Source organism: Echiichthys vipera (assembly GCF_963691815.1).
Source record: "Echiichthys vipera genome assembly, chromosome: 14".
In the NCBI taxonomy this organism is placed as follows: domain Eukaryota; kingdom Metazoa; phylum Chordata; class Actinopteri; order Perciformes; family Trachinidae; genus Echiichthys; species Echiichthys vipera.
Window position 1 is genome coordinate 2940550 of NC_139839.1, and position 144179 is coordinate 3084728.

General features: G+C 43.2%; 6 protein-coding genes across 6 annotated transcripts in view; 3 read left to right on the top strand and 3 right to left on the bottom strand.

The window, feature by feature from the left end:
• Positions 1–8995: 8995 nt before the first annotated feature.
• On the top strand, positions 8996–46381 carry myo7ab (myosin VIIAb; the record flags this gene model as incomplete). Its single annotated transcript, XM_083927597.1, has 46 exons — positions 8996–9106; positions 9809–9961; positions 15053–15237; positions 15312–15433; positions 16393–16535; positions 17171–17284; positions 17946–18099; positions 18263–18339; positions 18474–18593; positions 19784–19926; positions 20045–20255; positions 21134–21269; positions 22038–22144; positions 22406–22447; positions 24046–24183; positions 24275–24433; positions 24735–24827; positions 25209–25303; positions 25550–25634; positions 25735–25953; positions 28122–28439; positions 29336–29548; positions 31191–31367; positions 31458–31547; positions 31741–31868; positions 32803–32929; positions 33274–33393; positions 34140–34313; positions 34483–34710; positions 35295–35583; positions 35669–35795; positions 36421–36590; positions 36721–36911; positions 37813–37937; positions 38020–38188; positions 39432–39574; positions 39758–39913; positions 39994–40099; positions 41319–41432; positions 42043–42130; positions 42367–42473; positions 43103–43288; positions 44571–44687; positions 44931–45014; positions 45711–45830; positions 46289–46381. Exons 2-46 carry the CDS (start codon positions 9851–9853, stop codon positions 46379–46381), a joined length of 6414 nt encoding a protein of 2137 aa, XP_083783723.1. The 5' UTR covers positions 8996–9106; positions 9809–9850.
• A 2133-nt stretch (positions 46382–48514) lies between these two features.
• gdpd4b (glycerophosphodiester phosphodiesterase domain containing 4b) lies at positions 48515–58514 on the bottom strand (the record flags this gene model as incomplete). The annotated part of the gene is made up of 15 exons (XM_083927518.1): positions 48515–48597; positions 48827–48906; positions 49037–49119; positions 49382–49529; positions 49672–49829; positions 50992–51216; positions 51827–51977; positions 52828–52910; positions 53965–54110; positions 54391–54484; positions 54578–54676; positions 54852–54911; positions 56036–56129; positions 57338–57441; positions 58341–58514. 15 exons carry the CDS (start codon positions 58512–58514, stop codon positions 48515–48517), a joined length of 1782 nt encoding a protein of 593 aa, XP_083783644.1.
• Positions 58515–68434: 9920 nt separating this feature from the next.
• Positions 68435–70831, top strand: LOC310957140 (aquaporin-11-like; the record flags this gene model as incomplete). The annotated part of the gene is made up of 3 exons (XM_083927581.1): positions 68435–69026; positions 69875–69991; positions 70294–70831. 3 exons carry the CDS (start codon positions 68435–68437, stop codon positions 70419–70421), a joined length of 837 nt encoding a protein of 278 aa, XP_083783707.1. The 3' UTR covers positions 70422–70831.
• A 6966-nt stretch (positions 70832–77797) lies between these two features.
• On the bottom strand, positions 77798–94850 carry rsf1b.1 (remodeling and spacing factor 1b, tandem duplicate 1; the record flags this gene model as incomplete). The annotated part of the gene is made up of 16 exons (XM_083927496.1): positions 77798–79229; positions 79534–79713; positions 81425–81627; positions 81727–81943; positions 82873–82940; positions 83173–83285; positions 83367–83421; positions 83732–83811; positions 83898–84002; positions 84114–84395; positions 85065–88516; positions 88991–89112; positions 89236–89441; positions 89986–90078; positions 92030–92121; positions 94697–94850. 16 exons carry the CDS (start codon positions 94848–94850, stop codon positions 78625–78627), a joined length of 6027 nt encoding a protein of 2008 aa, XP_083783622.1. The 3' UTR covers positions 77798–78624.
• Positions 94851–98748: 3898 nt separating this feature from the next.
• LOC310956241 (F-BAR and double SH3 domains protein 2-like) lies at positions 98749–134822 on the bottom strand. Its single transcript, XM_083926409.1, has 20 exons — positions 134651–134822; positions 131662–131759; positions 128647–128692; positions 122528–122604; positions 120952–121096; positions 119277–119410; positions 117811–117865; positions 117601–117729; positions 117395–117517; positions 113856–113951; positions 108416–108532; positions 107238–107336; positions 105930–106082; positions 105710–105844; positions 104040–104123; positions 102779–102962; positions 102453–102673; positions 101956–102166; positions 101814–101878; positions 98749–100107 (listed from the first exon to the last, which is right to left on the bottom strand). Exons 1-20 carry the CDS (start codon positions 134669–134671, stop codon positions 100024–100026), a joined length of 2277 nt encoding a protein of 758 aa, XP_083782535.1. The 5' UTR covers positions 134672–134822; the 3' UTR covers positions 98749–100023.
• Positions 134823–139941: 5119 nt separating this feature from the next.
• Positions 139942–144179, top strand: part of foxred1 (FAD-dependent oxidoreductase domain containing 1) — a 7471-nt gene continuing 3233 nt past the window's right edge. The window contains exons 1-7 of the mRNA XM_083927562.1: positions 139942–140120; positions 141357–141577; positions 142058–142168; positions 142675–142793; positions 142903–142997; positions 143735–143836; positions 143964–144040. Of these exons, the coding sequence (XP_083783688.1) occupies positions 139988–140120; positions 141357–141577; positions 142058–142168; positions 142675–142793; positions 142903–142997; positions 143735–143836; positions 143964–144040 (858 nt within the window). The 5' untranslated portion in view covers positions 139942–139987. The remainder of the gene's footprint in view (positions 140121–141356; positions 141578–142057; positions 142169–142674; positions 142794–142902; positions 142998–143734; positions 143837–143963; positions 144041–144179) is intronic.

Here is a 144179-nt window from a genome sequence, read left to right on the forward strand (position 1 = left end):
GACGCCATCTTGTGACTCCAGCTAGCTGTCACTCAAGAGGCCACGCCCCTAATTATTCAGAAACTTTAACCTCCAAAAATTAACTTTAACCCCCCCAAAGTGTTGTCATGGAGAGTACAATATTTGTTTTAGTTTCATCCATTACAGGCTGATACAGCAGATGGACTAACACGTGACATGCAGGGACGCAGGTGATTGGTGCAGACAAACCTTTCTTAATACATTTTAGTTGAAAATAAGACAACAACAATACCAACCGTAGGAAAGTGTTGTTAAAGCATTAAGTGAATTTAAATAAACCGTACTAATGTGTTCTGTTTCCAGGAGCACAAACATGATAAACACATGACCCAGCGTGGGGCTCAGACCCTTAAGAAATTACTTTATATCCTCAACGAGGGATTAAAAATCAATCTTTCAGTTACGCAATCTCCCGATTACAACGCAGTTACAGAGAAATGTGGTGTAAGCAGGAGCAGTGACTTGAGTTTTACCTCGTGGTGCGTCACTCTCACGGCTCGCTAGCAACTTTTACAGCAACAGTTTGCATCCTTTACATGAAATGTGGTCCCTGAAATGGGGTTTTTGAGGCTGAGACTGATTTTAGAGAGTTTAACTTCACAGATGCAGTGACTTGTAATGAAAATAGACCTTGTCTATGTGGATTTTGCACCTTTATGACTCTGCAAAGCTACTCAGACGGCTGCTGTCTTAAACAAAAAGCCTTTAATGAAGAATATTTAACATTTTTGTACATACAATGTGGGGTTAAAGCAAGAAACGATCTGCGAGCCTGCAAAGTCATCAGGAGGAAATGTTCACATTTGTATTAAATTAAGTGTTATTTGAATTAAAAACTGCTCTATTAGTCCAGAAATCTCTAGACCTGTGCATTGAGAAAATAGAAAATATCTAAATAAACATGTTCAATATCAGAAAATTCATAAAAGGCCATTTCTAAATCACCCCAAGCATTGTTTTCTGCCTTAAATGCTATGTATGAAAAGTTTTAGTAGCCACTAATACGGATATCTCTGTGGTAATAATAATATTGACCCACAATACATTTGGGTTTGTCGGGGTTGTGGATAAAGGGAAGGCTGCTCTGCACAGCACACGTCTATAGGTCTGTGTTTGGGACGGTTGCCAGGTTGGCGCCCTGCGGTCCTGGATCAGAGGAACCACAGCTCACGTCTTTGCATTAGCTGAGCACAATGTGACTCGCTGCATACATCTGCTCCCCACTGCTGCTCTCCCACACATCCCCCTGTTCCAGATGAACCCGTGCACTTTTTAATAAACTTTATTTCCTTTAAATTGTCGCGTGGTACATCCAAACTAACTGTTAATCTACTTATTGGGCCACTAATGGATCATTAATGCACTTATAGCCCCTCCCCCCTGTAGCACGGGTTATCTCCATCTCCACTTATACAATCTGGGCTTGTTTTTCCTTTTGCCACACAAGCTATTTACGTTGTTTGCATTTCTTAAAAGGTCTTAGCAGGGAAAAGGTCGCCTCAGTTCCCCTTCACGTCTCATCAGAATCACTCAGTCAGGCTTCAATAATTCATCCAAACGGATCCATTCGATGCCTCATCACGGCTCCAAACTGGACTATAACATGTGTCTTTTGAATACACTGTGTTCACAACTGCAAAATGTGACCGTGTAAAGATTGAAAATGCTGTTTCTTCTTTGCTTAACACACACAGTTATACACCGTATACGCCCTCGTCACTGTGCACGAGGGTCACAAAGGAAAGACGGCTCAGCGGGGGTGAAAATGATTCAGCAGTCATAACTGTAACAGCTATGGCTCGTGCGGTACTTAAGCAAAGGGATTAGCCCCAGGAATCCAAGTAAGCCTTTAACAGCCCCCTCCAGACCCTTTAAATCCCCCACCCACCACCACCACCACCGTTCCTTCACTGGTCTCCCATGTCATGGCTGATTATCTCTCCTCTAACGCGGCTACGTCTGATAATATTACTGCCTGTCATGGACTTAACAGGGTCTTTTTTGTCCTTACAGTTGTGTAGTGAGTGTTCACCAACTCCGCAGTTCCCTTCCCTACTTTTTTTAATTTAATTTTTATATATTTTGCTTTTCTATGTTACATGAACAACAGCCATTGCACAACAATGCAAATCACCAACAATGGGAGGTGAATAAATAAACTAAAAGTAGGTAAAGTAGAATTATAAAAACAATAATAGAAGTGGGGGATACATGGTGTGGGTTCGCATCCCGGCTGGGGCCCTTCTGTGTGGAGTTTGCATGTTGTCCCCGTGTCTGCGTGGGTTTTCTCCGGGTTCTCCGGTTTCCTCCCACAGTCCAAAGACGTGCAGGTGTTCGGTTCATTGATGACTCTAAATCACCCGTAGGTGTGAATGGTTGTCTGTCTCTGTTCGTCTCTATGTGTCCTGTGATAGACTGGCGTTCTGTCCAGGGTGGACCCCGCCTCACGCCCGATGTCAGCTGGGATCAGAACTTACATATTGTCTCATCTCATCCCTCATCTACAGTCTCTTATCCGGGGTCGGGTCGTGGGGGCAGCAGCTTTAGCAGGGGACCCCAAACTTCCCTTTCCCGGGACACATTAACCAGCTCTAACTGGGGGATCCTGAGGCGTTCCCAGGCCAGTGTGGAGATCTAATCTCTCCACCTGGTCCTGGGTCTTCCCCTACTAGGTGGAGATTACGATTACATATTGTGTGTTTACGTAAAAGGACCTGAAAACTTCAGGTAAAGCCAAAATAAACAATCAACTATTATTTTAACTGACATTTAGTCTTTATTGTGGTCTCGAAAAGTACAGCACGGTCAAATGAAGCACACAGTTACAATATCGATAAGTACTTTCGTAGGCTTTACTGAAGACCCCGCCTCACGCCCGATGTCAGCTGGGATCGGCTCCAGCCCCCCGCGACCCCGACAGGGACAAGCGGTTGAAGATGAATGAATAATAGAAGTGGGACACATCACTCTGGTTGCATTGTTTGTCGTCCATTAGGTCGGCTGAGTGTTGGACTTGGTCATTTTTCATGAGCACAATCCATTTACGCCCCCGTTGGTCAAAGGTTCATCTCACGACCCCACGTTTACACTTGTTTTGGGGGAACATGTTCACATGTAGAGTACACAGGTTCCTTAAAAGACGTCACCCGTAGCTTTCTGAGGAGACTTTTGTGAAACTGCAGTTTTTGGCACTTCATTTTTCACCCCCCGGAGATCCTGTCTTGGCTGCACCCCTCCACTAAATTTAGACCGTAAAGTGCTGCTCACTGTAACTTTATAAGGTAATAATTAAGAACCTTGTGCCGCTGAACACATATATGAGGAGCTCTTTTCCAAAACGCTATGAATCCATTTTAATAGTTTTCAGGAAAATTAAATTTTTTACCTTTTTACCCACACATTTGGTTAATATTCAGTTTATCTTGTCAAAATGGTTTTTATGGCTCAGTCTGAACGTGTTGAACGGACGGATGACACAAAAAACTCTCCCGCTTCAGAGCGCCGCCATGTTGGGTCGCATAGAACGCTCACTGGATTCTGATTGGTTGAGAGGACGTATCGCATTAAGGCTAAAAACAGGTTTGGCGCTGGTCGCGGTTTGGAAAGGAACTGCATCTTGAGACCATTTTAAACAGGGACTCTCTCAACTTTTAACTTTTTAACTTTTTGAGTCACTCTGTGTTTTATTTGTGGTCGTTTTGAGTCATTTTGAGTCAGTATTTGTTTGGTTTTGGTTGTTTAGTGTCATTTTGGAAAGGAACTGCATCTTGAGACCATTTTAAACAAGGAAATAAAGCGATTTGGCAGAAACACTGATGAAGCTTCACTGCTTCATCAGGTTCTGTTTACAGCAAAGTGGCGTGACACACTCATTTTTTTTAAATTTAGCTTTTATCTCGTTTTGGAAAAAAACTCTTCATATATTCCTTTTATCAATGCACACATGTTTTTCTGTCAAAGACGTGCGTCTACGCTGCTGGAAACCTGCTACAAGAAAAAATCATGGCGTTATATACCGTAATTAGCTCCACACAGGCAGGCTGAGCAGATTTTTTTTTCTTAAATCAAAGAAAAAGCTGCACATATATTCACATATTTCATGCGTTGTACTTTATACTGTATCAGTAAAACAGTGATGTGTGTGTGTGTGTGTATTTATTCCAAGGAAATTACACACACAATTCATAACCAAATATTGCTTTCAGCGTCTTCTCATTCAGTTGTTATTTTGTGTTTCTGCTTCTGTTTGATTCCTTCTGTAGAAGCAGATTGTTCTTTCAGTGCGATGACGCCTGTGTCTTGTTTCCGCTACAGAGTCCACACATGGTGACGTCTGATGTCCTGGCATCAACCCGAGGCTGAACCATGGTCATTCTGCAGCAGGTTGGTCATCTCTGCTTTCATCTCCATACCTGTTAAGTTTCTTAACGTCTCATCGCCTCTTACAATACAGTTGACGGTGATGAGCGGGCAGATTTTTAAATAATAGTTTTAAATAATTGTTCTATGATATTAAACAACAGCAGGGTTCTCATTTCTAGCTGACTACGGGGAAAGTTTATGGGCTGAAATGACTCTTCGGCTTCACTCTGACTCCAGTTTCTGCATGTGTAGAGATCCAACAGAACCTGCCAGGACTAGTTACTGTTCTCAAACTGTGATTGGACGATTGCTGCTCATGGCAAACAGTCTTATTATCGTGTTATTGAATCTTTATTCACTATCACACACAGTTTTACAGTCAACAGTCATTATTGCAGAATAGCTGCCTTGGAACATTTATGCTTAAAGTGTAACAAGCCATGGAGACAAGTTTTTTGAGTGATCAACTATTAACGGAGAAATCCCGGAAAGTCGCTAACAGTCGGACGTGGCTAACAGTGATTAGCTTGGGGCAGCACGGTGAAGGCATTCAAAGGTCTTTTTTAACCACTAATACTGATGAAAATAACAGCAAACCTCTGCAGCAGCATGAGAAGAGTCCCTACACACACAACAAAGCACCCACAACGTAGTTAGTGAAGCCACAGTTTATTAAAAAAGACTGTTTTAAGCCTTAGCAGCCGGCTACATCCGTATTATTATAAACAAGTCGATTATCGAATGCACTGAGGTTCAGTAGCACTGAAATCGGTAATCGACTTGTTTGGGCTGCCTCTCAATACGGATGTAGGCGGCAGCTAGAGCTTGTAGCATTGTAAAACAGACTTTTTTATTTAAAAAAGTTGTTATTTTGAGCAATATTAGAGGTTAAAAAAGCCGTTTTAGATGGTTTAGCTCTGCCCGAGCTAATCAGTGTTAGCAACATCTGAATGCTAGCTACTGTTAATACGTGATCATCCAAAAAAGTGTCTCGATGGCTTATTTGATGTATGTAAGTGCCGAAAAAGACAATGAAGTTACACTTTAACACCTAACTTCTGCTGTAAAATTAATCCAATCTATTCTTCCAGTATTGGCTGTATCTGATTTTGCTGTTGCAACAGTTTCTAATCTAATCTTTTACCGATATTATAATTAACTTGTGCTTATCTGGGTTTTAAGAAGGCTTTTCATTAACAGTGTCATCTACAAGGGTGATGTAGTGAGTCATGAAAGAAGTAACCTTCCTCTCTCCTTCAACACTCTGTCTTCCTTAAGAACAGGCCATGAGCCACCAGATAGAGCCGTGTGGGCTGAAGCATCACACACAATAGGCCTCATTTGTATTTTTATCTTAAAGCAATTCTTACCTATCTTGCAGTGATTCCCTCCAAAGTCCCACCCTCTTCCCCCTGCCTGACCTCTGACGCTCCCTCGACACGTGCACTGAGAGAAATGCGGCGTTCGAGTGCAATGGGAAGTCCGAAGTTTCGGACCTCCAACTGTCCTGTCCTTATAGAGGCACTGGAAAACCTGTATATGGGGGACTTCCTGCTAGCAAATACGGGGGGATCTTCCTACCCCTAATTCACCAGTAGGAGGTTCACTTTGACGGGCATTACAGTAGTGATAGACCGATGCATCAGCCGGCCGATATTTGCCGCTTTAACATGTATCAGTATCGGCCGATGCAGGCGGCTGTATTCGCAGATAGTTTTTTCCCGGCATTATTTACAGACATGCGTCCACAGGCAACTCTGTGTTACTGGAGACGCCTTTTTTAAGTTCAATGAATGTTCCTTTTATTAATACTGCGACTCCTAACATTTGATATCATCATTGTGTAGTTTTTATGATGTTAATTGAGGGAGCAAAAGTCGTATCTGCTCCAAATATCGGCTCAAGAAAATCGTCAGTTCCTATCGGTCATCTGCTAAAGCCGAAGAATAAAAAAGTTGGCATCGGCCCTAAAGAATCCATATTAGTCGATCCCTGAAATCCAGTGCTCTTTAGCTAGTTGGAAGGCCGAAACTTCCGACTTCCCACGGCACTTGAACGCAGCGTAAGCAGCACAAGTGAACCAGAGCAATGGATGACAGGCAGGACACTCAACAAAGCTCATTGATCAGTCTTTTATCAGAAATATATGAGGATTGAATATTGATAAGTTTAACCTGGTGGGTTTCTTTTACATTTAAGTGTGACATACGCTTATGGGAAGCATTTTAAGATGAATGAAATCTCGTATTCATTCATTCATTCATCTTCAACCCCTTGTCCCTGTCGGGGTCGCGGGGGGCTGGAGCCGATCCCAGCTAACATCGGGCGTGAGGCGGGGTCCACCCTGGACAGGACGCCAGTCTATCACAGGACACATAGAGACAAACAGAGACAGACAACCATTCACACCTACGGGTGATTTAGAGTCATCAATGAACCGAACACCTGCACGTCTTTGGACTGTGGGAGGAAACCGGAGAACCCGGAGAAAACCCACGCAGACACGGGGACAACACGCAAACTACACACAGAAGGGCCCCAGCCGGGGTGTGAACCTGGAACCTTCTCGCTGTGAGGCGACAATAAATCTCTTATTTCTCAGCTAAGTCAAGTCCCGTCTCCTCAGTCCGTCAATACTTTTCCCTTCAATAACTGGATCCCGGTGCTCCTGCGGGGCTCCACTCAGACTCACTGCTCTGTTTCAATCTCAGCTATGAATCTCATTCGATCTGAGACATCTGGATATCGTTAGACGGAGGTAAAAATAGCATCTCTGAGGTCACGGGGAGCTTTGTGCGGCAGTGTTTGCCAGCAGCGACCTTTACGCTTAATTCACCTGAACAAAAAAGACTGAGATTATTTGTCTTCATCTTATCAAGTGAGACATTTCATCTGGACAAAAGCCAGAGTAGAGTCCGACCGAAGGAGGGTTGGAAATGTCACATTTAATCGACATTTCAGACGGAGAGACACACACCGCGCACGCTTTTCAGCCACAGTATATTGTCTTTATGGTGATGTGAAATATGGTTTAATACGGTTACAACATAGTTACGTATGTGAAGATTTAAAGGTCACTGACGATCCTTTGACTAATTCAGTGTTTTAAGTTACAACTGCAAAGATAAATAAGTTGACAACTGTTGTGAAAACAGATTAATCTGTTTGTTTGTCCGGTTCCAGCTTCTTAAAAGTGAATTTAATATCTGGTTTCTTTCCGCTGCTGTGACAGTAGACTGAGTATCTTTGAGCCGTGGTCAAAACAAGACATTTGAGGACACTGAGTCAACACTGCTGGACATTTTTCACCATTTCTCTCATTTTATAGACCAAACAACTAATTTAATTGTTAGTTGGAGCCCTGTTCTTAGTTCAGATTGACACACACACATACACACACACACACACACACACACACACACACACACACACACGGTCAACTTGAAGGCTATGTGTCAGGATACTTTAAGGTAAGGCAAAGTATCACTTTAGTGGAGAGATGCCCGATTATTATCGTTATGCACCAAGATACCATTCCTTGTACACATACACACAAACACACACACACACACACACACACACACACACACACACACACACACTCACACACGAGGATAATTTAAGGTAAATTTAAACACAATATTCATCACATTAGGTTTCGAGCTGATTTGAGAAACAAAAGGTTTAAACTCATGCATCAAGCAGCATCAATCTTTTCTAAATAAAAAGGTGACACGGTGGAGTGGTGGTAAGCACTGTCACCTCACAGCGAGAGGTTCCTGGTCCGAATCCCGGCTGGGGCCCTTCTGTGTGGAGTTTGAATGTTCTCCCCATGTCTGCGTGGTTTTTCTCCGGGTTTGCTCTCAAAGTTATCTTGTTTTGAAAGAGTTTCGTAAAACTAGCAGCGAGATTTCCCCTTTTCTCGACCTCACGGACCGACGTTCACTTGTTTTGGGGAATATGTTCACATGTTTGGTATATGGGTTCCTCTAAGCTTTCTGAGGAGCCTTTTGTGAAGCTGCAGTTTTTGGCAAAGCCCCCTTCCACTAAATTTAGAGCGTCCCAGAGGTCAGGGGTTACATCACGTCCATACGAGGCTGAGGGTGGTCCCATTGAAGCCTATTTTCAGACTTAATCCTCCCGTTTCGAGCTGGCAGCTGGAAAAGTAGGTAACTCTCGGTGTGTGATGCAACTCTAATATTTACAAAATGAAATAATCTCAGTTGCAAAACAGCAAGATTAAAGCCGAATGAATGATATAATGGAAAGACATGAACACTCACACTCACACACTGCTGTTTGATGGATCTGGCATCCGACATATTCTTTACACTTTGGACTTTTGCACACGCCTTTGTCTTCCTTTCAAACCCTGGACTTTTGGAGTTTTTGGACCTCTGCTTCTCCTCCACAGAGGGAAGCCAAACGCTGTTCATCTGCACACACTGCCCATAATGCAACGACAGAGAGCGGGTTTAAACTGGGCAAAGTTTCCCTTTACTGGAGAGATGCCAGATCATTATCGTTAGGCACCAAGATACCATTCCTTGTTAGCTTTTGGGTGAAATGGTCCATTTTTAACCGGAGCTGTGTTTTTATAATAATGCAGGGCGACTATGTGTGGTTGGACCTTAAAACGGGCCGAGAGTTTGACGTCCCTGTGGGAGCCGTGGTCAAACTGTGCGACTCTGGACAGATCCAGGTTCTGGACGATGAAGGGAAGGTAAGTCAACAGCAGAACACACTGACTTCACGTTTGTCGCATTGTACTTTTTGAATGATGAAAGAGTCACAGATGTGGTTTATGAGACACTTTTTAACTGAACTGTACACACACACATCATCTGTCTTTAATAACTGTTACTGCTTTTTGAGTGTGACTGTATAGAAGTCTCACTTTTCACTTGATTTATTCCCTCAGTAAACATTTTTATGTTTATCTTATGTTGTGTTTTAATGAGTTTATGTCTCAATCTCGAGTTTCAAGTCTTCTTCAATGCAGCATGATGTTCATTTAGTCAATTATGGTCCCATTTAGAGTCAAATAGACCATAAAGCAGGGTATGTTTTAGTGCGGGGCTACCTTGTGATTGACAGGTTGGAGGATTAGAGATACATATATGTGGAACTGTTTACGTTAAAATAGCCGTGGACTTGTCTGTGTTCAATTCTCAGGAGTTCTCACAGTGTGTTTTTACATCATCTAAGTAAAGTTTCGGTGGCATAAAAATGTCTTGTTCAGTGTGCTATTGCACCTTGCTAACAAAGCTAATTTTAGCTACTTAGCCTTGTATGGAAAGGTTCCCACATCTCTGCAAATTCATTTAGATAAGGTTAACATAAACAAAAGAATAAATCATTATAAGAGGATCTTCTAGACCACTGTGCCTCTAATCTTCTGCCACTTCTCTGCCCACTCACGCAGGAACATTGGATTTCCCCTCAGAATGCCACCAACATCAAGCCCATGCACCCGACCTCCATCCACGGGGTGGAGGACATGATCCGTCTAGGTGACCTCAACGAAGCTGGCATCCTCCGTAACCTGCTCATCCGCTACAATGAACACGTCATCTATGTTAGTACCATTTTTGTAACAGCCACTGCAGCTCTTATCCACAAAGCACGGCAAGCATTACGTGGGACAACAAGCGTTACTTAAACTAGTTCAGCGCCGTTCAAATTATTTCTCGCTTGGCCACCTGAAGTACTACATGCAGCGTTTTCTAGAACCACTCATCCGATCAGCTTCACACTCAAGGTCATTTATACGTACTTACACAGAGAGACAGAGATTCCTTCCTTAATAGTTGGATGATGCTGCTACAGCGCCACCTATTGGCCAAATGGCATCAAATGTGTCATATCCACTGAGACATCATATCTACACATGTCCACCAAATGTGGTTCCAATAACACAAAGCGTTCGGGAGATATGACATGTTTTGTAATATAAGCCCCGCCCAAAGTATTTGAGCGGACTTTGAGGGCCAGCTGTAGGAAAACTCTACAAAACATCAAAAAACTGGAAAAAGTCACTTTTTCCGGCTTGGTCCAGAGATGGTCTGTGCCAAATCTGGTGCTGATTGCTCAAAAGTTGTAGGAGGGGAAGCGAAAAAAACAGATATGGACACAATTCAAATTGGCGGAAAATCTTTTTAGACAAAAATGGGCGTGGATATTATTATTTTTATTATGGCTTTGATTTATATAGCGTCTTTCTCAGTGCTCAAGGTGCTTTACAGAGTCCAGGTTCATTCATTTACACAGACGTACATGGTGGTGGTAAACTACGCAGTAGTCACAGCTGCCCTGGGGCGGACTGACGGAAGCGTGGCAGCCAGTCAGCGCCTACGGCCCCTCCGACCACCTCCTCAAACATACAGCAGTCAGACACATTCACACAAGGCAAGGTGGGTAAAGTGTCTCGCCCAAGGACACAACGACCATGACACAAGTAGGGCAGGGCGGGGTTTGAACCGCCGATTATTCGGACATCGGCCGACTCGCTCTACCAACTTCATATGGAGCCACAGGAAAAAGAAAAAACATACTTTCTGGGACTTTAAGTCGCAGGGCAAAATGTAAAGTTTGTCGTTACAGCGTCTCTATCTAGCAGAATTTGACAGGAAGCAGGAACCTTTATAGTCAGATGTTGTCCGGTCCAGCAGGCAGCAGCATCAGGCGGTACGACGACAGAGCGTTGGAGGGAGTCAGGTGGAAATTGGCCGCAGCCCCAGTGAAGTTCTTATTTAGGTTAAGCTGTTTATACGTACCGTCCATTTCCTTAAGTTGAGTTTACGTGTTGCTATAAATAAAGCAATAAACAGCACGACTTGTGATTAACTTATAAAGGGAGTAGAAACGGGGATTTCTGCAGCAGCGTAAAAAGCTTTTGGCAGGGAAAAACAAATTGGAGACCTTATCTTGTCATGTTTTTTATAAATGCAATAACTCAAAATCAAGTTACTATGGTAACAGTTCTCAGCTACATTAAGCTGATGTGTGGCACGCTGCTGCTGGTCAAAGATCAAGCAGCTTATTAAGGTTCACGGTGGATATATTGTGTAGAAGTTGGTGCCAAACACTTTAATTGACCAAAGGGGCTAAAAACCTTACACCATGGTGCTGAAAGTTGACATCTGCCTTGAATGCTGATGAATAATGAAGCCAAGGCGGCCCACTTGCGGCGTTGCAGTGAGTTCACAGACTAACGTTGCATTGTGGGTAATGTACTTTTGGCGCGTGAAAGACACCAGCAGGCGGCTGTGGCGTGCGGGCCGGTTCTAATACTAATGAAATATCATCCCGGGGGCCAAGATAATTCATTTGCGGGCCGGATCTGGCCCACGGGCCTTGACTTTGACACCCATGCCTTACACCATGGTGTGTATTCTCTTTGAGCGTGCATCAGAGTTAATAGCTTTTGGTTGTTTTGTTCTCTCTCTCCATGTAGACAGTTTGTGGTGGAAGGGTGAGTATGAAATGAAAATAGAGATACACTAACCATACCTTCCTAACTATGTTTCCTACCTCTATACTTGTGTTCATTTAACACGTCACGGCTGTAACTGTGGGAAGTGAGAGCAGCCATGGATGTCATTGTTTTTATTTGTGGTGCACACTTCGTCAGGGTTTCATCTTACCCTGGAAAACCTGGAAAATTAGAGAAAAAAGTCCTGGAAAATCTTGTGTTGTCCTGGAAAAATGATCACAACGTTCTCTGATTTCTATCTGTCAGAGCTCAGAACAGAAATCATTGTCATCTGAAGGTTAGGAGTTATTTTCAGGATCATATTAACGTTCAAATGGTAACGTTTTAGAGCATAAAAGGGCATTTTTTCAGAGTGAAACTAGGTGATATTGGATTGATACGTAGACTCACCTAGTCTCCGATACCTCATGCAGCATTATAAGAAAGTACTGGAGGCGTTTTTAAAGACTGGTAGGAAAACAACTGTAGCCAAAATATGCCACTACCAAAACCATGCGCATCAACATTTGCTGGCCCTTTTTTTTTTACTTAGAGCCACATTTATATGATAGAAGATAGGAAGATAGCTGAGGTGAGGTCATTAAAACCTTAATACTAACTAGTTAACTCGAAGAACATTGCGGAGCATTCTGCGTTACCTCTCTGTCTTGAACGTCCTGGAAAATGATGTCTGAGAAAACGAGTGGAAACCCTGTTCATACATGAAGGTGCTTCAAAAGTAAATGAAGAAATCCCCAAAGCAATTTCAGTCCAAAGCAACTGGACATGGTTATTTGTCTAGGAAGACGTTTCACCTCTCATCCTGTGACTCTAACGACTGTCGCTAAGACTCAATAGTGCACTAACCAAGTCCAGACCTACTTCCACCAACGACTGGACCAGCACCAGGACCAGGACCAGGACCAGGCTGCTGGACCAGCACTAACCAAGTCCAGACCTACTTCCACCAACGACTGGACCAGCACCAGGACCAGGACCAGGCTGCTGGACCAGCACTAACCAAGTCGAAAACCAACTTCCCACCAATGACTGTCACTCTAACGACGCTCGTTGGCACTTGGAGCGCAAAGGGTTCCAGTGACATCATCGGCCTTGTGAAAGGTTAAATACCTGGATCTCACACCAGTTAGTTGGTCAAGTCCCAGCCTGGTCCTGGTCCTGGTCCTGGTCCTGGTCCTGGTCCTGGTCAGATGTGTACATGAACTGATGAAGCCTCTTGGATGAGAGGTGAAACGTCTTCCTAGACAAATAACCAAGTCCAGCTGCTTTGGACTGAAATTGCTTTGAGGAGAACGACGACCTGGACACATGAGAACATTCACAGGCTTAAATGAAGAAATAAAACATTGAAATAGAACTTTAAAAGACAGAAACTTAATTGAATAAGTGAATGTTAATTTGCAGTCTGTAGCCTAACACATTTTAAAGGTTTTTAATCTGCATTTAAAGGTAGTGACAGTCAGGATATACCGTATGTTGTATTTTATGGAGGTTTGTTGCAGCTCTGCAGCAGAGGAACTAAACGCTGCTTTACCATGTTGAGTTTTGACTCTGAGAACCATTGGAGAGAGTTGAGTTCATGGTAAAAGTCAGTCAGAAAGTTAGATGAGAAGATCGTAAGACTCTCATAAATAAAGAGAACATTTTCCGCCTTCATCTTCATTTTAACCTGTTTTAAATTGCGGTTTCATGCATGGCTTCTCTTGGTTTCCATATGTGACAGTGCAGCATTTTCTTGCTTTATTAATGACTGAATTTGATTATTGCATATCTTCTCAGTAACTCACTAACTACACATTTGGATGAGTAGATCCATGATGACAAATGTCCCTGCGTGTGTTTAATGTGATGATCTCTGACTTCCTTTGGGTTCAATCTGTATTTAAATCTTACAATCCAGAGCAACAATCATGTTATTGTAAATTAAGCTGCAATTGTTTAGCACTAGAAATGATGATAAAACTGTATCAACAACTACAAAAGACAAAATATAAAACAAATATAAATATGTAAACACTTTTGTTTTTGCTCACAGTTTTCAAAAGTTGAACTAAAAGACGTTTTCTAAACTCACAAAAGGTCGATTTCCCTTCAATTCTGGTCAGAAAAGGGTTAAAATCTTTATGCGTGAGCTCTTCTCCTTCACCAAAGTAATGAATCCACCTGACAATGAAAGACCACACCTAAAATGTGCAGTTTTATCACAACTCAGTACCACAGATGTTGACTTGAGTGGGCAAATGCATTGGGACAGACACACAGACAGTATGAAGTAAGTCCTGGTGGTTCCTGCCCCAAATGTTGAGTGTGAAACACTTATTTTCTGCATTTGGGTGGATCTTTATGCACCAGTGTATGGTGAAAATGTTCTTTATGTAGGGGAAAACACAGGTGACAATTTAAGATATATAAATATTAATTTGACCCAAAGTAACCTCTTCTTAATTACCTATTATGACTTACTGTAATTCTCAAAATCTCATATTAGAGTTGTTTTTTCTCCTCTGTTGCAGCCGACAGAGAATCTGGCGTTTTAAGAAGAAGAAGAAGAAGAAGAATTACTTTATTAATCCTGCAAGGGGAAATTTTTTTCACTCTGTTATTATTCATGTTACACACACACACAGGCCTGAAATACACACACATGCACAAACAGGACCTATATACATGCAATTAATGGAGGGATGTCAGAGCGAGGGGGCTGCCAGTGACCAGCGCCCCGAGCAGTTGGGGGATCGGTGCCCAGGAGATGAACTGGCACCTCTCCAGCCACCAGTCCACACTCCATTTATGGTCCACACAGGGAACCCTATGGTTTCCAGCCGAGTCCCCTATGGACTGAGCCACTGCCGCTCTAATTTGCAGCTGTGTCAACGTTGCGTCTTCATGAAGGGTTTTCTTCATGGGTGTAGCCTCAGTCATGTGAAACCTACTGTCTGTGGCTGAATGTATTTACACCTGTGTGATAATGACGCTGTTTAATCTGGAAAATCTTTTATTCAACTTGTAAAAAACGTGAGTGAAAAACAAAAGTGTTTATATTTGGTTCAGTGTATCTTGACTGATTCGTAAAAGTACAAAAACAGTAGTTTGTAAAAGAAGAAGCTATCCTGTCTCTAAAGTGCATGATGGTGAATAACTTTGAAGCCTCCACTCCTCCACTCTCTTTGGCAGACGTATACCGGCTCAATCCTGATAGCGGTCAATCCCTACCAGCTGCTCCCCATCTACACTGCGGACCAGATCCGCCTCTACACCAACAAGAAGATAGGCGAGATGCCTCCGCACATCTTCGCCATAGCAGACAACTGTTACTTTAACATGCAGCGCAACAACAAGGACCAGTGCTGCATCATCAGGTGAGGATGGACACTCAGACAACGTGTGTGTCCGTGTGTTGTACGAGTGTGTGACGGTCCTCTCTGTGTGACAGCGGTGAGTCTGGGGCTGGGAAGACGGAGAGCACAAAGCTGATTCTGCAGTTCCTCGCAGCCATCAGCGGTCAGCACTCCTGGATAGAGCAGCAGGTCCTGGAGGCCACGCCCATCCTCGAAGGTCAGACGGTGCTTTTTAGTGTTTACGGCCTAAAACGTACATGCGAATCTGGGAAAGTGCACGTCAAATGTAGCCGGGAAAACCAAAGAATCTGCAGAGCTCATGTTTCTTTTGCTCTGGCATGTACGTCCGTGCCCTCTCCTCTTCAGACAGATCCGTTTGTCTCATGTGGGACGGGTTTAAGATGATGACACCAAGGAGCGTTATAGGTACCTAACGTAACCGATGTTCTCCGTCCAGCGCAGCTTATCAGGCTCACGAAATTTAGATCAAACTGTCAAATTAAGCAGCACACAGTCTGCTACAGTTAGTTCAAGTTCACAACTATTTCTATAGCACAGTTAAAAAGACCTGTAACAGTCATCCAAAGTGCTTCACAGAGCACAGACAAAAACAGAAAGAACGCATGTACAAGAAACAAGAGAACATGCATATCATCACACATACTCAGACAAATGCATGCAGCACCTGCACATATAAACGAACATACTGTATGCGCACACATACACACATGCATACGTGCACGGCTACAGTCTCAAACAACAATGCAAGATTACGTTTAAAATACACCCCAAAATAGATGTTGGGGTGAGGTTTGTGCTGTTCTACCTGATGTACTGGGTGTAACTCTGCCATGCTCTCCTGCTCTGCTGCTTGGGAACGATACAACCTCATTTAATTTAACAGGTAAACATACATGTATTCTTTTAACAGACATCACTGCAGCCAAAAAGATGCTTGCCTTACGCTGGAAACCCCCTCACGCAGTATCGAAATCCAGTGGAAACATAACTAAAGCTTGACTTTTGATAAAATGCGAATTTGGTGAAAAGACCCCTGAAGTTAAGCTGCAGCCGCACAGCTGTTCACCGTCAGACTCCACTGTTTCCCAGCTCTGTCCATGTTCCTGTGCTCTTCCCCGTCACCTCACTCACTGTACGGTTTGTCCATCCATTCAGCCTTCGGCAACGCCAAGACCATTCGTAACGACAACTCCAGTCGCTTTGGGAAGTACATAGATATCCACTTCAACAAGCGAGGGGCCATCGAAGGAGCCAAGATAGAGCAGTACCTGCTGGAGAAGTCTCGCGTGTGTCGACAGGTGAGATTCTTCTTTAAGCTTGAACCACAGAGTGAATAACAAACGGACGTAGCCTCTCAGTCGAGGTCCGTTCTCTCAACTTGATCTAATCGTCCTCGCCTACGTGAGTCTCCATCTTGTCAGACTTTGACTCCATCTCATTTCCTCTGACCAAAAAAGGGCATGTATGTGACGTTGGGGGGGAAGGGGGTAACTTTCATTTGGCTGACGTTTACCTCTATGGAGAAGTGACAGCCAGAGGCTAGCTGTCACTCAAGAGGCCACACCCCTAATTATTCATAAACTTTAACCTCCAATAAAATAAAAACTAGCCTGGTACAAAAGAATTCACCCCCCTCAGTGTTGTCATGGAGATATGACCTAAACATAAAGACTAGAATGACTTAAACAGGTTTAATGATGCTGTGTAAACGGCCTGTTTAACATGGGGCTCAATGAGAAACTGCTCTGTTATGAAACCTGCTCCTAGTGGACAATCAGAGAACTGCAGTTTTTGTCACTTCCTGATTGGAAACAGGAAGTTGCTGTGGTGGGGGCTTGGCTTGAACACCGTCTTAACTTCTTATCAGTTCAGTTTTCTTTGGTTACACGTCCTCTCCTCCGCTTCTCTGACTCTCGTCCCTGTTCTCCTCCAGGCTCCCGATGAGAGGAACTACCACGTGTTTTACTGCATGCTGAAGGGGATGGCTCCGGAGATGAAGGCCAAGCTGGGCCTGGGCCTCGCCACGGACTACTCCTACCTCACCATGGTGAGTCTGTGGCTGTGTGAGAGAACATCCACACTGCACGTCTGATGTTCATGAATGCAACACAGTATTAGGTGAAAGGGAGCATTTTTGCAGATCGATTTTCTCTTAATTAAACAACTAATCGTTTCAACTCTACTAAGGTGATATTTGTGCTTTATTCAGGGTTTTTCACGTGTGCGTGAAATCTTTTGAAATGCTTGAATTTTATTGTTGTGTTTTCAAGGTTTGAAAAGTGCTTGAATTCTGGGTAAAGTACTTGAAAATGCTTGAAATTGTGTCCATTTTTTTAAGCTTTAGAATAGAAATATAATTTAATTCCTTATCCTTCTGGTATAACGAAACATTTTTGGTGATTATGACATCATTTTCTTTAATTTTATATCATCATTTTCAATAACTATATGAATTCGTAGAAATATGTAATTTTACCACAACTGCAAGATGCTGGAAAAGCTTGAAAATGGACCTTGAAAGTGATGGAAAAGTGCTTCAAACGTGTACAAACCCTGTTTATTATAAACGCATAGTTCAGTGTTGCACAACAAGAGAACATGCTGCACACGGCGACCTCCCTGAGCTCTGCGACAGGACACACGTTCCTCGATTCGCTCCGCTAGTTTGGCTAATGAAGATAAAGTTCTCTGTGTCTTTCACCTTCCAGGGTAACTGCACAGCGTGTGAAGGTCGAGACGACCTGAGGGATTACTCCAGCATCCTGTCGGCCATGAAGGTCCTCATGTTCACTGAGACGGAGAACTGGGAGATTTCCAAGCTGCTGGCTGCCATCCTGCACATGGGCAACCTGCGCTTCGAGGGTACGATGACTCACTCACACTTTACTCACAAGGTTCTGCTTTAATTGACACCGATGTGCTGGGCTGCATTATATTTAGAGGTGTTTGTCAAATTGTATCTGTGGGAAAAAAGTAAATACATAATACTCTGATTAAGAGCTGTGATCTTTTTGGTGTCTCTCAGCTCGTACCTATGACAACCTGGACGCCTGTGTGGTTGTGAGATCTCCTGACCTGGTTACTGCTGCTTCACTCATGGAGGTGTGTGCGCTCACCACGGGACAGTGGTGGAGGAAGTGTTCAGATCATTTACACCTGATATTCAGTCTTTGTGAAGCCACTTTGAGTCCATTTTCGCTCGCTTATCTAACGCCGCCTGTTGTGCGCTGCTGCAGGTGGATCCTAAGGACGTGATGGTGTGTTTGACCACGCGCACCTTGATCACACGTGGGGAAAGTGTGGCCACGCCTCTCAGTGTGGAACAAGGCCTGGATGTCAGGGACGCCTTCGTCAAGGTACCGGTCTTTCACCACAAACACAGAAATCTTTTGTCTGAAGCTGTTAAAAACTTCTTTAACAGCCAAAGACTCACTCATGGTAAGAAGCTTTTTGTGGGGCGCCTGGTGGCTCAGTGGCTACAGCGGGCACCCCATGTACCGAGGCTAGAAGCTGGGTTTGATTCCCACCTGTGGCCCTTTGCTGCCTGTTGCCCCCCTCTTACTCACTCCTATGTTCTGTCATTCTTCCAGCTGTCCTCAAGTAAAGGCATGAAAAAGGCCGAAAAAATTATCGTTTCGGCCCCTTAAATAACTTTCACCAAGTGTAAATGTTATATAGAGAGATATAAAGACATCATAATGAATATATATGTACATATTATATTCCTATAGCCACTCTGCCACCTAGTGATGTTGGGTTTAACTGCAACATAACAGTTTCTTAACCACAAGAATTGTAGACGCTACGGTTTCTATGCTGTCCTGATTCCTGCGTTGTTGCCCCGTGAAAACCAATCCTGCAAGTGACGTTGTTTGTGTGTGAGAGAGTCGTCGTGCCGCTCACCAACAGCGCTGAGAAGAAGAACTGTAAAAATGTCAGAGGGAACTGACATTCAGCCTTAAATCTGCTGAAAAAAGCTCCTTAAGTGTTCAGCATGGAGCGTTTAGTGAGTCTCAGGAGCAGGGAGTCGTTGTAGGAGACGGATATCCAGTTTGCAAAGTGTGGAGTCTAAAAAAAAACAGTGTGTGCAAAGTGTCGAACATCGTGACTATGTTCACATTACTATAGATATTATTATAGTTACTGGAAGTGTGTCTGTCTCTCTGTCCATCTGTCCGTCTTTTCTCTCTCTCTCTCTCTCCTTCTCTTCCTCTCTCCGGTGCAGACAGATGTGCGTCCTCCACAGAGCTGGGTCTGTCTGACGTTCCTGTCTGTTATAGTGAAGGTTTTCAACGCCACCGTACTCTACGGGGGAATTGTTGAGTCTCTGTAAATCATAAATAAGTCACAGAGTGTGGTCTGTACCTACTCTGTAAAGTGTCCTGAGATAACTTTTGTTATGGTTTGGCACTGTAAATAAAATTCCCTGATCAATAATCGTGATAAGCGTGAAAGCGTGACGTTATAATCGTGAAATCAAAATCTCATATCTTGACATCCCTACTGCCAGCAAGGCTAAAACTTAAAGATGACTTCTGTCCCCCAGGGGATCTACGGCCGGCTGTTTGTCTGGATTGTGGATAAGATCAATGCTGCCATATACAGACCGCCGTCCTGCGAGAGCACCATCCTGCGCCGGTCCATCGGGCTGCTGGACATCTTCGGTTTCGAGAACTTCATCGTCAACAGGTGATTTACGCTTCGTTAGGAAGCCATCTTTATTCTTCCATTCATCTGACACAGAAACACGGAGTCTGTCACATTTTTAAACCGTGCCGTCACCACTCCCGCTCCCCCCGCTCTCCAGTTTCGAGCAGCTTTGCATCAACTTCGCCAACGAGAACCTGCAGCAGTTCTTCGTTCGCCACGTCTTCAAACTGGAGCAGGAGGAGTACAACCTGGAGGACATCAGCTGGCAGCACATCGAGTTCACCGACAACCAGGACGCGCTGGACATGATCGCCAACAAACCCATGAACATCATCTCGCTCATCGACGAGGAGAGCAAGTTCCCGAAGGTGCAGATCAAACACTACAAACACTCTCAGAGTTTGTCTCAGACTTTCTCCTTTTAACGTCTTTTTCGTAGAATCTCATTCATAATCATTTTAGTATTTAATGAGAAATATATTTAATTTTCATGTATTCATTTTCATGTTTTAATAATTCATGTAGACTACAGATTATGCATTTTTAAAGTGTCGTGACAAAAGACAGTGAGACGGGGATAAGCGCAACCATTAAGAATATTTATTTAAATAAAGTACATAAAACATAATGATGCTATGAGGTGTGAACGTATGGTTATCAGTGTGTCTGCCGATGAGTGCGAAGTGCTCTAAAGTGTAAAAACCAGGCGACAGCCAACAAAACAAGACAATGGCGCCGGAGGAAAAACCAGGTCCTTCTGGTGAGAGAGAGAGACTGCGATGGCCTGCTCTTAAAACTTCCAGGAGACGGTCCAGGTGCTCCTAGTTTCAAGCCCCGCCCACTGAGACACCTGCAGACAGGAAGGAAGGGACACACAAAGCAGGCCAGAGAACAGCCGGGGGCCGTCACTAAAGGCGTTATAATTAAGAGAAACCAGGAAATTCACGTCATCACCAAACGAAACAGAGGAAGGATTTTGTTTCCCACAGTGACGACAGAGACTAAAAACACCACAATAAAAGACTTTTTGTAATGTTATGTAATGTCTCAGGAGCAGGATGTTGAAATAACTGTTAATTGACAGTAAGAATCAGTTAAACCATTAAAAAATAATAAATCAGCTGGGATCGGCTCCATCCCCCCTTGCGTTTCCATCACCAGCTTCAGCGCGCAGTCACATAAAGAAATCAACGTATTCATTTTGCTTCTCTTCATAGTTGATGTGTCATTCTTTGCCTTCTGTCAGGGAACTGATGCCACGATGCTCTACAAGCTGAACTCACAGCACAAGCTCAACTCCAACTACATCCCTCCGAAAAACAGCTACGCAACCCAGTTTGGCATCCAACACTTTGCTGGAGTGGTGAACTACGAGACCAGAGGTGTGTGGCTTTATGATTTCTCCTCCTTCTTCTCTCGCTCCGCTCTCATTTGTGACAGGTTGTGATGCAGAGACGAAGCCTTACCTGACATGGTTACACTGAGTAGAATTTGTACTTAGACTTTGTAAATTTCTACTTCTACTCCGCTACATTTATCGCGGGGGCAGCAGCTTTATCAGGGGACCCCAAACTTCCCTTTCCCGGGCCACATTAACCAGCTCTAACTGGGGGATCCTGAGGCGTTCCCAGGCCAGTGTGGAGATCTAATCTCTCCACCTGGTCCTGGGTCTTCCCGAGGCCTCCTCCCAGCTGGACGTGCCTGGAACACCTCCCTAGGGAGACGCCCAGGGTTCATCCTTACCAGATGATCCTGAACCACCTCAACTGGCTCCTTTCAACGCAAAGGAGCAGCGGCTCTACTCCGAGTTCCTCACGGATGCTGAACTTCTCCCCCTCTCTCTAAGGGAGACTCCAGACCCCCTCCTGAGGAAACACATTTCTGCCGTTTGTACCTTGTTCTTTAGGTCCTGACCCAGCTTTCATGGCCACAGGTGAGGGTAGGAACCAAGATTGGCCGGTAGATCCAGAGCTTTGCCTTCCTCAGCTCTCTTTTCATCACAACGGTGCGGTAGAGCGACTGCAACAGCGCCCCCGCTGCTCCGATTCTCCGGCCAAAGCAAATCTACCTTCTTTTTCTCTTTTTACTTTTGGAAACTGACCTTTACGGTTTTTCTCTCTCTCTCTCTCTCTCTCCGTCCTCCCTTCCAGGCTTCCTGGAGAAAAACCGTGACAGCCTCCACACCGACATCATCCAGCTCGTCCACTCGTCCAAGAACAAGTTCATCAAGCAGATCTTCCAGGCTGACGTGGCCATGGTGAGGCCAACACATCCTGCAGCACCGCTCCATTTTGCTCTCATGAATACCTGTAATAATGGACTAATATTCTTCACCTCCTTTTTGACATCTGTTGTGACCCTTTTAAGGCGTTGCTGTCGTTAAGCGATATTGTCACCGGTGACTTTTGCCTCCCTTTTAGCTTTTCTCCTCGCGGTGTTAAACTAACGACACGCCTCCTCCTCTCCTCTCACTCTGCTGTCTCTTCTCTGTTCCCTCCGTCTTCTCCCCTCACATCAGTTTCTGTGTGGCTATCAGCAGCCCAGCACCCCTGCTCCCAAGGTAATCAACGGCCTTTTGCAACATGTGCTCACCCCTCCTTAAGCTCTCCTTTTTATCCTACAGGTGTGCAGTTTGTCGTAGCAGAAACCAGAGTGTGTTTATATGATGAGATTTAGCTTTAAGTTAATGAGAAGTGAACCAGAACAACTCTCTGACACACACCTCTCATGTGTCTCCTCCGTCTCTCAGAAACAGACTGTTGCTTTTTTGAACAACTTCCGGAGAGCTGAGGGGCTTTTGAAAACAGGAAGTCATGTTTTGGCTTTGTTTGATGATAACAGCGAAGACAGCTGTCAGAGAGTTTGTCTCGTTCCCTGTTTTTTTATTCGTGTTGTGTTCAGTGCTCATAATGTGTGTGTGTTTAAAATGTGTCTAGCCAAGCAAGTAGCTCTCGTCTGTTTTTGATCTCTATGCACAGTGAAAAATGTTTGCATCACTCCTCTGACTGTCACTTCACTGTAAAGCATGTTGCGTCAACGGTTGATGTGTATTCCTCCATTTTAATAGTAGTATGTAGTATGTAAGCTTGTTCAGTTAATGGTCTGTTACTGGTCTGTTAAGTTACTATCTATCAAAGAGTGAGGTAAGAGAGTGAGCACGTAACACTACGACAGCTTGTTAGGGCCAAGTGTCAAAAAAAAAAACGGACCTGAGGAAGGGGGGGGTCATATTTCGAGAATAAAGTCGCATATTTATGAGATTAAAGTGGAAAATATATGAGAAAAGAGTCAAAAAATAGTGTTTTGTTTTAGCAGTGGATGAGAGACTGCACTGTGGTACTTAAGGTCATACAATAAGTACAATAAACCTTTAACGGCACCGTTATTAATGATGCTGACAGTGAAGTGAGCCACAGCACACACCAGGTGGGTTGGTTATAACGGTTATAACGTCCGCTGCCATATTTTACATGATGTCATCGGACCTTGTAGCGTTCTTTATTCTTTCTAAACTTTAAAACACACTGTTTCTCAGTTTACTGCAGACGTAGAAGCCTGCACGGCATGCAGCAGCGTCTGCGTTGATCCTGAAGTGACGGAGTTCCACAGGGAGTGTAAAGCAAAACACTATTTTTCCAAATCTCATAAATCTGAGACTTCTTCTTGTAGATTTGCTACTTTAAATCTAATAACCCTGCATTCTTTCCTAGAAATATTACCCCCTCCTCCCTCAACATTGGCCCTAATACGCCACCGTAAAAGACACTCCACTCATATGAATTTCTATTATCTGGTGAGAGAGACGACTACATGTAACTCCCAACAAACGATAATAATAATAATAAAAAAAGACCAGATCAAATAATTGGTAGGTAAAAACCTTTGTTTTGTCATATATCTCCTAAAGACACATTTTTCAGTAACGTGGTGAAAAAGAAAAATATATAGCATCCTAATTATGGCTATAATCCAAAATAACTTCCTTTTTATTTCAGTTTCAGAGTAAAAGCCCAAAACATTCTGCTCTGTGTGGTCATGTGGGTCGGCAGTGACACGTTTATTCACTGTATCTGGCTGTAGACACTTGTTCATCTGTGTGGCTGAACCATCATTTCATGAATTTGTACTGTGTGTGTGTGTACGTGTGTGTGTGTGCAGGGTGTGGAGACGAGGAAGCGCTCTCCCACTCTGAGCAGTCAGTTCAAACGTTCCCTGGAGATGCTGATGAGGACGCTGAGCGTGTGTCAGCCGTTCTTCGTTCGCTGTATAAAACCCAACGAGTTCAAAAAACCTATGGTGAGAGCAACTCCTGCAGACTGTGTTTTACTTGTTTTACCACGTCCTCTTGAGTTTAAAGGCTCTGCTACTGTCTGTTTGTTTTTTCCAGTTATTTGACAGAGAGCTGTGTATTCGTCAGCTTCGATACTCCGGCATGATGGAGACCATCAGGATACGGCGAGCCGGCTATCCCATCCGATACACCTTCGCTGAGTTTGTGGAGCGTTACCGTGTCCTCATGCCCGGCATCAAACCTGCTCACGTACAGGTCAACAACACACAAGCTGCCCTCTGTCACCGTTCTATTTCTGTTGTCTTCTTCAGTCCTGATTAAACCTGTTTAACTTCATTAAAGAGTCTGTTCACACAAACTACACAAAGACATTTTTCTACTTTAGTTTGTGTTGAGCTGAAAGCATTCAACGGTTGCTGGGGTCAGGACGTGGTTAGCCTAGCTTAGCATAAAGACTGGAAGCAAAGGGAAACACCTAGCCTAGCATACAGCGTATGACAAACCTCGTGACTGGACCAGGAGTGGTCACATTTTACGTTGTCCTCTCTCCCTCCAGGAGGACCTGCGAGGCACGTGCCAGCGGATCGTCCTGGCCCGGCTGGGGAAACACGATGACTGGCAGATCGGAAAGACCAAGATTTTCCTAAAGGTTGTTGTGTGTGTGTGTGTGTGTGTGTGTGTGTGTGTGTGTGTGTGTGTGTGTGTGTGTGTGTGTGTGTGTGTGTGTGTGTGTGTGTGTGTGTGTGTGTGTGTGTGTGTGTGTGTGTGTGTGTGTGTGTGTGTGTGTGTGTGTGTGTGTGTGTGTGTGTGTGTGTGTGTGTGTGTGTGTGTGTGTGTGTGTGTGAGTTGCTGCAGCATCTTGACTCTGAATTCACATCAGTGCTTAAAGCAGTTCTTACCTTTCTTGCACGTCTCACAGTGATTCCGTGCTGGGCCCCTTGAGGGACGGTCTGGGGCCCCTGAGGGACGGTCTGGCGCCCTGAGGCTGTTGTCTTCTCTTCTTAATTTGTCTCTTCTTGTTTGTTGTCAGGACCACCACGACATGCAGCTGGAAATCGAGAGGGACAAGGGCATCACGGACAAGGTCATCCTTATCCAGAAGGCTGTGCGTGGACTTAAGGAGAGGTGAGCAAGGACTTTGCGGGCTCCATACTTACCTTTGTTTCTGGTGTTTTTTTTCCTTTTCATATAAGTTCATCTCTGAAGGAGGGATTCAGGATTAAGTTCTTTTATGTGTCAGTGGTGGAAGAAGTATTCAGATGTTAGGGCTGCTCGATTGTGACAAAGACTAAAGCTGTCAGACAACTTTAGTGCAGTAAAAAATACAATATTTCCGTCTAAAGCTCCACTCTGTCCTCTCTTGTGTCGTAGGACTCACTATCTCCGGCTGAGGAGTGCTGTCACTTTAATCCAGAAGGTGTGGAGGGGTTACCAGAGCAGGAAGAAGTACAGAATCGTGAGTCTTTTACACCTTTAATGTGTAGTTTTGTAGCTTTTCTTTGGTTCAAATATTATTCTGTAATGCATTATGATTATTTTGTCCTGTCCTCCTTCAGATGCAGTCCGGCTTCTTGCGCCTCCAGGCCGTCTACAGGTCCAGGAAGTACTACAAGAGCTACCGGACGACTCGCCGTCGTATCGCTCTCATCCAAGCCCGTTGCCGCGGTTTCCTTGTCCGGCAGACATTTTGGCGCCGTCTTCGTGCTGTGTTGACCCTTCAGGCCTACACCAGGGGCATGATAGCCAGGCGCCTCTGCCAGAGGCTCAGGGCAGAGGTAAAGAGTCCATATATTTACTACTGCTACTTGAATCATGTTGACGTGCCAGAGAGAAATGGCCGCTTGTGTTGAGGGCAGATGTAAGAACTGACATGGGGGGGGGGGGGTGATGTGTCATACTTTAACTGTGAAGCCTTACTTATATTTGTAATATGCCATTTTCCAACTGCATGGTGCGGCTCGACACCACTCGCAATGAGCATAAGTTGTGGACAGTACCTGGTACTTTCTTTGGTACCAGGTAGCAAGTGAGCTGAGCCAATGCTAGAAGGTGGAGCTAAAACGCTGCAGACCACTGATTGGTCAGAATCATCTCTGGTGCGAGATGAGACATCCTGCACAAGCCCGCCATTTTTAAATAGCCAAGCAACTGTCAAAAGCCACACACTTGTTTTGGCAGACTGCAAACACACCTTATACAGTAGACTATGACTAAGTACACTACACCGTGCACTAAGTACACTACGCTGTACAACTACACCGTACACTAAGTTTACTACGCTGTACACTACACCGAACACTAAAGTACACAACACTGCACAATAAGTACACTACACCGTACACTAAGTACACTACGCTGTACACTTCACCATACACTGCACCGTACACTTCACCATACACTGCACCGTACACTGAGGTACACTTCACTGTACACAACACTGTACACTAAGTACACCTTGCACTCTACATTACAATACACGTACACTACACCGCACACAAAGGACACTACACCGTACACTACACCGTACACTAAGTACACTACACCGTACACTAAGTACACCTTGCACTATACATTACAATACACGTACACTACACCGTACACTAAGTACACTACACCGTACACTAAGTACACTACACCGTACACTTCACCATACACTGCACCGTACACTGAAGTACACTTCACTGTACACAACACTGTACACTTAGTACACCTTGCGCTATACATTAAAATACACGTACACTACAACGTACACTACATCGCAAACTAAAGTACTCTACACCGTACTCTAAACCGTAGACGACACCGAACACCACACCGTACACTAAGTACAAACACCGTACACTACACCATACAGTAAAGTACACTACACCGTACACGACACCGATAAAGACACCGTACACTAAGTACAAACACCGTACACTACACCTGCTTGATTCAATCATCTGAGAGAAAGTTTCGTACACTGTCAGAAGATCCTAATAGCTCTTTGTCTGACACATACTGAGGCCTTTAAACACACCGCATCAAAAAGTCTCTCATGTGATCCTGACCTAAAATATGTCACCGTAAAACCTTATTTTGTTACATTAGTTTTAAAGGTCCATACTGTCTTTTTTATTATAAAGCAGGTCAAGGTGCTGTATGAGTACGGAGAAGAGTGTCATAACTCTCAATGCAGAGAGAAATACAGAAACTGTGCCTTTAAACGAGCTGTCAGGACTTCTGAACACACACACACACACATATATATATATATATATAGATATATAGGCAGAAATACCTGCGGCAGTGCCATTACAGTCTGCCGCCAATGAGCAGAAGATCAGGAAAACGCTGACCAATCACAGAGACAGGTGGTAAAACAGCGTGCGAGTACAGGTCTATTCAGGCAGTATGAGAAAAATAATGTGTTTTCTGAGCATAAAAGGATGTAAACATGTTCCAGAGTGTGTTTAAACCTGGTTGTCTGTTTGTGAAATGCTTTTTAAGAATTTTTTCTTTAAAGACGTTTCTCTTCTCTCTGCCATTGTTGCACATTTCTCCCTCTTTTCCTGTTCTGAAAGACAATGTTGAATAAATTATTTGTTTTGTAAGTGTTTGTTTAATCCCAGTTTGTTATCAGCTCGATAACATATAAATAGCTTTGGAAGAACTATCAAATAATAATCCTGAGCGAGTCTGCAGCTCCAGTGACCCGACAAGGAAGAAGTTAAGTGGCTGGAAGCCCCTTTAAATAACCTACGTTAGAGATTAAAGTACTGTCTATTGCGTTCATCTTTTAAAAATAGTTTATATTATTTCTAGTCCGTCATCTGTCGACACCTGTAAAGCCCCCCTTCAGTTCCTCTGCTCTAGTTTCTAGGTAGTTTCTAACAGCAGATGATCCGTGTAACCCCCTACCTGCCTCTGTCAACCCTTCTCCCCGGTGTTTCCTCCCCCGCAGCTGCAGCACCGCCTGGAAGCCGAGCGCCAGCGCCTGGCCGAGGAGGAGCAGCTGCGGAACCAGATGACGGCTCGGCGTGCCAAGGTGGAGGCGGAGAGGAAGCACCAGGAGAGGCTGGTTCAGCTGGCCCAGCACCTGGAGGAGAAGGACAGGGAGGAGAAGGAGGAGTCGAGGAGGAAGAAGGAGCTGCTGGAGCAGATGGAGAGGGAGAAGGAGCAGCCCGTGGATCACTCGGACATGGTCGACCGCATGTTCGGCTTCCTGGGGAACAACGGGCCGCTGCCCAACCAGGACGGACAGGCACCGGCTGGTTTTGAAGTACGTGGTTCTGGTTTTGGAGTCCAATTGATTTGAATTTGACTGTTTCTGCAGAACGACTCGAGAGATGCAGCGTTCAGTAGACTTTTCCTCCTCCCGTGAGGTTTAAATTTAAATATCTCAACAACTCTGAGTGTTTTTTATACGTGGGCTTGTTTATCATCATCATACGGTGCCGCTCTGGTCCGGTCTGTTCACAAAAGCAAAATTAACTACACTTTAGATGAGTGATCCACAACAACACATTGTTTTTAGAGCATGAAAGTTTAATTTTTTTGTTAAAAAAAAAGGAAAGGAGGAACAAAAAAATGAATAAATAATAAAAAAATAAGAATAACATTTTTGCCATTAAATAAACCAACTAAAAATACTTACACTTACAAAATAAACCAACTAAATATTTAAATAGTTTAACATGTCTGGTTAATGTGGCCCTGGAAAGGGAAGTTTGGGGTCCCCTGCTGGAGCTGCTGCCCCCGAGACCCGACCCCGGATAAGAGACTGAGGGGAGATGAGATGATGAGAGTAACTGTACCCTCATGTTCAAAGTGCAGTTTTATTTCATTGTAAACAGGATTGAACAAGTAGTTGAAGCCCCCTCTATGGTACACACACACACTGAAAATGTATAAACATATTAACCATTCAAATTCAAATTACAGTAGAATATCTGAAAAGTAGATTAAAGGTGGAACTAAAAGAAGAAATAAAAAGGTAAATGAATAACTATTTTAAAGTAACTTTATTGTAAATTACATTATTAATGTAACACGCAGGTTAAAGTGCAGGAAAGACTTGGTAGAGTTAAAGTAACGTGTGAAAAAGAAAGAAAGCAGCCCGGTGTGGCGACATATTGACGTCTTCTCTCCGTGTGTGTGTGTGTTTTTTTTTCTGAGGACTTGGAGAAAACTCCCCGCGGCGAGGAAGCTGAAGAAGAGGAGGTGCTGGATGAAGCCCGGCCGTTACCTGACGAGGAAGACGAGGATTTGTCCGAGTACAAGTTCTCCAAGTTTGCGGCCACGTACTTCCAGGGTGTTTCCACCCACACCTACATCAGACGACCGCTCAAACAGCCTCTGCTCTTCCACGAGGACGAAGGAGACCAGCTGGTGAGAACATGAACTTATGACTTTATTGTTTAATAGTTAAAGTTGAGAGTTAATCCACAGAGGCTGCCGGTCTTCTCAGTGGAGATGTTAAAACAACTTTAACAGTCATGGAAAGTCTGTAAAGGTCATGGGATGTTGTTACAGTAATCTTCCGCGGATAAGTCTCCGCGTGATCGAACATAATCGCAAATGTATTTTCTGTAACTTCTCACGTGACGTAGCTCCAATGATGTGTGTCTCTGTCTCTGTCGTGTTTTATAATGAAACATGAGACCGGAGACTTTGGAGTAAATTACACTGTACAGCTGTGTTAGTGTTAAACATAGTGATCGAAGTGTTATCATCATTTAATTATTAGAATTTGTTCATGATCATTTATTGCATTCTTAAAGCTCCCCCAGCCAAAGTCTTAGGGTATCTACTGTCCGATTTACATATGCCATAAGCACATCGCTTCACCATTTTGCTTGTCGGACCTTGTTTACATCGTAACGGTTGCTATGATGTATGATTGGACGATGACCGATTGGGGGCGGGGTTTTGCGAAATCTCAGTTCTTACCTTTCTTGCATGTCTCACAGCGATTCCCTCCAAAGTCCCACCCTCTTCCCTCCCCCTGACCTCTGACGCTCCGTCCTCCCCCAGCACGTGCAGTGAGAGAAAAATGTCCGACGTTTCGGACCTTCAACGATGCAAAGTGCACTGGGATACCTGTCAAAGTGGAACCTTCTACTATCGAATCCGAGGGAGATCGACTTACCCCGAATTTGCTAGTTGGAGGTCCGAAAATTTGGACTCCTGGTGACACTTGATATGAAGCATGAGCAGCGCAAGTGAAACAGAACAACGATGACAGGCAGGAAGCTCCACAAATCATTTTATTTAGGGCGAATAAAATGATTGGTCAGATTTTTATTACAAATATATGAGAATTGAATATTGATGAGTTTCAACACCTGGTCGATTTCTTTTTTAAGTGCCTTACGCTTATTTTACCAGTGAAATGTAAAGTTTTGCTCTGAATCTTCTGTTTTTTAAACTGGTTTCGTCGTTCTGCTGTTTGTTTGTACGTATGGAATATTTTAGTGTGCTATATGCTCATTAGGAGCATTTTTAGATCACAAAAGAAAAGTGTAAAAATGCCAGAAAGGGAAGAAGTGTTTTAACCTTTCTAAGGTCTTCACTTTTGTGACCCTGTGGTATCCCTCAAAAAAACGTCTGAGATAAAAATTTGACTTCCTAGACCATTAACATATATTGGCTTTGTCTCAATATCAAACAATAGACATAGCATTTATGTGTAATGATTGCAATCAGTCTCTACAGGGACAAAATGAACAATGGAAGTGTGATTCGTTTTGTGTGGTGGACACATCACAGAGTGGAAAGTGTGAGGGACAGTGAGAGCAAACAGCTTCTCTGGGCTTTGATTATAATAATGTAACATTGTATTTGTGTGTGTGTGTGTGGGGGGCATGGTTCTGCGTGTCTCTGTGGACGCGGGTCGAAGACCATATGAAGGATGTAAATGTGTGGGGTGTAGTTGCATGTGTGCTCAAGGGTTAAGAAGAAAACATGTTGTAACAGACAAAGCGACTCACCGACCCTCCAGCTGATTAAAACACCCCCTTCTGTCCTGCAGGCTGCACTGGCCGTGTGGATCACCGTGTTGAGGTTCATGGGAGATCTACCGGAGCCCAAGTGCCAGATGGTCATCAGCGACGGCAGCGAAAAGATCCCCGTCATGACGAAGATCTACGAAACGCTCGGCAAGAGGACGTACAAGAGGGAGCTGCAGGAGCTGCAGGTGGAAGAGGAGGTGAGACGACGCTGCATCTTCTCATTTGCATCACCCGCGGTCAAAGTAACGCTGACAAATGTGGTCATCGCTCCATGTTTGTGTGTGCAGAACAGCTCCATAGACAGCCAGAAGAGGAACAGCGTGAGGCACAAACTGGTGTCGCTCACCCTGAAGAGGAAAACCAAGATCACAGAGGAGGTGAGATTAAACACCAGCGACTCCTTTTTCTTTATGTGTTTAGACTTTCACTGCCACTGACAGATCACCAACATCTCAATATCACCAATAAACAGTTGTTTTCATTGTCCATTCATCCGTTGTTTACATTCCCCATTAACCGATCAGATTACTTACTTGAGTGTTTCTTTTTTCTCTTCGATGTCGGTGGCAGGTGACCCGGCGGTTGACGGAGGGCGACTACGGCCTCCAGGGGAACAGCATGCTGGAGGACCGACCCACCTCCAACCTGGAGAAACTTCACTTCATCATCGGCAACGGCATCTTACGGCCCGCCCTCAGGTGACCTGCGAGCACATGTACTCTTAGTGTCTTAACTCCCTATAAAGGGATAGTTCCGCTTTTTTCAAAGTGTGGTTGCGTTAGGTTCTTCTTCACAGTCGGGGTGATACCGACAGTGGATGACACAGAAGCTGCTGCAGATAAACATTCTCCTTTATTATATTTTATTTAACCAGGAAAAAGACAGACAGAGTGTCCTGGCTGAGACTGGCAGCAGCACGGGAAACATAGTTTTAGAGAAGTTCAAGTTGAACTCCATAAGATTTGAGATGCGTTGTTTCTAGCGTCTTCTTTGGCGGTAAGATGTAACGGCCGGGTCCCCAGGACAGGCGCTCTCGTCATGTGCCACCATGGGCTTAGTGGCCAAGCGGGGTACTGCAGCACTCGCATGTTTGAGTGGCGGTCCTGTGCCCGGAAGCACATTCGCCCATTCACTCCCACACATGCGGGGAAGAGGAGACCACCTCCGAAAAAAGGCTCCTAATTAACTTGAGACCCTCTTCTAAAAAATTGTATATGTGCATAATTTTAGACCTGACCAAAATGGAGTTATAGGCAGGAGAAGGACGGTGCGCAGCTAAAAAGAGACATACTGAAGCACCTCCAGCAGCTTAGTTCCCGTCTCCCGTCCCGTAGAGCCCAGTGCAACTCTTCTGCTCACACTTTTTGTGCATTGTGTCCGATGTTTGTTCTATTGTTTTTCGTTGTTTTTCATGTTGTTTCTTACTTGGCGCTCGAGTATGGACTCAGGAACGTGAGGATTTCTACATCCGCTAAGTCCTCCCGTGTTCACAAGAACCAAAAATGGAATATGCAATACGTTAGCTGCTGCCCCTGTCCACAGGAGTATCATCTCATTATATTTACATGGATTTTCATCTGTTTCTGATCTGGTTCTGTTTTCCTGCTGTCTGTTTGTCCTTCTGTGTCTCAGGGATGAGATCTACTGTCAGATCTGCAAACAGCTCACCCAGAACTCGTCCAAGAGCAGCCACGCCCGCGGATGGATCCTGCTGTCGCTCTGCGTGGGCTGCTTCGCGCCCTCCGAGAAGTTTGTCAAAGTTAGAAACCTTTTAACTCACAACTTACTCGTACTACTGCTTTCAAATCCTGCAGTTCACCATGAATTCCTGTTGCTTTACCTCCTTTTTATTTTCTTTTTTGTTATTTTTTAGTCCTGTTGATCACTGGTCAGCTGGTTTATCTAAAATATCAGTGATTAAAGTCAATTTTTGCTGCTAAATCCCGTTCAGTTAAAACAAACAGACATAATTTGTGTCTCTTATCTTTAGCATGTGCCTCCTCTTGTTTGTGTTTCCGTGCTTGAAGCATTATTTCACTGACTCAATGAAACTTTTCTTTGACTCTATCTGCCGTCTGTTGTTGTCTTTTCCTCTGTTGTCAGTATTTACGGACATTTTTAATCAACGGTCCCCCTGGTTACGCTCCATATTGTGAGGAAAGGTTGAGACGGACGTTTGTCAACCGCACAAGGACCCAGCCGCCATCTTGGCTGGAGTTACAGGTACAGAACACGCTCGCCGCTCTGCAGAAAAGTCACTAAAGTCCAAGTTTATATTAAAGGGAGCTGCAGGTGTGTTAAAGTGTAATTCCAGCGAAACTGTGAAGGCAATCAAAGGTCTTTTTTAACCACTAATGCTGCTGAAAATAACAGCAAACCTCTGCAGCAGCATGAGAAGAGTCCCTACACACAAAACAAAGCACCAATGGGCTCCTTCCTTTGGGATTGACTTTGGTAATCCACTGGAATGGACTTTACTATGAGAGGAGCTGGTACAGGGGCCAGTAGGTAAGTCTTTAAAACACTCTTTTAATAAACTCTGGCTTCACTAACTACGCTGTTGGTGCTTTGTTTTGTGTGTAGGGACTCTTCTCATGCTGTTGCAGAGGTTTGCTGTTATTTTCAGCAGCATTAGTGGTTAAAAAAGACCTTTGAATGCCTACACCGCACTGCCCCGAGCTAATCAGTGTGAAACACTTTAAACTCCTCTGGGCGCACTCCCACTGTGCCTCCGTCCCGTGCCCCGTGCTTTAGGGTCCTTGTCCCCCCCTCGAGGCCCGTTTGTACTCACACTACCTGGGCCTCGGCGAATGCTTCTTGCTGCCTATACGTCATCACGCCGTAACACGTCACACGCATCGATGACATCATTGCGATGCGTGGCTTTGTTTACCCTGATGCTGAACTTTTGCAGAGCATAAAAATGAATGTTCTGTTGAAACTCGAATCAGATTTTTTCTGCTCCTCAGGCGACCAAGTCCAAGAAGCCCATCATGCTCCCAGTGACGTTCATGGATGGCACCACCAAGACTCTCCTGGCGGACTCCGCCACCACCGCCAGTGAGCTCTGCAATGCTCTGGCAGACAAGATCAACCTGAGAGATCGCTTTGGCTTCTCGCTCTACATCGCCCTGTTTGACAAGGTGAAACCAAAACATTAGACCGGCATATGTTGTCATACAGCAGTGCAGTGGTGGGGTTTCTCCTTTATTTAAGCATAAAAACCCACTGATTTTGGGATGAGGAACCGTAAGTTATCACTCATACCTGCAGCACTATATTAGTGAGTAAAGTGCATCTGTTTTGGATCAGGTGTCGTCACTGGGCAGCGGCAGCGACCACGTCATGGACGCCGTCTCGCAGTGTGAGCAGTATGCCAAGGAGCAGGGCGCCCAGGAGAGGAACGCCCCCTGGAGGCTGTTCTTCAGGAAGGAGATCTTCAACCCATGGCACAACCCCGCGGAGGACTACGTCGCCACAAACCTCGTTTACCAGCAGATCGTACGAGGGGTGAAATTTGGAGAGTACCGCTGTGAGAGGGTGAGAAGCTTTGTTTTTGTGGGACACGCTGCCGATGTGCTTGAAAGGTGGTTTACTAATTTATTATTCAGAGGAGACTCTGAGCAATAAGTACAGCTACTCAAGTACTGTGGTTAGACTTCTACTCCACTACATCTCAGGGGGAAATGTTTTACTTTTTACTTCACTGCATTTTTCTTGCAGCTTTACAAAGTCGCATTTTTGTGCACAAAACAAAACAAATGAAGCAAATGTTGTTTTTTAACTACCATGACATGTTGGACAGAGCTGTTATGTTAAGGTTTGTGTTTGATCTGGACCCAAATGCACGACTCGACTCTGGTTCAAAGTGCAACAAACAGTCTTTAATGTTCAAAAATGGTGCAAGCATGGGTGCGAGGTAGAGGGGTAGTGCGAGGTTCCAGGATCCTCATGTGGTAGGTGAAGTCACCGAGGACTGCGTGGACGCAGGTGACGTGATGTGCGGTCCACTGTAGGGGAATGGCGATGGAGTGAGTGACCCAAATATAACCTCCTGCGACCCACGTTTGGGAACTTTGGGAATATGTGATTTTTGTTTCTTCATCATGTCTTGTCCCTGAAAGGAGGAGGACCTGGCAGAGCTGGCCTCTCAGCAGTACTTCGTGGATTACGGCTCTGAGATCCTCCAGGACCGCCTGCTCAGCCTCATCCCCTCCTACATCCCCGACAGAGAGATCACCTCCACCAAGAGCGCGGAGAAGTGGGCTCAGCTCGTCATCAGCGCCCACAAAAAGGGAGTCCACACCAAAAGGAGGCTGAACACACAGAAGGTGAAGGAGGACGTGGTGGATTTTGCTCGTTTAAAGTGGCCTTTGCTCTTCTCGCGCTTCTACGAGGCCTTCAAATTCTCAGGTTGGTATATGTTGTAGTAAATTTATCTTGCTTATCTGTAGGTTTTTATTTCTTCTCATGTGTATGACGCCGTCTGTCCACGCAGGACCCAGTCTGCCCAAGAACGACGTGATCGTGGCGGTGAACTGGACCGGGGTTTACTTTGTGGACGAACAGGAGCAGGTCCTTCTGGAGCTCTCGTTCCCAGAGATCACTGCTGTGTCCAGCAGCAGGTAGGACAACGGCACGTCCTCTGAGCAACACTGATTACAAACGGTCAAAATGATATTCTATAACATCATTTACAGTCTACCATAACTCTTTACACTCCTGTATGAGTCCATTAACTTGTTATTTCTGCACACTGGGCTCCATAAACAGGGTTGAAGGTCATAAACTGGGTCTGACTGTAAAGATGAGACTCTTGTGGATTCAATGAGCCCCCTTGTCTTCACGGATTTCTCTGTTAAAAGTTCATGCACGGAAAAAACGGTGCGAAAATTGCCGGAATTGCACTTTAGCAACACAAAGATGCGTCAACAAATGCAGAAATCTCCAAATGTGAAAACATTTTTTGATCCCAAATCTCAGCATGGATTTTGCTGTCGTGTTCCTCGAGGTCTGGGTGCCTGAACATGCCCTCTCACTCACTTACACCCCTCATAAAAAATGATATATAATATATTGAAAAAAGAACTATGATGGAAACAGGATCATTCTCTTTAATATCGTGAATCATATCACACTTGCACTAGCCCCGTTTTACTGCCTGAAAGTGAAACTTACTTTTTCAATGCTTTGTTTTAAATCAAACGTCATGAAAGAGTGACTTATGTGACGTGAAATGTGATTTTCCAGAGGAGGTAAGCTCCAGGGCCAGAGTTTCACTTTGGCCACCATCAAAGGAGACGAGTACACGTTCACCTCCAACAACGCAGAGGACATCCGCGATCTGGTGGTCGCCTTCCTCGAGGGTCTGAGGAAGAAGTCCAAGTACGTGGTGGGACTGCTGGACTGTCCCAACCCCGGTGAGATGAAAACAAGACAAAGAACGCGTGCTTTGGGATCTGAGATCAATCATATGATTGTATAAAAGTGCTGCTGCTGCTGCTGTAGATGTGTCGTTATGTATCTTATGTTATGATCTCCACCTGGCAGCGGGGGTGGACTCCACGTTCCTGAGTTTCTCCAAAGGGGACCTGATCCTCCTGGACGAACACAACGGGGAGCACGTGATGAACTCCGGCTGGGCTCACGGCATCAACGACAGGACCAAACTGAGAGGAGACTTCCCCGCTGACTGCGTCTACGTGCTGCCCACTCTCACCAGACCGCAGTACGACGTGGTGGTACGTAGTGGATGAATATCAGTTTTACCCAACAACTTAAGTAGGGACGTAACGATGAGGAGAGACTGAAGACGAGTTATACCTTTATTATTTAATATCACCATGAACTACTGCTTCCTCAGTTCCTTTTGACCCATCACGCCTCTGAAACCTCAGCACTGTTTCAAAACAACCTCCCAAAACCTGAGGGTTTCCTCAACGACCGCACAGAACGTCAACGGTGCCAACATTATATTCTGCGCCTCTGTGTCGCTCCCCCGTTATTGTCCGTTTATTTTCTACCTTAGGAACTCGGAGTAGAGCCGCTGCTCCTTTGCGTTGAAGGAGCCAGTTGAGGTGGTTCAGGATCATCTAGTAAGGATGAACCCTGGGCGCCTCCCTAGGGAGGTGTTCCAGGCACGTCCAGCTGGGAGGAGGCCTCGGGGAAGACCCAGGACCAGGTGGAGAGATTAGATCTCCACACTGGCCTGGGAACGCCTCAGGATCCCCCAGTTAGAGCTGGTTAATGTGTGCTAAAGCTGCTGCCCCCGGAGACCCGACCCCGGATAAGAGGCTGAAGATTAGATGAGATGAAATGTTTATTTTCTGTCAATTCTTTCGTGTGGAAGCCGTTTGTCTTTAAAATGACAAAACCCTCCAAAACGTGCAGACGTCGCAACGGGTCTCAAAGGTAGAAGCCCGTGCACGTCGCGTCAGGCATCTACTGGTTAAAAAGAGCATTCAGATTCATTTTTATGTCACCGATACAAACCGTCACATGTTTGTATCGTTACATTCCTACATAAAAGTCTTTAATTTACAAAAGTCTGGATGTTTCAGGAGGAGGTTTCTTCTCTTTCTCCACGCAGCTACATCCTCTCTTCACTCCTTCTCTCTCTCTCTCTCTCTCTCTCCGTCTCAGGCTCTTGTGACAATGACTCCCGATCAGAGGCGAGAATCCATCAGTTTGTCGCAGATGAGCGTCTCTGACATCGAGGACAAAACTAAAGCTTACACGCTGGAGGAGTTCTCCTACGACTACTTCAGGTGTCTTTCCCGATCCGTCACGTATAGATACCGTATATAAAAGCGTCTGATCCATCGTTTCTAACCACCTCCTCTCGTCCAGGCCTCCTCCGAAGAGCACTCTGAGCAGGGTGATGATCTCAAAGAGCCGAGGGAAGGAGCGTCTGTGGAGCTGCACCAGGGAGCCTCTGAAACAGCCTCTGCTGAAGAAAGTCCTGGCCCACGAGGAGCTCTCCCAGGAGGCCTGCCTGGCCTTCATAGATATCCTTCAGTGGAGTTCAGTGTTTCAGGATCTTTTGTTTTTTGTTTGTTTTTATGAGATTGCTTTAGAAAAAAAGACCCAAACCAGTGATGAATACATTAAATCTTCCACAAACTATTTACTATTAAGACCAAACAACCAGGGCCGGATCATGGTCCCGTAAGGCCCCTGGGCACATGTCTCCCTCACTTGGACCCTATAGTGCAGTGTGTGGCCTAATAGGTAGATAGATAACTTTAATTATTATTCAGGTTTACACGTAGACACAGTGCACACTGAACAAAATTTTGTGGCATTGACTCCAATGCAGCAAGAATATCATTCATTCATTCCTCTTCAACCTCTTGTCCCCGTCGGGGTCGCGGGGGGGCTGGAGCCGATCCCAGCTGACATTGGGCATGAGGCGGGGTCCACCCTGGACAGGACGCCAGTCTATCACAGGACACATAGAGACGAACAGAGACAGACAACCATTCACACCTACGGGTGATTTAGAGTCATCAATGACCCGAACACCTGCACGTCTTTGGACTGTGGGAGGAAACCGGAGAACCCGGAGAAAACCCACGCAGACACGGGGACAACATGCAAACTCCACACAGAAGGGCCCCAGCCGGGATTTGAACCTGGAATCTTCTCACTGTGAGGCGACAGTGCTAACCGCTACAGGCGCTCCGTAAAAAGTAAAGACTACATTTTCGGTCTGCCACAAAATGCACCACCCCTCTACATTGCAGCCTTTATGCTAATATCACGTTTTTTATGTTTATATATTACGGTACAGATCACAACTCATAACCTTGGAGAATATGGAGAAGTTTATTTTTTTCCCTATCAACAGTTATAAGAGGAAACATGTTTTTTGGTTGCATTTTTGATCTGCCATAAAATGTCTCCTCTCTCTACGCGCACTCTCTGCCCTACCATGCAACTTTTTTTATCTCCTACTGCAGATCATGACTCATACCTTTGGTGAAGTTCAGTGTCATTGGGGTAAACACGTCCTCACAGACCATATACCGTATTTAAACCATATACACAAATATATTTCTTCTCTATAATGCAGAGTATGCCCTACCATCGAGTGTTTTATTATCCTGGGCCATGCACATCCTGAGGTTTGGAGGCCCCAGGGCCCGAGCCCCACTGGCCTTGTTCATAATCCAGCCATATTTCCTGTATCTGTCAGTGGATTGTTATTGTCCTGTTAACGTTCTGGCGTCCTTGACCTCTCGTCTCCACCTGTGATGAAGTACATGGGCGACTACCCGTCCAAACGTGCGCGTTCTGTCAATGAGCTCACCGACCAGATCTTTGAAGGGGCGCTGAAGGCCGAGCCGCTCAAAGACGAGATCTTCTGTCAGATTCTCAAACAGCTGACTGATAATCACATCAAGTGAGTCTGGAGAAAGACCAGTTTGCACCGGAATCACACTTTAATGGCCTCTTATCATCTTTGTGCCGGATAAAAGATTTTAGTCATCAGCATCTTGGTCTTAACTTATCAGAGAAACGAGTTCAGCAAACATGTGCGTGTGTGCGTGTGTGTGTGTGTGTGTGTGTGTGTGTGTGTGTGTAGGTTCAGTGAGGAGAAGGGCTGGGAGCTGCTGTGGCTCTGCACTGGTTTGTTTCCTCCCAGTAACATCCTGCTGCCTCACGTCCAGAGGTTCCTGCAGGCCAAGAAACATTACCCGCTGGCTGCAGACTGCATGCAGCGGCTACAGAAAGCCTTACGGTAAGACACACACACACACACACTTACACACATTCTCCTGAGTGTGTGTTCAGTTTACATTCATCTGTTGTTTGTTGTAGAAACGGATCAAGGAAGTACCCTCCTCACCTGGTGGAGGTGGAGGCCATCCAGCACAAAACCACTCAGATCTTCCACAAAGTTTACTTCCCCGACGACGCAGACGAGGTCAGTGAGCATTCAAATCCAAAATATACACTTATTACATATTATATAATAACTGCAATTACTATAGTACAGCTGCAATGAGTTGACTTATCAATTAGTCGACTGACGGAAGAATAATTGTTATTTTTTCATCCAAAAATGTCATAAAATCAACTTTTTCGACTCTCAAATATGGAGATTGACTGATTTCCTCTGTTGTACATCGTTAAACTGGATTTGGGTTTTGGACAAAACCACATTTTAAAGAGATAACCTTTGACTCATTTCACTATTTTCTGATTTGATTAATCTAGAAACTGATCCGCACATTAATGGATAATGACAATATGAATCAGCTGCAGCCTTAGAAAGCAGACTTGTATGTACAAGGAACTGGTATAGACCATTTAAAGAGTGAGACTCACCTTTAAAAGAAGAAATAACATCATTTACCTCTTGATTTTTTGATTTATCGGAGTATATGAATCTTGTAACATACATCGACTGATGCAACCTGGACACATCATCAGTGATGTTACCTGGGGTCACAGAGTGTTTCGGGTCTTTCAAGCATCATACACTCTCACCCAGGCGACCCAGCTGGGGTTGATCAGGCCCTAGCTTGTGTCCAGGTAGCGCTACCGCACCCATGGTTCTCCTCTCCTTAACCACAGCCACCCTGAGGCAACCTCTGCTGCCTCCATGACCTCCTTAATGTTGTAGGCCCTGCAGAGAGACTGGCCAGCGTACCCTCTGTATCCCACCTCGATGGTCTCACACCGTGCTCTCCACCCGTTACTCCGACACGCCTCCACTAGCTCAGCATATTTTGCCCTCTTCCTCTCAATGAATATTAGTGTAAAAACATGCTAGAGTTTGCAAGAAGGTTGAATCACATCTGTGGTGCCAGGGCAGATTTTTGTAGTGAATGAAAAGGCGAATTAATTTGGAATAAAATGCACCGTGGCCTAATTACAAACACTAATGTGTTCAGCAGCTGCAGCCTTATTTGTTCTGCTGACATCAGTAGACTGTGTTTAATATTATAAGTGCTGCGGCCGTGTGTTAGACATGTTATAATTGTCAGACTCCTTATACGTAAAGAAGTATTAGGAGTATATTTTAAGAAGGAAATTAATCTCTATAATCCTTTAACTCATCATAATCATTTTCATTTACAGGGCGTTTTAAACCTGCTATTGTGCACTTGTGTATAAAAGCCGCCCGTTTGCGTTCGCAGGTGTTTGAAGTGGAGTCGAGCACCAAGGCCAAAGACTTCTGCCACAACATCTCCGGGCGTCTTCTGCTCAAATCCTCCGAAGGCTTCAGTCTCTTTGTGAAGATCACAGATAAGGTGAAGACCGCCTGCAGCCTCATCCACTGGAGGTTTATTCAGTAACTGCACACGTTTAACAAACAACCACACGGTCTCTTCGTCAGCGATTTATTGAGTTCATTTTCACAATAATGAAAAGACGTTAGTGAAGAGGAAAGTGAAGTTTGGGTCGATTTCACCTGCACAGAAAAAAGTTTGTGTAACGAGAGCGAATGATGCCAAAGTTTTCATTTCACGCACAAAGATTGGAAGTTAACTTCTTGATTTTCCCGAGCTTTTGAGCGAATCCTCAGCAGGTGAAGTTGTTGAAGTGTTGTCAAATGTCCTCTGCTTTGATTTATAATGTGTCAGTCTACAAGGCAGGGTGGCACTATGGTATTCAGTTGTAGAAATTGATAGCATATGAATCTAGATCATGATTTTGGCGTCCCCCATCCACTCAAATATATGTTTTTCATGTATTTCTCTCCTCTAAAATGTCTGACGTTGACTAAAGTGACTTGTATTTATCGAGGAGACATTCAGGTTTAGCCCGGGCTCCAGAACAGCGACTGATTGGACGTTGTGCTGAGGTTACACACTGATTACACACACATCCTACGCATAAACACATGTAAATGTTTTTCAGGTCATCAGTGTGCCCGATGGAGACTTCTTCTTCGACTTTGTGAGGCACCTGACCGACTGGATCAAGAAAGCCCGACATGTGAAAGACGGTAAAAAACAAACAAACGGAAAAAAGACTTCTTTAGAACGATTTTTAAAAATGTTATCTCCCTGTAACTCTTCCTCCTGTGTGTGTGTGTGTGTGTGTGTGTGTGTGTGTGTGTGTGTGTGTGTGTGTGTGTGTGTGTGTGTGTGTGTGTGTGTGTGTGTGTGTGTGTGTGTGTGTGTGTGTGTGTGTGTGTGTGTGTGTGTGTGTGTGTGTGTGTGTGTGTGTGTGTGCGTGCAGGTGTAGTGCCTTCACTGACCTATCAGGTGTTCTTCATGAAGAAACTGTGGACTAATACGGTGCCAGGAAAAGACTCCATGGCTGATTCCATCTTCCACTACTACCAAGTGAGTAAGGGTGCACTCCCACTGTCCGTCCGTCCCGTGCTTTAGGGTCCTTGTCCCCCCCTCCAGGCCCGTTTGTACTCACACTACCTGGGCCTCGGCGAATGCTTCTTGCTGCCTATACGTCATCACGCCGTAACACGTCACACGCATTGATGACGTCATGTTGTTGCGTGGCTTTGTTTCCAGATCTTTCCGTAGACCTCTGAGTTTTTGTGCGTCTTGTCGACTGTTTTTGAATCTTTTCATCGACCAAATCTGCAGTAAACACTCCACCTCCGCATCACACCAACGTGAACCTTTCACCGCCATTGTTTGAAATGTCCGCGCATGGTCCCTCCTTCTTTTTTCTATGTCCCAACAGACGCACAGGAAATGACCTCAGAGCCGCCGTAGGCCTCGTGCTCGTACACGTGCGCACGCTCGTGCTCGTACATGTGCAAAGGTGCTTTACAAAAGCCCATTTCAGTAACTTATAATACACATTTTCTATCCAGAGTTAAGATAAGAACACTGACTTTACCTTTACCCTAGTTACCATAGTTACCAAACAGATAGGATAGGATTTGCGATTGAGGACGATTCAACACGCTTGCAGACGTGCAGCGTCTTTAACAGCCGTCTCTCCGCAGGAGCTGCCAAAGTATCTGCGAGGCTACCACAAGTGTTTGAGGGAGGAGGTGCACCAGCTGGCAGCGCTCATCTACAGGGTGAAGTTTGAGGAGGATAAATCCCACTTCCACAATATTTCCAAGATCCTGAAGGACCTCGTCCCCCAGGACCAGATCAAACATCTGTCTCCCGACGACTGGAAGAGGGTGAGTGACGGATTAAGAGAGTCCAGTCAGGTGGCTAGCTCAGGGCAGTACGTTGAAGGCATTCAAAGGTCTTTTTTAACCACTAATGCTGCTGAAAATAACAGCAAACCTCTGCAGCAGCATGAGAAGAGTCCCTACACACAAAACAAAGCACCAACAACGTAGTTAGTGAAGCCAGAGTTTATTAAAGAGTGTTTTAAAGACTTACCTACTGGCCCCTGTACCAGCTCCTCTCATAGTAAAGTCCATTCAAGTGGATTACCAAAGTCAATCCCAAAGGAAGGAGCCCATTGTTGCTTTATTCATGAATCAGTCGCCTCTTCCAATTTATTCTGGGGACATGGAAAAACAGTGTCCAGTGCGGTGCGGTTGATGAGTGATGGGGAATCCTCCAGAGCGTCAGTCACACAGCGTGTTGCAGAATTCAATGATTCCAGGTCACAGTGAAAAATGTCACTCTGTTGGCAGCATCAACCTTCTTCTTCAGCACCAACAGACTCACCAAAAAGTGCCCAAACATGGAGACTGATGCTCTGTCTGATGCTACCTCTACCTGCAGCCCCTTCACCAACACATGTCCTCACCCCCTCACGTGACATTTCAGTGCTGCGGGGAAAGTTAGTGTCTGGGACTTTTCAAAACCTTTTACTACCACAATCTTTACGTGTTTTGCTGGAATAAATCACCAATGGGCTCCTTCCTTTGGAACTGACTTTGGTAATCCACTGTAATGGACTTTACTATGAGAGGAGCTGGTACAGGGGCCAGTAGGTAAGTCTTTAAAACACTCTTTTAATAAACTCTGGCTTCACTAACTACGCTGTTGCTGCTTTGTTTTGTGTGTAGGGACTCTTCTCATGCTGCTGCAGAGGTTTGCTGTTATTTTCAGCAGCATTAGTGGTTAAAAAAGACCTTTGAATGCCTTCACCGTGCTGCCCCGAGCTAATCACTGTTAGCCACGTCTGGCTGTTAGAGACTCTCCTGGATTTCTCTGTTGATAGTTGAAAAAACTGTCTCCAAGGCTTATTTGATGTATGTCAGTGCAGAAAAAGACCCTCGGATGATTTCACGCTGGAATTAAACTTTAAAGTCAGTGCGGCTGAAACATCGTTACCTCCACCTCGTAATCAAAACCAAATATTACCAAACAGTCCAAAGAGAAGTCATGTAATTAATTCTAATTACGCCGTTCACAGACCTTAAACTGAGGTTACTTAGTAGATAGAGTAACCCAGCGGGGGTCCCAGTGTGTAAACATAATGGATCCATGTTTCCCTCTCAGTCCATCATGGCGCTGTTCAACAAACACTCAGGAAAGACTCGAGAAGAAGCCAAACTCTCCTTCCTCAGAATCATCTACAAGTGGACAACGTTCGGCTCGGCCTTCTTTGAAGTCAAGGTTAGTTTAACGTTTTTACAAGATGAATACAGAACAAGTTTAATGTTGTATCGTTGTTTTCAGGTCCTGCTTTCAAAGGTTTTGGTACTTTAAGTATTTAAAAAGTTCTCATTATGCAGATTAAATTACTTTATTGGATTATAATGATTAATGCAACCATGTGTAGTATTAGTTAATTAACAGTTTAAAGTAAAAATGTGCTTAGTTACGTATGTGTGCAACATTTTGTTCTTCTTTCTGCAGCAAACCACCGACCCCCATTACCCAGAAACCCTCCTGATAGCGATCAACAAACATGGAGTCAGTCTCATCGATCCCAAGTCTAAGGTGCAGTTTTCTGAACTTTTCTCGTATTTGATGGCAGTCGTCCATGTTTTCCGTTTACGCACGACCTAAATGGTCTGCTCTGAACGCTCTGAAGTCGGAGCTCGTAAACTCCAGGTAGTATAAGTACCACGCCCCAGTGCTTAGGAGCGCAGCATTAGAAGTTTGTGAGCGTACGACTGGATTTAAAACGCCTCCACATTATTCATTCATCTTCAACCACTTGTCCCTGTCGGGGTCGTGGGGGGCTGGAGCCGATCCCAGCAGACATCGGGCGTGAGGCGGGGTCCACCCTGGACAGGACACCAGTCTATCACAGGACACATAGAGACGAACAGAGACAGACAACCATTCACACCTACGGGTGATTTAGAGTCATCAATGAACCGAACACCTGCACGTCTTTGGACTGTGGGAGGAAACCGGAGAACCCGGAGAAAACCCACGCTGACACAGGGACAACATGCAAACTCCACACAGAAGGGCCCCACCCGGGATTCAAACCAGGAACCCTCTTGCTGTGAGGCGACAGTGCTAACCACCAAACCGCCGTGTCGCATTCGTTTCATTATAATTCGAGAAATTGTGCCGCGACTGCGTTAGACAGGCTGCCCTTTGACTGATTTAAGCCTATTTTCCCTGACTTTCTGACCGAGGGACGGCGTGTGTGCTCACCTCACCTGTGTCTGTCTCCTGCAGGACATCCTCACCACTCACCCCTTCACTAAGATCTCCAACTGGAGCAGCGGCAACACGTACTTCCACATCACCATCGGAAACCTGGTCCGAGGCAGCAAACTGCTGTGTGAGACCTCATTGGTGAGATACTCAGTTTAATATGATGCACTAGAGCGGTGAGCAGCACCAGAACATGTGTGAAAAGTGTGAAAAGGACAATATTTACCTCAGAGATGTAATAAAGTAGAGTTCTGTATTCAGTATTGTACCTAATTACATTGCACGACTGGTTCTTTAAAGAAAAACACTAATAATTAGTGTTTAAAGTAAGAAATAGCAGTAATTTGGGTAAAAGGTGATTTTAAAGTTGTTGTTTTCAACATCAAATTTAAAATAAATCACAAAAATTCATAATATAGTATGTTGAATTAAAAAAAATCATAAAAAATCTCAGGAAATACTCAGAATCATGATTTTTTTTACATTTTCAGTGAAAAGCACAACACAAAAACAGCCCGAAAAATAATTTATAATAATAATATAATATAAAAATAGATATTCATTTAGTACAGAATAACCTTTGACCTCTGACCCCTCAGGGCTACAAAATGGACGACCTCCTGACCTCGTACATCAGCCAGATGCTGACGACCATGACCAAACAGCGGACGTCCCGGGGCACCATCAAGTGAGCGGAGCGGCTGGAAACTCATCGGTTACAATCAGTCCACTCACACAAACACACACACTCACACACACACACGTCAACATAAAGCACTTACTTCATACAGAACTGTGTGGATTGTCCCGTAGCGTGGTTATTAAGGCGGTTCATCGGTAGCTCACCGTGACACTGTAATGCCAACACGTTCTTATGCATCGGCCCTGTCTTAAAAACACTCACCTGTTGCCTTTAAATGACCTTTTTCTCCACCGTGACGGGCTCTCATCATGTTATCTTATACGCACCGTTACCGTTCAAAGGTTTATGATCTCCTGACACAAAAGTACACACACTCGTAAAATACGGTTCAACCAGACGGACAACTGAACGATAATTCAGCCTTTAACGAGCTGGAATTGAACAAACACGACAAAAGTTTCATATTTAGAGCCACGTTACACCGCTGTCCTCCGATAACGACCAAGTATCAACACTGTGGGGACGTCCACTTCATAGAATTCTGCTTTTTTTATCTGTTAAAAAGCCGTTATTGTAGAAAAACACCAAAATAAAGGTCGATTACACACTTTTGAACGGCAGTGCGTCTCAGTTTATCATCCGCGCTGTTTGATGCTACAGGTTTTTAATTCAACGCCACGACGTTCGAGACAACAGGACAGTTTCCCAGCTTCTCGCTTGATTTACAGGAAAGGGGTTTGTGAATGAAAAATCGAATCTCTCGCTTTAAAGAAACTTTGAACGGTTAGAAAATCCCCCTTAAACAGAAGTCCACTTGTTAATGTTTGTCTCGTGCTTTAGCTTCGTTATTCTCCTCCTTATTTATGCTCACAGTCGTACTAAGTTTACCAAACCGGCGTGAAATAGAGTCACGTTATAATCTTAATTATAGACCACACCAAAGGTAACACATCATCTAACGTATTCCAGTTTAGAGCCAAGTCCGTGTTTGTTTGTTTTCATTTGATAAACTTGAATAAAAAGAATCTGGATTGTTTTTTTAATGCATTGTTTAGAAATGAATGTTGTGCCACGACGTTCAGACCCCACTTCCATCTTTATGTGTTGATCCACAGCAGCTGAACTCTTTAGAGCACGTACACGTCACGTTTCCACAAACAGAGCGTCTCTTTTTCCTCAACGTACGAACCGTTAGTGTTGATTTTGAAGTCATAATCAGAGCGCTGCATTTGGAGCCCTGTATCCTGATGTAGAAACGAATAAACTACATTTTGCAAAGAAACACGAGGAGGTTTGTTTTTCTTAAATACGCCGTAACCGGAGACGACCCCACTGAACATTCAAAGACATGTCATTAATGTCTGAAAATATTGTGGATTTATACTCCAGGGTAGAGAATGAGTCCTGACCCCAAGTGAAGGAGTTCAAGTACCTCAGGATCATGTTCAGGAGTGAGGGGACGATGGAGCGTGAGTTTGGCCGGAGAATCGGAGCAGCGGGGGCGGAGCTGCAGTCGCTCTACCGCACCGTTGTGATGAAAAGAGAGCTGAGGAAGACAAAGCTCTGGATCTACCGCTCAGTCCTGGTTCCTACCCTCACCTGTGGTCATGAAAGCTGGGTCAGGACCCAAAGAACAAGGTCCAGGTCCAAGTGTCTGACATGTGTTTCCTCAGGAGGGGGTCTGGAGTCTCCCTTAGAGAGAGGGGGAGAAGTTCAGCATCCGTGAGGAACTCGGAGTAGAGCCGCTGCTCCTTTGCGTTGAAAGGAGCCAGTTGAGGTGGTTCAGGATCATCTGGTAAGGATGAACCCTGGGCGCCTCCCTAGGGAGGTGTTCCAGGCACGTCCAGCTGGGAGGAGGCCTCGGGGAAGACCCAGGACCAGGTGGAGAGATTAGATCTCCACACTGGCCTGGGAACGCCTCAGGATCCCCCAGTTAGAGCTGGTTAATGTGGCCCGGGAAAGGGAAGTTTGGGGTCCCCTGCTAAAGCTGCTGCCCCCGAGACCCGACCCCGGATAAGAGGCTGAAGATGAGATGAGATGAGATAAAAATGCAACTAAAGTGGTGAAATGTTTTTATAATTTTATTTCAATAGAACAAAGTGCACTTGACAGTGTTTGGATCTTATAGGTTGGTAGTATTCAGGAGGCGGGGGGGGTCTCAGGGTTGCCAGGTTGGCTCCTGTCAGTGCTCGGTCACGGTTGCCAGGTTGGGCGTCCTCTCTGTTTGGGAGTTGGTGCTGGAGACTGACCATATGTCACTCATCTCTGCAGTGGCAGGTCACACACAGAAAGGTTAAGGGTTAATCGGCTGATTCTCTGATGGTTTTATTAAATCTGCTCTAAACTTACTCCAGTAAAAAGGGATATAAGAAAATACACACTTAAACTTTATGAAGACGACATTTAAAGCTCCCTGTCTGTTTCGCCTCGGTGTGTTAAATAATAAGAAAATAAGCGTTTGAATCATGAAGGGAACCTGTTTCCTGCAGCTCACCTGTTCTGAACTTGCTGTAAACGCCGTTGTCCGCCGTGATTTCGCCGCCCGAGCAGAACGCCAGTCCTCGCTCTCGCCACCTGCCACAAAACACGACAACATGATCACCGCTACGGTACGTCTGCAGCTCACTCCATCCTGCAAACGCCTCGTTTTTAACTCTGCATGCGTGTAAGTGTGTGTGCGTGCGTGTGTGTGTGTGAGGTTCACCAGTGGAAGACGAAGACTGTGACGATCAGCACCAGGGACAGCAGGTCCGTCAGAATCCACATCAGCTTGTACTCGTCTGGGCTCTGACGGACACAGATAAACACTGTTCACGTAGAAAAAGGCAAAAAAAACTTTACTTTTTGTCGTGTTCCATCTTAAAACAAAGACCCTAAAACACGGGGCACGGTACGGACAGTGTGAGTGCGCCCTAAATGTATGTGGTAAAGCTCTCGTGGTGGAGGTGTTACCATGAGGTAAATGTGCGCGGTGAGGCTCTCGTGGTGGAAGTGTTACCATGAGGAAGAGTAAATGTGCGCGGTGAGGCTCTCGTGGTGGAAGTGTTACCATGAGGAAGAGAGGGCTGCTCATGGTGCTTAGCAGCTGGGGAGCGTTGGTGGTGACCGACTGGACTCCGGTGCACCAGGCCAGAGAGAAGAGCCACGGCTGGCTGATCACGTACAGGTTGGTGGTGATGTTCACTGCAGCGTACTGACTGCACACACGCACACACACGCACACACACACACACACACACGTACACGTGAGGAGAAGAGTGGAAGAGTCACGATGTGTTACAGTACACCTGAAGGCTGTCTTTATCCCTTACACACACACACACACACACACACACACACCTGGTGAGCTGAGTGGACATGGAGCTGTAGTGCAGGTTCAGTTTGACGATGCGGTTGCTCTGGAGCTCCTCTAGAGGGAGCTGAGTGCCTGAAGTCTGCTGCAGCTCTGGATCCAGTTCTTGGACCAGAGCCCGAAGATCTGACGGCAGCCACAGCACCTGCACACACACACACACACACACACACACACACACACACACACACACACAGACACAGAATCAGAGTAAATAACACACACATCAGGAACCCTTTAAATCTGCCCTCTGTCAAATAGTGCAACCCACGTATAAACGGAAATGTAAGCCTGTAACTGAGGTAACAAACATGTTTTGCTTGCTTGTCGGGACGTGGGCTAAATAACGCTCCAAAGGTGGGTCTTGCATGTCCATTTTCAAAGGGGTCACTGTGTTCCCACAAGTCTCCTCTTTACAGACACGCCCACTTTATGACCATCCAGACCGTCTGAGGCAAAAAAACATGCATTTTGGCTTAATCTTAAATGAAGTATTGTAATATTTGTGCACACTGGGCTCCATGAACAGTGCTGAAGGTCATAAACTGGGTCTGACTGTAAACATGAGACTCCTGTGGATCCAATGAGCCCCGTCGTCTTCATGTGTGATGACGTCTGTCCCCAGAGGAGACGTTTACTCGTCTACACTGAGCTGTGGTGACCTCCAGGAGAATCACAGCCTCATGAAACTGCACAAGCACAAACTGGAGACCTGGAGAGTTCAGAGGACGGAGGGATTTCCTCTCAGAGATTCACAATAAGGAGGTGTCTGAGCAGTTTACACAACACAAGTGCTCGTCATCAAAACACAGAAGAAAAATGTAATTCTTGCAGAAATGTCAAAAGTTTTTGATCCCAAATCACAGCAAAGGATTTTTCTGTGGTGTTCCTCAAGGTCTGGGTGTCTTAGTGAAACTTGCAGCCTTTTTTGGTTTGCACACGGCACTCATATGGTGTCTATGCTAATAAACAATTAGGATCATTCAGCACTCCTGGGTTTAGGAACGTTTGGTGCATCTGGAGTGTTACTAACGTGTCTCTCAACAGAAAAGGTAAATTGATTGAGTGTATACAACACCAGTTTTTCAAGCCTTTTATTGTGAAGGACAGACAGGAAATGGGGTGAGAGAGATGGGGGGGGACAGGCAGCAAAGGGCCGAAGGTCGGAGTCGAACCCACGGCCGCTTCCTCAAGGACCTTCAGTCTCTTTACATGAGGTGACTGCTCAAACCACTGTGCCACCGGCCGCCCTGATTTAGTGTCTATTTTAAGGAATACTGAGCTTGAATAAAAGAGGACGTACTCACCTGCGAGGAGTGGATGGAGGACTCGTTCTGGATGACCTCCAGCGTGCGTTGGATCCAGGTGTCCCTGTACGGGTGACCTCTGGGTGGGCGGTAGAGGTCAAAGATCACCAGTTTGTCTCTCCTGGCCGCCAGCTGCAGGAAGGCCTGCAGGCTGCAGACAGACTGCTTTTCCGCCCGCAGTCGGTCCTCTGCTGCCAGAGAGCCGGCTGTACCGAACGGGTTGTGCTGGAAAGAACAACCATCGATACTTTCAATACTGTGACGTAACACGCAGGCCGACATGTTCTTTCATCTGCGGCTCAAAGAGACGAGGAATTAACTGCCACGTGTCATCTGCACACACGCGTCAGTGGATAATCAATGCTTATTAACCGCCTCTGTCTGCGCTTCAGAATCTGCCTCTGTGTTTAACTTAAAACTCCCTCATCTCATCTCATCTCATCTCATCTTCAGCCTCTTATCCGGGGTCGGGTCGCGGCGGCAGAAGCTCTAGCAGGGGACCTCAAACTTCCCTTTCCCGGGCCACATTAACCAGCTCTAACTTGGGGATCCTGAGGCGTTCCCAGGCCAGTGTGGCGATCTAATCTCTCCACCTGGTCCTGGGTCTTCCCCGAGGCCTCCTCCCAGCTGGACGTGCCTGGAACACCTCCCTAGGGAGGCGCCCAGGGTTCATCCTTACCAGATGATCCTGAACCACCTCAACTGGCTCCTTTCAACGCAAAGTAGCAGCGGCTCTACTCCGAGTTCCTCACGGACGGCTAAACTTCTCCACCTCCTCCAAACTCCAACAAAAGAAAATGCGCCGCAGTTTATTCTATGCTGCGTTGAGACTCACAGAGAGGAACCAGGCGCCTGCGTTCAGGCTCTCCAGCTCGGCCCAGGTGAACATGGCGGCCGGGGCGTCGGTCCTGTTGGGGAAAACCTGCTGGATGTTGGTGGTCCGTCGCAGGTTGTGGTCATGCATCAGGAAGGGCACTCCATCGACGCTACGACCACGACAAGACAACAGTCATAGATCAGAGAGAGAGAGAGAGAGAGAGAGAGAGAGAGAGAGAGAGAGAGAGAGAGAGAGAGAGAGAGAGAGAGAGAGAGAGAGAGAGAGAGAGAGAGAGAGAGAGAGAGAGAGAGAGAGAGAGAGAGAGAGAGAGAGAGAGAGAGAGAGAGAGAGAGAGAGAGAGAGAGAGAGAGAGAGAGAGAGAGAGAGAGCGAGAGAGAATCAAATAAGCCATGGAGGCCATTTTGTGTATGAACTATGGTTGCTAACAGCCGGACGTGGCTAACAGTGATTAGCTCGGAGCAGTGAAGGCATTCAAAGGTCTTTTTTAACCACTAATGCTGCTGAAAATAACAGCAAACCTCTGCAGCAGCATGAGAAGAGTCCCTACACACACAACAAAGCACCAATGGGCTCCTTCCTTTGGGATTGACTTTGGTAATCCACTGTAATGGACTTTACTATGAGAGAAGCTGGTACAGGGGCCAGTAGGTAAGTCTTTAAAACATTCTTTTATTAAACTCTGGCTTCACTAACTACGCTGTTGCTGCTTTGTTTTGTGTGTAGGGACTCTTCTCATGCTGCTGCAGAGGTTTGCTGTTATTTTCAGCAGCATTAGTGGTTAAAAAAGACCTTTGAATGCCTTCACCGCACTGCCCCGAGCTAATCACTGTTAGCCACGTCCGACAGTTCTCCTGGATTTCTCCGTTTATAGTTCATACACTAAAAAAGAAACTGTCTTGATGGTTTATTTGATGTATGAAAGTGCAGAAAAAGACCACCATTACACTTTAAAGAGTGAATAATGTCGTATACAGACACATATTGAGCTGCTGGCTGACCTGAGAGTGACATCCGTCTCCAGACCTTCACTTCCTGCTTCCACGGCCTTCTCAAACGACATCAGTGTGTTTTCTGGAGCGAGCTGCAAATTACACACACAATCCATGAAAATCAACAGAGCATGAGTACATTTACGTGCAGCAGCTGCAGACATTTTTGCAGAGCATCGTCTCTGGGACGGGAAAGGATGTGAGCAGTGACTGAAAATGTTTACACGATCAATTCAATTCAATTTTATTTACAGCATCAAATCATAACCAAAGTGATCTCAGGACACTTTACAGAGTAGGTAAAGACCACACTCTATGACTTATTTATGATTTACACAGACCCAACAATTCCCCTGTAGAGTACGGTGGCAACGAAAACCTTCACTATAACAGACAGGAACACACTGCAGGGATTTTCTCCGTGGTTTATTTTGCCAAAGCATTTTCTTCTGCAGACAAAACTACGTTCACCCCTGCTTCCTCACAAAGCTCAGGGTTTAGCAGGAATGACCCCGAGCCAAATCGTGCTCCTCCTTTTCAAAGAATAGATAGCACGAGCTAAGCCTTGGTGGGGTGACGTCTTTAGACCAAACAAAAACCTGCCTCAGACATTACAATCCCCCTCTGAACCTCTCTCATCACAAGGTCTCTAACACAGAGTGCACATGCACACATATGCCGTTATGCCATCATGAGGCAGTTATTTGCGTTATCCATTAAGAAGGTGAGACAGAGGAGACACTGAACTGCGTCTGACCTGACAAAACTATGATTATGAATTACAAATATCCAAAATTCACACAACAAGTCAAAGGGTTTCACTCACTTCACAAAAAGTCTTGGTGGATTCTGGATTAGTTGGTTGAATCGACAGATCTGTAAAACTCTTCTCTCGCGTTATTAAGTCATTTGAGTAGCAGAGAAGCTGCAGGATTTACTAAGTCTCCACTTCCTCCTGCTCCTTTTCAAACGCGTAAGATTTATTTTGTATTCATTAGAAATGTATTGATTAATTTGGTGTATTTGTATTTATCATTCATTTAATTGTTGACGTATGTAAGTGTAGAAAAAGACCATGGGCTGAGTTTACGCTGAAATGACACTTTGAGGGCCAATAACTGTTACCCAGTAAGTGTTCCCGCTCACCATGGGCGCTCCTCTGTGGCCGATGAGGGCCGGCGCGGGGCCCAGCGTCCCGTCCTCTTTGATACAAGGAGAATACAAACCGAGGGGCACCAGGTAGAGCGCAGACAGGATGGTCAGGTACACCCCGATGATCAGGCCCCGCCTTACTGAAACACAAACACTGACTCTTGGATCCAGTATGAACTTTAACTACTGTTGCCTTAACTTAACCGAAGCCCAAACACTGAGCCCTGGGGAACGCCACACGTCATGCTGAGGTGTGTTTGGGATAAAACAGCGTCAGCAGTGCAGATGAGGAGACTGCAAGAAAGCGAAGAAGCGTTTTATTCCCAAAATGTCCTTTAAGAGTGAACATTTTTGGAGTCTACAGAGAGTTTATTAACGCAACTTTTTACGCAAAATCAAATGACAATGTGTGCACCTCACCTCCGCTGTTCATGCGAAAGAAATGCAAAGCTATGGGCCAAGCCAGCGCCGTCACCAGTAAGACTCCGCCCACGTGTAAATAAGGTGCGGTTACCTGTAGTCAGGACACAAAACAAAGCCCCGGCGTGAGGAGATCAGGAGGAGGAGACCGCAGTGAGAGCAGGTGAAGGCGGAAGCGGAGAGTCACCTGGAAGGAAAGCAGCAGAGTCGTCCACTCTTTGCTCCACAGGTCCGATAAGAGGGCGGTGGCTGCGACGGAGAACGTCAGACTCACCAGGATCCCGATCTGACAGGAAGGAAACATCCACTCTGATCGGTGAGGACGTCTTATTTTAGTCCGATCACTGTGAACTGAGTGCTGCGATGCTGAGCCTGTGGTGTTTCACTCATCACTTTTTATATAAATAAATAAAAACACTGATTCAGCAGTTGATGTATAAACTTAAGACAGAGAGAGTTACCTTGTGACTCCAGTGTAAATAAAGCTTCTGGCCTTCTGACAGCAAACACACAGCCAGCAGCTGCACAGAGGGAAAACACACAAACACGTTCAAGTCTGGATGTGTGACACTGTGATGAACCGTACAGAGACGTGGTACAACATCAGCAGCATTCACCGCACACACTGACCTTTACACAACTTTTAATTCATTCATTCATTCATTCATTCATTCTTCACCCTGTCCCTTTAGAGCTGTGGTTCTCAAACCTTTTCCACTAATGTACAACGCAAAAACAGTTTTGTTAGGGGGGAAAAATCCTTTATAAAGCCTTTAAAACACAAAAACACTTGCTACTGCTAGAAGAAGAACTTTATTAATCCTGCAACGGGGAAATTCGATATTTTCACTCTATTAATATTATTCATGTTATACACACAGGCCCGAAATACACACACACACAGGCACAAACAGGACCTATATACATGCGATTAAGGAGAGATGTTAGAGCGAGGGGGCTGCCAGAGACCAGCAGTTAAAACAGGAATGCTAACTATGAAATGGGGAATTTTGATCCATGCATGAGTCATATTTTTTAATGATTATTTATCTTTTTAGTCTCATGTGTTATCATGTTATCTGGCTGTTCAGTGTGACGTAACACCCTTTCAAAATAAGATTTCAGGGTCCAAACGCTCAGTTGGTACAAAACAGACAACAACGACCAAACGTGAACGATCACGATCACGTCTTTCTTCAGTTAGGCGTCTTTTTCATCCACAAGAGAGAGGTAAAATTATAATTACATTGTTTTTAAAACTCAGATCTGTTCAAACAACGGGGAACACTGCACTGCAGCGTTGGAGAAATACGAGGCTCGGACCAGGAAATCATATTTTGAAAGGTGTTACGTAGCGTCTTAACTGCCGGACACACACACACACACTCACACACACACCCACACACCCATAAATTAGGAAACATACAAAAAGTGCACACATACAAAAATGCAATACATGTAAAACAACTGTAATGTGATGTCGATATTGCAATGTATTAATTATGTGCTCAATTTAACTTATGCATCTTTAGTAATGATGTTATTTATACACCTGAATTATGTTTTTTTACAGTGTAGAAATAAATAAAGTGCACGACACTGATAAGATGCAACAAAGTATTTAGGGGGTGTGTTGTCGCCTCACCATGAGCACAGTGATGTAGGTGAAGAAGCCTGCGGCGACGACCAGCAGCACCACGGACCAAGGGAACCAGAAGCCCAGGTTCCCAAAGTTAAACCTGCAGCAGAATCAGGCACACGAGTAGAAACAGAGAGACTCTTAGTGATTCAAGAGGAGACACGGTCACACATCCAGAGGGACGCTAGAGATGAGCACGTACGATAGTCTGGGTTCATCTATAAGACACAGGTCTACGTATGCCTTGTAGAGTTTTTGTGACACAAGGTCCAAAATGATTGTATAACGGATTACATTCCTATTTTTCCCAACGTATCGAACAAGAAGTCCATCAGAAGGAGTATTGCTGCAACAATACTGCTGTTTCTAATGCCACATTACAAGTTTCCTATCGTCTCTCTGCTTTCACTTCACCTAAACTCAGATTTCTTTTGGAGCAAACGGTCTTCTTCATGACTACAGTCGAGGTCCGATTACCAACAGGAAAAACAGGAAACGGTCCCAAGAGCTCCAAGATTTACTGTGTGTTCATTTGTTTCTGCCAATTTAACTGAAAATGTGATTTTCTGAGACACCGGCTGGATATTGTTAAAGATATGTGATATGGAAAAACCCGAATGTTGCAGTGTTCTCGCTCGTTTCTAGAGATAATCTTCACTTATGAGCACGCTGGTGTGACAGTGACAGAAAGGTTGGTCTCTGTGGAAGAAGATGTGCAGTCTGTGGCCGTAATGTATCTATGTCATCATCTCTTACCAAATTAGAAGCTGTCTTCTCCCTTACTCTCTTTAAAACAATAAAAACTAGGCTAAAAAAAGAGCCAGTAAGGTGTCCGACACCAAAAATCAGACAGTTCAGTGGCTGTGCATCTTCACTAGAGACTTACATGTGTTTACACGTGTGGAGAATAGGTTGAAATTGTTTTCCACCTTCTTCAGACTTGTTTTTTTAGTCAACAGCTTCATGAAAAACACAACAAGCAGACTTCTTATAAAACCCAAACTACAGTTGTGTCAAAATGTTGTGCTGTTTGTTCTGTAACATCTACTATTAAGGCATAGTCTGGAGTGTGTGCTTCTGCTGTACGTGCATGTTGCATTTGATTAAGTTGTGTTTGATCAAATTACCAAACAGAAAATCTGGAGCCAGTTGGTTCCAGTTTGAATAAAGCAGGAAATAACTGCACCCGCGGCACAGGGAGCAGGATGAACGGAGCGTTAACACACACACGATTACGGCAATGTTTGCATGTGATTACACATTCAATCCACATGCACAGTGCGTTCACTTCACGTGTGTTGGACCCACCAGTCAAAGTCGTTGTAGTCGTTCTTCGCTTGTCCCCAGAAGTAGAGAAACACCAGCGTTAAGCAGAACGCCGCCACCAGCAGAGCGAAGCTGACACCTTCCAGCTGTGACAAAGACAGGAAACACGAGTCGGTTCTTTTCCCTAAAACTGTTTAATAAACGTTTTTTTTCCGATCTTTGACCTCTACGAAGCGAGAGGAATTCAAACAGGAAAGTGGATTTACTGTGTGATTGTAAACAACAAAACAAAAGTGGGCAACGGTTCAATAATGACGCAACGTTAGTCGTATGTAAATGTCGTCTTGACTTGTTTGATACTATTTCTACTTGGTGACTTGACTTAACCTGAGGCAAAGATGCTGAAAAGTATAATATAAAAAAGGTTGAATATGGAGAATGAGCAGAACAGCGCCATCTAGTGTCTCAACATCGTAGTCGCAACAACAAAAAATAACTCCAGCGTTCGGGTTGCCAGGTTTGTTTGCAGTGTGTCAGCGAGGAGACAGGAGACCAGAGTCTGTTTGAACCCGTCCCCTCCAGAAAATCACACCATAAAAACAAGGATTAGAGGAGTTTGACGGACAGTTAGCGTTAGCCGTTAGCGTTAGCCGTTCCAGCTAAGTGCAGATGAAAGTGATGTTAGCATCAAGGAGAAGCGTAGCCATGTGGGCGTGCGTTTGAATGCCGTTCCTCTTCTTTCTCTCAGTCCATGGAGTGAATGCTCGGCCTATAGTGACTCTGGTTGTTGCCCGTCTCCGCTCACTCAGCTGCTGGGACAAAGAACGCCCCCTTCACTGAGGCTCCCAAGCAGCTGCAGGTGCCAGCATACAGTAGCTGCACCCAACAACAGATAACCCTGGCAACTTATTGGCTGCTACCATAGCGTTTAATTAAGATTCTACAGATTCAACCTTTAACTCCATCTTAACCATTAACATGCAAACGCTGCTGAGACAACGTGCACTTCAGACCCTGAGGACGGCGCCCGTCTCCGTAGTCTCACCTTGTCGCAGCAGCAGTCCCCCGGCTGAGTGCAGCTGCCCTGGAGGCGTCTCCACCTGCAGCCGTAGAGACCGGACAGACACGACACCAGAGACGGGTGCTCGTAGCGCCGCAGCAGTTTAGCACGGAGACCACCCAGCCGGCCGAACTGCAGCTGGGATAACGTGGACGCCATGGCTCACACACACGCTCTGACACACTTCACATCCTGCTCACACACACACACACACACACACATACCAACACGCACACCTGAAACACAGAAGTCACAAAGGACAAATTTCAGTGGTGGTTTTGCATCTATTTTTAGTCATTTTGCATCTTTTTGTGGTTGTTTTTCATCTATTTTTAGTCATTTTGCATCTTTTGAGGTGGTTTTGTAACTATTTTTAGTCATTTTGCATCTTTTTGTGGTGGTTTTGCATCTATTTTTAGTCATTATGCATCTATTTTTGGTCATTTTGCATCTTTTTGAGGTGGTTTTGCATCTATTTTTAGTCATTTTGCATCATTTTGTGGTGGTTTTGCATCTATTTTTAGTCATTTTGCATCTTTTTGAGGTGGCTTTGCATCTATTTTTAGTCATTTTGCATCTTTTTGAGGTGGCTTTGCATCTATTTTTAGTCATTTTGCATCATTTTGTGGTGGTTTTGCATCATTTTTTTGTCATTTTGCATCTTTTTGTGCTGGTTTTGCATCTATTTTTAGTCGTTTTGCATCTGTTTGTGGTGGTTTTGCATCAATTTTTTGTCATTTTGCATCTTTTTGTGGTTGTTTTGCATCTGTTTTTTAGTCATTTTGCATCTTTTTGTGGTGGTTTTGCATCTATTTTTAGTAATTTTGTATCTTTTTGTGGTGGTTTTGCGTCTATTTTTTGTCATTTTGCATCTTTGTGTGGTGGTTTTGCATCTGTTTTTTAGTCATTTTGCATCTTTTTGTGCTGGTTTTGCATCTATTTTTAGTCATTTTGCATCTTTTTGTGGTGGTTTTGTATCTTTAGTCGTTTTGCATCTTTTTGTGGTGGTTTTGCATCTATTTTTAACCATTTTGCATCGTTTTGAGGTGGTTTTGCATCTATTTTTAGTCATTTTGCATCTTTTTGAGGTGGTTTCGCATTTATTTTTTGTCATTTTGCATCTTTTTGTTGTGGTTTTGCATCTATTTTTAGTCATTTTGCATCTTTTTGTGGTTGTTCTGCATCTATTTTTTGTCATTTTGCATCTTTGTGTGGTGGTTTTGCATCTGTTTTTTAGTCATTTTGCATCTTTTTGTGGTTGTTTTGCATCTATTTTTAGTCATTTTGCATCTTTTTGTGGTTGTTTTGCATCTATTTTTAGTCATTTTGCATCTTTTTGTGGTGGTTTTGCATCTATTTTTAGTCATTTTGCATCTATTTTTGGTCATTTTGCATCTTTTTGAGGTGGTTTTGCATCTATTTTTAGTCATTTTGCATCATTTTGTGGTGGTTTTGCATCTATTTTTAGTCATTTTGCATCTTTTTGAGGTGGCTTTGCATCTATTTTTGGTCATTTTGCATCTTTTTGAGGTGGCTTTGCATCTATTTTTAGTCATTTTGCATCATTTTGTGGTGGTTTTGCATCTATTTTTAGTAATTTTGTGTCTTTTTGAGGTTGTTTTGCATCTATTTTTAGTCATTTTGCATAATTTTGTGGTGGTTTTGCATCAATTTTTTGTCATTTTGCATCTTTTTGTGCTGGTTTTGCATCTATTTTTAGTCATTTTGCATCTGTTTGTGGTGGTTTTGCATCAATTTTTTGTCATTTTGCATCTTTTTGTGGTTGTTTTGCATCTGTTTTTTAGTCATTTTGCATCTTTTTGTGGTCGTTTTTCATCTATTTTTTGTCATTTTGCATCTTTTTGAGGTGGTTTTGCATCTATTTTTAGTAATTTTGTATCTTTTTGTGGTGGTTTTGCATCTATTTTTAGTCATTTTGCATCTTTTTGAGGTGGTTTCGCATTTATTTTTTGTCATTTTGCATCTTTTTGTTGTGGTTTTGCATCTATTTTTAGTCATTTTGCATCTTTTTGTGGTTGTTCTGCATCTATTTTTTGTCATTTTGCATCTTTTTGTGGTGGTTTTGCATCTGTTTTTTAGTCATTTTGCATCTTTTTGTGCTGGTTTTGCATCTATTTTTAGTCATTTTGCATCTTTTTGTGGTGGTTCTGCATCTATTTTTAGTCATTTTGCATCTTTTTGTGGTGGTTCTGCATCTATTTTTAGTCATTTTGCATCTTTTTGTGGTGGTTCTGCATCTATTTTTAGTCATTTTGCATCTTTTTGAGGTGGTTGTGCATCTATTTCTTGTCATTTTGCATCTTTTTGAGGTGGTTTTGTGAGTACTTTTATTTAAGTACAGGACCTGAATATTTCCTCCACCACTTAATACACTCACTCAGATACATTTTGATACTTTGATATGGAATAAATGATATAAATAAGTACATTTTCTTGAATTATTGCAGCTTTAAATCAAACAAACAAAACAAAGAAACCTACAGAATAAGCTCAGAGTCTCTGCAGCCTCAGGAAACCTGCTGGAACAAAGCTCAGAGTCAGTTATTGTTGGACTATTGTTACAGATCGTTGTTGTTCTTCTGCAGGAAACAGCAGAAATATCTTCCACGCTGCAGAGTTTCAGTCCCCAGAGAAGTAAAGTTTCAGATCTGACCCTGTCTGTTACTGTGGGCAGGCGTCTTCATATACAACAGCTCTTGAGCAACTCAGGTGTGTTTCAGGTCACATCTTTACTGGAGAACAAAGGGCAGCTCAGGGACCTATAATCCCACTTTACTGACGGAGTGAAATTGTAACCCACTTAAAGAACAAGTGTGCACACACATACCTTATCATACTGGGGTAAAGTTTGCACACAAGTCAAAGTTTAGAGCTGTAAAACCATCAGTAAAGTGCAGTTTGTGCTCCAGTTGTGGTCATTTCTTACTTTGGTAGTTGTGCAGTGCCGTGTTTGCACCTGTTGTTAAAGATTACAAACTCACCAACCTGCCAGGGACAAATAATCTCATGTTTGCAACAAAAGACCCTCATTATTAACGTATAACGGGACGGGCTGAGAAAGACAAAGCTGACAGTTGTGTAACGCTTTGCAGTGAAGGTGCTCTTGAAAGGAGAAAACTTGCCATATTCTTTACAATAATTTAAGAATCTAAATGTGCCTTGCTTTTGGGCATAACCAGAACAGAATTTAAGATTAAAACCTGGTCGTTATGCTGGTAAACACCGATCACATTTAACCGTCAAACGCAAAAACAATTAGCAGACCCTGTTTGCACCTTTACCCATGTGTCGTATGTGAGCCGAATTAAAGACTAGATCCTATTTAAGTGTAAATCCTGATAATCCTGATGTCATGTTTTTTAGTCATTTTGCATCTTTTTGTGATGGTTTTGAATCTATTTTTAGTCATTTTGCATCTTTATGAGGTGGTTTAGCATCTGTTTTGGTCATTTTGCATCTTTTTGTGGTGGTTTTGAATCTATTTTTAGTCATTTTGCATCTTTATGAGGTGGTTTCGCATCTATTTTTAACCATTTTGCATCTTTTTGTGGTGGTTTTGTATCTATTTTTAACCATTTTGCACCTTTTTGTGGTGGTTTTGTATCTATTTTTAACCATTTTGCATCTTTTTGTGGTGGTTTTGTATCTATTTTTAACCATTTTGCATCTTTTTGTGGTGGTTTTGCATCTATTTTTAACCATTTTGCATCTTTTTGTGGTGGTTTTGTATCTATTTTTAACCATTTTGCATCTTTTTGTGGTGGTTTTGTATCTTTAGTCGTTTTGCATCTTTTTGTGGTGGTTTTGCATCTACAGTATTTTTAACCATTTTGCATCGTTTTGAGGTGGTTTTGCATCTATTTTTAGTCATTTTGCATCTTTTTGAGGTGGTTTTGCATCTATTTTTAGTCATTTTGCATCTTTTTGAGGTGGTTTAGCATCTGTTTTGGTCATTTTGCATCTTTTTGTGGTGGTTTTGCATCTATTTTTAGTCATTTTGCATCGTTTTGAGGTGGTTTTGCATCTATTTTTAGTCATTTTGCATCTTATGAGGTGGTTTGTATCTATTTTTAGTCATTTTGCATCTTTTTGAGGTGGTTTTGCATCTATTTTTAGTCATTTTGCATCATTGTGTGGTGGTGTCGCTTCATCTAATTGCAAAAACAATGTCAGACCCTGTTTGCACCTTTACCCATGTGTTGTATGTGAGCCGGACTAAAGACTGTATCCTATTCATGTGTAATTCCTGATCACATGGGTTGATGAGGGAGCTTTCTCAGCCACATAGCGTGATAATAACAAATTGACCGGTTTTTAGAATGAGATCTGGGGAATCACCAAAGAAAGAACGGGACCTGGTGAGCAGAGAGCACAAAGCTGCTCATCACCAAAAACAACAACAACAACAACATGATGTCAAAACCCGTCCAGTATTCCTGACGTCACAGCATTTTATTCTAATGACTCATTCAAACGCTGGTCATCCTACCTGCAGGTGATCCTCCGGGTCCGGTCTGCCTCCCCGGTAAACGGCAGAGGAGAAGCCGCAGTGCGCCGTTCTTTCTCGGTCACCAGATGTAGAGCAGGTGGCCTCTGACGGGGAGACCGTGAAGCTCACACACACACTTACACACCGACCCGCTGCACGATGCCCTTCAAAATTAAAGCCTCTCGTTTTTCCTTTGACTTAATATTGAGGCTTTAATGAAAACATGGACGTGTTCCGACACAATGGGCCCGCGGGCACAGACAGGTTTGGTGGTTTTTAAGGCATTTTGAGGTGGTTTTGCATCTATTTTTAGTCATTTTGCATCTATTTTTAGTCATTTTGCATCTTTTTGTGGTGGTTTAGCATCAATTTTTAGACATTTTGCATCTTTTTTTAGTCATTTTGCATCTTTTTGAGGTGGTTTAGCATCTATTTTTAGTCATTTTGCATCTATTTTTAGTCATTTTGCATCTTTTTGTGGTGGTTTAGAATCAATTTTTAGACATTTTGCATCTTTTTTTAGTCATTTTGCATCTTTTTGTGGTGGTTTAGCATCAATTTTTAGACATTTTGCATCTTTTTTTAGTCATTTTGCATCTTTTTGAGGTGGTTTAGCATCTATTTTTAGTCATTTTGCATCTATTTTTAGTCATTTTGCATCTTTTTGTGGTGGTTTAGAATCAATTTTTAGACATTTTGCATCTTTTTTTAGTCATTTTGCATCTTTTTGAGGTGGTTTTGCATCAATTTTTAGACATTTTGCATCTTTTTGAGGTGGTTTTGCATCAATTTTTAGTCATTTTGCATCTTTTTGAGGTGGTTTTGCATCTATTTTTAGTCATTTTGCATCTTTTTTTTTAGTAATTTTGCATCTTTTTGAGGTGGTTTTGCATCTATTTTTAGTCATTTTGCATCTTTTGAGGGGGGTTTTAAATCTATTTTTAGTCATTTTGCATCTTTTGAGGGGGGTTTTAAATCTATTTTTAGTCATTTTGCATCTAATTTTTGTCATTTTGCATCTTTTTGTGGTGCTTTTGCATCATTGTTTAGTCATTTTGCATCTTTTTTAGTCATTTTGCATCTTTTTGAGGTGGTTTTGCATCTATTTTTTAGTCATTTTGCATCTTTTTGAGGTGTTTTTTAAAAATGTGACAGTTCTGTCGTTTCTCTGTGTTGTCATTTAACGTGTCTTTTTAATCATTTCCGGTGTCTTTTTCATCATTTTGTGTCTGTGCAGTTGTCTTCTGTCTATATTCAGTCATTAAAATCTCTTTGTGGTCATTTTGTGTAATTTATTTTACATTTTAAAAGCAATTTAAAATGGATTTAGCTTTAAAAATAAAAATAAAACAGCATCAGAATCAACTTCATTGGCAAGCATGTAAACAGGTGACAGTACAGGAATTAGACCTGGCAATTTGGTGCATAGCAGATACAAAAGCAGTGTATACACAAAAAACGGTATAGTGGTATAGTGGTTAGCAGTGTCGCCTCGCAGCAAGAAGGTTACAGGTTCGCGTCCCGGCCTGGACCTTTCTGTGCGTTGTGTGCATGTTGTCACCGTGTCTGCGTGGGTTTTCTCCGGGTTGAAGATGGATGAATGACCTTAAAAAAAAGACATTGATAGTACAATATGCAAGTAACTGGAGCTACTAGACATACAGGAGTAGATGGAACCAAATATCACTGCTGCAAAATAATAAAGACAATAGGATCAAACTCAGCTTTATTGTCAGTTCTGTAACATGTGCTGCAGACATACCTTTCTCCCCGACCCACAGTGCAATAAGAACAAAGGTAAGTTTATTTGTATTGCACAATTCAAAGTTCTCTACATAAAACACATAAAAGGTCATTTAGGTCAGCAAAGAAACAGGTGAAGTATGAATTGCTGTGTACACTTCATTGACTAAATATCCTTTGTTCAGAATCAGCTTCAGAATCTGATCCTCGAGGATCTGCAGCCTCTTTACACGGGGCAACCACTGTTGCACCGGCCGACCGCGGTACTGTTTTTAGAAGAAGAAGAATTACTTTATTTATCCCGCACTATTATTATACATGACACACACACACACACACACACACACACACACACACACACACGTAATTAAGGAGAGTTGTTAGAGCGAGGGGGCACCTCTCCAGCCACCAGTCCACACAGGGACTTGAACCAGCGACCCCTCCAGCCACCAGTCCACACAGGGACTTGAACCAGCGACCCTACGGTCCCCAGCCAAGTCACCTATGGACTGAGCTACTGCCGCCCCATTTAACTGGTTCACGTCCTCACTGATGGAAGTGTCTTTGTAAGCATGGATACTTGTTTCTTCAGGAAGCCATAAGATAAAGTGTGGAGTTCCCCAAGGGTCATTTTTAGGTCCAACTCTTTTTAATCTTTACACACTTCGTAATCAGGAGGCACGGCATCATCTTTCCTGATGCCGTTCCTGAAAGTGCTCCTTCCATTGCCCGATTACCTCATCAGCTGAGCTCACCAGCGTCCCGTCCTTACTGAAAACAGCTTGGACGTTTCCCCGTTTCCCCCTCCTGAGGGATCGAACGGTGTAACAGGGACGGTGGTGTTACATCATGATCCATTGGTACGGCAGGAGTCTGCGAACAGAACTTTAGAAATTAAACTCTCAAAATGTCACATGTGCAAGGCTGAAACTCAGGGGGAGGATTAGAAAAATGTTTCATAATTCATCTGAAACATTTTAATTTGATGGGGCGCGGCCTCTACACACAGGTGACACAGTGTGCGCTGTCACTGGGAAATATTAAATATGTAATTCTAAGTGATGATGGAATAAATTCAGGGTTCCTGCACCTTTTACAAAGTCAAATTCAAGCACTTTTCAAGCATTTCAAGGTTAATTTTCATGCTTTTCCAGCACCGTGCAGCTGTGGTGAACTACATATTTAGGGCGCCCTCCCACTGTGCCTCCGTCCCGTGCCCCGTGCTTTAGGGTCCTTGTCCCCCCCTCCAGGCCCGTTTGTACCCACACTACCTGGGCCTCGGAGAATGCTTCTTGCTGCCTATACGTCATCACGCCGTAACACGTCACACGCATTGATGGCGTCATGGCGATGCGTGGCTTTGTTTCCAGATCTTTCCGTAGACCTCGGAGTCTTTGTGCGTCTTGTCGACTGTTTTTGAATCTTTTCATCGACCAAATCTGCAGTAAACACTCCACCTCCGCATCACACCAACGTGAACCTTTCACCGCCATTGTTTGAAATGTCCGCGCATGGTCCCTCCTTCTTTTTTCTACGTCCCAACAGGCGCACAGGAAATGACCTCAGAGCCGCCGTAGGCCTCGTGCTCGTACACGTGCGCACGCTCGTGCTCGTACATGTGCAAACGGCTCCGCTAAAGCCCACCTCTTTCAAGCGGGCTGTGGACGGCCCGCTATCCGCAGTTATGCGCAAAGCGGGTGCACTCACACTGCTTAAAGGTACTAGACTTTAGCTGAAAAAACGGTTTTGTCCCAGGACAGAAAGACAGTGTGAGTGCACCCTAATACAGAACAATCCTCAGTATTCAGTAAACTTGTTATTTCACCTGTTCATCACATTAAAGTTGATGTTATTGTCCTGTAACACACACACACACACACACACACACACACACACACACACACACACACACACACACACACACACACACACACACACACACACACACACACACACACACACACACACACACACACACACACACACACACACACACACACACACACACACACACACACACACACACACACACACACACACACACACCAGTGACTCCCCAGGATGTGTGCACCGCCCCCAAAGCATTCAAGCACTTCACAGTGAATAACATTTCCTGTTACAACTTTCAAAATAAAATCTGGATTTGCAACAAATTTTTGAGAATGACAATAGTTTTGACATTTTGGAAATAGTGCTTGTTTGCTTTCTTGTGTCTGTAGGTTGATTATGTTTGTAGTTTATGTGTTTTAAATCTTTTTATGTTTCATGTGTTAAGTAAACTGCACTGTAACTTCTGTAACTGCATTATGTTTTAAATGACCTTTTACGTGTTTTAAATCTTTTATGTGGTATTTCAGTAAACTGCACTGTAACTTCTGTAACTGTAAACATATTTTAGACATTTTTAAATTACCCTTTATTGTGTTAAATGCTTTATATGTTTTTTTCACTGTAACTTCTGTGACTGTAAAAATCTTTTATAAGATCAGAGAAATTCTACCACCATCGTGTTTTTATTTGAGTGAATGGAAAATTGAATATGGAGGACTAAACATGACTCAATAAATAAACAGATGATGAAATAAATGTATGTGTAAATAAATAACTATGTATCCATGAATGTATAAATAAATATATAAATGAATAAATGATGAAAAATGTATGTATAAATAAATTAATTGGTGAAATAAATGTATATATAAATAAACAAATGTATATATGAATACAGGGATCAATAAATAAACGCATAAATAAAAACATAAATAAATACATGGTGAACTAAACGTATATTTAAAAAAATAAAATACAGGAATAAATACATAAACAAATGCAGAAAATACATAAATAAATGTGTATATAAATAATAAATGTTTAAATAAATACAGGAATAAACAAATGCATAAATACATGTATATATATATATAAATAAATAATGCTTTACATATTTATCTACATTTTATTCACCAATATTCATTTATTTCTGAATCTATGTATGCATGTTTATTTATTTATTCCTTTATTTGTGTGTCCATATTCTAATGAGGTAGGAGGTCCCATTTATTCATACATTTATTTATTTACTCCTGTATGTATTTATTTATTTATGCATTTATTTATTCCTTTATTTATTATTTAAAGTATTTATTCATGTATGTATTTATTTATTTCTTCCTTTATTTATTATTTAAAGTATTTATTCCTGTATGTATTAATTCCTTCATTTATTTATTAATTCCTTTATTTATTTATTAAAGTATTTATTCATGTATGTATTAATTCCTTTATTTATTTATTAAAGTATTTATCCATGTATGTATTAATTCCTTCATTTATTTATTAATTCCTTTATTTATTTATTAAAGTATTTATTCATGTATGTATTAATTCCTTCATTTATTTATTAATTCCTTTATTTATTTATTAAAGTATTTATTCATGTATGTATTAATTCCTTTATTTATTTATTAAAGTATTTATCCATGTATGTATTAATTCCTTCATTTATTTATTAATTCCTTTATTTATTTATTAAAGTATTTATTCATGTAAGTATTTATTTATTCCTTTGTTTATTTATTGTGACCTAAGTCAGGATTAGTCCTCCACACCTTAAGACACTTATTGCAAAAGCTGCTGCCTTGAGCGGGTCATAATTGGGCTTTTATTTTGAAGCCTTCGCCGCTTCGCTTCCCGTTTCTGATCGCGGCGGATTGACGCAGCTGCGGCAGCTTGGAGCAAACTTCGAGGAGGGACCTCGACACTTTAAAGTTGCTCCACTTCACACGGGGCGGTTCGCACGGTCCGGTCGGTGTGACCAACCGGAGGCATGACTGACCTGTACGTCTCCTTGGCGGTGCTGGGAGCCGCGGTGCTCCTCAGCGAGGCGATCCGCCGCACTGCCGCGCGTCTTTTCCGCGAAGCTCACTGGATTTACCTGCTGGAGGCGGCGTCCACCTTCCAGCTCTGCTGCTGCACCCACGAACTCAAACTTCTGGGTGAAGCTTCTTCGCTGGAGCTGCCGTTCAGCCTCACCCTCACCTACACCGTCACCGTCATACACTTGTTGACTTTCCGCGGGGCGACGTGCAACCCCATCGGCGCGTTGGAGAGCGTTTGCCGCGGGCGCAGCAGCGTCAGGGCGGCCGCGGTGCTCGTGCTGTGCCAGTTCGCGGCGGCGGTCGCGGCGCAGTTTTTCGCAGCGTCCGTCTGGTCGCTGGGTCTCTCCGACATCCACGTCCGGCACCAGCGGTTCGGGTTCCGGTGCTTCGACCCGCTCGGTGGGACTCTACCGGAGGCCGTGGCCGCGGAGCTGGGCTGCGCGTTCACGGTCCAAGCCGCCGCCATGCACGCGCACAAACTGGACGAGAAACTCCGGGTTCACTTCATCGCTGCCGTCATCACTGCGGCGGTTTACGCAGGTGAGTTTGAGTGACAGGTGTTTATTTTTATTAAAATGGTTTTAAAACTATAAAAGGGAATAATAAAACTGGAAGATAATAATACAATTAAATACAAATAATTTAAGGCAATAAATGACGTAATTTAGAGTAAAAGACAATAAAACAAAGACAAACAAAAAGCGTAAAATATTTAAAAATAAAATAATACAGTAATAAATGAGCGTATAAGAAACGGCATGCTTGGGCTGCAAGTTAGAAAATACAAAAATGTAATTTAAAATTAGATAAGACGATAAAATAGTTTACAATAAAATACAATAAGAGTGAAATATTCAAATAAAAATATTATTTTCAATAAAATACTTGAAAATAAAATAGTCTTAAAAGGGTATGTATGTGATGTTGGGGGGAGGGGCGTACGTCCATCTGGCTGACGTTTACCTCCGAGGAGAAGTGAGGGCCAGAGGCTAGCTGTCACTCAAGAGGCCACGCCCCTAATTATTCATAAACTTTAACCTCCAATAAAATAAAAATTAGCCTGGTACAAAAAAATTCATCCCCCTCAGTGTTGTCATGGAGATATGACCTAAACATACTGACTAGAACGACTTAAACAGGTTTAATGATGCTGTGTAAACGGCCTGTTTAACATGGGGGTCAATGAGAAACTGCTCTGTTATGAAACCTGCCCCTAGTGGACACTCAGAGACCTGACGTTTTGGGCACTTCCTGATTGGATCAAACAGGAAGTTGCTGTGATGCGGGCTTGGGTTTAAATGCAATCAAAGCTGAAACTAACGACTCTTTGCTGTGATTTAAATGTTCTTAAAGCTGAATAACGACCCTGCTCTCTGGCTCTTGTGCAGGTGGAAGCGTTTCAGGAGCCGTCTTTAACCCCGTCCTGGCCTTCTCCGTCCAGTTCCCCTGCAGCGGCCACACATACCCGGAGTACTGCTTTGTGTACTGGCTGGGACCGGTCTTGGGTAAGGCTCGCTGTTAGATTTAGATTTATTCAACTGTAACCATTTCAACCCTGGTCACGATCGTCTGACTCATTGTGCAGTCAGAATGTGTGTGACACTTTAAGCAAATATGATATTAAATCTAGGGTTACCACGGAGACACGACTTCACCTCGACACCTGCACACCTCAGTCCAAACACCTGCACACACACACACACACACACACATTCAAACGCACTCAGTGATTCACACCTTGAGTATCTTTGCCTCCTTCCGTCCGCCCAAAGTAACCTCCCGTGTGTGTTCCGTGTGCGTCCTCCAGGCGTGGCGAGCTGCGTCCTGCTGTTCGAGAAGATCCTCCCCTTCCTGTCTGCGAAGAGCAGCGTCGGGCCGGAGCTCCCTGAGGTCCCTGGGGTCCAGAACCAGAGGAAGAAGAAGAAGACGCAGTAGGGGAGCGGCCCAGACGCAGAAGATCGTGTCTTAAGCTTTTTATTCCACGTGTGTGTGCGTGGAAAACACCAGAGTCATGAACACTCACAGGGACACAAACATGCAGCACACGCAGCGTTCTTACAGCACAACGAGGTCACGACAAAACCGTAAGTGAACGCACACAAAACACGGGGAAAACCTGCAATACACCTGAGAATCATCAGGTTTTTACAGTTTAAATCAGTTTCAGACTCGTGCAGCGACGTCTGTCACCTGTGCAGCAGGTCGGTGCTAACGGCTGCTTCTGCATCCTTTAACGGTGCTGATGCGACAGAGGGGCTGCGGTTAAAGTCATATATAAGTGTTTTAAGCGCCCATACGCGCAGATGCTGCACCAGCAACAATGACAGTACACACAGAATCAAAGCAATCACACTAAGGGTGAATTTTTAACTTAAGTTTGACCTAAAAAATCTCTCTTTACAGTTCTCTAACAGATGAAATGATGCGTAAGCTACTTAATTTAACCGTGCTTTAGATATATATATATGTATATATACATACATATATATATATATATGTATATATACATACATATATATATATATGTATATATATATATATATATGTATGCATGTATATTTAAACTATGAATGCACACAAAGTTCCGGTTTTCTGCAGATGTGTTTGACATTACACACACTTTTCTCTCTGCGGGGGGAGACTTTCATGAGCCGTTGTCAGTGAATTTAACTTCTATACCTGCAAACATCTCAATACCTAAATAAATACATACTTAAATACATAAATACATACATACCTAAATAAATACATACTTAAATACATAAATACATAAATACAGTAACCGAGGCGTGCCTGCTAAAAGTCACGAGTGTGTGTGAAAACTAACATTGTGACATTTAAACAGAACTTTCTTCCTTTAGATCCTAAAGAGACTTTTGCGGTGAGTGAATCCGGTGAAGGGGGCACAGCGGTTTGGTGGTTCGCTCCATTTGATTTTGATTAACGTGGGTTTTATTTTCACAGCTTTATATTTTCAGAGGGGTTTAATTTAATTACACCGACGCTTCTAATGTGAACTGGAGTAAAACTGGATCCAACCTTTTTTAACTTTAGACCAAAGCTTCAAACACCTGCTCCGTTTTTTACGTCTTCCTGCTTAAAGTCATTTACGCTTCTTCTCCACTGTGGTTTAAATATTTACCAGTGTTTTATTTCTGCTTTTTACGTCCATCTCTTTGTTTCCACTGGATTTCCAGCTGCAGCAACGACAAAAGAATCAACTTTATTACCTCTAGAGTCTGGATGACGATGATAAAAAGGCATTTTAATTCTTTTATTGTTATTAAAATCAGTAAGAATGTGAACTAAGGTCATTTTAAGGTAACGGGTTTTGCATAGTGTTGTAATTTAAATGCATTTCTAATAATGTGTGTGAAATATTTTGATTAAAAACATCTATTTTACATCTCAAGTGTGTTTTTTAGCCTCATAAAAGGTTTTTTTAATCATTTTTGGGGTTAATTTTAAACGTCCCGACAACTGTAATTACGTCAAATTTATTTATATATATATTAAAATAGATATAATGTTTTTTATGTTAAATTTCTATTCTAAAGAGTCCCTGCACACACAACAAAGCACCAATGGGCTCCTTCCTTTGGGATTGACTTTGGTAATCCACTGTAATAGACTTTACTATGAGAGGAGCTGGTACAGGGGCCAGTAGGTAAGTCTTTAAAACACTCTTTAATAAACTCTGGCTTCACTAACTACGCTGTTGCTGCTTTGTTGTGTGTGTAGGGACTCTTCTCATGCTGCTGCAGAGGTTTGCTGTTATTTTCAGCAGCATTAGTGGTTAAAAAAGACTTTTGAATGCCTTCAGCGTCCTGCCCCGAGCTAACCACTGTTAGCCACGTCCGGCTGTTAGCCACTCTCCTGGATTTCTCCGTTAATAGTTGATACACGGGCTTATTTGATGTAAGTAAGTAATGAAAAAGACCATGGGACGAAGAATTCATCTATCATCCAGCTTCAGCCTCTTGTCCCTGTCGGGGTCGTGGGGGGCTGGAGCCGATCCCAGCTTACATCAGGCGTGAGGCGGGGTCCACCCTGGACAGGACGCCAGTCTATCACAGGACACATAGAGACGAACAGAGACAGACAACCATACACACCTACGGGTGATTTAGAGTCATCAATGAACCGAACACCTGCACGTCTTTGGACTGTGGGAGGAAACCGGAGAACCCGGAGAAAACCCACGCAGACACGGGGAGAACATGCAAACTCCACACAGAAGGGCCCCAGCTGGGATTCGCAACCAGGAACCCTCTTGCTGTGAGGCGACAGTGCCAACCACCAAACCTCCGTGCCGCCTTTAAACCAATGAATGTGTGAATTCATTCAGCTGCACCACAAACATGGATCTCATTTGTGTTCCTCGCTCAGAGGTCTGGGTGAGTCCAGTCCACCTCCAGAGCGTTCCCCTGGGACTTTGGCCTGCGCGGTGTCTGTTACACAACCTGACCTTTGTGTCCTCCTCCTCCTCCTCCTCCTCCTCCCTTCCTCCCTTCTTCACACTCACGTCTGACTTCAGCCACATACCAAAACCAAAAGAGCTGCAACATAAATAACAAGCAAGGCCCGAACGCCACATACGACCAACATGAGACTGACAGGGACACGTGAGAGGAGCCTCAACATGCTGCTGTAAGCTTCACTGAGCTGCTGACGAACTCTTTTCTTTTATTTTTGGTAGGTTTTTCACTCGTTTTTGTTCGCAAACTTTAGCAAATCAAATAGCAGGTCACTGTTGGACGCAACCAGGAAAACTTCTGTCCCTGTTCTCCCTCCTCCTCTCAGTGAATAAGTGCAGGAAAAGGTGGTGAAACAATAACAATGGAACAGAAAAGATAATGTTTATAACAATAGAACCCTGGGTTTGGTGCACAGTACACATATGCCCACATGGACTCAGTGTTACGAGCTTTTACTTTGGTAAAAGTGTAAAAGTATTAGCATCTAAATGTGCTTAAAGTACAAAATATATAAGAATATTATATTATAATTATGGATTAATGTAAATATCACTTTAATGTTGCAGCTGATAAAGTTAGGGGTCATTTACTTTACTTTATATAAAGTATTTGTAGCTTATGTTATGTCAGAAAAGAGTCTTTGGCAAAGTGTATCGACCCGATCAAACATGTAGAACTTGTGAAATTGTTGTCGCCTGCACAGATCGACTGACCTCTGCCACTTAGACTTGGAACTCCTTCAAGGTCACCATGTGCCGTGGGACAACACTATAAAAGAATCTAGTAGGACGTTCATTCATTCATCTTCAACCGCTTATCCCGGGGTCGGGGTCGCGAGGGGGCTGGAGCTGATCCCAGCTGACATCGGGCGTGAGGCGGGGTCCACCCTGGACAGGACACCAGTCTATCACAGGACACATAGAGACGAACAGAGACAGACAACCATTCACACCTACGGGTGATTTAGAGTCATCAATGAACCGAACACCTGCACGTCTTTGGACTGTGGGAGGAAACCGGAGAACCCGGAGAAAACCCACGCAGACACGGGGAGAACATGCAAACTCCACACAGAAGCCCCCCAGCCGGGATTCGAACCACGAACCTTCTTGCTGTGAGGCCACATATCTGCTAAACTGACATTAAGCAAATAATGCTAACACGCTAAAATAAAACAGTGAGAATGACTCTAAAATAATATGAATAGAAAATGAAAAGTAAACAAACCTCTTAAACGTGTTTGACTTGAACGTCACCTGTACGCGGACGCACAAATGTTTATAATCGTCCAATAAATCAAACACGCATTGACAATAATGGATGGTTTACACGTAAAACCCATCCCATTGGTGCTTATTCAGCGATGAATGATGATTTCCACGAGGGCGTGAGGCCTGAAACCCTTTTTATTATGACAAATGTACAAGATCAGATCCATATGAAAGAACAGTAAAGTTAACAAAAAGGTAAGGAGCAGATGCAAACACCGGGGGCCGCTCGACTAGCATCTATACACAGTGGACAGGGTGTCGCTCATCATGAGGTAAATAGGAAACTCTGCTAACACTTCAGTCATTGGCACCCACTTCCTTTAATCCCCCTCTCTCTCTCAGCTACGCAGGTCTCGCTGAGATACATATGAATTAATTCTCGTCTCTGCGGAGAGTTTAAACAGCTTTACGTACAGCACGCGGACATCCACGTCCCTCTACTCGGACTCAACCCACCACACTCTATTATTACATTTGTAGAATCCCGTCCAGCTAAATCTAAACGCTAAATATTTGTGTACAGAGGCCCGAGTCACGCGTGCACCGCAAGCAGCACATAAAGGTTTCGTAGAGTCGTGTTTTGGCCGTCTACGGTTTGATAAATAGTGGTTTTTCCTCTGTGGAGACCATGCGGAGACTAATTTACAATATATTTTACACACAGGCTTCGTTCCTCTCTTAAATCGGATTCAGCTGTCCTAGATTTGTTTTGTTTTTTCCTAAGGTAATCCTCTCCCTCTCTCTCTCTCCCTCTCCCTCTCTCTACCCGGAGCTCGCTTGTGACATGCCTTTAGTAGGTCAGTGCATGCTTACTTGTGCGGTTTCGCTGCAAAACGACGCCATACGCAGAGTCCGTCCGCTCTAACGCAACCGCTCAGATCCTCAACAACATGCCAAAGTTTTCTGGTTTTGTCACAAACCAAACAAAACAACTGTTGTGCCAATATCACGTCCCTACAAAAGAAAACTATTAGAAACTCATGCAATCCCCCCGAAAACCTGCCCCATATATTTTTGTTCCATGATTTAAAAAAATGCCTCTAAATATATTACAGCGAGAAAACTACAGATATACACACAGACGGGGTCCGGCAGAGGTCAGCGAAGTCATTGGTTTGTGGTTTTTGCTGCACCGTTCGAAAACAGCATCCTGAATATTGCTTCAAAAACAAATTATTCCACTAAGTCGTCGTTGTTTTTCTCACGCTCTCGCTCTTAAACGTGAACGTCAGCGCGAGAAGAGCGTGATAAAAACAAACACAGGAGGCGTAACGAGGAACAAAGGAGGGGAACTTAGTGTTACTCGAGTTAACAAGAGCCACGGGTCTGCAGGTGTTTGACCCTTCAAGGACAATGTACAAAGAAAATAAGACACTTTACATTTCGCTCGAACGGACGACGAATAAAAGTTTAGATATACAAAAAAATACATTATTAAAAAACAAGAGAAGGTGACGTAAATGTAACGCAACAGAGCTGGACCGGGGCTGATTCAGGAGGGACGAGAGGAGACGTTAACTTCTTCTAACTTTTGTTTTTCCCCAAATGAACGTTAAAATAAAAAAACAGGGTTCACCTCCTCTGATACTGACGGCAGCACATAGTTAAAATAATTATATATGTTTACAATATACAAAAGCTACGCTAGCGTTTAACGAAGAAGGTTCAAGGGCCGCTCGGACAAATGAAGGCAGGAAAAACATCTCATCTCTCCATAAATTAGGTTTAAAATCAAAAACAGAAGAAAAGTTTGACATTTTGTGAAAAGTACGATTAGCCGGTTAGCTTAGCTTAGCTTAGCGCAAAGACTGGAAACGGGAGGGAAACGGCTAGCCTCGCTTTTCCCAAAAGCTAACAAAACTCCCTAATTAACACTTTATATCTCATCTGTTACATCTCTACAAGACTGGAAGTATAAAAGCAACGATGTGGCGTTAAATGGAGGGTGGCGTTTCTGCAAATTAACGTTTTTACGCAACAATGTTTGCGTAGTTGCGTCGTCTCACGTTGCCAGATCTACCTCCACAGCGCTGGAGTCTGGTCTGAGCACACGAGTTAGCATTTGTGGGATAGAGAAACAAAAACAAGCTCTGGCTTGTTTGCATTTCTTTAAACAAAATCACAATCGTTTTGAGCGGCGCTGAGCTCTGGGAGAGCGCTGAAGGTGCCCGGCATTCGGCACGTTTACCTCACCAGGGTTCCCGCAGTTTTCCAAGGACAAACTTTAATAACTTTCCCATGATTTTTCCAAAAAGGACCCACAAAAACATTTCAACAACAACTGACAAAGTATAACGCCACCACAGCTCAGAGCCACGGCGTATTACACGTTCACTTACTCAACATTATTCAGAGAAATGGGATTCAAACGTAGTTTCAGCTGAGAGGGAGAGACAGGACGGTACGCCCGCACATTGTGTCAATAAGACGCTTAAGTTACAGAAATATACGGATTACTGTAAACATTATTCTCCATTATGACTTTTGCAGGTCATCCATGACTGGGGGAACCCTGATCCCAGCGCTGCTCAGCTGATCCGACACTTTTTTTGTCTACTTACGGATTTACGGTCAAATTTTCATGCCACAAATGTATTAAAATGGTAAAAATGATTATATTAAGATATATCCCCAGACTTCCTGCCTATTAAAGCTAAAATGATGTACACTTACTTTAAATGCCCTCAGTAATTTATCCTGGGTGTTTCTGGTTAAAATAGTTTTTAAAAGACTCAAACAGACGGACGAGGAGCCCGGTTCTCTGGTCCTACAGGTAAAAAGCAGCTCCCCTGTAGCCAGGGATGGGAATCCAGGACCGGTAACAGATTAAAGTCCAGTACCTCTGAGTTTATCGGTTCCTTACATTGGCGTCGGAATGTTTTTCGGACGGACCTCGAACTCACGCGCTGCTGGAATCAACGTTGGTCCAGAGCGCGGCTTCATTTCATGATTCGAGACGACAACAGCGCAGCTTTTCAACGTCTGAGGGTGACGGTGAAGCCGAGTGAAGGTAGAAACACTGGCAATATGCTGACACATCTTTCTACACAACACCGCCACCGCGTCCCAAACGAGCGATCCAATTCTTTCTTTGACTAAAAGAAACAAAATTAGCACAAATACTCTCGTTTCATCTAAAGCGTTCAGACTCAGAGGTCATTAAAGGGAAATTCTGGCGTTAAAATCATCCCAGGGTCTTTTTACGGCACTTACGTTCATGAAATAAGCCGTAGAGACGGTAGAGATATCCAGGAGAGTCGCTAACAGCCGGACGTGGCTAACAGTGATTAGCTCGGGGCAGTACGATGAAGGCATTCAAAGGTCTTTTTTAACCACTAATGCTGCTGAAAATAACAGCAAACCTCTGCAGCAGCATGAGAAGAGTCCCTACACACACAACAAAACACCAATGGGCTCCTTCCTCTGGGATTGACTTTGCTAATCCACTTGAATGGACTTTACTATGAGAGGAGCTGGTACAGGGGCCAGCAGGTAAGTCTTTAAAACACTTAATAAACTCTGCTGCTTTGTTTTGTGTGTAGGGACTCTTCTCATGCTGCTGCAGAGGTTTGCTGTTATTTTCAGCAGCATTAGTGGTTAAAAAAGACCTTTGAATGCCTTCACCGTACTGCCCTGAGCTAATCACTGTTAGCCACGTCCAGCTGTTAGCGACAAACATCGGACTGATGAGCTGAATTGATGGCATCAATAAAACTGATCAGTTCTCTTCAATGTAAGATAAGCCCACTGGCTATAGCTTCGTATTCATGACACACACATGAGCATAAACACGCACTTTTCCTAAAATGTCAAACTTTTCCTTTGAGGGATAAAAATACAAAACCAGTACGCATTTAAAAAACAAAACAAAAAAAAACAAAATCAATTATGGAATGACTCATTTTTTTACTACAAAAATAATTAAAAGTCTCAGTTGTTTAAAACAGGCAGTCTTGAACCATCGAACAATGTCAGTGCCGGGTTTTCCATCAATGCAGACGAGGACAGGATGAATGTTGTGTGTAAGAAAATAAAAAACAGGGCAACGAGGACGTGAGAGGAGGCGTGAGTGACTCGTTGTTAGAGGGGGTTTGGCAGTGGAGCTGGACGACGCGGGGGGGTAAATCGACTGTTACCAAACAAATGAGAGTTGATATGTTGGTGCCCTTATGCGCAGAACAATCCCACAGGGACTGCATCACACTGGTGAGGGGGGGTCCAGTTCTTACTGTGGCGGAGACGAGGTCCAGATGACACGAGTAAAAAGGGTCGACGAGGAAGTGGTGGTGGTGAGAGGGGAGGGGAGGGGGGGGGGAGTAATAAAGTTAAGCAATATAAAAATACAATACCACAAAAAATGAAACAGTACACAATTTTTTGTTTGTTTTTTTACAAATCTTCGTTATTGCAGACGTAGTCCACCAGGTCTGTGACTCCTAACAGGTCGTCTTCGTCTTCCTCCTGCGGCGCCGCCATCTCTTGGCCGGGCAGACCGTTTGGTGCGGAGGCAGCGGCGGGTGTGACGCTGATGTTTTTGGGTGGCTCCACCTGTGGGGTGACGCCTGGGGCGGCGGCGGTGGCCGTGGCAGGCCGACTGACGAGCCCCTCTGGGCTCTTTATCGGGCTCTGTCCGTTGGTGGGCGGCGGCTCCACCGGGTTGCAGTCCGCCGCGTTTGTTCCCTTTGACTCCTCGTCCACCTTTTCAGGAGCTTTCGTCTCCTTCAGTTTCTCCTCCTGTTCCTTCTCCTTCTCCTTCTCTTCCTCTTCCTCGTCGTCGTCGTCGTCCGAGTCGATGCGGTTGACGCGTTTACGGACGGGGCGATCCTCCTCCGACGATTCGTCTGAGTCGTCGTCCGAGTCGTCGTCTTCAGAGGCTCTCCTGCGTTTAAGCGCGAGACGCCTGCGCCGCTGCCGGGAGTCTTCTTCTGAGGAGTCGGCTCTCCTCTTCACCCTCCGATCCCTCGGCTCCTCCTCGGAGTCTCTGGAGAAACTCGCTGGGGGAAGAAAAACGAGACCTTCAGCTGCATGTAGTTCAAAATTTAACCGCTATCTTACTGACAATCACCTCATTTATATATTTTATTTTTTAAAGCGTTGAATCAGCGGATTAAAGCCGAGCATCACTGATCCGACAAACAAAAAAACACCCCGCAGCTGCCTCCGTTCCCTTTTATCTTTAATAGGACTTATAAAGTGATTTCACGCTACAGGCATGACTGACTCACCTCCTCCCCAATAACACTTTGCATTGTGGCATCAAAACAAAGGTTCAAAATCAACCGTGTGTTCCTGACTCACCCTCGCTGTCGGAGCTGTCCTGAGGCCGCCTGGGTTTCAGTTTGGCCCGGTTGGTTTCTGCCTGGGAGCCGTCGGACTCGGACGTCTCGCAGTAGTTCACCTGCTTCTTCCTACTTCGCCGAGACCGCCGTCGACTCATGTCCAGGTCGCTGTCGCTGTACTCGCTGGAGCCTTCGGTCGCTGGACGCACGGGGAAAGTAGAGAGTGAAAGGTTTGGTTTGGCTAAAAACCGGAGTAATAATAATAATAATACACTTTATTTAAAGGCACCTTTCTGAGCACTCAAGGACACCGTACATTTGTTAAATACAGTGCGACACAAACAATAATAAAAATGTGGAGTAAACAAAAATGGGAATGGACTTGAACGCTAAGAGGAGGATTTTGAATTCAATGTGGAACTTGATTGGGAGCCAGTGGAGCTGTTGTAGGACGGGGGGATGTGGTCGGTGGACGGGGGTGATGTGGTCGGTGGACGGGGTCCTTGTGTTGATCGAGCAGCTGAGTTCTGGACTAACTGGAGTTCATGGAGGGATTTGTGAGCGACACCGGAGAGGAGAGAGTTGCAGTAATGGAGGCGAGAGGAGACAAGGCTATGAACAAGAGAAGAAGTGGTATGGGGGGGTGAGGGAGGGGCGGAGGCGGTTGATGTTGCGTAGGTGATAATATATGAGAGTGAAGTGAGTGAGTACTGTCGAGGATGACACCAGGACTCTTGACCTGTGGGGAGGGCGAGACGGTGGAGTTGTTGATGGTTATTAAGAAACTGTTGGTTTTGGAACCAATGAGGAGAACGTGGTTTTGTCACTGTTTAGTTTGAGAAAATTGGAGGAGAACCATGATTTTATGTCTGTTAGGCAGTCAGCAAGGGATGAGGGTGGGAGGGTGGAGGTGGGTTTACTGGAGAGGTAGAGTTGGGTGTCATCCGCATAACAGTGAATCCTCACCGTAGGACCTGAGCTATTGGATAATCACAGCATCATGAAGCTTCACAACCACAAACTATAGACCTGGAGCATTCAGGGGATGGGCGGCTACATTCGCAATAAAGTGTCCAATCGCCCAAAAATGACAACTTCATGATCTTATATCACAGCATGGGTTTTTCTGTGGTGCTCCCAAAAGTCTGGGTGTCTTGATGCGGGACTTTGGAGGCATTTTTGACCATTTCTGTCAATTCTTAAGTGGTAAAAAAAGGGTTAAATTTAGCACCAAATCAGTGCTTAACAACACACTAGCCTCCTGAGTCCATCCTGATCTCTGAGCTCTGTTGTATTTTACTCTCAGATCAGTCTGGTAACGTGCAGCGGAGAAATTTTGGAGCTGAGCAAACGTCCGATCGATTGGTTTTGAGGCTTTGAGGTTTAAGTGTGACGCAACGTGAAGCGACTGTTCAGTGTAAACAACATGGCGGCTTCCACGGATGAGATGAGCGCAACTGTCGAGCACGTTTTATCAGAATTAGAGAGGAAAAAAATGGCACTGGAGGCTTTTCCCGTATGCAAATATCCTCTACCCACATGTTGTTCACTTTCCGAGCCTCTACGCTGTTAGTACCTCACACGCTTCAGTGATCTGATTGGTTGGTTTGGCCCGTATGTTGGTGATAGACAGATGGTTTATCCAATCAGCAACCAGGATTTTCACCCCTTCCTAAAAGAATTAATCCATCTGGCGAAGTCAGGTTATAAAAACACAATAATTATTAAAGATTTATGACTAGAAAGACTAAAAACAGTGCGGAGCTGCATCTGAAATGAATCTTGGGCTCCCCTGCTTTAAGGTGATGTAGCTCACTTCTCTGTGGCGTCTACCTTTGACCTTCTATCTCCGCGTCCCCCCACCCTCACCCCTCTTAAAAATAGGGGGTTAACTAATTTTATCCGCGTACCTATTTCATCTTCATCTTCCTCATCCGTCTCCTCCTCTTCATCATCCGAGTACCCTCTCGGTCTTCGCCGCTTTCTGGAGCTTCGCAATTTTTTCGGTGGCTTCCTGGACCTCGAAGAAGTGTGGCGCTTACCGCTGCTGCCCGAGTCCGCCTCCGATTCAGCCTCCGAGTCGTTACCTGACACGACGAACTCTTCCTCTGAGCTGCAGCGGGGAAAAAAACAACAAAACGCTTTTTCAATATCTGATTTGACGGAGTTCAGTCGTGGTCAAACGTGCCGAAGAATCGGTGTGGGTTTGTACCTTTCACTGAGGCGAAACTCTTCCTCGCTCTCCTCCTCGTCCACCGTGCTGTCGCTGTCCAGGTCGTTGAGTCGCCGGCGTTTTTTCCTGCGCTGACCGGCGGACGGTCGAGGCGGGCAGCCGTTCTCCTTGCCCTCGTCTGCTTGAAGGATGACGGACATGTCTTTTCCCCCTCTGTGCCCCGTGATGTTCGCCATGTCTTTACCCCGACCAGCTCCTGTTAGAAACAACACCTCGCATCATTCTCTCGGACCTCAAAGGAAAAGTTTTTCGTCACACGAGGAGATCAACACTTCTCTCCTCTGTTGCTCTTCACAGGGTTTCTTCCATTTTTCCCCTCATAAAAAGGTTTAATTCAGATATATTAGTTTTTCTGAGGGTTTACTTTCAATGTATCTTTATTATGTCACTACGTTTACATTCCTACGCTTTTTCCAAAGTCAAATTCAAGAACTTTTCAAGCATTTTAATGAGCATTTCTGAAGCTTTTGTAGCAATTTTACAGTTAAAGGGTAAATTACATATTTATATTAAAGGTTCTAATGTTCACACCAGCTCATCTACGAGGTGCACAGAGAGAGAGAGAGAGAGAGAGAGAGAGAGAGAGAGAGAGAGACAGAGGGAGAGAGAGAGAGAGACAGAGACAGAGGGAGAGAGAGAGAGAGACAGAGACAGAGCGAGAGATAGAGAGAGGGAGAGAGAGACAGAGAGAGAGACAGAGAGCGAGAGATAGAGAGACAGAGAGCGAGAGATAGAGAGACAAAGAGTGAGAGATAGAGAGCGAGAGACAGAGAGACAGAGAGAGACAGAGAGCGAAAGATAGAGAGACAGAGAGCGAATGAGAGAGAGTGACACAGAGAGAGAGAGAGAGAGACAGAGAGCGAGAGAGACAGAGAGCGAGAGATAGAGAGACAGAGAGAGACAGAGAGACAGAGAGAGAGAGACAGAGAGTGAGAGATAGAGAGAGAGAGAGGGAGAGAGAGGGAGAGAGCGAGAGATAGAGAGACAGAGAGAGAGAATGAGAGAGAGACAGAGAACGAGAGACAGAGAGAGAGAGAGAGAGAGAGAGAGCAGGAGACGCCTGTGTGCTGGGTTTGGTCTAGTTTTGTGCTGCTGCAGCTTTAACGTGACTTTCCCGTCCCGTACCTCCGCCCTCCGCTTCTTTGATGTCTTCCTCGATCGCCTCCTCGATCGCCTCGTCGAATTCATCAAATCTGCAACATTGTCGTTCACAAGAGCAAGAATTACATTTTACATGTGCTACAAAACATCGTACTTCATTAGTTCAGCTGTTGTTTTTTTCTGAATATCAAATAAAAAAATAAAAAATCTAACTCCAGGGATTCAGCACAAGATCTTTAACATATAACAGTAATTAGTTGCATCACTACAGTTATACTGTATGAATACAATACTGCAGTGTGTGTTAATGTTAAATGTTCAGACCTGTAGCTGATGGATTTCTTCGTCCTCGTTGACCTTCGACCCCAGCTCTTACTCCGCTTCGCTTCCTTCTTCTCTTTGATGATGATCTCGGGTTTGACTTCCTCCTCCTCCACCTGAGAGCAGTCGTTTATCGTCATTTATCGTTTACAAACGTCAGCAGGAGAATGATGAACCACGTCACATCCTGTACTTACTGAAGGCGTGATGATGTTTTCTAGACTGATCCCAACATAGATGAGGCGTTCTTTCCTGGAGGAGGAAACACACAGGAAGTGTCAAAGCAATGAACGTTTATACTCTTCACTGTTTGTTAAATAATCATCATGAGTGTTTGGATGCTTTTACTGTGAAGGAGCAGAAATTTCACAGTAAAAGCTGTGATTAAAGTGATCGAAATGATAAAAGAAATCCAGTATGACGCCACGAAAGCAAGTCTAATACATCTTAAAATAGCTAATCAATAAATACATTTATATAGTAAAATAATAAGATTGTGAAACAAGGAACAACAGCTGTTGCGGAGTGTGCACTTTTTCAACGACGTGCACAAACGTCTCACCTTCTCTCGGCTCGTTCCTTCTTTTTCAAAGCAGCGTCGAGGTTCAGGAGCTGCTCCTCTAACTTGTCGCAGAGCAGCTTCTGCAGAGGGGGAGACATTAAAGCGTATCATTATCGTGCTTCCTTTGTTTCTTCTTTAGTGTTTGGCTGCTCTGACTGATACGTACGTGCTGACAGGGCGGACAGAACCACTCTCCGTCGGGGATGATCATGAGGGGAGGCCTCAGGCAGGCCGTGTGGTACCCGCTGTCACACGAATCACACAGCAAGATCTGCAAAGGAGATGCCGACGGATGTTAACCATAAACAGTTAAACGCTTGTGACATATATTAAAAACTTTAAATACATGTTTGTACAATGATGAGATGATGTGAGGACCCACCAGCTCCGGGTGATTCGGAAGACCGCAATGTTTGCAGGGGTCGTCATTCGGAGGCAGGTCGTCGTCCGAGGACGTGGAGGAGTCCGAGCTCCGTCTCTCTCGGTGACGGTTGCGCCTCTTTCTGCTTCTCTCCACCTTGTAGTCCTCGTCGCTGTCGTCCTCTTCCTCGGTCTCGTCCTCCTCGCTGGACTCCTCGTCGCTGTTGTCCTCGTCGTCTTCAGAGCCTTTCTTTTTACGGCGCGTTCGCGTGTTGGACCACCGAACCCTCCGCCTCTTTCTCCCCTTAAAGAAGAACAACGTGTTTAAGGACAGTTCAGTAAAATCCTTTGCGCTTACAACGTAGATTACTGATCCCTCTGGTATGGTTCTTCTATTTATGCCATTTACCGTATTCTCCGCACTATAAGGCGCAGCACATTATAAGTCGCATAGAACAGACGCTACAGTGGAGGCTGGGGTTACGTTCTGCATCCATTAGATGGAGCTGCGCTAAAGGGAACGTCAACAAAACAGTCAGGGGAGGTCGTCTTGTTGCTTCCTCCACTTCGGCACCATTGATTGGTTCATGTTCAACTCTCTGGCTGCTGCTCTGTTCCCGTGTTCTACTGCGTGACTAATGGCCTTGAGTGTAAACTCTGCGTCGTAAGCGTGTCTCTTAACAGGAGCCATTTTGGGCTCTTTACACAAACACACACATGGAAATGAAACGGCACGCTTCACGCAGTCGTACATCTCAACATGCACCGCACGTTACTTCTTCTACGGGGGAAAATAGAGTCGGCGGCTGCTCACCGTAGTTGGAGACCTGTTGTGGCTCAATATTGGTCCATATATAAGGAGCACCGGGTTATAAGGCGCACTGTCGGCTTTTGTTAGTGAAGGTTTTTAAGTGCGCCCTATAGTGCGGAAAATACGGTAATAGAGACGCAAATGGTGCACACACAATCTTACCTTAGGTTTGGGCTGCCCCTCCTGATCCTGAGCCTTTTTCTCTCTTGGTTTCTTTTGAACAGCTTTCACCTCCTCCTCCTCCTCCTCTTCCTCCTCCTCCCCGTCTTTTTCCTTCTCGCCCTCGTCGTCGCCGTGCTTCTCAGCCGGCGACTTCTCCTGCTTCCTGTCGTGGATCTGCACCACCTTGGACGTGGGTCTGGAGATCCTCGGCGATCTCCGGAGGGACCTCCCCGTGTTGGTATCGGACTCTGAGTCCGCTTGTCTCTCCTCTCTCTGCAGCTGTGCTTTCCTGCGATGGCCCCGGGGCTTCATTTTCAGACGGGAAACCCTCGACGGAGCGCCGCCGCCGTTCGCCACCTCCTTCTTCGGCGCAGAGTCCTCCTCTTCGCTTTTGCTTTTACTCCCCTCGTCGGCGGGCTCTTTGGTACACGGTTCTTTGCCGGGGGGCTCGGCTTTCTCCGTTTCGCTCGAGGATTTGCCGTCGGGTTCTTTGGTCACACTTCGGTGACCGGATTCTGTCGTTTTAGTCGAGGCTTCGCTCTCGTTATTATCGCGTTTCTTCTCTTGTGTTTCGTCTGTTTTTGAGAGTTTATCTGTTGTGGAATCATCTTTATTTTCCGTAGTTTCACCTTTTTCCTTGACTGTGTCCTTATTTTCATTGACTTTGTCCTTATTTTCCTTGACCGTGTCCTTTTTCTTTTCCTTGATTTTGTCTTTATTTCCACTGTTTGTATCTTGATTTTCATTGACTGTGTCCTTTTTAGTTTCCTTGACTGTATCTTTTTTATTCTCATTGACCGTGTCTTTCACATTTTCATTGACCGTGTCTTTTTTCTTTTCCTTGATTTGGTCTTTATTTTCATTGACTGTGTCCTTTTTAGTTTCCTTGACTGTATCTTTTTTCTTTTCCGTGTCTTTCACATTTTCATTGACCGTGTCTTTTTTCTTTTCCTTGATTTGGTCTTTATTTTCATTGACTGTGTCCTTTTTAGTTTCCTTGACTGTGTCTTTTTTCTTTTCCGTGTCTTTCACATTTTCATTGACTGCGTCTTTTTTCTTTTCTGTGTCTTTTACATTTTCATTGACTGCGTCTTTTTTCTTTTCTGTGTCTTTTACATTTTCTTTGACTGCGTCTTTTTTCTTCTCTGTGTCTTTTACATTTTCATTGACTGCGTCTTTTTTCTTTTGCGTGTCTTTTACATTTTCATTGACTGCGTCTTTTTTCTTTTCCTTTTCCGAGTCTTTTACATTTTCATTGACTGTGTCTTTTTTCTTTTGCGTGTCTTTTACATTTTCATTGACTGCGTCTTTCTTCTTTTCCGTATCTTTTACATTTTCATTGACTGCATCTTTTTTCTTTTCCTTTAGATTTTCATTGACTGCATCTTTTTTCTTTTCCTTTTCCGAGTCTTTTACATTTTCATTGACTGTGTCTTTTTTCTTTTCCAGATCTTTTACATTTTCATTGACTGCATCTTTTTTCTTTTCCTTTTCCGAGTCTTTTACATTTTCATTGACTGGGTCTTTTACATTTTCATTGACTGCATCTTTTTTCTTTTCCTTCTCAGCATCTTTTTGACTTCCTGACGACGGACGCTCTGCCTCCATTTTCTCAGACTGTCCTTCAGACGCCTGTTCCTGCTCTTTTTCTGGTCTTCCTGGTTTTTTATCGGCTCCTTTGGAGACGCCCGTCTTCTCTACAGCGCCGGACGTTTTCTCTTTCCCTTCAGATGCTTCTTCTGACGTCTTACGCGCAACCAAGTGCTTCTCAGTTTTGTCGCCCTCTTGCGGTTTTGTCGCGTTGGGTTTAATGGCCACTGCTTCTTCCTCCGTAGGCGCCACCGCAGAGTCGCCCGTCTTGGAGACGTGATGTATCGTACCGTCTTCACAGTTGACCGTTTTCTTAACATCGTCAGGCTTTTGAGTCTTGTCCATCTTTTCTGTGTCGGCGGCCTTATCTCGCTTCCTCTCTGCATCTTGGACGTTTTCTTGCTTCTCGACAGATTTACATGATTTGTTGTCGAGCTTTTTAATCACGGACGACTCCGGACTCTCAGATTTCTCGCCGATAATCGGTTTGTCTGCCTTCTTGAGCACCGTAGGACTTTGCGTGGCTTCTTGGCTCTCTGTCTTGTCGCTTTCTTTCAGTATTTCTGTCTTTTTAATCACTGACGGTGCTTTTCCAGAGTCGAAAGACTTCCTTGCGGGATCTTCGTCTTTTGTTTTGACGACTCCCGGCTTTTCTTTCGGCGCCGATTTATCTGATTTCTCTACGTTAGCCTCCCGTGTTGCTTCTTTAGCATCACTCCTTCCTGTTTTCTTCATGTCTGCTATACTTTCTTGCATCTTGGTTTCTTGAGTCTTACTTGACTCAGGCGCGTCGACACTCACTGATTTTTCCTCTGACTCTTTTGATTCCTTGTGCGTTACTTTCTCCGACTCACCACCAGCTGTTAATGTTTTATCTGTTTTCTTTGAGGTCTCCTCTTCTGTACGAGACGCTGCTGGTTTGGATCCTTTAGTTTCTTCACGCTCTTCATGATTAGTCGGCTTCTTCTCAGGCGCATTATTGACGTCTTTAGGCAAAGGCGGCGATTCTTTCGAAGACTCGTTTGCGTCTTTCTTTTCTGTTGATTTGGTGCTTTTCTTTTCTGCCTGCACATCTGGGCTTTTCTTGCCAGAGTCTGCTTGGTTTGATGGGATTCTCTTCTCCTCTTGGACGTTCTCTGCAACGCAAGCTTCATCTATTTTACCTTTCTTATCCTCCTTGATTGTGGCTGGAGAGTCTCTCTTTTCTTTCGGTTCAGCCGTCTGCTCTTTGTCGACGGCGTCGCACCAAGGACTCTGGAGGACTTTCCCTGATGTCGGCTGAACTTCCCCATTAACATGATCGTTTACACTCTGTGCTTTCTTGGTCTGTTCAGGAGGAGAGGCGGCTTTAGGAGCTTCCTTGACTTGAGAAACCGACGGGTTTTGCACAATGATGCCACTGTTTTTCTCAAAGTCTTCACTGAACTTCATCCCTCTTTTCTTCAGAGGGATTTTGGCCTGCTGGTCATTCTTCAGAGCTTGTTGAATCTCCTCTGCGCTGCTCTTCTTGGCCTCCCCTCCCTTTTCTGCCTTTACTGATATGAGTGGCGTCTCAGAGGCGGGTTCGCTTGTTGCTGTGCTTGATTTAGTCTCTGACACCTCCATCGGCTCTTCTTTGATGCTCTGGGCTTTTGTACCAACACTGAGATCCGCCGCAGGCTTCTCTGAATTGAGCTCTGCGTCAGTTTTGCCTTCAATGACGCCGTTCAGGGACAACTTTGCCTCGGACGCTTCTGATTTTACGTCGTCTTTCTGCGTTTCTTTTTCATTATTCTCCGTCTTTGGGGAGACTGGACAGACAACCTTGTTGGAGTCTTTGTTCTCTTCATCTGACGTGTCCTCGTCAATTTTTTTAACTTCACCTGAAATGTAAATATAACATAAACGATTAAATGACGGCAATGAATGAAGGGAATCTTTCATTTGGTTTGGTGCCACATGGTGGGTTTCCTTAATGCCAGTTATGTCTCAAATTGAATTTTAGTTGAAGTGGACAAGAGGAGTGAATGGTTTGGCACACAGTACACTTTTTTCTGATGCCATAATGGGCAGTTACATTTTGCACAGTGTTGGTTGGTTTGTTTCGTTTCTGCTTCTTAAATGTGAATGTTTTCTAGTTTTTTACCTCCTCTTTGACAGTTAACCGAATATTTTTGACTTGTGGACAAAACAAGACATTTGAGGTCATATTGGACTTCGGGGACCCATAATTTTTCACCATTTTCTGATGTTTTGGAGACCAAACAACCAATATGTTGATCGAGTAAATGATCGACTCATGTAAATAACTGTTAGTGGCAGCCCTAATAAAAACGTGTAAACAGTAATTTAGTTACCGTCTTCTGTTTTCTCTTTGCCCTCTTCACCGTCAGGTTTGGATTCCTGATCTTTTTTTAACAGCGCGGGGTCGATCTGTGTCTTCAGCAGAGCCACAATCTCAGCCAAGTCATTTCTATCTCTACAGGAAGAAAAGAGAGCATACATTTAATAAGTCACACACTTCTATCGGAAGCATTAGCATTTACATTTCATATCACTGAAGTTGCAGCGTATTTGTTCAACTAAAAACAGTCCCGCTTACTTGACGATGCACTTCCACGACGACCCGTCCAAGTCGTCCTGTTCCTCCAAATAAACGCGCACGTTGTCGTCCTGGTCCAGTTGAAACCAATACATCTGACCGTCTTTGTCCCGGCCGATCGGCTGCAGGCGCATCTTATCTGGGTCCTCCTCATTGATGGCGGTCTTGAACTTCACATTATCATCAAACTGACATTCGCACAAATACTGGAGGAGGAAGAAGCAGAAGAAGAAAGGCAGAGAAAGTTAAGAACATCTATCACTTATCACTCATGATGCACTTAAAAATGGGGAAAAAAGGAAAATATTCATCTCATCTTCAGCCTCTTATCTGGGGTCGGGTCTCAGGGGCAGCAGCTCCAGCAGGGGACCCCAAACTTCCCTTTCCCGGGCCACATTAACCAGCTCTAACTGGGGGATCCCAGCTGGAGGAGCCACCGCCGTAGGCCTGGTGCTCGTACACGTGCGCACGCTAATACACATGCAAACGTGCTTTACAAAAGCCCACCTCTCCCAAACGGGCCGTGGACGGCAAGTTCACCAAGTGGTACGGTTGCACTCACACTGGTCAAACGAACTAGACTTTAGCCGTAAAACCTGTTTGGGCACGGAATGGATGGACAGTGGGAGCGCGACCTTAACTCTGTCTGAACACTTTAAAGCCGCAGTAAATACACTATTAAAATATGCGAGGAAACAACAACTGCCACTCTAAAAAGCAAGAACTAAAAAAGCTAAACAGCGTGCTTACTTTAAGTATCCCCGTCTTGCACTCGGTCGGCAGCTCCTTGTATCCTTTTTGTTCCAGTTCCCACGCCCAGGTTGTGTTGAACTCTTGACATACCTGCAAGAAAAATGAGACGTTTAAAATCCGCATTAAACACATTTAATCTGAAATCATCCACTTGTTCTCTTGTTGTCTGCTCGGTGGATTGTTGTCGTTATAAAGTCTGTTCCAATCTGGTTTGTAGATGACGTCAAAAATCGACTCTTAATGATGTGCGATTCATTTAAATGACCTCTCACCAACTGTGTTATGCTAAGTTATGGAAAACTCCACAAATTGCCGCCTCACAACAAACACTAAATTGAAATCAGCACTTTTCTGACAGCCTCCGCAGCTCAAATCGACACATTATGTTCCAGTTGGTTCTGGTATCGTCTCCACATGGTGAGGAGAAATCATGACCCCAGACCCTTGATGACAGGAATTATACGCAGGGTTTTTAAACGGGCTGCAGACTGCGGAGTGCCTCGTGACGGCTTTAATGTGATCTCCAGATACGTTTCCACATTTTAAAAAGCAGCATAAATCAATATTATTCTTATTAACAATGGATCAGAGAGACTAATGTGAAAGAAAGCCACAGAAAATCCTCCCTCAGCTCTTTGTTTTGGTTTTACAGCCCACAACTAAATCTATCTTTTAGAAACAGCAAGGAAAAGAGCTCGCTGCACACAACCTGCCCACCACTTAACAGCAGGCTGACTCAGTTATGAAGTCATGAGCACAGACACGTCCACAGATGTCGGGCGCTCATGGACAAAAGTGTTAAAACACACCTCACAAAGAAGTTCTCTCAGGGCGCACTCCCACTGTGCCTCTGTCCCGTGCCCCGTGCTTTAGGGTCCTTGTCCCCTCCTCCAGGCCCGTTTGTACTCACACTACCTGGGCCTCGGCGAATGCTTCTTGCTGCCTATACGTCATCACGCCGTAACACGTCACACGCATTGATGACGTCATGGCGATGCGTGGCTTTGTTTCCAGATCTTTCCGTAGACCTCTGAGTTTTTGTGCGTCTTGTCGACTGTTTTTGAATCTTTTCATCGACCAAATCTGCAGTAAACACTCCACCTCCGCATCACACCAACGTGAACCTTTCGCCGCCATACAGAGGCTTCAGGTCCGTCAGACACTGATTATAAACTCCCCGGCCACTTTATTAGGTCCTTCTTTATCAGCTCCAACCAGTCGGGCCATTCTCCTCTGACCTCTGGCTAAAATGAAGCGTTTGTGCCCACAGAACTGCAGCTCACTGGATCTTTCCTCTTTTTGGGACCATTCTCTGTAAAAACCCTAGAGATGGTTGTGGGTGAAAATCCCAGTAGATCAGCAATTTGTGAAACCATCAGACCAACAACCACACCACGTTCAACGTCACTTCAATCACTTCTCTTCCTAGTTCTGATGCAGCACATCCTCTTCACCACGTCTACATGCCTGAATGCACTGAGTCGCTGGCGTGTGGTTGGCTGATTAGAAATGTACCTGATAGAGTGGAACTTGTAGCCTGATGTTAACGCAGCTGCAGGGCTCACGTTTAGGCAGCGGCACTATCTTCTTCCTCTGCTTACACACTGATGCTGTCTTATCCGTCACGCTGTTGCTGTTTAGCCTCTTACATGTTGATATGGCGACACATCTGGTCAAAATTCAGCCGCACGCTCTCAAACTTTGGTCGCAGTGTGGAGCCCTGCGTGACCTCCTATCACCGGTCAGTCAGGTTGTGTGAAAACAAGACACCAAGTTGTGTTGTGTGCATAGAAACGTAGCTTTGGCGACTAGCTTGAGAACACAGGGACGCATTTATCAGCTGAGGAGTCCGATTTTTAGTCGTTAGTTGGCGAAGACCACAAGAAAGAGTGAATATTGAACTTATATTCATCAGACGTCCACAAAGAGTGACTCTAAATGAATAATAATGTCGTAAACGGACCGACACAGTCATCGTATGATTCTTCTTTTACACTTGTGCTGTGTAAATAAATATAATAAGTCATACTTATTAATTTACCTTTACTAGATACTTCTCCCATCTGTCCGCTGACACTGACTTGCCGATCTTTCTCAGCAGCTTGATGTGAAGATCAACCAGCAGCTTTGGAACTGAGGAAACATCACAAAGACATGCACGCGTGATTTAAAACACAGTTAGCAGAACAAACACGCGCAGTCTGTGGACATATTGGATTTGCACATTATCACCATCATCAGGTTAAAAAGCAGACGTGTGATTGTGAAAATACCTTTAAAAACACAACCAGACGCTGGGAAACAGGTCAAACCGACAACCAAGACAAAGACGTGCGGACAGGATTCACCGTAAAACAAAACATGAAAACACTAAAAACTGAGCGACGTAATCTGGTAAAAACATATTAAAATGATGAAGTTCTTGTAATCCCAAAGTTAAGGTGGTAAATAAGCGAGTCGTGTTTGCACACAGGTGCGTTAGAAAGCATTAAACACAGTTGTTAAACTTTATTAAAGTGTGGGAAGAGCTGAGCAGAGATTAAAGCGCGATCTACGAGGAGGAGGAAGAGAGTGATCGCATGTGACTGTGTGGCACGTCCAGCTGGGAGGAGGCCTCGGGGAAGACCCAGGACCAGGTGGAGAGATTAGATCTCCACACTGGCCTGGGAACGCCTCAGGATCCCCCAGTTAGAGCTGGTTAATGTGGCCCGGGAAAGGGAAGTTTGGGGTCCCCTGCTAAAGCTGCTGCCCCCGAGACCCGACCCCGGATAAGAGGCTGAAGATGAGATGAGATGTAACCGTGTGGTTTCATTTATCCAGGTGAGTAAAAACACCCAGACGTCGGCGAATAAGAGCAAAAACTCCAGATATAAACATTATTGTCTTGTTTTCCGGTTCACAGCGCAGTCGAGTATTTAAATCATGATCATCACATTAACTGCAGGCAACATTATTGATGATTCATCAATTTTGCACAAGTTAAATTAACATTACATTGCATTAATGACAAGTTAACACTTAAAAACACCTTTTTTCTGTGTGTTTATTTACTGATACTGGTGGACAGCTCTTTAATAACATGCCCATGTATAAACTTGGTGCAGATAAGAAAGGGTTCTTATTAAAATATGATAAAAAAATACAAATATCTCTGCAGTTGAGGTAAATAAATGCCACTAATTGAGAATTTAATGTATTAACACAGCTGCACTTACAGAGCTGACACCGTGTCCAGTGATGGTGTCCCTAACAGCAACATAACACACTGGCTTTTATTATGAAATACAGATTTATGGCTGTAAAATAAGTATTTGGAGCATTGTGGAGTATTTCTCCAAAATGGCCACTGGAAATAATGTCGTTGGAAGGTCGATTGTACAACATGAATTTTCAGAATAAAAGAATATGAACGGGCCGATGATTAAAACACGTGTGGTGGGTTTTTAAAAAGCAGCTCATGTCGAAATGTGGCGAGAAATATTAAAACACTCAATCAGGAAGACTTCGGACGGGAGTGCGCATGCGCAGAGCAGACAGGAATAGTCAGGGTATCTAGAATAAGCAACACAACCGGAAGTAGAACGACTTTACCTTTAAATACAAAATAAAAGGTTAATTAATGAATAGTAAATAATAATAATATATACATGTTTAAAATGGCATTTGCCTCCTGTTTGGAATTAAGTGATTTAAGTGTTAATGTTCAGATTTACGTTTAATCATCATGTGATGTATTTTTTAATATTAGTATTATATTATGTTTATTATCATGTTATGTCATTTGCACTTTACTCCTTAGTCTTTATTTTCTATATTACACCTCTCATTTTATATCTTATTTTGAATTATTATCTTATATTGTTACATTTTATCTCATTTTTTATATTATATATATTTATTGATTTCTTATAGTTATCTTATTTTGTAAATTGCTATCTCGTTACTTTTTTCTTACTTTGATATTTACATCTCATCTTGCATATTTTTGTTATTTTTATCTTATTTTAAATTGTTATCTTATATTGGTGTATTATATCTAATTTTAAATTATAATATTATATTGTTGTATTATATCTAATTTTTCAATTCTTGTTTTGTTATTTTAACCTTATTTTATATTGTTTCTGTAACTCTTACTTAAATTTGGAGAAATCTGGAACAAGAATTTCCTTTGGTAAAAATCAAAGTTATTTATATTTCTTGTTATTTACTTTACTGTGGGTTTAATTTAAATACTTTTATCATGTGAAGCTCTTCAGGACTTTGTCTGTAAAAAGGTGCTATAACAAATAAACGCATTATTATTAAGTTATAAACAAAAACTCGTGTAATAAAGATAAATATCAGTGTTTATATTCACAATTTTGAGCGCCAAAATGGCTTTATTTTGAAATCCTCCACCGGATGTCCTCGCCGTTAACATGGGTAGCTTAACGGAAGCTGAGAAAAATTAAAAACCTATTCAAAAAGCTACAAAAGTGAGAGAAAAGCTCGACTAAATCGGTGTGTTCGCGCATGAATAATCGGTTAATCGAGCACAGACACATTTTCCACCTCGAGTAAAACCCGCGGGACGGATTTAAGTTAAACTAAAGTGAAGAAGAAGAAGATAAAACAACACAATAACACACGACGTGCTAACGGAGCTGCTAGCCCCATTATCGCCTCTCCTCCTGCCGTTAACCGTTGGCTGTTTTCCCGCTCTTACCGGAGGATGTGTCCCGCAGATATCGCTCCAGCTGCGGGAAGGTGAGCTCCGGTAAGTCCAACAACGCCCCGTACCGCTCCAGGAAGGAGCAAATCACGGCGTAATTCGGACACAAACCGGGGGAAGAACTCGCCGTTGCCGCCGGAGCAGCCATCTTTTTCCACACCAGTGTCCACAGCCGGAATGCAATACGGCACTTCCGGTGTTAACACAATAAAACGTGGATCGATAGCTGTGTTTTTATTTTATTTTGAAGGCGCAGGACTATTTATTTATTTATTTATCAATTTATTTATTTATTTAATTATGAATTTATGTCACTGAGATGAAACTACATACTGTTATATATTACCATATAAATTATACATTTATTTTATTTAAATTAAATTTAATTTAAATTAATAAAATGCCCATTCCATACTACTATCCATATACTATACTCCGTATGTAATATATATATATATTTTTTTTTAATATACTTTTTTAGAGAAAAGTGTGTTTTTAAATGTCATTTATATTTTTTCTTAACTGTTTTTTTAATTATTTTATTTTAATATTTAGGTTCATGGTTGACTCGTGTCGTGTACCTGTAGATTAAATTGCATATTATTATAATTAAAGCAATTCATAAAATGCCTGTTCCATACTGTATCCATATACACTGAAAAAGGCCTTTTGCTACTGTAAAATACTAAATAATCTCATCTTCAGCCTCTTATCCGGGGTCGGGTCGTGGGGGCAGCAGCTCCAGCAGGGGACCCCAAACTTCCCTTTCCCGGGCCACATTAACCAGCTCTAACTGGGGGATCCTGAGGCGTTCCCAGGCCAGTGTGGAGATCTAATCTCTCCACCTGGTCCTGGGTCTTCCCCGAGGCCTCCTCCCAGCTGGACGTGCCTGGAACACCTCCCTAGGGAGGCGCCCAGGGTTCATCCTTACCAGATGATCCTGAACCACCTCAACTGGCTCCTTTCAACGCAAAGGAGCAGCGGCTCTACTCCGAGTTCCTCACGGATGCTGAACTTCTCCCCCTCTCTCTAAGGGAGACTCCAGACCCCCTCCTGAGGAAACACATTTCACACGCTTGTACCCGCGACCTGGTTCTTTGGGTCCTGACCCAGCTTTCATGACCACAGGTGAGGGTAGGAACCAGGACTGAGCGGTAGATCCAGAGCTTTGCCTTCCTCAGCTCTCTTTTCGTCACAACGGTGCGGTAGAGCGACTGCAGCTCCGCCCCCGCTGCTCCGATTCTCCGGCCAAACTCACGCTCCATCGTCCCCTCACTCGTGAACAAGATCCCGAGGTCCTTGAGCTCCTTCACTTGGGGTCAGGACTCATTCCCTACCTGGAGTCACAATCCACCGGTTTCCTGCTGAGAGCCACGGCCTCAGATTTAGAGGTGCTGATCCTCATCCCAGCCGCTTCACACTCGACTTTGTATATATTATTAGAGAAAAGTGTGTTTTTAAATGTCATTTATATTTAGTCTCGACTGTTTTGTTGGATTATTTTATTATTATTAATTATTATTAATATTTAGGTACATGGTTGAAGGTTCTGTGCAAATGCAATGAAGTAAATTCAGTCATTAAACAAAACAAACTTGTTTACAACCTTTTATATCAGTTAATACGTAATGTTCCTTTGTATTAAAGCACTTTTCTGTGGTTATTTGTTATATTCTTGCACCCTCGCTTGTTTTTTATTTAAGTAACCATTCTCTCTGTTTGTCTTTGTCACATACATTCACTTTATTTTGTCGTAATTGTTTAAGAAACGTAAATATTTATGATTATTATCATCAGTGTATTCGTCTGAATCGTGTCGTGAAGGCTCGTCTTCTACTTTAACAGAGTGGAAATTTAATCAAATTGAATTTAAATGTGTAAATCCTCCCCACCAGACTCTCCAACTACAACAAAATAAACATTAATATCACAATAATTTCACAAATCCTTTAAAAAACAAACTAAATGCACTTTTGTCGACCAGGATCTAAAGTGATGAACGCTGAGCGGGCGCTCTGCTGTCACACAGGAAACAAAGACAGACGTTTGACTCGTGGTCGTTTTCGTTTAAGCTATCTTTATTTCACATTTATTTGTACACAATAAATACAGTTAAACATCCACTGGTGTGTAAATGCCAAGCTCCGCGGTGAGACGTGGGCCGCTTGCTGCTGAATTTCAGGTTCAGGCTTAAACGTCGGCGTCACGCCCGGCGGCGAGTTAACGACAAACTTCTCTGTTGGGAAAAGAGACTTCAGTCGCACGACTTTACGCGTTTAATACGACAGGGTAAACGCAAACTTCAAAAATAAGTTTGATGCCATTCAGATCTCAAGGAGATCAACGAGAACACAGCAAACATGGCTGACAGATATCTCTCCTTTTTTCATCCTCTCATCGAATTGAACTAAAATAAGGTTTATAGGTTTTTATCCTAATCCTAAAAACAGAACAAAACAAAAGCTGTGCTAGTATTTGTACAGATATCCATCTCCACGCTCTCTGTAAACTATTCCAAGAACAATCAAAAGACACTAAAATGGCTATTTGTTTATTTATTTAAGGCTAAATAACGCGAGAGCCGACAAAAGGAAAGCATTTATACCAATATAGCAGGTAAACGAGGGAACACAATACTGAAAAGGAACAAGGAGACATCAAAAAGTGCTTCGCTACGAAAGTATACATCTTTTAATTCAGCTAGCAGCTCAGGATGGTTTCCTCCGTAGAGACAAAGGCGTGTTTGACCTCGACCGTGTGAACCGTGGGCGTCTCAGACTGATCCAGTAAAGAGTCGCTGTGGCTGCAGGTTTTAACTCCAACCAATCAAAAACACACCTGATCCAACAAACCAACTGTGTGAAGACAGTTCAGGTGAGTGTGTAAGGGCGCACTCACACTGTCCTTCTGTACCGGGCCAAAACCGCTTTTTCAGCTAAAGCCTAGTGCGTTTAAGCAGTGTGAGTGCACCCGTTCCGCGCATAACTGCGGACAGCGGGCCGTCCACAGCCCGCTTGAAAGAGGTGGGCTTTAGTAAAGCACGTTTGCACATGTACGAGCACGAGCGTGCGCACGTGTACGATCACGAGGCCTACGGCGGTTCTGAGGTCATTTCCTGTGCGCCTGTTGGGACGTAGAAAAAAGAAGGAGGGACCATGCGCGGACATTTCAAACAATGGCGGTGAAAGGTTCACGTTGGTGTGATGCGGAGGTGGAGTGTTTACTGCAGATTTGGTCGATGAAAAGATTCAAAAACAGTCGACAAGACGCACAAAAACTCCGAGGTCTACGGAAAGATCTGGAAACAAAGCCACGCATCGCCATGACGTCATCAATGCGTGTGACGTGTTACGGCGTGATGACGTATAGGCAGCAAGAAGCATTCTCCGAGGCCCAGGTAGTGTGAGGACAAACGGGCCTGGGGCGCAGGGGGAGAGGGAGGGGGGGCTAGTACCCTAAAGCCCGGGTCGCGGTGCGGAAAGACAGTGCGAGTGCGCCCTAAGTCGAGTCAGGTGTGTTCTTGCATGGTTGGAATGAAAACCTGCAGCCACAGCGACTCTTTACTGGATCACTTTGACACCTGTGGTGTGAACCGTCGCCAACTGCAAAAACCGTCTCCTCCGCAAAAACCGCCGGCAACCTGTGACCGGCCGACGTTTAGTTCCGCGTCACAATAACGTTTCTACATCTTTATTTTACAGCACGAGAGAGAGAGAGAGAAGAACGCGTCAGGCTACGTACGTTTCTCCCTTCAGGCGCGTCTTTGCGTTCGCTGCAAAGACGACGAACATAAGAAGCAGGGTTTTAAAAATGAATCATAATAATAATAAAATAAAAAACAAGGATCTATTATTTTTCTGATCAGAACTTTTCTAGGAGATTCTCCCTAACCGACATAAACGATCACTAAACTATAAATTGCCACTTTTCCCTTGTTTGTGTAACCGTGTGCAGTCACGTGTGTGTGTGTGTGTGTGTGTGTTTCCGAGGAGAGGACCAGCCTCGTCCCCGCTCGTGTGTGTGTGTGTGTGTGTGTGTGTGTGTGTGTGTGTGTGTGTGTGTGTGTGTGTGTGTGTGTGTGGAGACAACCGGACTTTTGTTTTTCTCTTTTTTTAAACGTCCAAACTTCCTGTTTACAGCAGCAGCAGCTGTGACGTCCTGGACACGTCGTGACGTTGTTGCATAGAAGAAATTCTAGTTGTGAAAATAGAGAAGAGGAAGAAGAAGAAGAGCCACAAAGTGAGTGACAGAGTGAGACGCAGCTGAGCAGGACGGGTTTAGATCCTTAATATTAATATATTAAAGGGTTATTCCAGCGCAAAATCATCCCAGGGTCTTTTTCTGCACTTACACTCATCAAATAAGCCACAGAGACAGTTTTTTTAAAGTGTATGAACTATAAACGGAGAGATGCTAACAGCCGGACGTGGCTAACAGTGATTAGCTCGGGGCAGTACGGTGAAGGCATTCAAAGGTCTTTTTTAACCACTAATGCTGCTGAAAATAACAGCAAACCTCTGCAGCAGCATGAGAAGAGTCCCTACACACACAACAAAGCAGCAATGGGCTCCTTCCTTTGGGATTGACTTTGGTAATCCACTGTAATGGACTTTACTATGAGAGGAGCTGGTACAGGGGCCAGTAGGTAAGTCTTTAAAACACTCTTTTAATAAACTCTGGCTTCACTAACTACGCTGTTGCTGCTTTGTTGTGTGTAGGGACTCTTCTCATGCTGCTGCAGAGGTTTGCTGTTATTTTCAGCAGCATTAGTGGTTAAAAAAGACCTTTGAATGCCGTCACCGTGCTGCCCCGAGCTAATCACTGTTAGCCACGTCCGGTTAGCGAGTCTCCTGGATTTCTTCGTTAATAGTTGTTACACGAATAAAACTATCTCAATGAATGATTTTGCGGCGGAATTACCCTTTAAAAGAGGTTTTACTGCATTTTTACGCCCTGCACAGAAACGTCGTATCCTCCGTCAGCTACGTCTCCATCAAAGGCTTTGAGCAAAGAACAGAAACAGGATTTGAAAACCTTTCGTCAGGACAGTGTGGACGAGAGGATGCGCCACTTTCAATGAATCTGCCACGTTCCTCATCAGAGAGCGAGCGTGAGTGAAAGGAGAACAGTTAAGAGAAAGGCACGATACTCCTCCGCAGCACACCGACCCTTTCTGAGGTGGAGAAAGTGAAACGCTCTCCGCGGCCTCTGGTTCATCTTCAGGGTTTTGTTTTTTCTTTTAACGTTTCCTCAGGGAGTGTGTTTGAACAGAGCTGTCCCCGCCGCTGCCGCCACCGTCACCGCCAGGGTGCCGAGCGCCTTCACACCAGCGTGATCTCCACCTCCTCCCTCCGCTTCACCTGCCCGCGGGGATGCTGCTTCGGGGGCGGAGGAGCCGCACGGACCTGGAGACATCAATCAATCAATCAATGTCTCGATTCAAACACAGATTATTTTATTTGTATATTTATTTACGCTGATGTGTCGTTGTTATGTTTATAATGGTGCTGTCAGTTAAACCCGTTATTAACGGCGTCAGTTTCTTATCGTGAGATTAACGTTATTTTTGGCCGAGCAAACTAGTCACGTTAAAAAAAAACTACATTTCGGTGCCTTGCTCAGCAGCATCTCGGCAGTGCCCAGGAGATGAACTGGCACCTCTCCAGCCACCAGTCCACGCTCCATTCATGGTTCACACATGGACTCGAACCGGCGACCCTCCAGTTTCCAGCTGAGTCACCTATGGACTGAGCTACTGCTGCCCCTGCCGCCGATACCACCGCCGCCCATGGCGAGCGCGAAACGCCAAAATGGACGCCGATAAGAGTCTGAATGGAAAGTTTACTTCTAAACAGTTGTAGAGTAAATCTGACGCGTGCACTTTGTAATTGAATTATTCGTCGCCCTGTTTTTAATGTTGTCGTTCAATAAAAAAGAACATTTGCACGAAGCCAATCGGCTCTTTAGCATTAAAACGGACATTTGCAAACAGATAAACATGTGCGATTAATTGTGAGTTAACTATGACATTGATGGTTAGTTGGGCTACACGGTGTTGTAGTGGTTAGCATTGTCGCCTCACAGCGAGAAGGTTCCAGGTTTGAATCCCTACTCAGGCCTTTCTGTGAGGAGTTTGCGTGTTCCCCCCGTGTCTGCGTGGGTTTTCTCCGGGTTCTCCGGTTTCCTCCCACAGTCCAAAGACGTGCAGGTGTTGGGTTCATTGATGACTCTAAATCACCCGTAGGTGTGAATGGTTGTCTGTCTCTGTTCGTCTCTATGTGTCCTGTGATAGACTGGCGTCCTGTCCAGGGTGAACCCCGCCTCACGCCCGATGTCAGCTGGGATCAGCTCCCGCGACCCCGACAGGGACAAGCGGTTAAAGATGAATGAATGAATTGATGTTTAGTTTATTTTGAATATGTGAAAAAACTAAATGATCGCACATTAATGTGCAGTCATAAAGAAAAGGGGGAAAAACAGAGAGAAAAATAAATGTACAGTAACAAAGTAAACAGAAAAACATAAATTCTGTTTCCATATCTGAAAACGAGCGGGAGAAGTATAAACTTATTTGATTCCAGCCTTTTTTGCGATGCGAGTAATGGTGATTAAATATTTGAATCGTTTGACGGCACCAGTTTATAATGAGTCTGTTTTTAAAGTATGTTTGAATTACTGTGTAATCGACCTTCCAGTGTTTTTATTTATCTTTTGTTTTGCTTTTTACTGTTTTCATATGAACTATATTCTGATTCTTTCTTATCTGTTTGTTTTCATGCACTGATGAAAATGTTTCTGCGTCTGAAATATTTTAACTGCACTGGAAAATGAGAATTTATCAATGAAACAAACTCAAACCGTTTGAGCTTAGTGTGAACGAAGTGCAGTTTAACTTGATTTAGTACGTAAATAAATCACTGGACGCTGAAGAAAATGAAATAAACTGTAGATGAAAGACAGAGTTTCATCTTCATTGGCTGAAATCGATGAATCTCTGACATTTTGTTGTTTATTTGAACAGAAATACCAAATATTTGATGGTTCCAGCTTCTCAAATACAATAATGAGCGTTTTCTCTCTTTGGGTTTTGATGAATAACGCGTTTACTCACAGGTCGAATGGTGCCGGAGCTGCTCTCTGGGTATTTGGGAGGTTGTGGCGAGCCTGAGACTGGACCTGAAGAGGAGAAGAGAGTTTAACAAGTTCTTGTCGACCTCCCGACTCGAATACAGACAGAAACCAGCCGATCTTACTCTGAAAGGGGCTTTTGTGCGGTGCTGGCGGCGGCCTGTGGTGCCCGTTGTGGTAGGAAGGTGGTCGGCCGATGGGAGAGGCCGTGGCGCTGCAGGGACTGGACAGAGGGGAGGACATGGTGGGCGTCTGCAGGGGGCTGCTGTGGAGAGGCCCCGGCTGGAAGGGACTACGAGGGGATCGGTCGCACTGGGCCAACGGGGACGGAGACGCCTTCATATCAGCCGGAGAAAAAAATAAGTTTACACACGGACGATGTCCAGCTTTTATATGTGACAGTGAAATACAACACAGGCCTTGTTTGGCTAACCCTGGGCCTCATTTATAAAGCTCGCCGTGCACTACATCCTTGCGTAGACGGGCAGAAACATGCGGTCAAATGTGCGGTTGCAAACGTTGATATTGATAGAAAAATGATTTGCGGAGAAGCGTGCGTATTCCTGTACCAACTAAAACCCATGCCAGTGTCTTTCAAATGGTACCGCGAGCGTGGACTTACCTGTGCACTCTCTCTTTGTCCGTCTCCGTTCTCGCTGGCGCCGGTGAGATCCTCCACCAGAACCGCAGGGAAGACGCCGACGACGCCGTTGAACTCCCCCTCCCAGAAACCGTCGTCCTCGTGCGTCTCTCTGCTCAGGATTCGGATGATGGCGCCTTCGGGAAACGACAGCTCGTCGTCTGTTTGTCCCGCGTAGTCATACAGAGCCTTTGCAAACGACACTGCGGCCAACAGGAGGAAGGAGAAGAGGGTGAGAAACTAAAACGGGACACAGATGATTAAAAAAAAGACTCTACAGGCGTTCATTAAAGAGAGGTGTCACGCACCACTGGAGTCTCCGTTGACGGAGCCGGTCGGCAGCTCAGTTTCAGGTTCAGTGGAGTTACTGGAGGAGTGGGACCGGGCGTCGAGCGCGGCCAGAGCCTGCAGCATACTCAGCAGGCTGTTGGAGGAAGGAAGCTGCAGGTATTTCTCCGGGACGTAGCCGACCTGCCCGCCGCGGTTTCTGGCCTGGAAAGACAATATAAAAACTCTTGGTGGGAAATCCACAACAAACATCATTCATTCATTCATCTTCAACCGCTTGTCCCTGTCGGGGTCGCGGGGGGGCTGGAGCCGATCCCAGCTGACATCGGGCGTGAGGCGGGGTCCACCCTGGACAGGACGCCAGTCTATCACAGGACACATAGAGACGAACAGAGACAGACAACCATTCACACCTACGGGTGATTTAGAGTCATCAATGAACCGAACACCTGCACGTCTTTGGACTGTGGGAGGAAACCGGAGAACCCGGAGAAAACCCACGCAGACACGGGGACAACATGCACACTCCATACAGAAGGGCCCCAGCCGGGATTCGAACCGGGAACCCTCTTGCCCTCACTACAACAAACATCAACAAAGTAGAATTACTACTTTGTGGTCAGCTTACATCCAAACTGTGGATACGTTATATATATATTAATATTTTGAAATCTTTAAAAGGACCCCATGAAATCGCACTTTTACTCTTTTCACTATAATCCCTCCAGATTACAAACCTTTCTCTGTGAACTTCCATCAAAACATTTTATATTTTCATAGTGATGAATCACAATCGAGTTGAATTAAGACTATTTTTTTATTCAAACAGCACAAACTGCAAAAACAACCTTAAAAATAACAACAAAGGGGTGATTTACTCCACACTGCGTGGGAACCCTGAGCTACATGAAGAATAAAGCATATTTTAAATCATTTTGCTTTATTTTATTTCTTCTATATTTAATCATTAATATTTTAAGGTCATTAATTACAAATTTAAAACGTTATTATTATATATTCAACATGCATATTAAAAATGATTATTTAACCTTTTTAAATCACGTTCAAAGAGACGGTATTGCGCTAACTAAAATTGTTTCCTGTAATAGCAGAAGGATAAGAAATTAAATTAAAAATCTATTCAGTAGATATTTGTTGTGAAAGAAATGTGGATTCAAGGAGGATTTCAAGCACACGGCTTCCTGTGGTCCACCTGCAGCACCTTCACGGCCCACAGGGGGGCCTCGGCACACACTTTGAGCATCACTGTATGCAGCGTACCTTGACCCAGTCCTCCATGTCTCCATCATCAATGACCTCCAAGATTTCCTGCTCCTCGATGGTCAGTTCGTCCGGCTGCGACGCCTGGAAACAAGGAATCAGTTTGGATTTTGTTTTTGCGTGAAGGTGAAATGACTCGTCTCTTAAACTGCACGTAACAGAAGACGGAAAATGACAGAAGGACGACTTAGATTAACAGCTTAATGAGGGGGTTTATATCCTACTCTTACTCTCAGATCACAGGCAGGGAAGAGCGAAGAGTGAAATGTAAATGTGAAGAGGACCCGGGGTGTCATTTTGATGAAGGGGATTGGGAATCATTGTGTTCTAGTGGTCGGTGTTTTTCTTTTAACTCTGGACATAAAATGACACAATACAACGTTGGTGCATATGTTTTAGACTCGCCCTTGTCTTAATTCATATTGGGTGTCTATACTCAAAGTGCTTAATGTTACAGGATTAACCATCCAAGAGCCAAGAGTAGTCCTCCTTAGGGTGCACTCCCACTGTGCCTCCGTCCCGTGCCCCATGCTTTAGGGTCCTTGTCCCCCCCTCCAGGCCCGTTTGTACTCACACTACCTGGGCCTCGGAGAATGCTTCTTGCTGCCTATACGTCATCACGCCGTAACACGTCACACGCATTGATGACGTCATGGCGATGCGTGGCTTTGTTTCCAGATCTTTCCGTAGACCTCTGAGTTTTTGTGCGTCTTGTCGACTGTTTTTGAATCTTTTCATCGACCAAATCTGCAGTAAACACTCCACCTCCGCATCACACCAACGTGAACCTTTCACCGCCATTGTTTGAAATGTCCGCGCATGGTCCCTCCTTCTTTTTTCTACGTCCCAACAGGGGCACAGGAAATGACCTCAGAACCGCCGTAGGCCTCGTGCTTGTACACGTGCGCACGCTCGTGCTCGTACACGTGCAAACGTGCTTTACTAAAGCCCACCTCTCCCAAACGGGCCGTGGACGGCAAGCGTGCCACAGCTAGGCGCGGTTCGGTTGCACTCACACTGGTCAAAGGAACCAGACTTTAGCCGTAAAACCTGTTTGGGCACGGTACGGATGGACAGTGTGAGTGCGCCCTTCGTGACACATCAGGGATGAAAGACAATAAAAACCAACTCAAAATGTATTAGAATCACCCTTTGTATTACCAACAAATGTAAAGCTATGCACTGGAAAGATGTAGCACCACCTACATTTGGTAGATTTGTTAGACAAAGTGAACAGATTATGAATAATCTGAAAGGTAAACCTCCTGGCAAATCTAACATGTGTTTTTAAAACATCCTTACTCAACATTTTGTGCTGTTTCTAGACATAGTTTTATTTGTTTTAATTTTCGTTTCTACGTCTCGCTGCTGCTTATTCCATCAGTGCAACAGTTTTGTATTTGGTTCAATCTGTTTTTGCCTTTTTTTAATGATGTACTGAAGGCTTTTGTTTACTCTTATTTATTTGACTTGGTACACTCTGGGGGACTGTGTGGTCGGAGCTGTAGGGGGGCGGGGGGTGACTAGGGCTGTTCTGGTACCTACTTTATATATTGTTGTGCATTATTATTTAATTCAGCTGTAGGGTTATGTAGAAAAATTCAAATAAAGATATTGTTGAAAAAATATACAAGATGCACTCGATGCAGCGGTTTGTGTTCTGTTGGTACCTTGTAGGAGTAGAGCACTTTGCAGGTGAGGGGGTAGTTCTTCAAGGTGCTGGAGGGGCTGGAGCTGCTGTCGTCTAACACTTCACCGCTGTCCTCCATCTCCTCCTCGTCCTCTCGCTCCAGATCTGCCGTTCCCTGCAGGAATGTGACACACGTTACACTTTGGAGACGACTAAGACGGATGTGAAGAGCCTTAAGACGATGCATTTGTGGGTCTTACAGAGAGCGAAGGATCATGGGTGCTGAGGTTGTTCCAGCGTTCGTTCTCCAGCTCCTCCATCACCTGGTTCATGGCGCTCTTCAGCCACGTCTCGACGGCGACGCCCGCCTGCCTCAACAGGTCCAGACGAGCCTCCGCTTTCACCTTCACCGTCTAACGCGAGAAAGAATCAACCAACAAACGTTATCGACGAGTACTGACCAGAAAATCTGAGAAAAATGATTACTTGAGTATCAGTTTTCTCTGTCGACAAACAGATGAATCCATCAACTGTTTCGTCACTAGAAATTACAACCAGGACGTGTTCCTGCCTGAATTTTTTTTCTTTATTCAAAGTTTAGCACGAGGTGGGACGTTGAAACTCTCCACAGCCACCAAGGATGATCACAACACTCCTGATCTTACGCTGTGTTAGAGGTTAATTATCTTCACTATCGTTTAATCTCACAATAATTTCCTTTCTTTAAAAAGTGGTTACCCTGTTGGTCACCAGGCGTCGTCGTTTGGTTGCCTAAACAGAAAATATGGTCGCCATTCTTTAGTCCCCGTATATTTTGAGTAATTAAGATGCTGTGTAGTCAAACACTTCCCTCTTTGTTTGCTGTTGTTCTGGTTCATCTGTGGGTGTTTTTGTCAGTTGAATCAATTCGTACATTTGTTTTTAGGCTCGTCGAACTTTTCACCTCACAGTCAAACGACTTCATTTGCTTCGCCATCGCCTCGAACAACAAATACCCGTTTCCACAGCATCATTAAACCTGTTTAAAGTGTAATTCTTTCAGCACTTACGTACATCAAATAAGCCATCGAGACAGTTTTTTCTCGTGTATGAACTATTACCAGTAGGTAAGTCTTTAAAACACTCTTTCTGTTTTGTGTGTAGGGACACTTCTCATGCTGCTGCAGAGGTTTGCTGTTAGTTTGAACAGTAACAGAAGTTGCATTGTTGAGCATTTCACATTTTATTTTGTTCCCTGACTCTGACTTTGGGAAAGATTGAGTTAAAACTAAGACATCAAACTCTCACATTTTTACTCAAAAGATGAACTGAATACCAAAACAGTTGCAGATTAATTGAATGTCAGTGGACTAATTCAATGTTCTCTTGCATTTCTACATGTTATGGACACATTGTTCAGTAGTGCTGGTGCTCAATCTGTGTCATTGCATCCGTTTAACCAGTAGAGGGAGTACTGGAGCCACTTTGCGTGACAGGACACTGATTGAGAAAACAGAGAAACTCTCTCTCTCTCTCTCTCTCTCTTTCTCTCTCTCCCTCCCTCCCTCTCTCTCTCTCTCTCCCGTTACCTCTGCCCTCCGAAGACTCTGCCTGGCCACCTCCATCTTGGTCTCCAGCTCACTGTTGTTTTGCTCTGATGATTCCTGCGTCCCGTATCCCTCCAGGGCCTAACAACAAAACAAGAAAATTACATGATACAATCATCCAGACCTCTGTCCAACAATAAAACACATTAATTGAAGACATTTGACTTGAGCGTCACTGGAAAGACAGAGTGACTCACTTCCTGTTTATGGAAACCCTTTGATCTTGGTTTACTGGGAAACAAAAATCTGTCACGATGAGGTCGGCGAAGCCTTATCTTCACCGATCGACTTTAACAGTAAACGATCTTATCGTACGCTCCAGTTTCATATCTTACTTCACACATTTAATGACCTGCGGGTTTATTATGATCACACTGGCTGTTCCAGTTTAGAGGAAAGAAGATGAATATCACTCTGAAGTAATACTGTGACATCACATTAACAGTAAGGCTCTCACACCTCACTGTACTTTCTACGTTTAGGTTTGCTGATCCTCTCTAACCTCCATCATCACAAACAAGCGTCAATAAACCTGCTTTAAATTATGGTAAAGTTTGCGTTTCTAAGTTTGTGTTAGGATCAAAGTAATCCAGCGTTAGTTGTACATTAATGGGTAGATTGTACACAGGGGCTGCTAATAGCATATTCTGCATCCTTAAAACACATTTTATTTATAGTAACTATAGCAATATTTATATATAACTACAGTTATTTGTTGCGGATGAAATATCAAGCATCTTTCAAGAACTGTCTTAAATTCAAGCACTTTTCAAACCTTGAAAACATTCAAATTCAAGCATTTTCGAGGATTTCAAGCAAGCGTACAAACCCTGGTTATAGATTATTTGTTTTATGTTGTATGCACGTTGCTTGATATACAGTATGTATAAAAATACTGCCTTAGTGTGCAAAACAAAACGTTTTTATCTATACAATGGTCAAAGTCTCAAACATCAGTGTCTTTTGTCATTTTGATGAGTTTTTCCTTCATAGTCAAATTGTCCTTTGAAAATCAATTATTATTTTATTTTTACGGTGCTGATGAACACGGTAGAAGAGGGGACTTTAGAGATGAAACGACCTTTGCGGTTACAGGATATTGTACGATAACAGTGGTTCCCTCCTGCCCCACGTCCTCATCCCTCAATCTTAGTTCTCACCCTCTGCGTGTGGATGATGCTCTTATATTCTCGGGCCACGCGGCTCGCCCATTTCCTCGCCTCTTTGTCCAGACTGTGCTCCTCCGACGTCCCGCTCTCCTTCTGCAGCTGCGCCACCTACAAACACAGACGGAGATGACGTGAAGAAGACGATCCGGTGATCGGGTAAGTGATCGTAAAAGGTTCACAGGTTCAGCCGTCCTCGTTGCAGTTGGACCCGGATAATAACAGTATTCAACAAAGATAACAGAGATACCGTAGAGTTTATCAAACTGCTGATACATGAGGGTCAAAGCACAATCTGAATTAAAATCCTGCAACAAAGAAAAGAAGGAGATTTCTCTGCACACAGTGGTTTATTTGTCTGAATACACACCCTTTTTCCGAAGATTACTTCACATAGAAACACAATTTAGTCGTTGTGAAATGTTTCAAAAGTAGACATCTTGCATGAATGATGACCTTTACTCAGTGAGAGAACTGCCAGTGTCAGTTATGTTCACCTCTTCTGTTATGTGGATGTAGTAACTTCCTCTTCACACGTTACACCAACCTTCTTTTTAAAAAAGTGCTCTGTAGGAAAGACAAACAGGAGCGCAGTAGAGCTTCTGTCTCAGCGTCACCACCGCTCATAAGGTAAATTCTGCCGGCTGCTTTTTAGTTTCATCATCAAGGAAAAACATTCATCTCACATTTATGCGTGAAGCCCTGAAAGTCTAAACTCAGCTGAGAGGGAGGGAGAAGAACCTGGTTACACTGAAGCATTGAGGAGCGAACCGCTTCAGGGAGTTGTTACTGTAGGTCAAATATATAAACTATATAAACAAAAAACCTCCTGATGTTTATCGTTAATGTGTCTAAAGTTCTGCAAACAGAATCAGAAATACTTTAATAATCCCAGAGGGAAATGATTTTGGTTGCTAACGACCTTTAAACAACAACATATACATACAATAAACCATATATTTTGAAAAAACGAAAAATAATACAGTATATGTACCGTATATGTTTGACTATATATATATATAAAATGTGAATTTATAATAGTAACATATACATAAGTATTGTAATAATGTGCAAAATAACTATGACACATTGACACGTTCACACGTCACTGTCGCTGAAATACATAAAATCTGTAATACTTCACCCTGAATGACCATTTGTATATCAGTTACTCACTGAGCGTTGCCTTGAATTCATGAGGAAATGTGTAAATTTGAAAACAAAGCGACACTTCGCGATGACGTCATCAATGCGTGTGACGTGTTACGGCGTGATGACGTATAGGCAGCAAGAAGCATTCTCCGAGGCCCAGGTAGTGTGAGTACAAACGGGCCTGGAGGGGGGGACAAGGACCCTAAAGCACGGGGCACGGGACGCACGGACAGTGGGAGTGCGCTCTAAAACAGTTTTGTCGTGTTGCGGATCATTGGTCTGAACTGAGCTTTATGTTTAACATCTCATGAAAAACTTAACAGAGGCATTCAGAAGGAGAGCTACGCACTCTGTCCTGTTTTCACATCTAATACCGCAGACGCACTCGACAGTTAACAGGGTCACTCCAAAACAGCGGCGCTAACAAGTGGCGTTAACAACATACTGCCCATTCTAGTTTGCACCTTGTTGCCTTCTTTTTAAGATCCGGATGAAGTGGTGTGCATCAGCAAAACTTCCCTAACTCTCACACGACTCGTACATTACAGTATAATCCACGTCTCGTTTATCCGGTCGTATGCGCAGTACTTCACAAACACGTGTTTTTTGCTAAATCCTTACCATTCACAACACTTCTGCTCCTCGCCCCGCAGGCGCACAACTCGTCTGCGTGAGTCCAGACATGCAGACAACTTATGTGGAGGTGTTGTAAATAGAAAGAACCGGATAAATGAGACTTGGGTTATTCTGCTCGTGCCGTGTGAGGGTTTGTATACGGATGTTTTGATATAGTTTTCCTGTTGGTAATCGTGGGTCTCTATTTCTACAATGTTTATTCACTGTTTATTCTGCAGAAAAGAGCCAAACTGACCATTTTCAATGCTGGTTAAAGGGATCATACAAACTCATTATTCACACAGTGTGAAATACTCAAACTGACGGATCTGGTGGGACGTTTTAAGAACGAATGAAACAGGATATTTCATGTTAGCGACTCTCTTTCCCTGTTAATAAAAAAACAAATGCTGTACGTAAAAAGACCATGGGATGATTTTGCACCAGAATTACACACAAGAAACATCCATCACTTATATTTCTGGGGGATTTTAAAGTGTGATAGTCTTCTATAAACCAAGGCGAACAAAGAAAGCATTTAATTCTGTTAAAGATCAGATTTCTCTATTTTTCTTCTTTAAAACATCAAAACAAGTTCCTAAAATGTGAGTTAAGAGGTGTCCAAATGACAGCAGTGTGTGTGTGTGTGTGTGTGTGTGTGTGTGTGTGTGTGTGTGTGTGTGTGTGTGTGTGTGTGTGTGTGTGTGTGTGTGTGTGTGTGTGTGTGTGTGTGTGTGTGTGTGTGTGTGTGTGTGTCTGAGGGGAGAAGGCCTGGGCAGGGAGGGTCAGTGCACTCTGATGAGGCCCACTCACAATGCCTCCTTTTCACAGATGGGCTGTTCACAGGGCCCGGCCCACCTCCTGCCCCTTCCTCCCAGTTCAGCTCTATTCCTTACCGGATCCCTCTGTCTGGTGCAAGTGGTATGGGAGGGAGGGAGGGATGGAGGGAGGGATGGAGGGAGGGAAGGCTCTCCACCACTAATGTTTTCTTTAGGAACAGGCTGCTGCTTGTTTGACTTCCAATGAAAACAACGCTAGCATTTGCAGTTTGAACAAATTGTCCAGTGTTGTCCAGCGGACCAGAGCAAAGGAGGATCAGACTCGTACAGCCAGGAAAGACGTGTGTGTGTGTGTGTGTGTGTGTGTGTGTGTGTGTGTGTGTGTGTGTGTGTGTGTGTGTGTGTGTGTGTGTGTGTGACATGGACTGCAATACATTACATTCATGTGCTGCAGCCACCAGTAAACCTCTGGCACATTTGCACACCAGAGTTTTCTTAAAAACAGATATTTTTGGACATTAATGCTCATATTTAATGTTTTATTTATGGGGAAAAAAGCTATAAATGACCCGTACGGATGGAAAACCTTCAAGACGCTACAGAGGTCATTGATAGGTGTGCAGAGTCACGATGCAGACTGCACTTGAATTAATGTCAGGTGGCATTTGCTGCAGATTTTACACACAGAACTTGGTTTCTGTTTGTAGTCTGAGTAGTGTCGAGCAATCATGTTGTAGTAAGCTTTGGCTCCTTGCAGGTAAACAGTCCGTGCGGAGAGCAAAAGAGGCGGAAATACAACCACGACGACAATTTAGCCTCTGGAGGTGACGGCTAATATTTCAGGCTTTCTGTTGTGGCCAGCGGATATCTGGGTCAACACTTCTTCTTCTTCTTCCAAGTGCTGGTCATTGTTTACGGTCCGATCAGCAACTTGAGACGTAAAAATGGGAGTTGGAGTTGAAACATGACGTCTATTAACATTTACCTGCTTATGAATAAAGGTAAATAATAAAAAGCTGATGAAAATGGGGTCTGTATTTGCATTTCAGCAGATGCGTTCCTCTTCTTTTGACTGTTTATCTGCACGCGACCAAAGCATGCTGAAACGTGATCGGTGAATACGGCTCAGACTACAAACGGAAACCAGACTGCGTCCGCTACACAGCTCTTGTGCCGAATCCGTTTATCGTGATTTCAAAATTTCTAGAAATGACTCAAATCAAATTCCACACTTTTCCATACTGCGTAGGAAGCCTGTTTACAGCCCCATGTGTTTGGCCGAGACAGCTGGGAGAGCAGATTTTGATAAAGCCACAGCAGCAATGGATCGCACTGGGAAACAATGAAATACAATCCAGGAAGTCCAGTTTAAGGCCTATCAGATGCCAAAGCACTCAACAGCTGTTTACAGTATTATACCATGAGGAGGGAGTTTACAAATCTGCTAAATTTAAATAGCTACATAAATCCTAGCATGGAGCACTCGTTTTTTTTACTCTAATGAAACCTTATGCAGGTGACCATCAGATCTGGCCCTTTGGTGGCAAAGAGGTTGATACTTAATGAGTGGAAGGCTGTTGACACTCCTAGCGTTTCCGGATAGCTCAGGGAAATGGTCTCAGGGATGCACCTTGAGAGGCTTCGTAGCAATCCGGGTTACACCATCCGTGGAGTCTGACTGTGGCTGGGTGCTGAACATGTTAACACTTTGGCATTTTTGTAGATGTCTGGGTAGTGTTTGTTGTCGTTTTTGTTTTTGTTTTGTGTGTTTTCTTTTATTGTTTGGCTTGTCTACTTGTTTGTTGTGGTGATTTTGGATTTGATTTTTGAATATAATAAAAATATAATTAGTATTATGTTTAAAAAACCCAAATAAAAACCTAAAAATGAAATCTGCAAAATGATCGCAGTAATGTCGAGGTCAGGAATTGTGTTGTGCAGGTTAATGTGCACTTGCATGTGTTTGTTAAATGGTCACTGCAGCAGTTTGTCAGTTGAAGTTGAGCCGACTTCAACCTTTAAACCGCAGTTCTGTCGGCGTCGGTGCATTGCTAATGTTGGTCTGCACGCGCCTGTAAATGAGCCACAGCAATGATTTAATACGACTCTAATAAAGTCTTGACAATGATCCAATAATTGTGTTTGCAACTGGTCAAAGTTCGCGTCCTGTTCATCATCATGAGGCCGTTACTGAGTTTCCTGTGCTTTAGAAATGGTCTGTTTTTGTTCAAACAGAGGATCAAGCCACAGTGGACGCTCTGCGGCAGCCCTGATATATATATTTAACTGCAGTGAGGAGCCACACACAGACTGTTGCTTCTTTTTAAGTGGACATGAGCCCAAAGGTCGGAGAGCCTTGTTCGATATCCACCACTGTGGTGATAAAACACACGATTCCCACATTAATGTTTACAGAGGGCCGAGACATGAAAATGTTACCGAACCTTCAAAACAGTTTATTTAGTGTCACATAATGACGGCAGCCGGCTTAACATGGGGGAATACTTTGGTTAAATTATGTCTTTTTTTAATGTATCACAGTGAAACAAAGCTGCTGCCCTCCTCCTTCTTCTCTTTTTTTTTTTAAAACAAAAAGATTATGACCCACATTTGGTTACGACGTGTTTGCGTCAGAGGTTAAATCTCAGAGGTTAAATAGACAGCCTATTTATAACAACTGAGCCATTAGTGTAATACCATGAAGTATGAATAACACAATACAGTATTAATATAATGCAGACAGCACAGATTTTTTATTTTAAACACTTTTGCACACTGGAAAACAACCTTGAATGAGTCTGCTTGCATGATAAAATGAAGTCTGGGGACCAAAGGAAAAGCAAAAGTATATCTGCGACTACTGCGTTAATAAAAACGTAATGATTTACCGTATCTGTGTCGCTGGGCTGGTACAAGAAGACCGGGGCCGGCTGAAACATGAGGTTCTTCTGTACAAACAGCTGCTGGTGAAACTCCTGCAGAACCTACACACATATATATAAAAGATCTTTATTATCAATGCATGTTATACAATGAGACTCTGTATATGTGTGTGTGTGTGTGTGTGTGTGTGTGTGTGTGTGTGTGTGTGTGTGTGTGTGTGTGTGTTTTAAGGGAAAAAGATCAAATAGATATTTATGTTTTGCCAGAAATGAAACACATCTCTGCACCGACCCTTTGTGCAGGCAAAATTCAAAATAAAAACCTCTTAAATAATGATTTTCTGTGATATTTTATGCCTTTTAATGCAATATATTTGTCCTTTTTACTCCTGCAAGGACAGTGAGACATGAGAGGCTGGGGAGAGTATTTTGTTTCTCCCAGATGTTTAAATGCTGCACAGTGAAACGGATCCCAGCACCATATTTACAAACTAAACACAACATTATAAAGAAAAGAACAGATTCACACTTCATCTGGTCACATCAAAATGTCACATGACACACTCAAAGGACTGCTTCGAGGACACGTCCGTGCGCTCTGTTGCTTCCCTCTCACGATGATTTGTTCATATTCTGTTGTGAGCAGAAACTAAACGCCTCTCCGGCTGCAGAGACGCAAGATGACCCGAGCAAACCAGGCTGTAAGAGGCCGACGGCGGCTCAAGAGCATGTAACCGAGCAGCACGGAGGAAACTCAAACCTTCCAATTATTTAGCAGGTGGGGAGAGTTCAGCTCTTCCAAGGACGCCGAGCGACAAAAGAGATGTCCTGGATGTCGCAGGTCTTTCCTTCCTGCAGCTGTCAGATGCAATCAGCACTGCTCCCAGGACACCGCACACACCAAACCAATAATAATAACGACAATAACCGCACTATAGTATTCACCAAACTGGGTTCACTTCAATGTGAAATACGTTTCAATCACAATGTGCAATAGTGATTATTTCCCCCTGCGCCTTAGTGTGAATTTAAACATTCAAAAATATTCTTATTATTGTGTTTTATACTTCCCTGTGTTTATATTGTTCAAATTTTTCTATATTTATTGTCTCTTATTGATGTTTGATTTCCACTTTGCTGCTGTAATATGGAAATTTCCCCTTTGTGGGACTAATAAAGGAATATCTTGTCTTAAAGGCAGAGTCTGCCGGGGGACAATCCTGTTCCTGATCCTCTGAGCTTCTCTCCTCTCTGTCTGTATCATTCATGTCTCATCAATGCATGTTACTAATTCAACTTCTTACCGACCACCATACTTGTTATTGTCATGTTCTGTCACTTTGGCTCTGCCTGTTTCTTGCTGTTCTGCTGTATGAACTGCCCTAACATGTAAGTCATATTTACATTACTTTAACTGTGATGATAGTTACTGTTACTTTTGTGGTTGCTAGCAACTCTGTGTCCGTCTTTGTGTCTGTCTTTGTCTCTCTCTGTTTGTCTTTTCTCTCTCTCTCTCCTTCTCTTCCTCTCTCCGGTGCAGACAGATGTGCTTCCTCCACAGAGCTGGGTCTGTCTGACGTTCCTGTCTGTTAAAGGGAAGATTTTCAACGCCACCGTACTCTACGGGGGAATTGTTGGGTCTCTGTAAATTCAATTCAATTCAATTTTATTTAAAGTGCCAAATCATAACAAAGGTTATCTCAGGACACTTTACAGAGTAGGTAAAGACCACACTCTATGACTTATTTATGATTTACAGAGACCCAACAATTCCCCCGTAGAGTACGGTGGAGACGAAAACCTTCACTATAACAGACAGGAACGTCAGACAGACCCAGCTCTGTGGAGGACGGACATCTGTCTTCTGTCATAGAGTGTGGTCTTTACCTACTCTGTAAAGTGTCCTGAGATAACTTTAGTTATGACACTGTGAATAAAATTGAAACTGAACACATCCTAAGGTTCGGTGTCTGGGTCTAAGTGGGTATAATCAACCCTTTCTTTACTGAACTCCACTTCTGGCTGAGCTCCTTCATGACAGCCGGCTCTACAGTGTGAGCATTTCACTGACAAAATACACAACTTTACTAAACTCCGACGCCAATAAATCTGTTACTGAATCTTCCAACTCTCCTCTGTTTATTATTAGCAATGAGCCGTGCATTAAAAAATAACTCACAGGGTGCAGCTTCTCATTATGAGCCGACACTGAACGTCAATTTGGTTGGTAAAAAAATAAAAATCAGCTGTTAGTGATTATTCTGCCAGTGACTTCATTAAGGAACAAAGAAGATGTTTTGTTGTGAGTAAGGTCGGGCACTGGGAAGGCTTTCTATCAGCATCAGTGAGCCAATAAGAATGCATCGTGCCTGCACCAAGATCTAATAATGCTGCTGAATAACCTTGTTTTTAGTTTCATAAAATGTAACCGAATCAATATGCAGCATATCACTACAGACATCCCTGTTCTTACGCTGCAAACATCCACTGCAGCGCTGCAAACAACAAATTAATCTCCTATAATTCACAATAAAAGTAGCTTTGTTGTTTAAAAGCTTTTATTATGAAGCAGCAAAATCGTCTTTGTCTCTCGTCTCCTGCACAGACACGAGTTGATCTCACAACACACGCTGAACTCCACTTTAGTGTCGGCTCCGCCAACTTCGAACCTCAATGGAAGTTATGGACCGAGGCTCAACGAGCGCGCGTGTGTGTGTGTGACAGAGAAAATGAGCCGGAGAGAGAGAGAGGGTCAACGAGCAAGACAATGAATCAGGAGAGCGAGCGCCGTAACCCAGAACGTTCCATCACAACTCAAACTGCAGCTGTAGCGAGTATCTCACTCCCTCTGTCCTCGTTTATATTTGATAATGCTACGAATTATATTCATCTACGAAAAAAAGGCCTGAAAGTCAAAGGTGAGAACAGAATTACAGAGAGGCGTTGCTATGGAGACGATAAACTGTCTCGCCTCGTCTAACTGGTGTGAACTGACAGGAGACCTGCACGCTGCAAGTTTCAACTCGACTCGTTGTGAATCTTTGGTGTGAACCGGGCTTTACACACATGTGTCGTGAGGTTCAAGTCATGTCTGTGCAGGAGGTTTAAAAGTGTCACTTCTGATGAAAACCTCATTTAATAAGAGCTTTGGGAGAAAAGTGCCACAGGGACTTTTTTTGGTGAAACTATTATAGGGACTTAAATATGTTTATCCACCGTTTAACCGCTCCTCAGGCTCAGGCCAGCTTCTAAATGTCATCAGCAGACGTTGCGACATCAGAACAGGAATGTCTACAGTTTAATATCCTACGTATTTGTGAATTCAGGTGCATTTTATTAAATTAAAAATAAGGTTATTGTCTGGCTGCAGACGTCCATGACGACACCGCTACCTGTTACCAGACAACAGCGGCGAACATAACAAAAAAAAATTCACTCTCAGCTGTTTCTGTGACATGATAATTACTTTTATGATGTTTCAAAATGCAAAATACACAGAGCTGCAAAAGCAAAGTGCTGTTTGTCCAGTAGATGTGAAGACTTACCCCATTTGAGCTGTTTAAGAGCTGGTTGAAGGTGTTGTGGACAGCCTGGTAACTCTCCAGCTCGGTCTGACAAAGTGACACCAGGTAATCTTTCACCTGCTCATAGATTCTGCCATCTAAGACCTGCAGACAAACATACAGGTTTTACATTTTATTGTTTATCCCTCACCATCTCTCCACCCGTCCGTTCAGGGATACGTCCTCACCTTGATGCAGTCCATGAGGTCCGTCTCATAGTAGCGCTGCTGGTGAGCGTTAGCGGCAGCTAGCATTAGCAGGTAGTCGTTTCTGGCGTGCGTGGCTTTGGAGTTGCACTCGCTCCTCTTGGCTTTCAGCTGGAAGGTGAAAAGTTCACGACTGCTGACACCAAAACGTCACAAAATGTAGATTATATTTAAATCTAAAAGATCACATACCTTTACGCTCGCCCTCTGGAGACTGGACCGGGACTGGAAGAGACTTAACTTGGACCTGGACAGAGGAAAAGATATTGTTTGTCATTTCACATGTTAACAACAATATATATCACAACGTTCTTTATAAACAAGCACCGGTGTTGCGGTAATGTAAATGCCTGTTTTAAAATGATTTGTCACATAAATAAACTAATAGAATGTAAACACGCGGATTGAAAATGAGACCAAAATTTCTGTGCACGTCATCACGGAGATTAAATTATCCAACTCTACTTCTCTGCTCCTCCAGTCGCTCTGCAGACATTTAGACGAATATGTGAATATGTGTACACATCAGACCAGAAGAAAGTGGTATTTGTAGTATGGGATTGAGCGCCGACCCAGCTGCTCAGCCTTCCCGAGCGGAGCCGTGCCTCGAATAAACTTTCCTGAAGGGCAGAAAAATGTCTGCAATGTGGAGACTCAAAGTGCCAGCTGTTCACTTTGTGCCCGAAAAAAGTGTTGAGAAGAAACGTCTCCCTCACGCCTGAGTATTAGTTGTTTGTTGGGCTCAAACGTGACTGTTTTCATTATTGATCAGTTCGCTGATGTGCAGTTTGACCCTAGGAGACGAGTTTTTAAATCCCTCTGCTAAACGAGGAGAGTTTCTCTGTGCTCGGCTTAAATCTTTAAGTTTAAGAAGTGTGCAGATGCGTAACCCTCTTGGTCCCTACTCACCCCCAAGAAGAACGCGATCATCAGCAGCTGGTTTGTTAGAGGTTTCTAAAACAGGCCGAAGAAAATTTGGGATGCAGCTTTTGTTAGTTCGGCTCCAAAGCTGTGGAACAAACTACCGACATCAGGGAGGCCAGCGCGCTCGGAAAACATATCTCTTCACTTTTGCTGCTGATTTTTACCCCGTTTTGACTGAACGTTGATTCTATTATCTATTTTTAACCCTTACTCTTTTTATATTGTAATATCAAGTGGGTCTTATTCATGTGAAGTTGTACTTTATGTATTTTTTTGTTGTTTTTTTTATGTAGGTTTTATCTTTTATAACATAATTTGACACATATGTTACTGTTTTAATGTTCCTTCTGTGTCTTTTTAATGTGAATAATTTCTTTGTTGTGAAGCACTTTGGGCTAAATTTCATGTACCTACAAATAAAGTTTATTATTATAATTATTATGATGATTTGTGGCATCACTATCATGGTCCAGTGTGTAACTTAGGAAGCGTAACAACCTCTATTTTGTATTTTCAGTTTTAAAGCGTCAGAGATGTTTCAGTTTTATCACCTGTTGTGATCTGTTGCCCTTTTATAATGAAGAGTTTACCAAAGTTACCAAAAATACAAAGATATTCAGCTGACGTTAATGTCCTCACATCCACCCATCAGATGTTTGCATTATTTTGCACGTAAAACTGTGATTAACATCACTATAAATCGACCAAAGACGGCAGAGTGGTTTGGTTCATACTTGGCGTCCAGCTCTGCTTTCTCCCGGACAGCCTGCGCCATCGTCTCAGCCTCCTGGTACTTCTTCCTGCTCTTGGTCAGCTCCTTCACCGACTCCTGCAGCTCAGCTTGAACCACCGTCAGCTGTTCGATACACTGAGGATGGGAGGGAGGCAGGAGACACGCAAAGAATGGTTATGCAAAATTAAATCCTGCAATGCATCACCTGAAAAATATGCAAATTCCTGTGTGGAGGGTTATATCATACAGGTGCTATCACGGCATCTTTTTAAAAGGAGAGTGTGAACAAGGGCTGCATTGAAGGGTGCAGGCGGAGGAACAAGGCGAGCACAAACTAGAGTTTCAGCTCTGAAGCCCCAAACGCACTGAAAACATCATATTTGAAGTGCACATATTGTTTTAAATGGTCGAACAAGATCTGGCTGTGTCATTAGTCATTAGTATTACCGTCAAACTGCTTTTAGGGTCCTACTCCGACATTGACTGAAGCGTCAAATGAGGATCCAGTGATCAAAGCTGTTTCTTTAGTACACTGTGCTGAAGTACGCCTTATGTGATGTTACAGTTTACCTCAAAAAGATATCAGCAGAGCGGCTGCTGTAACACTACGATTCCACTATAATCAATGAAACCTGCTTCACCAGGCATTGAAGGCAGCAGGACAGCGGTGCATCTAACATCCGCTCTACAAACAGTCTCTATTTAAATTAGTGTTTACAGTGAAACAGGAGAGCAACAGGGTATTAATGACCGTGTGAATCCTGCCCATAAATACTGCAGCGGCAGTGCGCCTACATACCACTGCAAAATGCCTCAGCTCAGTGTCCAAAGGTTCTTTAAAAGGCCCAAATATTGTGGTGGCGTTGATAAATATGGTGAAAAAAAGAGGGATTGATACAGTGAATGGTGGAGGAGAAGCAAGTAGTATAACACATTTGGCTGTTTAGGCACAATGGCCGCAGTGTTTTTAGTGGCCTCCACATTGACGCGAGTATTTTTGAAACCGTGTGTTTCTCTGTTTCACGTTTGGCCTTTCATCCACAGGTAACCGCAGCTGTAGGCTTTTGAAACCTGACTTCTTTTGTACCCGGAGTCCAGGTTGAACCATTTTTGGAAGAGTCCGGTTTCAGAAGTCATTTGTGGACAGGAAAACCAAGGGAAACCGTAATTTCTTGTTGACATTGTTTGACGTCACACTGTGCGAAGGTAAACGGTCAGTAGCCTCCATGGAGACTTGTGGAGCGCTCTAGACGTGACGAGTTGACGGAGGCGGATTTTGCGGTTTCATGTGGACGTAATAAAAGATTATGAGAGAGTTTTAACGACCCTGCTCATCAAAATGACGGGCAACCAGAAAGTCTACGGCGACCTCTGATAGGAGGCATCTGTATGACACAAATACACTAAATGTCGCCCTTTTCCTAAAATACATTTCAATCTTAACATGCGTCAAATGAGGCGCGTCAATCATCGCTTCCAGTGCGTTTGGGCCTCGAGTTCAGGCAGACTCAGCCCTGACACCGATCCACAGCAGCGTGGCTTCGGTAGTAACCGCTAATGATAAGAACTGCCACGACTTCTGCCCTCATTTAATGGTTTATTACACTGTTTATCAGAAGTCCCCACTGGAAATGATCCTGACGTGACCGGTGGACTAAGGACAGGAGCTGTGTTACCTTCCTCAGCTGCTGTTCCTTCTGCAGTCTGCCCGTCTTGGCTGGATCGGCGACCTGGACTTTGTAGTTATCGCAGGCGCTGATTCTGGACTGGGTGACCTGGACCGTTCCCTCCAGATAGGCCCTCCACACACAATACATGTTCCTAAAAACCAAACACAGACACAAATACATACTGGTTCATTTCACGCCCTCAAGAGTCACTTTTTTATGTTGTGATTTCTTGTAATGAACAGATCCTTTTGGAGTTGGGCTCCGCGTTTAAGTAGAACAAGATCCCGCCCCCCCATTCAGGCTGTTTTTCATTAGCAGGGAGGTCGAATGCATCAAAATTAGGTTGCCACGACACCAGAATCCAATCCAATCCAATACAATACTAGCACCTATAGCATATCTTTCGATACCTGGCACTCAATATAGGATATTTATCCCTCCTTTTTTTATTTGACGTCCTGCAACAAACCAACACGGCTGATTTTCTTCCCTGTTTTTGCAGATCTGCTTCTTTTTATAGCTTGATTCTTTCGTTTACTATTTAAAGTGGATATTGTATCATTCTGAAACATGCAATATTGAAAAGTACTAGAGTATTGATACTTTAGACAACAATAATCAAAACAAACGCTTCTAACTTCTTCCAAACCGGCATCAACAAATGACAAAGAAGTTAATAAATCTAACGTGTCGGGCTGCAACTAACAATTATTTTCATTATTAGTTAATCTGTTAATTAAATTCTCAGTGAACAGATTTTTCATTTTGTCTAGAAAATAGGAGAAAATGTTTTTTTTTAATTTACCACAGGCCGAGCTTTAGGTGTCATTTTTTATCATGTATCATGTAGAAAAGCGTAAAATCCTCACATCAAAGAAGCATGCATTGAATTTTTGACTTAAACATTTATGCAACTATAAAAATAGTTTCCAGTGATGTTAAAAAATCATTGCAGCTCTAATGTGTGCGAGACACGGCAGAGGAAAAGGCCCCAAATTCAAGCACTTTTCAGTCATTCAAAGGTGCATTTTCATGCTTTCAGCAGCGTGCAGCTGTGGTGAACTGCACATTTATACAGAACAATCCTCAGTATTCAGTAAACTTGTTATTGCACTTGTTCATCACATTAAAGTCAATGTTATTGTGCTGTAAACAACCAACACAATGTCATGAGACAGTTTTCTACAGAAAGACGACAAATGAAAGGAAAACCAACTACACAGAAATATAATCCCCAACTATTCTGATCATCTGTTCATCATAAAAAGTGATTTTTCATGCAAAAATGTCAGAAAAATGTTGTTTTCAGTCTCAAATATGGAGACGATCTTTTCTCTGTGTTAATCATATATGTCGTCATCACATAAAAGAACATTTCAAGCAGCTTCAAGCACTTTTCAAACCAGCACCCGTACAAACCCTGTATTAAACATTTCCAGGACAGCACGGGTTACTTCCAGGATATTTTGTAATTTTAATCAATCTCCAGGGGGTAAATACTCTCTAAATGTCCAGAAATATACGTATATATATGAAATTCACCTGATCCACATCATGCACCCACAGAGGAGAAAGCTGTTACCTGTGGTCGGCTGGTTCTTCTGTCACACTGTCCGGCCATTCCCTCTTAAGATACTGATTTGCCAACTTCTGGAGGGCCTGGAAGAGAAGAGAGAGACGCAGATGAGGCGGTGACCTTTCACCTTTGACACCAATACACATTTCCTGCGTCTCATCTTCACATAAAGACACGCTCTGAAGACTGTGTCCCCTCCTGACCTTGTCCTATAAACCACCAGGCAGCCAGAAGCACGAGAAGACAGTCTTCTCCCTCCAAACAGCCTTTTCTTAGATAAACCGCACTCATTTAAAACCCAAACGTTCAGATTTTTTAAACGTGACTCAAACTCTGCACGAACCCGTTCACCTGTAAGTGGGAGTTTTTAGAGGCTGGCTCACTGGATGGCTTTTTTAATGCTGACGTAGGCTCAATTTTTGGATGAAAAAATGTGATTTATTCAGACCACATTGACCCCTGGAGATATATTAGGTTCCTCCACCTCGGCCGAAAGTGAGGTTTACCTTTGAAGAGCTGAAATAGCAAGACAGAGTAAACAGGAGGATGTGTCTGGGGGTGAGTGCATGTGCGGTATGTTAGAGAAATGTAAGATGAATAAACTGATGGAACGAGCGTGAAGATTTTTTAGCGTTGTGCAGATGATCTAAGCTGGATTCATACACACACACGTATATATATATATATAATCTCTTAATGCATGTCTGTCTGTGGAGGCCGGAGGTCTGTCCACTATTATAATCATCAATTCTTGATGCATTTTTGACAGATTTTCAAGCGTTTTGATTTTTCTTACAAATACCAGACGGGCTGGACAACAGGGCCAAATTCTTTGCATGTTCTCCGGTAATTACTTGTGTTATGAAACAACCACATGTTAAAGCCTGTTTTTGTAAACTCCTGTGTGATTTGAATACATAACAAATGAAGTGTTTTCTTTCATTCATTAAGAACTTAAGCGAAAAATGAACACAAAGTGGAAGGATCAGAGCTAAAAGCATCGTCTAAATTATGTAAATATGGCCAAAAAGTTAGTTTTTCGACATCGCGATAGAAGAAAATATTTAGTTTAGACATTTTTATGTGTTTGACCCTGAACCCTATTGTGTGATGTGACAATTTCAAATGATATTCCCCCAAGTATTTTAGATAAAATGTTTAGATAAATTTGAGATTAATGTGCCGGTTATTATCAATTTAAATCATGTAATTACACAAGTTTGCACGTACGGCAGAGGCTGATGTTGGACGATGAGGCCCAAATCTTGGTGGTGGAAAGTCATTAGTTCTGCAGATATTTAGCGACAAAACAAAGAACTGGATAAATCAAAAGCTGCTGTTTTTCATCCTGAGGGGATCATAGTTGAGATACCGATCTCATTTTACTAAAAACTTTATTGCTCATAGAAACTTTCCAGTAGGTAAGTCTTTAAAACACTCTTTTAATAAACTCTGGCTTCACTAACTACGTTGTTGGTGCTTTGCTTTGTGATTTGTGACGTGGCTAATCAGTGTTAGCCACGTCCGGCTGTTAGCGACTCTCCAGGATTTCTCCGTTAATACTTGTTAGAGCAAAAAAACTGTCTTGATGGATTATTTGATGCATGTTTAGTGCCGCAAAAAGACCATGGAATGATTTTGCGCTGGAATTACACTTTAAGCTTTAACATTTTTTTGTACCAGGCTGTAAACGTGTGTATTTACGTCTATTTTAACAGGCTCCAGGAACATATTTTGCCACGATGACACCCAGACGGACTCACAAGGTCAAAACAACACCAGCTAGCATCATAAAACGGTTTATATCACTTGATACACGCTGGCGTCCCACTTCATGTTAAAAAGAGACGCCAATTTTTCACGTTTTTGCCCACTTGTGATTTCTGCTTTAGCGCCCATGGAGTAACTGAGCCCATCTATCCTCCCTCTGTCCTCCTTGTAAAAAAAAAAGACCGGCTCTGTCCTGGAGTCCTCGTGCAGGCTAGGCCTCGGCTCTGAACTCGTTGGTCTGGGCGATCTCGGTGCCAAAGCTTCAAAAAGCCGCTACAAACCCGGCCATTGTGGGATTCAGATAAAGACTGGGCTAGCCTAGCGGACACGCCTGAATAGTGTGATGGGAACAAGAGGGGAGGAGGAGGAGGGGATGCGAGGACGAGGCGGAGGAAGAGCCACACAGAGGAGGACATTTTATCACAACTGTGTGATTTGAATAGCAATCGGCTAATGGCTGAAGCAGCTTGCAGGTGTAAGAGACCCAGAAAAAAGGCGCGCAAAGAAAAGAGATTTGAAAAAATAAATAAAAGAGGGGAGTGTAACTAAAGGGGATGAAGGGTTCCAGAGACGCTCTGACCCACTTTGAGTCAATCGTTGGCAGCGGGTGTCTAATTGATCACATAACGAGCCGGCAGCACAGAGACCAGACTCACAGAACACCTTTCAAACCGAGGCACGCAGTGAAGACACTTTCTTCAGTCGAGGGCTGGAAGGAGCCAATTAATTATTTAGTCTATAAAATGTAAGGAAACTGGAAAAGGTGACCGTAAATGCCCCAGAGCCCCGACACAAAACACACTGAAGAAGCTGGCATCTGTCTCTAAGATGGTGTCTCCAGTAGGGATCAACAAATATGGATTTTTTACGGCCGATGCAGCCTTTCTTTCATCAGCCTTAGCCGATGACCGATACGGACTGCAGATTTTCTTGAGCCAATATTTGGAGCCGATACGACTTTTGCTCCCTCAATTTATATTATAAAATTTACACACTGATAACAAATGTTACGAGTCTCAACGAGTCTGAACTTAAAGGCGTCTCAAGCAACGCGGAGGTGTCTGTGGACGCCGGTCTGTAAATTATGCCGTATCGTATTATGTGCGCCTGTTGGGACATAGAGAAAAGAAGGAGGGACCATGCGCGGACATTTAAAACAATGGCGGCGAAAGGTTCACGTTGATGACGTATAGGCAGCAAGAAGCATTCGCCGAGGCCCGGGAAGTGCGAGTACAAACGGGCCTGGAGGGGGGGACAAGTACCCTAAAGCATGGGGCACGGTACAGACGGACAGTGTGAGCGCGCCTTAAGACATCTTTCTCATCGATAAGAAAGAGGTAAAATGACAATTACGTTGTTTTTTAAAAACTCAGATCTGTTCCAAAAACAGGGAACACGGCACTGCGGCGTTGGACCCGGATAAAACCCTGTCTTAACAGCCGGATAATGAAATCAAGCCGCCAATATGTGCAGGGTCCAAGCCGTCACGTTAGGGTGTTAAATCAGACGGGCAATATACCTCAGTGTGTCTGAATTCACGGACCAAGCTGCAAAAAAGGAAAAAGCAAAATCACCGTCTTACTGTTCAGGGTAAAAACAGCTACTGTCACGGCTGGTCACTACAGTGAAATACACTATAAATACACTCCAGCTTTGATAAGGAATCAGCATGTGAGGGGAGAACAGGGTTGCATTGCTGAGTTCTGACGAAATCAGACTTTCAAAAACAACTTGGGCATGCATAACCAATTAAACACACATGTACGGGGTTACAACAGCTCGCCTGCAGGCTGATCTTGACCCTCCACTGGAGTCAAACATGCCTCAGTGTAAACTATTCCTTTTTACATTCTCAGTCCATTCATATACAATCTAAAATACCCGTTTATGATATAATCTCATCATGGTTTAATACACATGTGTGTGATGCACATGTTCCTGTGCAAACACAGCACAGACCTGCAGCTGATAACCACACTGAGCCCCATTCACCAAGAACACGCTTCTTAACTCGCACGGATATTCTGACATTCATGGATGGTTTCTGATTTTGTTCTTTGGTAAGAAAGAAGCCCTGGTTCAAGCGATGGTTACAGTTACAGATGCATTATTCTGCAGGATCACTGAAACAACAGTTTATACACTTACCTCTCCTTGTTAAGTACAGTGTAAGGTTACGGCACCGCAATAGAAAACTATTTTTTTTCTGCATCCAAGTGAAACCGTTTAAACAGACTCCAACCGCTGTAGTACACATGCCAGGCCTGTTTGTGGCGCTGTAACCACAGAACTACACCAACGGCGAAGACTTTCTCGCTAAATCTGCTAACTTTCTAAATCCTGTTGGCGATTTTTTTTTGACAACCGCGTCTGGAGACAAATGTAGAGAGTGTTTCTGGTGTTTTGGAGACTCTGATGTGAAAGCTTGTATCACTCTGCAGTTACTTGAGCCACTTCCTCGACCTTCTTCGTAACCTTATTTATAAAAAAGTGACTAGAAACAAATTTAGCGACTTATTCAGACCATGAGGGAAAAGGGAGAAAGATATGGCCGGCCTTATTCATTTCCATGCACGCCGCTCAGAGTAACGCAACTCTACAGTAGCTGAGGTCCGTCTCAGATTTGTCCACTCTGGGTTCCGGTTTCAGGCTCTGATAACGCCGGCTTCGTGCGGATGGTCGCCCAAAACAATAGAAACAGGAAAACGCGTCTTCGTGCGGACGGGCCCTAAATATTTTATGTAAGGTGACATGACAACATAGACCCAGCCAAGCAAAATGACTAATACACAAACAAGTCAGAGATTTTCAACTGCAGGACTCAGGAACTCATCGTTTCCTCTTTTAGCCTCTCTTGAATGAACTTTGACCTCCACCTCAGAGTTCGACTGACTCTGCCATCAACATAAGCTATTCGTTAACTCACACTACACATTTTAAGTCCGCCCCCGGAAACAATTAGATTAATTCATTAGTTGTCGACTGTTAAATGAACAGACACATATTTTTGTAATCGATCAACGGTGTGAATATTTTCTGGTTTCTGACAGTAAACTGAAAACCTTTGTGGTCACGTGAGGACGCCATCTTGGGCTTTGGAAAACACTGAGACATTTTATAGACCATTCATTAATCAAGAAAATAATGGACAGATTAATCAACAACGAAAACGGTCGCATCAATTGAGCAGATTCTCTAGATTGGACAACACGGATTAAATTGCAACATCAATGTTGACGTCTGCTTCCTCGATGCGAGCTGCCATTGTTATCTGAATCACAAGCCGCTTCTCCGCTACGTCACATCTATAAAACCCTGCCCGGCAGTCCTGATCAGCCTGACCATTTTTTGCGGACCCTTTAATCCCTCTGCTAGGGAGCGATCCCAGACGGAGTCAAGACCAAACGAAAGTCATGTGGCGAGAGTCAGGTTATCAAAACGCCCCGTTGTTGTATTACTTTATAAAGGAAAAATGGCTTTTAATAAAGATTCTTCATATTCGACCTTTAGCTCCACGTTAGCTTCATGAAACTTGGTTCAGTCCGTTTGGCTCATTTGAGACATTCTTGAAAGGACCAGATGCACAAACAGACTTGTAAGGTGGCATTACTACGGACATGCCTCTCTCTCTTCACGGTGGTGGTAGACATTCCTCACAGGGCTGCAAAACCTGAACAACGCCAAAGAGGCAAGAAGGGATTTCTTTCAGATGGTCGTCTGACGTCTTTCAGGAAGCTGCGGGCAAAAACAACACAGCGCGAAGGAAACAGGGCCAGTGGCTCACTTCTGGATGTCTCTTTCTTTCTGTTGTGGTAGTTTTTTTTCTGTGGCTGGTTACCATTCATGAGCGATCCGACCGCAAGAGAACAAAGAGCTTTCTTAGGACCACATCCTCAAAACCACGTCTTGTCACATGGCGTCTTTGGAGGACGGTGTCGTAAAAAAACGTAGCTGTATTTTAAGCATCGCAAATGACAAGGCAGGGCGGAGATGATGGGGACGAGCATCGGAAGCACCGTGAGAGACGAGAGAGCTAGAGAGAGCTGCAACCAACCGTTATTTTTACTGTTAATTATTTTCTCCATAATCTGATGAGTTGTTTAGTTTATAAAATGTCAAGAAATGGTGAAAAGTTCCCAAACACACAAGATGACGTCCTCAAATGTCTTGATATTCAGTTCGCTGTCACAGAGGAGAAAAGAAACCAGGAAATATTCACATTTAAGAAGCTGGAATCAGAGAATTTTGACTCTTTTCCCCCTTAAAAATAACTTAAACTGATTTATCAATTATCAAAATAGTTGAAAGACAACTGATTAATCATTGCAGCTGTGACAGAGTTCAGATTTACTCACCTGGGCGTAGTCCCTCTCTACAGCCGCCCTCTTTTGGCTAAAAGTCCTAAAGAGAAGAAAGAATAAAGGTGAATTAACTTAAAATCTTAATTAAGGATGAAGGTGTGCCATATGTGCCATCATTATAGTAAGTAAAATAGCCATAGACTGGCAGAAGAAAGGAACAATTCTGGGGTTAAAAGGTTTTAAACAAGGATACAAATCCACCAAAATAGAAGCTTTTTAATCTGTGTAAATTACGTTTACAGAAAACTAAAAAAACAAATAAATGAATGCAAACATACACCTCTCTCTTTAATAAAATGATCGATATTTAGCGCCACTGTAACGATAATGTATCTCAAGAGGAATTACTATGATATAGGGGAAAGTCGGTACGATTGAAACAAGAAACACAGTGATTTCCTGTCTGACACGTCAAATTTCTTCACTACGCTCCGCACGCTAGACTGACCAACCCTGAGATTTATAGAAATATCATTTAAATCTTTATCCTTCTGGTATTACAAAACATTTTTGGTGTTTAGAACAAAATACCATCTCTTTTTATGGGATTTTAATGGAAATAAAAGGAGAAATAATCCTAATTTTCGATATCTTTATGTATTGGTAGAAATATGTAATTTACCACAGCTGTAAGGTGCTGGAAACGTTTGAATTTGACCTTGAAAGTGCTTGAAAAGTGCTTGAATTTGACCTTCATGAGGTGTTCAAACCCTGAACAATTGTTCACGGCCCATGCAGCTTTGAATAGCTGTAAATATTTGGCTGGTTTCACAAATACACATATAAACAAGTCATGAAATATGCTGAGAAATGCGAGGAATGTCAGTAAATATTGCGTTTCGGGCTCGATTCGCAATAACAGAAACAAAGCAGACGATAAATCAAGTTAAAATTAAACAAAAGTCAGAGAAAAGGAAAAGGAGGTCAGTGCTCTGGGAAAAAATCTGCTGCAAAATCATCATTAAAGTCATTAAACATGTCAAGACTTGACTGCGATGCTCCACCCCGGCTCTAAACAATCTGGCTTACTTCCTGGGAGCTTCCCTCTCTTCCTTTAGCCTGCTCCCTTCCTCCCTTCCTCCCCCCCGCACACTCACTTCCTGTCATTTTCTCCAAACACAGCTCTTGCTGACAAGCAGATGTAATTTCCAGTTTGCTGAATCATTTCTCGTCCGGGAATCAGGGAGTGACCCCTGCGAATTCTGCACCAGTCGAGTTTCTGAATTGTTTCTGCGCGGACCGGCGTAACTGAGCCTCCCACCGCGAAACGACTCCGGGCCGTCAGAACATCTGGCAGCTCTCTTTGACCTTAACATCCAGCTGCTTGGAGGTTCAGAGCTCTGCCACCGACCACAGACAGGAAGTGGGGAGCCAGTAGGCTGTCAACTCAACCCAACGCTACACCACAACCTTTGGCTTTTCAACCTTCGAAATGCCTACGCACTCTGAGCACAGTGCTAAAGCCGTCTGTGTGTCTCTAAAACCAGTGTTTACTCGACCTGATCCAAGGAATCTTAGACGCTATTACACTTTAATCTTTGCATTTAAGTCACTTGTTCTTCAAATAAGTCAAAACAAACAAAGTCAGGACACTGGAACCACAGCACGATGCATATTTACTCGTAGGATATGTATAAAAATCAAAACAGCACCAGAGACAGATGGTGTAGAAGTAATCAGTTATGCAAAGAAAACAAACTGCAGCGTAAAAACTCTTTCGTTTAAAGACACGATAACAAAATCATGACAATCCACTGCTAAACCAAGTATTAGGGCGCACTCCCAATGTCCGTCCGCCCCGTGCCCCGTGCTTTAGGGTCCTTGTCCCCCCCCTCCAGGCCCGTTTGTACTCACACTACCTGGGCCTCGGAGAATGCTTCTTGCTGCCTATACGTCATCACGCCGTAACACGTCACACGCATTGATGACGTCATGGCGATGCGTGGCTTTGTTTCCAGATCTTTCCGTAGACCTCTGAGTTTTTGTGCGTCTTGTCGACTGTTTTTGAATCTTTTCATCGACCAAATCTGCAGTAAACACTCCACCTCCGCATCACACCAACGTGAACCTTTCGCCGCCATTGTTTGAAATGTCCGCGCATGGTCCCTCCTTCTTTTTTCTACGTCCCAACAGGCGCACAGGAAATGACTTCAGAACCGCCGTAGGCCTCGTGCTCGTACACGTGCAAACACGCTCTACAAAAGCCCACCTCTCCTAAACAGTCCGTGGCCGGCAAGCGGGCTGGCGCGAGCGCAGTGCGGTTGCACTCACTCCCGTCAAACAAACTAGGCTTTACCCGTAAAACGCCTCAGTCCCTGGTAATATTTTTTGGTTAGACTTAAAGACTGGATCGCCTCAGCTCAACTCACCTGAGGCGATCCAGTCTTTAACTCTGACGTGACACCTTTTCAAAATACTACTTCTGGGTCCAAAGGCTCCGTTGAACAAAACAAACACAAACGGCCGAACCTGTGAAGCTTTTACGATATCTTCTCTCTTCAGTGAGACAATTTTCATCAACAGGAAAGTCAACGGGGTAGACGAGCCTGCAGCAGCGTAGAAATACGAGGCTTGAACCCGGAAATAGTACTTTGAAAGGGCGTTACGTCACAGCTTAAAGACCGGATACTAGAAAGTGGAGCTAAAACACTGCAAACCACTGATCGGTCAGAGAGAATCGTCACTAGCCCGACACAGAGCAGCCTGCACAAACCCGCCGTTTTTAAATAACCAAGCTACGGTTAACACGCTATAGATGTTAAAATGACGGCCCATTAATCTCAGTACAGACATTCCTCCGTTTGTTTGCAGATGAACGGATCCAGCGAGTGTTGTGTTGCGATGATATGACATGGTTGTTACGGGGGTACTATCCACAGCTTAAAACACAAAACGAGGAACATACTGGTACCAAAAAACAGTGAGCAGAGCAGAAACACGGCACTATGATTGTAATGATGTGAACACAAAGGTACTGCAGTCCAACGTGTGTGACCTCCTGATGCTCACCTCAGGTCTTCCAGGAGGTCACACTCTGTCTGGTGTTTGATGTGTAGTCTGCTCATCTGCTCTGCGTGAGTGTGTTTCAGCTCCTGGGTGACCCGGACCTGCAGGAAGGAAGAAAATGCGGTTTATTATCGTTGTTATTATCATAATTCGAGAGAATCTCCAGGCTCGTTTCTGCAGCTCAGCACAGAAACACCAAGAGCACTGGTGTTATGAAATAGCATGAGTGTATTTTCCACACGCATTCTCTCCAATAAGGAGATGCTTTTTGGGGCGGCAGTAGCTAAGTCCATAGGAGTGTGGACTGGTGGCTGGAGAGGTGCCAGTTCATCTCCTGGGCACTGCCGAGGTGCTGTTGAGCAAGTCACCGAACCCCCAACTGCTCGGGGCGCCGATCCATTGGCAGCCCCCTCGCTCTGACAACTTTACTCTCCATTAATTGCATGTATATAGGTCCTGTTTGTGCATGTGTGTGTATTTCGGGCCTGTGTCTTTGCGTGTGTGTGTGTGTGTGTGTGTGTGTGTGTGTGTGTGTGTGTGTGTGTGTGTGTGTGTGTGTAACCTGAATAATAACAGAGTGAAAAAATTGAATTTCCCCTTGCGGGATTAATAGAGTCATTCTTCTTCTAAGTAATTCTTCATTCTTCTTCTCTAGTTGTGTGTAGATTCCTGTCCCCACAGACGTGTTTATTAACTTCTTCTTCCCATTTTAACTTTGCCCTTGTATCTTGTTGCTTGTTGCTATTTTGTAAAATATCGTAGATTTGTGAAATGTGATGTTGGACTCTGACATTGTTATGGCTCTTTAACAGAAATTGCACTCATGGATGGAGGTCACTGCTGGTCTTTCTTCCTACCTCACTATTCAGAATGTAGCGTCTCATTTGAAGGTATGGGAAGAAACGTGAGCGTGGAGAATCGTGTTGTTGCCTTAAATATTCAAATGACATTATTCCATTTTGATCGAGACATTATCTAAATATAGAGTCATTTTGTGCACGTATATTAACGGCTGTATCGTGATTATTAGGAATGAATTCAGGATCTTCTACACAGAGCGCTCAGAAAATCAACCGTTAATTGCACAGTGCTCGTGCTTAACTGCAACTACAACGACTTCACACAACCTTGCATGTTAAAAGATCAAGTTCTTCTATATATTTTACTTTCTTTACTGGTTATATGAAGCGTGACCTTGTCTCTAAATTTGAAATCTCGGTGGTTAAAGTGAGTCTTTGTGGGTTTCTGATCGGCCACGAGATAAATTAGAAAGCTCAGCGGTCGGATCACAATCCTGATATTGTTTTTTTTCTGCCTTATTTCGACCATGAGACGGATTCAAGCTCAATAAAATCAACGTGAGTTAAGATGTTAACACGGAGGTTGTGGATGTTATTATGGCTACATCATGATTATAGTGATTTTAAAGAACAAACAGAGATTTTAACTATTATCTCAGCCTCATAGGGGCAACCCAAATGTCCAAATACAACAGAAATAATGCATAAAAATCCTAAGTAAATCCACATTTTTTTCACGTTTTACACAAAAAGCAGAAACTGAATGTATTTGACTGCTGTCGTAACGCACTGTGGTAGCATTAGTGGGTTTTCTGTGCTTCCATGTTATTGAAATATGATCCCACATGATTTTTTTTTAGCACAGAACTAGAATGAGATGTGTTTTTACGTTTGTTTCTCGAATTAAAACACTTTAAATAATACGTCACTCTTGTTTTTCTTCTTTTCCACCAAACTTTACTTGGAAGAGAGAAAGAAAATGCACTAAACTACTTAGAAAAATCTGTTAATTTACTGCTTCATGGATGCTAAAAATGACAGAGTGTGAATTAAAGTGAATGTTGCTTTAAATAAACATGGATGCACTCTCAAAATCGGCATGCACATCATTTAATTTGCATAATATCTTAGTTTGTTTTGCCTGTTATTACCATAATGAGCTAAAAAATGCACCAAACTACACAGAAAAATCTGTTAATTTACTGCTTCATGGATCAAAACCACTTAAATGACAGAACATGACTTAAAGTGAGTGTTGCTTTAAATAAATATGGATCCACTCTCAAAATCGGCATGGACAGCATGTAATTTGGATAAAATCTTAGTTTGTTTTGCCAGTTATTACCATAATGTTCAGAGCTACAAAATGCACCAAACTACATAGAAAAACCAGTTAATTTACTGCTTTATGGATGCAAAACCACTACAATGACAGAGTGTGACTTAAAGTTAGTGTTAAATTAAATAGATATGGATCTTCTCTCAAAATCTGCATGAACAGGATTTAATTTGCATTACATCTTAATGTTGATTTCGCCTGCTTTTGCTATAAACATGCACCAAACTACACAGAAAAATCAGTTAATTTACTGCTTCATGGACCAAAAACCACTTAAATGACAGAACATGACTTAAAGTGAGACTTGCTTTAAATAAACATGGATCCTCTCTCAAAATCGGCATGGACAGCATGTAATTTGCATTAAATCTTAATGTTAATTTCGCCTGTTATTGCTGTAAACATGCACCAAAGTGTGACCCAAACTTGATATTTACTTGAACTTTAACTGTTGCTAGGCAAATCCCTTGTGCGCCGATGTAACCCAACTCCTCTGTAGTTTTATTTCTGATAATAAGTTTGATTAATTTCTACATAAAAACTATAAAACTGTTTAAATTGTGATATTTTTAATGCACTTTGGCAGGACCGTGTTTCGAGAGGGAACGACGGGGCTATTCTCCCCAGAAAATTGAGGCACATGGGACTTTTTTTTCCATTTTTTCCACCGTTGCTATTTAAAGAAACAGCAAAAGCGAGTTAAACTAACAAAACAACAAACTAATGAACACGTTCAGACTGAAAAACCCGCATTTTTAACGGTTTAAAAGCGACAACAGCAACAAAGCGTCACATTTTCGACCGTTAAAAATTCTCCGTCGCGACGGTTTCCAGGCTCCGGGGGAAAACTCACCTTTCTCGGTGGGGGTTGCATCCTCGTTTCTGGACATAAAAACTACACAAAAGACGTAAAGTTAGTCTCGGAAAAGTTTGTGTAAATGTTTGGAATTAAATTATAACGGGAAAAAAGTGTATTTGTCTCGGCAGACCGGGTCAAACGGCCATGGCGAGTCCGGTAAAGTGGTGAGTAGCGTCCCGTTGAAAACACTGTGGCCTCAGGGAACAGAAAACGTTAGTGTCGAGCCGGACGCGATGCGACACGACACACTTCCGGTCACGTTTTACAAAATAAAACCAAAGAGGTACCGTATGTATATATAATGCTACTTCCGTTTACTATCTACAAAATAAAAGCGAACAGTCCTAAAAATATTAACTTTAAAAAAATAAATAATTCTATTTAAAAAGAAATTGATCAAACCACTATAGATAATAAATTATAATAAATGTAAACCCTACAATTAAATAGTAATTCACTTATTATCAGACTAATAATAATAATAATAATTCATTATTAACTCATTCTGTCTTAATTGACTTTATTACTTTTGAAAGGTATCATTATTTTTATTATTATTGTTATTATTCAGGCATTTCCGGCCATACCACCGGCCATTATAAATAAATAAATAAATAAATAATAGTAATAATAATAATGACTACCAACCGGAAAAATGAATAAGATGAAGAACAGACCAAATAAAACACTTTACCCTGTGTTTTTATTTATTATTATTATTATTATTATTATTATTATTATTATTATTATTATTCATGCACTTTCGGCCATACCACTTCTTAATAAATAATAATATTCATAATAATAAGAAGAAGAAGCAACCTGAAAAATAAATAAAAAATGAAGAACAAACCAAATAAATAAATAAAACAGTGAACAAAGTACAGAACATAAAGTTATATTAAGTTTAAAGTACAGGTGTTTTGCTTTCCAGGTGAACTTCAAGCACTTTCCCCTTTTTTTCAAGCACTTTTCAAGGATTTCAAGCACCTGTACAAACCCTATGCATTATTATTATTATTATTACTATTATTATTATTATTCATTTCAAGCACTCGTACAAACCCTGTGCATTATTATTATTATTATTATTACTATTATTATTATTATTCATTTCAAGCACCCGTACGAACCCTGTGCATTATTATTATTATTATTACTATTATTATTATTATTCATTTCAAGCACCCGTACCAACCCTGTGCATTATTATTATTATTATTACTATTATTATTATAATTCATTTCAAGCACCCGTACGAACCCTGTGCATTATTATTAAAATTATTATGATTATTATCATCATCATTATTATTAATAATAATAATTTCAAGCACCTGTATGAACCCTGTGCATTATTATTATTATTATTATTATTATTATTATTATCATTAATATTATTATTTTATTATTATTATTATTTTATTATTATTATTATTAATTTCAAGCATTTTCCGTACGAGCCCTGTGCATTAATATCATTATTATTATTATTATTAATTTCCAGCACTTTGCGTATGAACCCTGTGCCTGGAGGAGCTGATTTCTTCTCTTCCCCTTTTAAAGAAACCGTAAAAAGCTGCTTTAACTTCCAGCTTTACCCACATTTCATTGTGTGTGTTCCTCTAATTATGCCCCACTTCCTGCCACGCTGCCTGTTATTGTGTCGGCATCCTGCAGCGTTTTATCCTCACACACAGATCAGAAATTAGCTGCAGAACTCCTGAATAACACAAACTTATAGAAAAACATTTACTCTGAAGTCTTTGACTTTCTCACCGTCTTTAAAAAGCGGAGGCAGCTCTGCAGGAAGTCGCGTGGTGCGTCCCTGTGAAGAGAAATATTATTATTACTACTGAAGTATAAAGTATAAATGATCATCTGAACAAATTATACTTATAACAATAATACAACTGTATGTGCATGAAACCTCGGGTCTTATTCAAAGTTTTCACAATAAAGTGAAGAAACGAGGGAATAAAAACAGGCACATTATTATTAATATTTATTATTAATCATTATACCTGTGGTCATGAAAGTTGGGTCATGACCGAAAGAACGAGGTCGAGAGTACAAGCGTCTGAAATGTGTTTCCTCAGGAGGGGGGCTGGAGTCTCCCTTAGAGAGAGGGGGAGAAGTTCAGCATCCGTGAGGAACTCGGAGTAGAGCTGCTGCTCCTTTGCGTTGAAAGGAGCCAGTTGAGGTGGTTCAGGATCATCTGGTAAGGATGAACCCTGGGCGCCTCCCTAGGGAGGTGTTCCAGGCACGTCCAGCTGGGAGGAGGCCTCGGGGAAGACCCAGGACCAGGTGGAGAGATTAGATCTCCACACTGGCCTGGGAACGCCTCAGGATCCCCCAGTTAGAGCTGGTTAATGTGGCCCGGGAAAGGGAAGTTTGGGGTCCCCTGCTAAAGCTGCTGCCCCCGAGACCCGACCCCGGATAAGAGGCTGAAGATGAGATGAGATTATTATTACTGCACGATGAAACAATAAAAACAAAAGATGTTTACTAAGAAGAATGATCAAATGTGTAAAAGACAGAAATAAAACAAAGCACTTTGTGCAAAAAGGCAGAAAAGTGTCTTTTATGTGTCTGGTGACATTTTGTAAAGTATAATATGTTTAGTTTCTATTTGATCCTGATCTGTTTTAGTTTCTGTAACACTTTGTTCTTCTGTTACTTTATGAGTTACCTGTGTATTTTTGTTTTTTCTGTCAGAGGTGAGGACTCATTAAAACATATTTAAGTGATTTTTCTCTCTCTTTTAATTGAATATTAAATTATGGAAATGAACAACCACTTTTAATTGAATTTTGTATTTATTACAAATATGAGAAAAAATATAAATAATGAAAAATATATATTTCCATGAAAAGCAAAAAAATAAAGAAATAAAGAAAATATAAATCAATTATATATATCATTATATTTTAATGATTTATTTTTTGTTTTTCATGTTCATGTATATCATTTATTTTTTGTTAATTTATTTGATTTTTGTTTTTCATATATATATATATATATATATATATATATATATATATATATATATATATATATATATATATATATATATATATACATGAAAAAAAAATCTATTTATATATAAATGGATGAAAAGCAAAAAGAAGTGAAGAAACAAAAATATAGTAACTAAGAAAATTAAATAAAATCAGCCAAGGGTCAGAAGATCATTGAAAATAAATTAAAAAACATTAAATATGGAGTTTTACAGTTTTACAGTTTTACAGTTTCTGTGATTATTAAAAAAATGGTTTAAATAAATAAAACCGTTTCTTTTTTTAAGCAGATTAAAGCGAAGTTTTACTTTTATTATGAAAATAAAACGCTGTAATTATTATTATTTATGATTATTAATTAATTATTTATGAGTTTAATGAGAAATTATTCCTCTTACAAAACCCCGCTGAGGTGTCTCACCTCTGATTGGCTGTCTGCGTGCGCCGGAAATAAAATGTCGGTTCCACCAGCAGTTTTCAAAATAAAATGCACCACATTAGACATTTTTTAAAATATACTTTCTATGTCTAAAACATAACTGTTTAATGTACAGTTTAATGTTTTACTTTATTTCCAATTGATAGTAATCAGTTTAATTTCAATCATCAATAACAAATCTATTATATAACATTGTTCTAACACTTAAAGTCCACTTTTCCAGTTCTTCTTTGACATTTCTCCAAAATATTTGTATTTTTGGGCAGTTTCAAATATAAGAGTATGGTCGTCGCACAAACCACGGTTCATAATGTGTTTTAGAATATTCAAAACACGTCCCGACTGGTAAAAATGTCTTTACAGCGTCATTTCCTGTGGTTATTCACGCTGTCGTCAGGTGCTACAACCGAATAATCAGGCGGTAAAATATTATTTAAACCAAAAAATAACACGTTAAAGTGAGAAAATGGTTGGGAACTATAAAGATACAAAGCTAATGTATGTCACAGATTTATTTTGATATTTCTACAACAGTTTTTCTGTCTTTTAACGCAAAATTGGATCATAAATATATGTAATTCCTGGCCAATAAAATGCAATAATCTTATTATTATTATTAATGCAAAACTCAACAACAACATAATAAAGTGTCAGGCGCTGTTTACACACCGAGGTACACCTGCGTTAAAATGTCACTTACACTAAATAGAAGAAATAAAGATGCTTTTCCAAATGTATGTTTGCACGGACATTTTTCATGTGATAAGGAAAATAAAGTCAAAAAATGACTTGTTGTTGACCTCTTTACAACTGCAGTGTTGCTATAACAATGATGTTGTGGAGATCTGAAATGATCATAAGACTAATAATAATAATTTAATTTTGATAGGATGAACGGTGTTATAAATATCTCAAATGTAATTACACACAGGAGAGTGATGTGGATGTTGAAACCGCCTGCACACACTGGAAGTTCACTCAACGTTGCATATTTTATATTATATATAATATACTAAACTATACTATACTTTATTATACTATACTGTAATATAGTGTTTATCTGCGATGCTGTTCTCTTACTGTAGTTCATATTTTGTACTTCTGATTGTTTTGTACCGCTGCTACGATGACCTCATTTCCCCTCAGGGATAAATAAAGTTATCCATCTATCCATCCATCCATCCATCCATCCATCCATCCATCCATCTATCTATCTATCTATCCATCTATCTATCTATCTATCTATCTATCCATCTATCCATCCATCCATCCATCCATCCATCCATCCATCATTATTCTATATCTATAACCTTTCAATGTCTTCTTTTAATTACGCTGTTATTGCTAAATTAAATTATTTCTTTGTTTTATGTGTATATTTGTGTCCACTATGCACAAAATCTAATAGTATTATATCTATCTATCTATCCATCCATCCATCCATCCATCCATCCATCCATCCATCCATCTATCTATCTATATTCTATATCTATAACCTTTCCATGTCTTCTTTTAATTACGCTGTTATTGCTAAATTAAATTATTTCTGTGTTTTATGTGTATATTTGTGTCCACTATGCACAAAATCACCAAATGCCTGGTATGTCATCTGTTTACATACTTAAATGTAAATAAAGTGGATTCTGGTTCAAGGGTTTGGGGCTTTTATTTTGAAGGAAAACACATTCAACCGGTTCTACTCTCCCTCGTTTTGTTTCCTTTACTTTAACTTGACCTCGTTGTCATTTTACACGTTTCACGGCACAGATTTCAGGGGGAGACATGCAACTTTGTCCCTGTTCCTGTCCCTGTTGTTGTTTTGGTGTCACAGGTGTCACAGGTGCACCTGCAGCTCAGTGAACCCGCACTCAGGATGATTTGGCGCAGGCTGCATGTGAAGCTGCGCACCTCTGCAGGGTTATTCACCTCCACACGGGTGCACGGGCGCTTACCGGTGTGTCAGAGCCTGAGTACGGGCACTCCTCTCCGGGCTGACTTCTTCAAAGGTGGGGGCACACACACCACAGGAAGTGTGTGAGAGCGTGCATGTCACATCTGAAACTGTCTGTTGAACTGTTGGAAGTGTCTTCACTATTCGGCATGCGGGTAATCTTCCAAGCAACATTGTTTTTTTGCTAAATGACTTTTTACAGTGGATTTAAAGCTTCTCCACATACATGTTAACTTATATAACTAGTTTTTATTTAAATATGTGAATTATTATAAAAGCTGAATAATAGAGGGGAAGATAAAGTCCCAGGAAATGTGTTAAATTGCAAGATGGAAGTTTAATCTTCCAAACAACACTTGTTTATTTCAAAATGTAGACTTTTTACAGTGGATTTAAAGCTACTCCACATACTTGTTAACTTATATAACTAGTATTGATTTAAATATGGGAATTTCTATAAAAGCAGAATTATAGAGGGGAAGATAAAGTCCCAGAAAATGTGTTAAGTTGCAATATGAGAGTTTAATCTTCCAAACACTTATTTTTCTCAAAATGTAGACTTTTTACAGTGGATTTCAAGCTTCTCCACATACATGTTAACTTATAGAACTAGTATTGATTTAAATATGTGAATTATTATACAATTTAAATTATAGAGGGGAAGATAAAGCTCCAGAAATGTGTTAAATGACGATGAAGTAGATTAAACTGTGTGTTTTTGTACCTCAGGTCAGACGCTCCTCTCCAGAGAAGTGTAGACTTTTTACAGTGGATTTAAAGCTTCTCCACATACATGTTAACTTATAGAACTAGTTTTTATTTAAATATGTAAATTATTATATAAGATGAATTATAGAGGGGAAGATGAAGTTACAGAAAATGTGTTAAGTTGAAAGATGGGAGTTTAATCTTCCAAACAACACTTATTTTCTCAAAATGTAGACTTTTACAGTGGATTTAAAGCTCCACTTGTACATGTTTAATGATGTACAATGATGTTTTTTAATACAGTATGTGAATTACTGTAAAAGGTGAATTATAGAGAGGAAGATAAAGTTCCAGAAAATCTGTTAAATAACGCAGAAGTAGATAAAACTGTGTGTTTTCGTACCTCAGGTCAGACGCTCCTCTCCACAGGAAGTGTGTGAGAACATAATCACGTTCAGAAATCATCACATTTATCAGTTATTTGCTGATTCATAAACATTTGCAACGTGCATGTCACATCTGAAACTGTCTGTGTGTGTCTGATAATGTGTAGTTTACTAAACTGTGTGTTTCCGTACCTCAGATCTGGAGACCCAGCTGGCAGCCATGAGGAAGAAGGCGTCGGACGCGCTGCCGGGGAGCAGCTGGAGCCCCCTGGAGCTCAACCCCGCGCTGCCGCCGGACAGGGCCGACATCGTGATCGTGGGGGGCGGCGTGGTGGGCTGGTCCATCGCCTACTGGCTCAAGCAGAAGGAGAGGGTGCGAGAAGGGGTGAAGGTTATCGTGGTGGAGAAGGACCCGACGGTGAGGCACAACACAAAAGGCTTGCTCTCATTTTTGTTCATGCGTTCTGCAGAATCAAGCCGGATGTTTCTGCTTCTTTATGTATTTATTTAAAAGCTGGAATATATTGAGGAGCAGCTTCATTTGCAATCTAGCCGAGATAAAAACACGAAACATTTTTGCATAAGACAAAACACAAAACATTAGAAAAGTACACGAGCAAATCTGAAATATCAGAGAAGTAAAGTGACGCAGAATAATGAAAACAGAGAAATCCAGTTAAAAACAGGAGCAGAAGTCAAATAAGAGTTGAATTAAATTGAATTGTCTTTGTTGTCATTGTACCAGTACAACGAAATTTACAGTACAATCCCTTAAAGTGCAGAAAGAATTTCACATTAAAATCATGAAGGTGTTTAGGAGGGATCGTCTCCCTGTAAGATGTTTTAATGCCACAGTTCCTATTTAAAGTGCCGACTCCTCCATGTGGTTTCTCCGCAGTACTCCCGGGCCTCCACCGTGCTGTCGGCCGGGGGGATCCGGCAGCAGTTCTCCCTGCCGGAGAACATCCACCTCTCCCTGGCCTCCGCAGACTTCATGAGGAACATCAATGTAGGTCACGTTTGAAGGTGTCGTGTCTGCGCTCTGGCAGTGAACGACGAGCCTTTAAGTCGTTAAATGTGACCGTGTTAAAGGTGTAATGTGTAACTTTTCCCAGTGTAATGTCTAAAAACAACTTTGACCTGTGTTGCATGGATCCTGTTGAGCACATGTGTCATTTTAATCACGGTTACGTCACATGGCAGCCTTGTTTTTGTCTGCCAGAAGCTTCAAACACTGACTTTTTATCCAGTTTTTAGACATTTTTTGGATGTTTTTAAAAAAACGAAGGATTTTACGCATCAAACATTTGGATTTAAAGATGTACTCTGTAAGATTATCATCTTGTTAATTGTCCCGTAAGAGCGAGTTAAGACAATGGCGGTTGAAAATGTGGTCAAACCTGGTGGTGTTTACTGTATTGGCTGAAGGCAGCGTGATGCGTTTGTATCCGCGGTGTATTTTTGTTGGCACAGAAATGATTCGTGTGTGTTTGTCGCACCTCTGTGTCGTCCCAGGAACACCTCGGCGTGCTGAACGAAGACCCGGTGGACCTCCAGTTCAACCAGTCAGGATACCTCTTCCTGGCCAGCGAGGAGGTGGCTCACATCATGGAGGAGAACTACAGCACCCAGAGGTGGGTGTGTGTGTGTGTGTTATTTCAGGACAGCTATGGGGGAATAGGACATATTCATTAGTCGATCGTTATTTATTTGTCAATAAATGATCTCACTGTGTGGTCGCAGGGACCACGGAGCCAAAGTCTCACTCCTCTCTCCGACAAAACTAAAGGAGAAGTTTCCGTGGATAAACACAGACGGCGTCGCGCTCGCCTCGTACGGTGAGTGCAGGTGAATACACAGGTTGATGTTAAATCACTCCGTAGCTGCAAATTCGTTGAGAAATGCCAATATTAACAGCAGCGTTGATGCGTTTCCTTAGTTTACAGATCAGAAAACGCATTTAAGTGTGCACTACCACATTACCCGTAAATGGTTCAGGTTAGATGGTCGGGAAGCAAGTCTTACAAGAGTTTTTACGCGTTGTCGCAAATCTACCACCTACCATCGAGACGTGGCTGAGTGACGGAGAGCGAGCTGCACTCGTACCTGACGGTGTACCAGCTCATAGGCGTCCCCTGTGACGATGTATGTCCTTTAAAACAGTATAAAAATGACTATTGTTTATGTTTTTCTAGGTGTTTCTATCAAAATGTTGAAAAACCAGCGTCCGAACTCATTTGGACGCTTCACGTTCTGATCCTTCCAAGTTCTGTTCACGATGCTGAAGTAAAAATATTTTTTACAGTACACACAAACAGGCTTTCCCATGTGGTTACTTTATTAGACTATTTATTAATTGAATTACCACAAAACAGGCTTTATTCTGATATATATATATATGTTGTTGTTGAGGTATGAAATGTCCTGTCAGATTTGAATTTAAAGATTTTGGCCCTAATCTCCCGGCCCTCGTGTCTCCTCTCACTTCTAATAAAGATGTCCCGTGTGTAATCTAGGTGATTTTTGTGAATTCACGTCCGTTTGAACTTTTATTCCCACGTGTCCGGACCTCCAGGGTTGGAGAACGAGGGCTGGTTCGACCCCTGGACTCTGCTGAACGCCTTCAGGAGGAAGGCCATCTCTATGGGAGTCATTCAGTGCTGCGGAGAAGTCACAGGTTTAGGACCCATAAAGACACTTTGAAAGTGTTGAATTTTACTCCCAGGGAGTTGAAGTAACTTGCAAATTTGCCTTGTGAGTCTTGTTTTTAACAGCGGTATTCAACGTTTCTGTCTCTTCCACAGATATGAAATACGCAACAAGCGTGTTGACAACCCCGGACGATGATCAGCTGGTTCTCAGGAGGATCAAATCCATCAAAGTGAGTGGGATTTCTGTTCCGTAGCTTTGGTCAAAGTCCTTTAAAACAGTGTAACACCTTGTCAATGAACAACTTTCCTGTAAGGTTTGCTTCTCATATCACTTTGTTTTCATGACTTACATGTTGGAGACAAAGTCAA

Coding starts and splice junctions, on each gene's coding strand:
- LOC310956241 (XM_083926409.1), bottom strand. CDS start 134,671: ATGCAACCCCCACCGAGAAAG. Junction 128,693..131,661: donor GACCTCCTGGAAGACCTGAG/GTGAGCATCAGG, acceptor TCTTCTCTTTAG/GACTTTTAGCCAAAAGAGGG. Junction 104,124..105,709: donor AAGTGCTCTACTCCTACAAG/GTACCAACAGAA, acceptor CCTTGTTTCCAG/GCGTCGCAGCCGGACGAACT.